Here is a 144,179-nt window from a genome sequence, read left to right as displayed (position 1 = left end):
CCCACTTACGCTGAGCTTTCTGAACAAAAATATCTCACAAGATTGCCCCATCATTAGTCAAACTGACTTCAGCCAAGTAAAGTGTCTTCCTAGCTTCAACATACTTGCCACTTTTTTCCCTCTACATATATGCTTGTGAAGTATGAAGCCTTTCACTTGAGTCCAAAGAACGGGATAGCCATGTCGCTATGTCCACCCCTATACAAATATCAATATCTAATGATTTAACATGAACACTATGAGGGAGTAATATTCACATCCAATGAATATCACACACGTGTCCAGTATATACAGAACTACCAACCGACCTAGTATCTTCGTCCTCCAAGCTCACTCCATAGTGACTCGACTCAGGCAAGCGACCTATGCAACTCGCGCTCAAAGCGAAATTACCACCAACCGACTTCAGGTACTCATCTTACGAGCTCGCTTCAAAGTGACTCGAGTAGAGTTGACGATCTCTCTCAGAAGCAATCTCCTCGGCACTCACTCTCCCTATCCCACAACGGCTAGTAATGTATGTCCTTATGACTGACATCAAGACCGAAGCTTCAGGTATGCATCACAGTAAATGTCTATAACTCTCCATCTTGGCTGGCGAGTAACCTGAAAACCTGGATCTGACTTGACGCGGGAGTGCAAGAGACGCTGGCACCTTGCCTATATAAAGAGGATGAGGAACTACATCTGACCTTATTCAAGTTTCCCCCAGCAGAGAGAACTTGATACGTAGGCAGTTCGTCCGGTCAATTCAATCCATCAAACCCTTTCTCCCCAAAGATTGCCTACATCAGTAAGGTTAACAAAATCTAACATTTATATTGGCACCATATGTGGCTCGATTTCATGAGTTCACAAACCTTCAAACAAAAAACCTTCGAACAAAATCTCAAGCCCACGAAGCATGGAAAACCTCCAGGACCAAATGAAGAGTATGGCCACCCAGATGGGAGCCATGAACGACAGCATCAACCTCCTACAACAGGAAAATGCCACACTAAAAAACTAGGTGACAGCCCAAAACCCAAACGGAGTCACCGTTGAGGACAACATAAACGAGGTGAACAAGCAGATCAATGAGCTATCCCAGCAAATCAACCAAAGTACTGTGAAGAAGGACGCCACTCAAATCATCCAGAAGATACTGAAAACTTACCGAGTGTCCCCATTCACAGTGGCGGTACTCAGTAAATTCTCCCCACACGATTTCATCCAGACGCGCTTTGCGATGTATGATGGCAGTACGTGTCTGGGTCAACACGTAGCTCGCTACATCCAGAGCCTCGTACTCTATAGTGCACAAAAGTTCGACTACTTGCAATGCCACTTGTTTCCTGCAAGCTTGAAAGGCAGAGCTCTCGACTGGTTCTACTCACTGGAACCGAACTCCATCGATAGCTTCAAGAAGCTAATCGATTAGTTCGCTAACCATTACATCCGCAACAGACGTAAGAAAACTGACCTTGACTCACTCTTCATGTTGTCTCAGAAGAGCGACGAATCAATCCGCTCCTTCTTAGGATGATTCAAGACCGAGTTGCTGTCTATGGATAGCGACCTCAAAGAGTCCTTCGCAACCTTGGCATTAACCAAGGCGATCCAGAAAAACACCTGGCTATACAGGTCGCTCATGAAGGAGCTTCCTGAAAAATTGGAAGACTCGAGTGTACAAGTATATAAATCTACAGGAAGCTTTAGACCACGAAGGCGAATAAGGGGAAGTCGCAGCAATCTCAGATGCTGCCCCATCCTAAAAAAAATGACCCAAACCACAAGGACAGAAGTCTGGTACCAGAACGCACACGAAGCGCGAGTTCGCTATGCTGACAAGATCTCCAAGCTACATACTGGAGAAAATAAAAACAGCGGCCTATTACCGACTTGAGGTAAAACGTCCAGAAGACACACCAGGAAAGCCATACTGCGCTTTCCATAAAGCAAAGTGTCATGAGACCAACGAATGTCGCGGGCTCAAGCACTACCTTCAAGACCTCATTGAGGCAGGGCATATCAAGCATTATATTGATATTGCCGATGGCGACCTACGCCACAAGCTCATGGCTCACAGAGAGCGAAGCCGAACTCCACAATGCAATACTAACAGGGAGCGCTCTTACGCTCGAGGACACTCAAATGAGCAATCTCGTCATGAGTGACGCCAGCACTCATCTGACAGAGATAGATAATCACAGAACGATCAACATGATCACCTTCTAGGATGATTCTACCACGTCCTCCAGGGAGAAGAGGAGAAGAGTTGGCGCTCTCCAAGAAGTATACCAGTTCTACTCCTAAGCGGCCATCGTTCCATGACTAGCTGGCCACTGCTCAGGAGACATAACCTTCACTGAGGCCGACCTCAACAAGGTTTGCCTCCCACACAATGACGCCTTAGTTGTCCACCTCAAAATCAGTGACTAGACAGTCAAGCGCGTCCTAATCGACCCAGGCAGTTCGTGCAACATTCTGTTCTATCAAACCCTCAAGGAAATGAACTTGCCTAGGTCGGTTATAATTGTTCCAATAGCCTACCTCTATGGCTTCAATGGATCTTGAGTTGACCCAATTGGAGACATAATTCTACCTGTCTCAGTCGGGTCACGAGAAGATAAAGTCAGCATCAACACGCGCTTCAGCGTTCTGGATGTCAACTCGTCCTATACTTCTATTTTAAGACGTCGTTGGATCCACAAGATGCAAGCAGTGTCATCAACACTCCATAAGATTTTATGCTTCCCTGGCCCCAGAAGAATGATGGAGCTCATAAGCAACCAGCTAGATGCTCACAATTGCAACCAAATCCTCTTAGTTAACAAGCATGCTGGGGATTCACTCAAAAACAAGGGAGAGATCGTCAAAACCAAGCTGGCAGAAGACTTCATCTCTGAGGTTAAGACCCTAACCAAGACCCCTCAAAACGAACTGACAAAGGAGAACACTGGGGGCTCGGTCAAAAACGTCCCTCCAGAAGCTAAGACCCCAGAGGTCGCTCCACCTCTTCAGGTCAAGGAGGCACCTCAAGAGACCAAGACCCCAGAGGTCACTTAGCCCACTAAGGAGGCTGCTCAGCCCGAATTGAAGGAAAAGGTCAACTTAGGAACTGAGGATGACCCTAAGTTCGTTTATGTAGGAGCTAACCTTGATCCTACTCTCAAGGCACAACTTGTAAGCTTTTTATCATTAAATAAATATATTTTTGCTTGGTCGTACATCGATGTGCTTGGAATTCATCCCAATGTTGCATGTCATAAGTTAAATGTTAACCTAAATGCTAAACTAGTTTGCCAACGACCTCGAAAGTTATCTCTTTGATTTCAAAAAGCAATCAATGAAGAGGTCGAAAATCTCAAAAAAGTTAGAAATTAGGAAGGTCGATTACCCTTAATGGGTCGCTAACATAGTAGCAGTCCCAAAAAAGAATGGCACAGTTCGCCTTTGCGTGGACTTTACCAACCTAAATCAGGAAACTCCTAAGGATAGTTTCCCCTTACCAAGAATCGGCCGACTTGTGGACCAAACCTGTGGCCACGAACTCTTGTCGTTTATGGATGCCTACAATGGCTACAACCAAATCCCACTAGCAGAAGAAGACCAAGAGAAAACCTCATTCGCAACAGAGCAAGGAATTTACTGTTACAGCGTCCTCCCGTTCGGCCTCAAGAATGCTGGAGCGACCTACCAATGACTCGTCACTGATATATTCCAAGACATGTTAGGTGACACCATGGATGTCTACATAGACGACATGGTCGTCAAAAGCAAGAAAGCTGGAGATCACTTAGATCATCTCACACCAGCATTTTCCAAATTTCAGCAAACTCAGATGAAACTTAACCCTAAGAAATGCCTCTTTGGAGCGTCCTCTGGGAAATGTTTGGGATATCAGGTCTCACAACGTGGGATAGAAGCAAACCCAGATCAAATTCGAGCGTTCTTGGACATGCCTGACCCAAAAACAAAGAAGCTAATACAGAAACTGTCAGGAATGGTGGCAGCTCTAAACCGATTCATATCGAGAGCATCAGATAAATACCGACCTTTCCTGCAAATTCTCAAGAAGGGTGAACAGTTCTCATGGAACGAGCAATGCCACCAAGCATTCTCTACTCTCAAGGACTATTTGTCAACACCACCTGTGCTGGCAAAACCGATTGATGGTGAAACACTGGGGTTGTACTTAGCTGTGTCTGACTTCGATATCAGTTCAGTTCTCTTCAAAGAGGAACAAAACGCAGAGAAACCGATCTACTTCACAAGCAAGACATTGTTGCCATCAAAGGAGAACTACTCCCACATTGAAAAGGCAGTACTGGCATTACTTTATTTAGCAAGAAAGTTCAGGCCCTACTTTCAAGCACATCCAATCAAAGTGCTCACCGACCTACCACTAAAGAAGATCCTTCTTAAAGCCAACAAGACAACTCGCATGGCAGTATGGGCAGAAGAACTAGGCGAACACCACATCGAGTTCACCCTGAGAACATCTCATAAGGGTGGTCAGGTCATTGCTGATATCTTAGCAGATTTCCCAGTTGACGACCTGAACTGGGAACCAGAGGACAACACCCCGACCTTTAAACAACATGACCCGTTGGTATGGTCACTCTTCGTGGATGGAGCTAGCAATCTAGGGGGCAGCGGAGTCGGAGTATTTATAGTGTCATCAGATAGCTCTATGGTGGAAAAAATAGTTCGCATTGATTTTGCGACCTCCAACAATGAAGCTGAGTATGAAGCCCTGATCATGGGACTTCGTATGGCATTAAAGCTTAAAGTTCAAGAGCTCAAGGTCTTTAGTGATTAACAACTGGTCGTTCGCCAGGTCACCAATGAGTATACCACCAATTAAGGTAACCTTTCTAAATACCTTCAACTTGTAAATCAATTACTACCTTCTTTCAGTAAAGTCACCATACACCATTTCATATGGGAAGAGAATTGCCATGCTGACAGCTTGGCGTACCTTGCGACCCAAACACCGAAATGTGACCCTAGAAAACTACTCATCGAAATAATTGATAGACCTGGTTACCAAAACGAGCACGTCCTAGAAATCAGCGACCTATGCCCACTCACTAACACTCAAATGAGTCAAACATGGATGCAACCTATCATCCAGCTAGGCAAGACACCAACAAGTCGCTACATCCTAGTGAATGACAAACTTTCAGAAAATCTGTCGGAAGGCCACTTCTGAGGTACGTAAGCCCAGAATAGGGTCAGATGATTTTCGCAGAAATCCATGAAGGAGAATGCGGGAATCATGCAGGAGGTCGCTTTTTGGCTCACAAAGCAATCTCACAAGGATACTTTTGGCTAAGAATGCAGATCGATGCCAAGAAGTATGTACTGAAATGCGTTAAATGCCAAACATTTGGCCACAATATCATCCACCCAGCTCGAGAACTCATCAACATTGCCAGCCCTTGACCATTTCACATGTAGGCTTGGACATCATGGGTCTATTCATTCCATAGAAAAAGCACAAGCTTCCGATTCGTCCTAGCTGCGACAAATTACTTCACCAAATAGGTGGAAGCGATCCCCTTGGCTCATGTTAATGAATCTAATGTCAAAAACTTCATCTGGACCAACATCATTACCAGATTTGGGCTCCCCCACACATTGGTGATAGATAATGGCTCCCAATTCAAGGGGAAAATAGTTAAGGAATTCTTGGCTAAGTGGAAGATTGTTCAGGCGATCTCCACTGCCCAGTATGCTCAAAGAAATGGTCAAGCAGAAGCTAGTAACAAAGCAATTATAGAGAACTTGCAAAAGAATATTGAAAAGAACAAAAGCCAGCAGCCAATGCAACTAGAAAACATTCTATGGGCTCATAGAACAACAACTCATTTTAGTATAGGCGAGTCACCATTCTCACTATGCTACGGTACTAAGGCCATCATTCCTACTGAGCTGACAATTACAACCACTCGATCTGAGATCGTCGAATCTAGTCATAACGATTCCATTCTTGCTCGAGAGGTCGACTTATTTGAAGAACGACGCAACCTAGTAGCCATTAGAGTGGCATCCTACCACCAAACTCTGAGGAAGTCATACAACAAACGAGTTAACCCTCGAAGTTTCCAACCTGGCGACCTAGTCTTGAAAAAGACTAAGGATGACTTAAAACTGGCACCAACATGGGAAGGCCCTTACATAATGGAACGAGTCGTTGGCAATAGAGCATATTGGATCAAAACCCAAGACGGACAGATGTTACCACGTCCTTGGAATACTTTCTTGTTAAAGAAATTTTATCAATAAAAAATTCAATTTCTATGAGTTCTTACTCTTAACACTATACACATAGTTTTTATTTTGCATCAATGCACTACAATCTCTCAATGTTATTAAATAAACGCACAGCTCGCTCTCTAAGAGCAAAACGCTAACTTGAACTAAAACGTTCTCCAGAGCTCAAACGTTCTCTATGCTAAAATGCTCACTCAAGCTCACAGGCTACATAGCCGTAATATTTCTCACTAGTTGGAAACTTACACTTTGAGTGTCAACTCAGTGTAAAACGCTCTCTAAGAGCCAAACAATTATTTGAACTTAATATAAATGTTTCCTGGAGCTTAAACGTTCTACACAATTAAACGCTCACTCGAGCTCAGGGCTACATAGCTCACACACTTCTCACTAGTTGGATACCTACACTTCTAGAGTCAACTCAGTGCAAAACACTCTCTAAGAGCAAAACGTACAAACGAACTTAAACACTCTCTACAGCTAAAATGTTCTCTACGATAAAACGCTCACTGGAGCCAAAAAACGCCATCTAGAGTCAAAACGCTCTTTAGAGTAGTACGCTCGATTGAGCTCAAAGGCTTTATTGGACCCTAATTCTCCTTCGACGACAAGACATACATTTCTAGGTCAAATTCCTATTGAGATGTCAAAACAACATGCAACAAACATTTATATAAAAGTAAGCTAATACTTTGAAGCAAACATGCATTTCATAAGTGCAAACTACGAACTGCCTGAACATACTCAGGAAACCAGTTCTATAATGTCATCATCCCAAACTACCCAGAACATTCCGGGAAACCAGTTCGTCGAAATACCAAAATTAAAGCGGATAATAAAGGCAAATACCTAGGTCGCCCCAAGTTATCAGCTCTTAATGTATCTGGCCAATGCCACACAACATCAATAAATAAGGCGAACTGCCCAGGTCACCCCGGGAAACCAGTTCTAGTGTTTTCGGCCCAAGGCCAATCAAATGAAGTTACTTACAAAAAGTTTCTAGACAAACAAAGGTATCAACTTGCAGAGGGTCCAACACCGAAGAGGAGACTGGTTCTATGGAGGTCGCAACAGGAGGGACAGTACTGTTCATTTCCAGTTTGCCACCAACAAGAGGTAGATCAACAGAGGCAGAAGTGACAATAGTAGGCACCACACCAAGAGCATTACTTGCATCTTCGGGTGAGTCGTTCTCTCGTCCACCCAAAGGCCCACATTCATGTTCTTCTTTTAGTTGCTCATACTTCTGCTCCACCTCTTCCAATTCACGACACATATCGTCGTACGCCTCCTTTGCCTGTAAAGCGACCCCTTTACATTTATAGGCGAAGTCGTTAACCATGACCATCTTTCCCTTCAGCTCGCTCAACTCATTAGCCTCCATCGTCCTCTCCAAAGTCAATGAAATGACCTGCGCTTTCAAAGCGTCCAACTCTTTCTTCTCAACCTCCTGCACCTCCCAAACACTAGCCAGCTCGTCTTTCAATACTTCGACCTCACCTTTCTCTATCTCAGCAAATTGAGCAGCCGTCTTTAGTTTCTGGTAGCCAGCTATAAGCTACAACCAATTACACATGATTACACACCCAAACACAAGAAACACAGATAACCAAAATCAATCGAACTGTGAAGTATTTGGAACTTACCAAGCAGTGGGCTAGGTCTATCACCCTCAGATTCTCTGCCAGGTCCTTAGAATCAAGGTCCTTCCTGTCCCCATCCAGCGTCATCCCCTCCAGCAAACCGGTCGCTATAGGTGCAAACTTGTAACTACAGTCTGACCTCTTAACAAGCTGTTTCTTCCCAGTGCCCTCATCTGTATACACCAGGTTGCATTCCAGGTCGTCTTTACCCCTAGCAGAAAGACCCTTACCAACCTCCCTAACAGTTAGCTTCTCCTTCCCATTACCACCACCAGCGTCCCTAACAGATGCAGGGTGCCCAGTCTTAGTGCCCCCAAAACCAAAGACACTAAAGTCGACCTGTGCTCTTGACCTAGACCACCGAGCTGTCTTTCCACCAATTCGGTCACCACCAACAACATCAGAACTGGTTCCAAGAACATGCTCAGCCGCCTTAGTGACCTACGCAACCCTCGTGTCAGACCCATCGGCCTTCCTCTTCAACGATTTGCTGCGATCATGAGGAACGAACGAGATGTCCTCCACTTTGACTGGGCAACCCTTAGGCACCCTTCCCCTGGGGACAGCCTCATACCATCCCCCATCAGGTCGCCTTAACGACCCCCTTCCAGAACCTAACCCCCCACCTCGACTCCTGTTCTTATCTTCTTTGGTGACAAGACCGTTGTTTCCCCTCTCCATTATAGATTCAGTTGAAGATTCACGATCAGCCCCAGCACGCGTTCTTTTCTTCTAACTATTCTTCTTCGCCCTGATCTCTCGTCCTCCCCTTTCAACGAAGTAGTCGTTAGATATATATTATAGCTATACCCTCTTGGCTCTATTTTTTAAGGCTTCACAGAGTCTCCAATTTTTTGTAAACTCTAATACTAACTACGAAAAAAAAATCCAAATCTTTAAATATATATTATAGTTGTACCCTCACCGATCTATTTTTTGGAGCACTCACAGAGACTCCCGTTTTTTCTAAACTCTATTACTAATTACGAAAAAGTATGATACAAATAAAAAAACAGTCTCATCTAGAGTTTCACAGAGTCTCCAACTTTTTCTAAACAATATAGCTAATTACAGAAGAAGAAAACTAAAATTATTGAGCTCCAGAACTGAATCACAAAATATATAATAGAAAAAATAATAATAATAACGGCAAACCAATAAGAACAAATATTTTAAAATATATATAATATTACATGAAACTAAGCTCAAAGAACAATTAATGAGAAACCGAAAAATGGATGCAAATGCATCGAACTAACCTCAAATAATATTTAACGAAAAATCCTAAACTTGATGCAAATGCAAATATTAAACTAATCTTAAAAAGTAATTAATGGGAAATCGGACTATGGATATAACTGGATTAAACTAACCTCAAAGAATAATTAACGTGAAATCAAAACTTGGATGCAAATACATCAAATTAACATAAAAAAATAATTGTCAGGAAATAAAAAAAAAAACTGGTTGGAAATGCATTGAACTAACCCTCAATGATTAAATTAATGGAAAATCAGAAACTGGATGCAACTGTATTGAACTAACATCAAAGAAAAATCAACTATAAATTGGGAACAGGATGCAAATGCGTATAACTAATTTTAAATAATAATTAATGGGAAATCAAAAATCGGATGTAACTACATTGAACTAATCTCAAAAATAAATTTGATGCAAATGCATTGAACTAACCTCAAGAAATAATTAACGGAAAATCGAAAATTGGATGCAAATTCATTGAACTAACCTCAAACAATAATTAACGGAAAATAAGAAACTAGATGTAAATGCAATCTTATCAAATAATAAACGATAAATAAAAAACTAAATGCAAATGCATTAAAATAATCTTAAAGAATAATTAATGAAAAATCGGAAATTGGATGCAAATGCATTGAACTAACCTCGAAAAACAATTAATAGAAAATTGGAAATTGGATGCAAATGCATTGAACTAACCTCAAAAAATAAATAACGGAAAATCGGAAACTAGATGCAACTGCATTGAACTAACATCAAAAAATAAATAACAAAATTGAAAATCAGAAACTGGATGTAAATGCATTAAGCTAACCTCAAAACATAGTTGTGTTATATGTTGTGGGAATGTCTCGATAAGTATAGTTTTGCATTTAAAATAGTGTTTATCTTATCTCTTTTCGTATGATTGGGAACGTCTTGCTATTCAAGTAGCTTCAATATGAATTTCGCTTTATTAGGCAATCTCACAAAACTTTAATCAAACTTCTATTATTAAACAACAAAATAAAGTTGAAGGGTTTTATCAAGGGTGAGTTTTTTTTTTTTTATGGATAGTGGGGTTTTCACGTTATAAGAAATTTGGATGAGTGATGAATATAATATTCATATATAATAGTTCTGCATTTATAGTTGCAAATATTTTCATAATAATTAATATAACATCACACGTTCGTAGATAATCTTTGAAGATCCCACATAGTGAGGCATGTATAATTTAAAGAATAATTAATGGGAAATCGGGAACTGGATAATTTTTTATGATCCCACATAGTAAATCAAACATAATTTATTTTTATATCCTGTTTGAAGTTGATATTACACACCACATTGGATAATTAAAAAGAAATCAGAAACTGGATTCAAATACATTGAACTGAGCTCAAAGAGTAATTAACAGGAAATCGGAAACTTTATGCAAATACAATAAACCATACTCAAACAGTAATTAACTAAAAATTGAAAACTGAATATAACTACATTAAACTAACGTCAGAGAATAACTAACGAGAAAGTAGGAATTGGATGCAAATCCTTGAAAAATATTTAACGGGAAATTGGAAACAGTATGCAAATACATCAAACAAACTTCAAATAATAATTAACGAAAAATCGAAAACTAGATGCAAATGCATTGAACTAATCTCAAAAAATAATTAACAAAAAATAAAAAATCGAATGCAACTGCGTTGAACTAACCTCATAGAATAATTGGTGGAAAATAAAAAAAACTAGATGCAAATGCATTGAAATAACCTCAAAAAATAGTTAACGAAAACTCAGAAATCGAATGTAATTGCATTGAACTAACCTCAAAGCATAAATAATCAAAAACTAGATGCAGATATATTGAACTAACCTCAAAGAGTTATTAACGGAATGTCAGAAACTGTATGCAAATGCAAAGAACTAATCTCAAAGACTAATTAACGAAACATTGAAAAATGGATGCAACTGCACTGTACTAATCTCAATGAATAATTAACGAAAAATCATAAATTTGATGCAACTACATTGAACTAACCTCAAAAAATAATTAACGGGAAATTGAAAACTTGATGCAAATGCATTGAACTAACCTCAAAGAATAATTAACTAGAAATCAAAAATTGGATGCAACTATATTAAGCTAACCTCAAAGAATAATTAACAGAAAATCAGAAACTGGATGCAACTGCATTAAACTAAAATCAGATATTAACTAATGGTAAATAAGAAATTGGATGCAATATCTTGAGAAATATTTAACGGGAAATCAGAAACTTGATACAAATGTATTGAAATAACCTCAAAGAATAGTTAACTAGAAATCAAAAATCGAATGTAACTGGTCGAACTAACTTCAAAGCATAAATAATCAGAAATTTGAAACTAGAAGCAAATGCATTGAACATCGAACTAGCCTCTAAAAATAATTAACTGGAAATCAGAAACTAGATGCAGATGTATTGAACTAATTTAAAAGAGTAATTAATGAGAAATTAGAACCTTGATGGAAATGCAATGAACTAATCTCAAAAACTAATTAACGAAACATCGAAAGCTGGATGCAACTACACTAAATTAACCTTAATGAATAACTAATGAGAAATCATAAACTTGATGCAACTACACTGAATTAACCTTAAAGAATAATTAACGGGAAATCGGAAACTTGATACAACTGTATTGACCTAATCTCAAAGAATAATTAATGGAAAATCGGAAACTAGATGTAATAACTACATTGAACTAACCTCAATGAATAATTAACATAAAATTAGAAACTTGATGCAAATGCATTGAACTAACCTCGAAACATAGTTGTATTATTTGAAAGGGGAATATAATATCTCAACAAGTATAGTTTTACATTTTAAATAATGTTTATCATAATTCTTTTATTATGATTGAGAGTGTCTTACTATTCAAATAGTTTCAATATCATCTTCGCCACATTGAACATTCTCATAAAACTTTAATTATTAAACCTAACAACTAAAAGAAGTCGATAGGTTTTATCAAGGTTTGGTGTTTTCTTTTTATTGAGAGTAGTGCAAGAAATTTGAATGAGTGATTAATATAATTTTCATATATATCTCATAGCTTTGCATAATTGTTAATATTTTTTAGAATAATTTAAAATAACGGCATCCGTTCATAGGACGGGTTCGAAAACTAGTGAGCTACTTAAGGATGTATCTATTGCTTCTCAGAACGGCTAAGACGGGAGAACTTCTCAAGAACAGAACGCTTGGTCCCCCTTGTAATAACAACCTCTACAATACAAACAGTTTAAAAGTCAGTTCAAAACAACAAGTATTTCTCAATGCAAAACAAAGAACACTACAACATACCAGCAAAATTGCAAACCCTAGTAGGCACAACAAACCCACCAGCACAATAGTTTCCAATTAACAACAACGGCCTTTTCTCCTAAGGCTCGTTGCTCACACCGACCAGAATGCTCAATTTCCTCGCTAGCGTCTGCAAGCTAAAATTATTAGCAAGAGATCACTTCATAGCGAAGTGCTCAATAATATCAGCAACCCCAATGCAGTACTCTCCGCTTTCATTCAACAAATCAAAGACTCTAAGCACACGCCAAATGTTGCCAACGAACTGGCTGATAGGGTTATATACTAAAAGCATTACTTTTGTATTAACTCTAATTCTTTATATTTTGAATGAGAATCATATGGGCAAATGTTATGCATATTATATATGTTATTAGTTATATGCATGCGTCTAATACTTTATGTTGTAGATGATATGGTGTGAATACACAAAAGATCATATTATCAGTACCTTATAAAGTATAAGTAATCGTTCACAACCTAGATGGATTTGGACAAACCATTGGTACGGTTGTAGTATAATCTGGTATTAGTCTATCTTGACTATAGGTTTACACTAGTACACTTTGTGTGTATTGAACAGAACCAAGTGAGGTTGTTTCTTTTTATACTGACTATATAAGATAACAAATGCCTCTATTATTATGGATGTTTGTCATCTTAATCCGGATATAATAACGGGCACTTACGTGCATTGTACATTGCTTTAAATCATCAATGAGTGAGATTCATTTGTGAATCAACAAACTCGATGGATTGGGTAATGACATTGTATGTAAGGTGTGTTGTTGATTATAGAAGGAATCTGTAACCCGCAGGAAGTCGGGTTGATGATGTCCCCTTGAGGAGCTCAAAAAGATTGTCATGGAAACCCTACAGGTGGATTTATTCCGACATGACAATGAGGTTGAGTGGTACTACTTAAGGATATAAGAAGTTGATTAATGTAGTTGTCAGTAACTTGACTTAATCAACGGACATTTGATATCTTAAACACGGGGAGATCAACGAGCATATAATATGGAGCCCATAAACGCTGACACGAAATTTGGGATTAGGGCAGTAGTGCAACAATGGCCTTTAGTGGAATAAGCCATTTGTTGACGGACTTGGGCCGTGTATTCTGGGCGAACATAGGAAGCCCAAGTCCGTCAGGAAGCCCAACCCTAATTTCTTCTCATAGTCCCTGTTGTAGCCTATAAATAGATCCCTTCTCTCCTGGCCAAAATTAACTATTCACTATTCATTTTACTGGATTGAAAAGAGAGGCAAGGAAAGATAGATCCAAAATTGGATCTAGCTTTGTGAGAAAGAAGGGGGTTGGTAGATCGTTGCCCACACAACGTCCAATTTATTCTAAAAGAATACAACAGAAGATCAAGGGGTTGATTGTTGATTCGGATTCATAGCTATTAGATTCTCAGAGTTATCACTAAGCCGGATTTAGAGGTATGTTTTCCTATCCAAAACCGTGAACCCCATTAATTCCGCTGCGTGTGGGTTTTCGCGGTTTGTAGATATTTGCATTCTAAAATAACGGTTCCTACACTGGCAGAGCGCTTTCCCACAAAAATTCAAAAATTCACATGTAAGTTTTGAGAACGGTATCCTCATACCAGCTCGCAACTGCCCCTCACATATAACGACCCCGTAACCCAGCAGAACGAACGCATTGCTAAAAACGTCTGCATCCTCCCCCAATTCGTGTATTTCCAGGTCGCTACTGTTATACCATAAGCTTCCCTTAAATTTACAAAGCTTTTAACAACACGCTTATCTACGATTCTAGGGGACAACCCACTTGAAATAGAAACCTCTTCACGACCAGAACTACTCGCTACAGCAATTACAGAATCAGATTTTACCACCTCCTCCTCACTCTCAAACCCTAACGACTCCTCTATTACTTCGTTAGAAAGAGTGTCATCTGAGTTAGACATGTTTCACTTTCTCTCTCTCTCTTTTCTTACAACACAACAACCTAAACAAGACTACAAACAAGAACCTTCAAAGCAAGAAGAGAAAACGAAAATGGCGGAAAGACTAACCTGGATACTCTAAACCTTTCGCAAGTTCTAAAAAATGACAAAACGGTGGCTCTCCAGTTCTCCAGATGCGGTTTTGTTCAAGAAAAAACCCTTCAGTTCCCAAAGCACGTCATGATTACACTAAAACCCTAAACTAACACATACCCTTATGTAGCGTCTTTTCAAATTTCATGAAACGAGGCATTACTATTTCTGTTCGCATCCTCACATGTGCTAAAACACATGCTATCATTCTCTCTCAGGAGGTCGCTCCCATGCAAAAAGCGACCTACTGAGATGGGGCTGTGTGAGGAAGTAATATTCACATCCAATTAATATCACACAGGTGTCCAGCATATACAGAACTACCAATCGACCTAATATCTTCGTCCTTTAAGCTCACTTTATAGTGACTCGACTCAGGCAAGCGACCTATGCAACTCGCGCTCAAAGCGATATCACCACTAACCGACCTCAGGTACTCGTCCTGGGAGCTCGCTTCAAAGTGACTCGAGTAGAGTTGACAATCTCGCTCAGAAGCGATCTGCTCGGCACTCACTCTCCCCATCCCACAACGGCTAGTAACGTATGTCTTTATGACTGACATCAAGACCGAAGCTTCAAGTACGCAACACAATAAATGTCCATAACTCGCCATCATGGCTGGTGAGTAACCTGAAGACCTGGATCTGACCTGACGCGGGAGTGCAAGAGGTGCGGGCACCTTACCTATATAAAGAGGATGAGGAACTACTTCTGACCTAATTCAAGTCTCCCCCCAGCAGAGAGAACTTGATACGTAGGCAGTTCATCTATACGGACTCGATCAATTCAATCCATCAAACCCTTTCTCCCCAAAGATTGTCTATGTCAATAAGGTTAATGATAAAAGGTAAAATGATAGTTTTACCTACGAATAAGTAACGAGACTCAAACGTAAGTAAAACTAAAACTGATTTCCGTTCTAAAGTATCAAAATTTTCTACACTCTCGATGCTATTGCAATAAGTAGAGTAGAGAATTTGTTCCACTCCTAGTTCTTTAGAATTCAATGTTAACTACGATAATCAGTCTATCAAAGTTGATGAGAGTAACGATGGAAATTATACTAATCAAGATGCGATAATTCAAAATACAGAAATACTAAATGGGATGAATTCAAAATACGGAAATACTAAATTGACTATATGATAATGAATTAGGGGGATTTGATTCCACCTTAATTCGACTTAATCAACTAGTGAGGAATTGTCGTAATCCGAATTGTAATGCTTTCGCATAACAATTGGGTGTTTCCAATCCCTAATTGTTCATGATAATCTCTATCAACTAACAACTAGCATATGAAGCAATCAAACTCATTCTCATGGTGAACTAATTACTTTCTAGAATGGAATAGAATATTACAAACTATTCTACGCTAACAACAATCAAGTTTTTATCAAGGCTTCTTCAAATCCCTCTAATGGAGGTTTTAGCCTTGAATCATTACACTATCATTTCTAACACAAGAACACATAGAACAACCAATTATTGAATAAATGATTAAACTAATAAATCTAATTGAATAATAATAATAATGATTCCAAATGAATTAAAACAAGATTTAAACCTAATCTAGAACTAAGATGATAATTAACTAATTATCAAATTAAGACAACCTAATTATGAATTTAAGACAACTAAAACTAAATAAGGATTGAATCAATAAACTAAATTGAAATAAAAAACTAATAATTTATTATAAAACTAAATCTGATTCTAAATAATATTCATTCTTTGTTCTAACTAATCTATTAGAATGGAAAAAACTAATTCTATGAAGTAAAAACTATATCTAAAAACTAAGTTATTGGATAATTGCTAAGGGAAAAAAAACTAGATGCTTAAGAGCTAAGTCTTTGTCTCCCATATGGAGGAGACAAGATCCACAATTTCGTGCATGGGCTAAGGAGCCATGTTTTGGGCCAGAAAATCGAGCCCAAAACCTTATTACTTCAGTCCACAAAGGGGTTTTCAGTTGGATTTGACTTCAACAGCCTTTTCGCCTACTTCTGCTCCTCTGATTGGGTCAAGGCTTGGACCATTAGAAATCTCGTTCCGAGCCGGTCTTTTTGACATAAGGTAGGTCTGAGTCCAAAGATACGGCTTCCGGAAGTTCTGCTGACTTTTGTGAGCTATTTCTGCCCGCGTTGACTTTGACTTTTCAGCTTTGATCGGGCTTTAAAAAGACTTTTTCTCCTTGAATCTTGGCCTTTAATCATAGAACTTTTTAGCAACCAACCTTTGCTCCATTATCTCGCAAAAGGGGGGCATTTCTGCACATATTCGACTCCAATGCCTGAAATACATAAGAACACGATAACAGTACTAACTCTTATTTATTAATCACATAATTGGTCAAAAAGCAATATTGTTAAGGAGTTAAAACTACAGTTTTAGGCTCTTATCAGTTAACGAAATCTAACCTTTACAAACCCCATTTGTTGGAATAAGATCCGATGCTCCATTATTATTAGTGGTGTTATAGTAAATAAATAGAAGACTAACCTTGTTATGGATACAAGACTAACCTTGCTTTGGATGTTCTTATTAGTAAAGTGAAAAGTGCTCCAACCACCCCTCCCCTCCCCATCCCTTTATTACTGCATACTAAATCAAATTTTGATTAATAAGATTAGGATTTAACAAAATGGAAAACTACCCATCTTAGCTTTTTTAGTACAAGCTTGTAGTTTATTGTGAAACTCGAGAGTATGTGTCTCTTTAGGTTCCTTAGGGTCCAGCACAATGTGAAAATACTGTATGGCGTGAATGCCATGATGCATATGCAAAGATTGTTCAAAGGCTACTGTTGCATTCAAAGAAAAGTTTTCAAGCCCACCACAAGAGTTTAGTAGTCAGCAGACCGGGAATATTTGTGTGGTTGATTAGAGGACATTTTCGATAATTCATGGCCTACATATATATATTAATTCTTGATAAAATGACCAAAAAATACATCAAACTTTACGAACTTTTTTTTTAAATAAACATTGAACTTTCACAATTGGATGGCATGCTTACGTGTACCGTTACCACATGAGGTGGACTCTACTTAAATTTCATGAAATAGATTTAACCAAAATTCCACCATGTAGCAATGGGCAAAATTTCAACATATCAAGACTTAAGTCCCCCACCCCACCATCTTCAGAGCTCAAATTACTGAATTAATAACAGGGAGTGACTCTTAAAGACAAAAATAATGCAGAAAAAGTAACTCTCAAGGACACCTTTTTATTTTTGTAACTCACAAGGACCGGGTAGATGAAAGGTCAAGTATACCCTTGATGTGAAATAAAAAATGGATCGGGTAGATGAAATGTCAAGTATACTCCTGACGCAAAATAATTAACGTCCCGACCCAGACGAAAGGACCTGGTGTATTTAGTATGAACATTGAATGTTCATAGTCCTTGGGTATGAACATTCAATGTTCATAGTCCTTTGGGTATGGACATTGAATGTTCATACATGAACATTCAATATCCATACATGAACATTCAATTATTATAGTCCTTGGGTATGAACATTGATTGGGTATGAACATTCAATGTTCATAGTCCTTTGGGTATGAACATTGAATGTTCATAGTGAACATTCAATGTTCATAGTCCTTTGGGTATGAACATTCGATGTTCATAGTCAACATTCAATGTTCATAGTCCTTGGGTATGAACATTGAGTAGGTATGAACATTCAATATTCATAGTCCTTTGGGTATGAACATTCGATGTTCATAGTGAACATTCAATGTTCATAGTCCTTGGGTATGAACATTGATTGGGTATGAACATTCAATGTTCATAGTCCTTTGGGTATGAACATTCGATGTTCATAGTCCTTGGTCCTTTGGGTATGAACATTGAATGTTCATAGTCCTTTTGGTATGAACATTCAATGTTCATACATCAATATATCGTATAAAGTATATTCACCTATTTGGATATGAACAATCATTGTTCATATACCAGTATAATGTATGAACACTCATTGTTCATAGTAAAATGACATAAAGGGTAAAATCGGAAAATATTTATTTTAAATCCGGGTCATTTGTCCTTGAGGGTTATTTTCACGGAAGGGTATAACTGGCATTTTAAAAAATGTAAAAAGGCGAGGCCAACTTATTTTGTCCTTGAGGGTTACTAATTTTGAAATAGTGGGTTCGTGAGTTACTTTTCCCCAAAATTTGTCCTTGTGAGTTACTCACAAAAAACCGTGTCCACTAGACTTCATTTTCCCCAAAATTAGGCCTTGGGACCAATTTCTTGAATTAATAATCCCCCAATAGAAAACCTAACAATCTTCCTCACAATTCATCAAAAAACTTGTCATTCCATTCAATCACCGTAATTTTTCATTAAAAAAAGAAGACAAAATGTGTTGAGCTCTCTTTAGAATTGAAGCCAACCTGATGAATGAGTGTTCACCATTTAGATGAGAAACACGCAGACAATCTTAATTATTCATGGTTAAAGCACCTTTAGGTGAGACACTATCCTAACATCAAACACCAAATTGAAAACTTTGGTGTTTTTTCATCTTCAGGAGAGACACATGTTGATGAAAACATCAAAAAAACACCAAAACAAACACCAGTGTTTGCTTTGGTGCTGTATCAAATCTCTCTCATGGTTTTTTGAACACCGCATGGGCTTGGGCTAGAGTGTGGGCTTCAATCACGCGGTTTTGCGAAAACCGCGTGAGAGATTTGAAAAGAGAAGAAATAAGAAAGTTGATGTGCGACATATCACGCGGTTTATAGAAAACCGCGTGGGCTTGGGCTTCTGTGGCGCGGTTTTATGAAAGTTGCGTGGGCTATACGACGCGGTTTATCTAAAATCGCATCATTTGATGTCAACTATTTGATATCGCTCCTAAAGTTGGTAGGTGTTTTTTTGGTTTGGTATTTGGTTTGGTTCAAATATTTGGTGTTTTTTTGGTTTTTCTCCTAAAGATACTCTTACAAAGTCTTGAAGATTCCGACAACCCATAAAATTATTGTATTTTGCATTTTGAATAATTGTTGTTCTATGTTTTCAAAGAGAAGATGGGAAAACATTCATGTCAATGTGAGTTGGGTTCGCACCTTTCAAAGGGAAGTTACCAAAACGATCCAATTGGAGGTCGGTTTTCTGTAAACCCCAACCCATAAGTTGAACACTAGAACATCTATTTTAGAAGTAAGGGCAACGATCCAATTGGTGGTCGGTTTTCTGTAAACCCCAACCCATAAGTTGAACACTAGAACATCTATTTGAGAAGTAAGGGTGGAATTTGAGCAGAGTAGCTCAGAGCTCGGCTCAAACTCGTTCATCTAACAAATGAGCTTGATGAAGCTCGGCTCGATAAGCAAACTACTCGAGCTCGTTCATATATTATATGAGCCAAGCTTGAATTTTTTTCAAAGCTCAGTTAATAAACGAGTCAAGCTTGAGAATAGTGAAGCTCGGCTTGATTACCTCGAATTACATCCTTACTGAGAAGAAAAAGAGTTAAATCGGTTTAATTTTAACTCATTTTACTCTATGGTCTTTGGTATTGCAACGCCCATTATTTGTTGCAAGGCCAAACAATGAAATGAATCAGATTTGACCCATATGGTTTGAGTACTTTTTTTAGTCCACCTCATCATTTAGGAGCATGCCACGAAGTCACTAACACTACACCTAAGTACGATGTATTGTGTAAGTTCAATGTTTATTTGAAAAAAAAACAAAAAAAAAGACAAAATCTAAGGTACGCACGTTGTACGGGTACTCTCTCATCTGGGCTCTCCATTAGGCAGGGATTCGTGTGTATTGCATGGCAGAGTCTTTATTCAAGGCTCTAGATGCCAGCGCAGCCATACAGCCGGCGCACTCTAGAACTGCTAAAAAAAAAGTGTTTTGATGTATTTTTTGGTAATTTTCTCTTAGTTTTCCCATTGTGAAGATCAAGTGGAGTACATTTTTGTCATTCTGCCCTTTAGATGATTGGTATAGCCACTCCAGTCCCAACAACTAGGGATGTTTTAGGCTTTTAGCATCTTTTTTTTTGTAGCAATCATGCATAGCAATCTAGGTTCCGGAAAAAGTTGCATTACAGTCTTATCATACATTCATGCCTGTCTTCAAGTCTACTTCTCCCTGGATTCCATCATATATCCAGCGCTGCTAAGCTTGGAAACGGTTCAAAATTTTCAAAACTTTATAACTTAATATCGCATAGCTTCAGCCAAGTTAATAGTGTCCCTACAAGAACACTTTTAGAACTTCAGTGATGATTATTTCCAAGTGCTCGGTACTCATCCTAATTTAGTAAACTGGTTGTCAATATTCAATATATAGCACCAACGCCATATCCAAAAATAGAACTAGTATTTGATATGTCTGGCTGTAAATCATCATTGTTGCTAAGAATAAGAGCAACAAAATCATACAAGGGCCCAGCAACACATGAAAGTGATTTCACTAAGTACCAACAAGGTTCCCTTCAAATAGTTCTGCACTCTGCTCCACTACTCAGATTTTCCACGATCCCACTTACGCTGAACTTGCTGAACTAAAATATCTCATAAGATTGTCATCACTACTCTAACTGATCGAATTCAATCAAGTAAAGTGTGTAGCTATCTTTCTAGATTCAAACGCACATGCTATTTCTCTTCTTCTGTATGCCTCTGATAGAAGCCTCTCAGTCTCTCACGTAACTCCAAAGAATGGGATCCGGATAGACGGATAGTCATGTCGGTGTGTCCACCCGTATGCAAATGATCTCAATAACCGTATGTTATCAATTACACAGGTTGACATTTAAATGTTGCTAAATGTTGCGCGATATCTTCATGCATCCACCCGTAAGCATGTGGATAAAATAACCAGTACGTATTTGCAATACTGAAGACTCCGCGGGACTTAAAGTAGAGATTCCACTGACAAACTCAGGTTTAGAATCACTCCATAAAACTTGTTCTCTATAATAGGTAGAACTGTAGAAGGCTTCCTTTTCCTTGCTTCTGCATCAGCCCCAAAGTTGGCTTCCCTGCATGGCTAGTTTATTACCAGTAGCTTTTGTCCACCTAGGTCATGTTAGGAACAGAAGAGTAGTGGGTGATCGATTTGCTAGTATCTATAGACACTGACACATAGATTTCATTAATAGAATGCTCTGTTTCTTAAGAGCTTTGTTTACAAGCTTTACTGCTCATTGTCTTAGTGCTGGATGGCTTGAGTACACCCTCTTATATAGAAGCATAGAACCCTCTAGCTAATAACAGACCGTGAACTTGGACTATGACCTCTTTGATTACCACAATGATAACACACCATTTTTTAAGGGATATTCCAAAGTCCAAACCATAATGTTCTGAAAAAAAAATCTAACTACCGTATCCTACTCTTTAGGTGAAACCTGAAAACCATAGATCTATTATTTTTCTTTCTAATAAAGCCCAAATGAAGTTCCAAACACATTAAAGTCCAAACTACAGACTACTACGGGTCAAGCAACTGATGTATGGTGTGGTTTGTCTAACCGTATGAGGCCTGACTTCAAAGTTGGTAAGCGTATCAAATTTGAAGACGAGTTTTGGACTATAAATTTTCTCGGTTTGTGGACGGTGCTGCTGGAAAATGAAGATATGGAACTTGAAATTACGAACACAAATTTTTACTATCATTGTCAACCCCTCTGTAATATTATGGTGGTCAATACACAATCTGGTAAGATGATCACCGTTGAGGTTCAAAGGTCTGACACGGTTGATTATGTGAAGACTAAAATTGAAGAAACGGAGGGTATCCGAACTGATCAGCAGAGGTCATTTTTTGTGGGAAGCAACTTGAAGATGGTCATACTCTTGCTGAGTACAACATTCATTCAGAATGAGTCTACTTTACAAGTAGAGGTTGGTAATTTTATTTTTGGTGTACATGATGCTGACGAGTGACGCTGACGTGTTGTTGTTTGTTTGTTTGTTGTGTTTAGTTCACTACTTCTGTCTAGGTTGCAGATTCCAAGTTTGTTGAATGTAGTGAAAGGGAATGCGTATCTGGAAATATTTTTGTGGGTCAAATGAGGAATCATTACTGGAATATATTTTGTTCTTTGAATCATGTTGGTTCAATTCATATTTAAACTTTCTAGGTGATGCATGGACTAATACTGAAATAATTCAAATTTCTAGTCACATTTACCATCTGACTTGTCTGTTGGTATAAAGTGCTACCTGTTGTAAATTGTTTCTTGCAAAGTCCCAACAAACGATGCATTATTCTAGTAAAATTTGTGAAGTCGAGTTGTATGTAAGATTCATTCAAATAAAAATGCACTAGTGAAAATACTGTATGGCATGAATGCATGATGCATCTGCAAAGATTGCTTAAAGGGTACTGTTGCATTCAAAGAAAAGTTATCAAGCCCAAGGCCCACCACAAGTTTAGTCAGTCAGCAATTTTTGTGTGGTTCATTAAAGGATATTTTCGATACTATTCAATCACTCGCCACCGTGAAATTCAAGGCCTACAAATATATTCTTCCAGTGTGAAGATCTAGAGTGGAGTAGAATTTTGTCATTGTGCCCTTCAGATGATTGATTTAGCCACTCCAGTCCCAACAACTAGGGATGTCTTAGCATCTCTTTATTTTCTAGCAACCATGCATGGTAGACCTGGTTACGGAAAAAGTTGCATTACAGTCTTATCATGCATGTGTTCAAGTCTATTTCTCCCTGGATTCCATCATATGTCCTGCTAAGCTTGGAAACGCTTGAAAATTTTCAGAATTTTTTAACTTATTAGCTATGGCATAGCTTCAGCCAAGTTAATAGTGTCCCTACAAGAACACATTCAGAACTTCGGTGATGATTATTTCCAATTGCTCGGTACTCAAATGCTAATTTAGAAAAACTGGTTGTCAATATATAGCACCAATGGCCATATCCAAAAATAGTATACTGAAAAGGTCACACGAGGACTAGTATTTGATATGTGTGGGCGTGTGGCCATTAATTATCATTGTTGCTAAGAATAAGAGCAACAAAATCATACAAGGGCTCAACAAGGCAGCTAGGCATGAAAGAAAATTTACTTTCTAACTACCAACAAAGTTCCCTTCAAATAGTTCTTCACTCTGCTCCACTACTCAGTTTTTCCACGATCCCACTTACGCTGAACTTGCTGAACTTGCTGAACTAAAATATCTCATAAGATTTTCATCACTACTCTAACTGAATTCAATCAAGTAAAGTGTCTAGCTATCTTCCTAGATTCAAACGCACTTCCCACACTTCTCTCCCTCTGTATGCTTCTGATCAAAGCCTCTCACTTAACTCCAAAGAACGGGATCCAGATAGCCATGTCATCGGCGACGATGTGTCCACGCAAATCTCAAATATGTATCAGTTATACAGGTTGACATTTAACCCTTGACAAAGCTGAAAGTTGCTAAATGTTGCGATATCTATACATCCACCCGTAACCATATGTGGATTAAATAACCAGTACGCATTTGCAATATGTTTCAGATGTTTGTAACCATGTTCAATCAATTAACTTGCCGAACATCCATATAAAACTTACCAGGAAGTCTGTAATTAATGGCCGTAAAATTTTACGAAGAAAAGACTTATGGTAGGCTTTATTGGGCTTTGACTTCATAAGGAAAACTTATAAAGGAAATTGTAATGGAAATTTGTTTTACATTGCTATCAGATGTTCGCTGCCCGGCTTATGTAACCATTTACCATTCTGACCATGAAGTTTCCATAGAGATTATCGACTACTTTGTTTGCTTAACGGATAACAAATTATAGCTGCTAAATTTCTAACATTGATCTTGACTGCACTATAAATCTGAATCGTATGTGGATGTAGAGAAAATAATAATCAGTCTGACTAGTATTTATTTACAGTAGCCCTTGTTATACAATCATCAATTCATCAACTTCTGACAGCATCTTTAGGCTTTCTTATTTTATCCTTTCGATCTGTCTTCGCCACCTTCGAACCAAACTAATATTTAGCAGAAGCCATATCATCCTTACAGCTTGTACGGGAGTTCAAGCAGTATGACTGTGCTTAACAAAATTAGCTGTTCCGGGCCTTGGTTAGATGCTGTTTCTGGTGAGAGTAAAATCTTCTTACCTAATGTAAGTAACTAGTGGGTTCCCAGGGGTACGCCGCCACAGTAATCTGGGCCTGTGGTGAGTGGGATATATTTCAAATTTTGTGATTCTGCTAGCATGCATAAATGCATTCGATCTACTGCTGGGTCCCTTACCATTCTCCCCCTTTCTCCTATTTTCAACTTCTTTTCATGTTCTACCTTTTTGCTCTGTCAATGTTTTCCAAGCATCTTTCTATTAATAACATTAGGAGATGAGGCAAAATTCATCTATAACGATAACATAATTATTTTCCATTATACATGAATCATCCATTCTAAGTCTTATTATTATTCAACTCCAAGGAGGATAAGTCATTGGCAATATGCGCATCCCTAATCCTCTGGTTCAGAAACCTAGTCCGAACCTTTCTTTTCCCTCCTAAAACAAAACTAGCAAGGACCAAGTTTCACTAGCACTGTCTACATACAGAGGCAAAACTTTTCACCTAAACATACTTAGTTTTAAGCAAAAAAATACCAGTAGAAAAAACAGAAGCTAAGTTTACTCCTTGAAATCATCCTTGTCGTCGGCTGAAATTGGTCTATTCCTCCAAAAAACAGCGAGGGCACTGCCACCAAGCTGCACAGATCAAAACAAAAACAAAAAATTAACAAAAGACGTCCAGTAACAGTGTTGAGTTAAAAAAAATATATCATAAATTGCTCATACCGCCATGCAAACAACACTGACAGCAGAGGGGACCGCAACAAGGGGATTGGTGAAGTGCTTTTGGGCAAGTAAAAATCCCAGTGCAGAGCTCTGTAAAAGTAATAAAAAATTTAAACATACTACGAGATCACTATGAATTTTGCGAAAAACAAACCAGAACATAAATATCGTTCTTTTATTATAGTGCAAAGCAGTTCTTTCCCATTTGGATGCAAGTTCGGAATGCTTCAGCACCTTAGAAGGACACTTCAGTAGCATAAAGTGTTAAGCATAATAGGGACAATTTTGATCAATGCAATAGTCACATCAGTTTCACATGTTAAAAAAAAACGACATTCCAGCAAAGCATACGTTCTACCGGTTGGCGATTAATTAGCATGTATACGATGTAAGCCAAATTTGTATCAGCAATGGTCCAACATCAATTGACAATTTGCAATTATATGCCAATATTTCAGTTTACTGGAGGATATGTATATGTGAATGTGAATGTCATCACTCTTTATAAGCAATCACACTTGCTTCACAATAATGTGTGGTATCATGATACACCTTTCACTTTCATCACCAAATATGTGCTCTTGTTTATACTGCAAATTTGGAAACTTTTCCATGATGAAATATAACTTGAACAGGGCATGAGTCAAGGATTTGATCAGTGTTTCCTACTAAAAAAGATGGCAATCAAGTCAAAACTTTGTTTCAATTTCAAATTTGCAAAGTTTCAGCAAAATCTGAATCCTTTTTGGTAGATCAGGGGTGGAACAACCTAACAATTCCTTTTACTCATACAGTCATACCCTGTTTTAGCTATAACTCTTGATGGAAACTTCCCAAATTTGCAGGGCAGACAAGCACAGCCATTCACAGCCCAAACACCAAATGTGTGTGATATTAACCTCACGCATACAAATTTTATACGATTCGACTGAAAAAAAGCACATAACTCTAACAACAGTCCTGGGGAACTCAAAACTGTTCTACTTAGCAAGTGCCAACTAGCAAAGTCGGTAAAAACTTTGGGTGATGATACCAAAGGTCTGGGGCTCAAACCCTGCCAGCATCAAAGAGTTACTGGTCTCATTTAAAACAGGCTTGCCAATAAAAAAAAGCATGTTCTAGTTGGATTGGTACAAAATATGATATAGAAAGAATATATCATGAATTCATGATTAAGGATACATGAAAATCACAGTAGACACGCACTAATATACATATATTTAACCTGGTAGTCACCCACGTTAGACACGTGAAGCAGAGCAAACACACTATTAAATGCAAAATTCTTTTATGCATATGGATTTGAGTTTTATAAGTTTGTTCTCAGGTGGTGGTCACATACGTGTGTTTGGTTTCATGAAATCAAATAACACGTAACACTATCGATATTAACGGTTGAGATCAAAGTTTAATTGTCTAACGAGTGTTGGCATGAAGTCACAAGACATAGTAGTGTACATGGCCAACAATGAGAAGTAAAATAATTTGCGAGGGGCAACAGACATGAACATGGACTCTTCTGAAACGGCAGCACACCCCTTTTGAACATGTGCCAGACTCTATGACTCATTGACCTGACTCAATGGATCCTGCTGTACAGGGTTTCAATTCAAATTTATTTGTGGAATGAATGTAGTCATATAACACCAGAAATGTGTGCTTCTTAACGACAATTCTTTCTTTCAAACATATTATGGAGTATACAATTACATTAACACGAATAATATTAGATCACCAATCCTGTTCTTTGGATTGCTGAGTCTGACACTGAATATCCTGGTGAAACTTCAACCCTCACACCACTGTCCATCTAACTGAACTCCTATTTTCAAAAACAATTTTCTACTACCTAGGTCAAGTTTAAGACCATCTATCCCTACCCCTCCCAAAAATAAATAAATAAATAAATAAATAATAATAATAATAATAAATACATGTACATATATATATAAATAAATACACTCACACTCCCACAAACAAATAAATAAATAAACCCAACTGTCATCATATTTTGTGATTCATTTTTTTGTCCCCAAGTTTATTTCAATAGATTTCTTGTATAACTTAAAACGAGCATTGTGAATGATTCATAGTTGTACCATCAAAACTGTGAGTTGCCAGGCTCATCTAAGCACAATGGATATAATTGTTGTGCCACAATAAATAAAATCATTAATTATTAACTATTATCAGAATCTCCCATGTACAGCGTCTCGCTTAGCAAGAATGGTCTCTACAGCATTTCGGACATGCATCAACATTAGCTTCCCAAGAATTAGGGTCAAACTTCAAGATCTTGACCTAGTTCACAAATGGTAATCCATGGAGTACGGCCAAAAAGATGAATGCCTCAATTTTCTACTGTTCATGCAAATTATAACTAATAATTCAGCAAAAATGACATACTATAAGAATTTAATATTAATAACCTCTCAACAAGTATGATGTGCTGGTACCAAAAAAAAAAACAAGGACATGTGTTTGTTGGAAGTATATCGTATACATTAGCAAAAAAAGAACATTACCTGCATTCCACATTCTATGGAAATAGTACGGGAAGTCGATTCACCAAATGATATTTTTGAAAAAAAGTAACCAAGAGCAAATGCAGCAGCATGCAGGAGAGCAACGGGTATTATTAGTTGTACTCCTTGAGTCTTCAAGACATCCGCAACTTGTCCAATCTTTGAAACACGCAAAACTCAATTTTTCAGTAGTCTCAAATTATAACAATCCTCTATTCTTGGAGCATGAATATGAAGAAAGACACCAAAAAAATTTTAGTAATTAATATGCATAATGACTTCAAAGTCGTAATCTTACTGGGCTCGCACAAAGTAGGGTAGTCAAAATAACTCCGATTAAAGGTGTGACTGCAATTATCTTCGAAGTGAACTTGGGAAAATACTCATTGGCCAACACTGAGACAAATAAAAATCACATTTAACATAGATATCCATTGATAATTTCCATAATTCAGTACTCTTCGTGATAAATTATCATTCTTAAAACAAAAGGCTAATTTTCCCTAGAACTTCCATATATCATTCCACTAAAAAAATAATGGTTACCTCCAACAATTGTTGGCAGTAGAACAACCTGGAAAGTACTGAGAGCAAGGCCCTGCAAAGATTAGAGAACACTTAGCTGAAGTATTTAGGTGGTATGGACAAAGAGGTCTGTGATTTTATGCAGTGCTGCGTTTCCATGCAAGTGAACCATGAAAACAAACAAATCTGAGTATTCCAGAAAGGATACTTAGGAACCAAAATTCCAATTACAACATCATTCATTACTCTCCTAAAACAACAGTTCACGATAAATGTTCCCTGACTGTCCAAATGAATGAGATCTTTAGATAGTTATAATAGATGCACCACTAGGCTGAAAAGCTTAATGACTTGTATTAAATACAGTCAAACTATTAAGGAATTTTTTTACAAATACAGCCAAAATGAACTTACCGCTGCATCGACTGGAACAAGCTGACCTGCAAGAAGCTTAGTAAGCAATGGGGTCATAATAATTGCGCCAATCGTTGAACACCTACATAACCCAAAAGAGGAGTCAATACAAAACAGTACTTCCAAAGTTTTCATGTGTACAAAATCAAAGTTTAGCAATAATAAATCAAGATGGGAGGAAATCTTCAAACGATTGACCCCAAGAAACTTCATTGCTAACTTAACAGTCTTAATCCTTTAGTCGTTGGGTTAGGTCAGACTCACAATCCAACGACCAACTGAAAAGCTCTTTACTCTGATGAAAGGCTTGAAATTGGGAACAATTATCTCTCAAAATAAAAGGAAGAAAAAAATTAAAATAAAATAACACTGTTTTTAACCTTGACTGTCAGTAAATTCTCGAAAAGATCCTACCTAGACGAACAAAGCCAATTACAATAGGAACTTTCAAATTTCACAGCTATATCAAAGCCAAATGTGAACCAAAGTCAGGTATGACACCTATAAGAATATCAAAGCTTTATCCCACTTCCCAACTAGTTAAGTACGCTTTATTGTGTCCACATATATCTTCATATCTCGTCTTCTTCCTTTGATCTATTGGGATTAAGAATTTCACTGTGTCATCGAGTGAACAATTCATGAATCCTCTGACTTCTTATTACAGTTGTTTTTAGCCATGTGCTTCCTTAGGACGAAGCTTACCCACTGACAGATTGAAATCCAGGAGAAGAAACGGTGACAGGTTCGTTGCAGTACTGTGTGCAACAAGGACCGAGATGTACTATCAATTAGCTGGAAGGAAGAAGAACAACTGAACTCTGAGATTTCCTAGGCAGATAAACTAGTTATTTATTCCATGATACCAGGTAAAGAGCTAAAGATTCGAATTCATCTATCCCATCCAAAGGCACTACTATTACTTGGACTCAAATCAGAAGCAGGATTCACAGGCACACATAATTGGCTGGATAGACACGCTGTAAGAGACTATGAAGTCGAAATCTTTCTGTCAATTCATAACTACCAGCTTGAAGCAATTAGATTGGGATGGGGAGACATACATCGAGACTACAAAGTGATTTTTTTTTTAAATGAATACCTAAAGGCCATCAAGATACTTTGAGAAGAAAGGTAGTATGCGCCAAGACGGGAAATTAGAGAAGAAGAAGAGATGATTAACGAAAAAGTCAAGGAAGAAATCAATGGAAACACATGGGGTAAGGGTGGCTCTTTGATTGATTCAGGTTGTGTTCCGTAAGGAGAGAATCTGCCTCCATCAAAAGTCACACAAAAAGTCAAAATAAGTTGGAGCAAGAAAGAGTATGGCGGAGAACAACTTAGAGTAACATATCATATTGTGCACCAGAAAATTAAGTGGCTAAGAGATACTGAAAGATTATTCTTGTTATGATGGTAACACTACTCATACGAACTTAATAGAGAGAAGTATTTTCAGGTGTTATGTGATGATCGTTCCCAAACTGACTATATGCTAAGTTTGTGGCAACCTATAAGCTTTAATTTGTAGAGCTGGAAGTTAAAAAATTAAGTACATGCTCATCATAGTCTGAGAAAATAATGTACACATGGATGGGCGAAAAATTCCAAGTGAAAAACTCTCTCAAAATGTAGTACTAGCTCAAACTGTGGAAACTAGGCTGAGCTATCCATTCATATGTAAAGCCATCTGATGCACCAGGTAGTGCACCCTAACAAATAGAATTGAAAGAACATCATATTATTCCAAGTCCAATACGAAATTTGTAGTTCGAGCGGTGCTAATTCTGACATCTTAAATAATTCTGAAAATTAAACATGAAAAAATGTTTAGGGTAACAGTCTCAGGTAGAAGAAACATACGAATTGAGGTTTCTTAAGAATATGACAAAGACCAACAGAATGTGGGTTTACTATTGAGGAAGCCAGTTAGGAGTTGCCGACAGTTAATCAAATATTCGAAATGGCTCTACATGGTTTTTACAGCATCTGTTCAGCTGATTCAAGACATTTCAAATAAGACAATGTATATAGGCGGGAAGTAGGCCCCGCCCTCCCCTCTAATCTAACGGTTCCACGTGTTGTTTCCACTTATATGACATGGATGATCCAAAAACATCGGGGCAGTGTGCCGGTTTACTCAGTGGCTGTGAAGGTTGCGAGATTTATGGGAGAAAAAGGAATATAACACATAGTGATGAATGATTGCGACACAAGGCTGAGAGAGATGGATTTTTGTATTTTTCTTATTTACTAAATATTAAATTGTCGTTACTTTTGATTGCCAAGTCGTTTTTTAATACAGTTTATATATTTGGAACGCTCTCAAAGAGACCTTTCCCATGAGACCACCCAATACCACCAAACTATGATAAAGATTAATGTTTTATAGCGTCTTCCCGCAAGCTGTAGGCATGACATTCATGGGCATACTGCTGTGTTAGTGCCCAAGGTATAGTTTTTGAGCAAGCGTCGAAAGACCATGGGGGATATTTGAGTCGCATGGCCAGGGCACACAATATTCTTTAACGAAGAAAGCAGATAAGTTGATGAACGTATAACTGTTTTACCATTTGAATACATCACTTTGGACATTCCAACGTCCATCCCAACACAAACATGTTGTTCATGGCTAACCATGACATCAACTACTTGGATGCTCAAAATCTGCATTATCTTTTCTACATGGAATATCCAACATACTAAATACGTAGACGATACTTGTTAACTCCATCAGCATGCATTGAGAAGATAAACAGACCAACATTTTGTTATGAATAAATATACGTACGTGGACCACTTGGTAGGACATAATTATCCCGACAACAGAATTTAAAAACACACCAACAAAATAGACTTACGTCGTCATGAGAACCGAGAGTGCGACATTCCCCTTGGATATATAGGTCGCTACATTTGATGCCTGGCCTCCGGGGCAACATGAGACCAAAATAAGCCCAGTTGCAAGAGGAGCAGACAGTTTCATACTCTGCAAACCAAGAAAACAAGATTTGGCATCGAAACTCACTCATATGTGAAACAAACAACCATTATAAAATACTATTGACTTTGAATAGTGCATAGATTAACAAACAGTACCCGAATACTTGCTGATAATAAAATAGTGCTCATTTTGAACATGCATAGATTAACCTCTACAAGTTTTTGCTTAGCCGAACACTTGCAAATTAAAGTTGTTCTTGAAAAATCAATTAAACTTACTATTCTCAAATCTCAAGTAGAATGGTTATATGCTCACTGGAAAATAAACTAGCATTTACGGAAATGTGCTTATTAGGTCAATGCTTTCAACTGCTTCCCACCCCCCACCCACCCACAAACACACACCCCCACCGAGAAAGTTAAAACCAAATTGATACAACACGTCACCGATGGTCTCATCATCATCTTCATCCAAAAAGCCTAGGGTCAGTTCAGAAACCCACTCCTCCTTTCGGATCTATCTACACCATGTATTCTTATTAACTTTCTACACAGTAAATTTGTAACTTATAATTTATCACACATATTACACTTATCAATATGACAATACCACAAGGAGTAAATACAAAGATGTATAATATAAGAATAGACGAGTGGAAGGTTTTGAAATTTCAGTTTGTATGCACATAGGATCAGTTGGGCAGATATCTTTAAGAAGGGATTATTCTAACAGATTTACTATGCTACAGACAAGCCTTTCAGTACAGCCTACAGATATACAAGAGAAGCAATCAGATCAAGGGACTGCAACTTCAAAACAAGCTCAAGCTTCCTGTCTCATAGATTTTTCAGGTTTTCTGGCAAGCTCATTGGCTTGCATCCAATGATCTTGAGGGGGTGTATCAGAGTATATAACTCCCACGCTCAAGCTTCAGACTTCCAGCTCAGCATCTCACTCTAACTAACTTGTCCAGCTCATACATTCTGTTAACAACTAACAAACCAACTCTTGTAACTGACAGCTGTAGCCGACTATGTCATGTAACTAACTCACTATGTAAGTGTTGTGAAGAACAGAGAATGCAAGTCAATGAAATCTATTTTCTTCTTTTCTAGTTTTCAGTAGTGATCTAATTTTTCATAATTGAATAGTGAGAAACCAAAAGCCCAGTCCCAAGAGTATTGTTGAGTAGGGTTGACTGGCCAAATATAACTTATTTTTCTAACCCCAAAATAACCAGGTTTAACCATATACAATCAGACTTAATAGTAAAGAGCTCAAACGAAGTAGCACAATCAATATTACCAACATCTTACTAAAGCAAACAAAGAGAAAAAAATCTACTCTGATAAGTCCCAATTTTCAGCAACAAAAAGAAAATGGAAGAAATAATAATAATAATAAAAGGACAAGCCAAATACCATTGCAATCAAGAAGCCCAATATGGGCTTGATTATGTACTGAGCAAGAAATCCTACACCCACCTGCATCCAGAAGAGCAGTTCTTAAACTGGTGAAGTAACATAAGATGTGAAGATATAATCAATGGATCTGATATGTACTAAAGCTAACGTTCAGAATCACAAAAAGCGGTTTGCATCTTACTGTCCAAGGGTTTCGAAGACATCGTCTGAAATCCTCAAACGTCAAGGTCAAACCCATTGAAAGCATGAGGAAACCCAAGCCAACTGTGAAAAGATCTGTTTGTAGCCAAGTAACCTGCAGGAGGACCAGAGGTAAGTGATCATGCAATGTCGGTTTTGAAAATAAGTGGATAGCATAGACTTTAAGCCCAAAGTTAGTCAAACACGTTGCACAGATCATGGTAACAACTTATTCTCAATAAGCAGATACAGATAGATGAATTACCGCAGATGGCTTGTATATACCAATGATTGTGCCTAAGATGACCTGTCAAAAGATACAGATCAGAATCGAACAAACAGTTATTTTGAAAGCAAACTAAGAAAAGTAGAATTTTGGAAAGATAAAAAGAAATGGTCATCCATGAGTTTCACGGAAACCCTACATTAAACATACCCACAGAGGAAAAAGAGTTGTTAACGTTTCAATAATGTTCTCATACTGACTGAGTCCACTTGGAGTGCTACTGGGCACATTCCCTGATAGATCTGCTTCGGCTTTGCACAACACTTGATGACTCCTTTACAAGCATAAAATAGTCTGTTTATTCAGAAATACATACTGTATCTGATTCACAAAGATCCAAAGTGTACTCTCCTTTAAACTTTAAAAATGAAGGAAAACACAAAGGTGAGAGAAAGAAACACTATAAGGCCAGGGATCATCACATTGTGAGGGTTTCCATAGACAATGCGAGAACGACATGCAAACAGATAAAACTCCTGTTAAGATGACTTGAAAAGTTTGACTGCGGAATAACTTTAGAAAAGCGTGTGAGGGCATTGAATTGATCAACGAATAGGCCTAAATAGTGTGGATATGTACGTAAGTGAGATGTTGTTACTAGCTATGGCAGATTGATAAGTACCTTCCTCACGAATCTTTTATGAACTCTGCGATTTATACCCAATCAGGTGAATGTTTCTCACACTTCCCTAGGCTGTCTCCACTTGACAAGACAATTCTCAAATGTTTTCCTGCAAACATTCTACTCATCTAAACTGAGTAAGAACCAAGTATCTTATCTCCCTAATTCACTCCAAACATTGTACTGACCAAAGTTTAAAGTCTCATTTCATTTCGCAAAAACGCTAATAGGAATACCAGTGGGGCCTAAGTTCCAGTTTCAGTCTCCTTTCTTACAAATATATATACTTGTTACTTATCTAGTTGCTCAACAAGTACCGTTGTACTTGATCTCAGTTCTCGATATCCCCCGAAGACTTTGTTATAAATAAAACAATATAAACAAACAGAACAAAATAAGCCACTTCCCAATCAACTATGTATACACACTACATACCGGGAAGTTTGAACAATTGGTGAACTGAAAGCATGAATGGGATTCTGCAGACTACATTTCACAACATTCCTTCGCATATCTAGTTCCTCAAACAATTGAAAACCAAGTCAGAAAATATATCAAATATAAAGAACCCAAACAAGTAAAAACAGACATACCAGCCAAGTTGGTAGGAAGTCTTGTTGTGTAAAAACAACAAGTGGGTCTGTTGCAAGAGGTAGAATACCCTTTCCAATTACATTTTTTATGTACAAGTCTAGACATGGAAGAAGTCATGCAAGAAGTAGCCATTTTTTTAATTTTTGAGTGTGGAAGTGAGGGACAAAGAAAGAAAGAAAGAGAGGATAGGCAAAAAATAATTGTACAAAGTGTGGATGAAAATATGAAATGAAAGAGAGCCACACATAATATCTATATTGTCTCTATCACCATGAAATCAATTCAACAGTAATAATAATAGTATTGAGTTTTGTTTGCTGTTGACCAGTTCCGGAATATCGGAATATATCGGGGGCATATTTTACTGATGATTGGCGTTGTATTATATCGACCAGTTTTAAGAACCAACAATTGCTTATGAGTCATGTTATTGTGTTGGGCACAATTTGACTCCATACATCCGCCCCCCCCCCCAATCCAAAATACCCATAAACCGTGTAACCAACAAATACCAGTTCCATAAAAAACCAGCTTCGTCTCCATAAAAAAACAGCCGTTCGTGTCCATCAATATCGCTCGATCAATTTCTGCTCTCGATCAGATTTCTGCTCTAGATCATATTTGTAAGTTTTCATTCTATTGTTCTTGATCTTTAATGTTGTTTTCATTACAATTTTGCTACATTGGTTATTAGATCTGTTATCGATTCATTTGTTACATTTGTTAAAATATGTTTGTCTATTTTAATCGATTAACGAGTAACTGACTGGGTATGATTCAATTATTTGTTAACTTTCTTTAGTTAGGGTCTTTATTTATTTATTTTATCTATTTATTGGTTTCAATCAATATGTTTGTGATATGTTTGTGATGATAAACAATAATGTTTGTTTTGTTTCTTGTAAAACGTAAATACTCCTCCTAGTTACTTTTATAAGGAGACATAACTGTGTTGTCATTAAGATTTTCTTAATTGTGGTTTTAGTTCTCTATGTTTTTAGCATCTAGATATTGAACTGTATAATTAAAAGGTTAACATGACCTTTGATATTGATTTCTAATAATAACTTGTCTAAGACGTATTTTACTTGCTTCTTTGGATCAGTTTTGGTAGGGTAGAGCAATATTAGGATTAAGTTTAGAAATTGGATTTGTTCCACTGACTTAAGGATACCCATTTTGTTGAATTTTTATTTATACTCATAATCATTAGTTGAATTTGGTTACTTAAATACTTGGTTGATACCCAGAGTCTGTTTCTTTTTGAGTTTGTTTACATTTAGTTTCGTACCTATCGCCCATATTGTTCATTTCTATGCGTGTACTCTGCATTAGTTGTGGATTCACCCCTTTTTAGTTCCTTCTAATATTGCAAAGATTGCGTTGCGATGTTGTGATCTCAATCCCTAAACTAAGTAAGCTCAGGATTGGATGGCTCTACTGCAATACTGAAAAAGTTATTGTCTTGGCTTTGAGAGCATCCATTCCTTCCCGAACCTGTTCTACCTTCTTAATAGGAAAGTCTTTGATTAAAATAGACAAGCATATTTGAGGAGGATATTGTGAAACTGTTGGTTCACAGAAACAAACAGGATGGATTTACTTATACGGGAATTGCTTATACTATTATACACTTCTTATGTGTTTGTGTTTGTGTTTCTCGGCAAACTTATTTTTGTGTTTGTGTTAGTTATATTTTGTAGCAATGCCTCGAACAAAGAATGTGAAGAATGTAGCAAAAAGTGTTTTCACGGGTGCTAAGAAGTTGTTAGGTGGGGGGAGTAGTATTTCGGGTCGTGGTGACCCGCCTGAGAAAAAGAGATGAAGGGGAACAACCACCTCGGCATCAGTCCGTAGAAGGGATCGGAAAGCGGATAATCCCAGTAATGTAGTTATAAGTGGTGTAGAGTTAAGAAATCAAAAGAGAAGAAAGGGGACAGTTCCGAGTGATGTAGATGTAGATTTAGATTTAAATGTAGATGTAGATGTAGATGACGTAAATATGGATCGTGGGAAGAGTGTAGTTGTAAGTCATGGTGATAGTGAAGAAGATGACGAAAAGGGTGTTGATGATGCAGAAGAGGAGGAGGAGGATGATGATGAGGAAGTCCCTTAAGTCCCTATACATGTACCTCTAGTGAATATTGTGAGAAATTCCAACAATGACTTGGAGTTCCAGAGAGGTGTTTATGGAAGTGGCCCTCGTGTGCCACATCTGTTGTATGACTATGCGGTGCACGTGGCTCGCGATGTTTGGGAGGGGCAGGTAATATTATCATATAGTGTCTATTAGTATTTAAATTTTTTTATTACGAAGCCTTGTGCATACATTAATATTGAGCTTTTATTGTTTTAGGCAGAGCGAGAGGTGTTGAAGTGCCATGGGCACCTAAACAAGTTGGTATAATGGGATATCATCGGAGAGTGTTTAGACTGTTCTAATTTTCACGTGGAGCTTCAAAGGACCGGCTTATATGCTCTGGTCTTAGGTGTATATAGGCATCAGGATCCTGTGTTGGTCTCTGCGTTTGTGGAGAGGTGGCGTCCAGAGACCAACACGTTTCATATGTCGTGGGGCGAGATGACAATCACGTTGGACGGTGTTTCCCAACTTTTAGGAGTTCCGATCAGAGGCAAAGCAGTGACTGGGGACATTGATTTGACCCTAGAACAGACAAAAAGACTCCTCCACCAAGGTCTTGGCATACCCATGGACAAGATAGATGCGGAGATGAAATCCAATAAATTCACTTCCAAAGTTATGATGGATTTCTTGATGAAGCAGTTTGCTGGGAAGGTGACAGATGAAGATTTACGGGATGAAAATGGGGTTGTTGTGAAGAAGGCGTCAACCCAAAAAGAGTTGCAGTTTGCTGTGAGAGCTTATTTGTTGTTTTTCTTTGGATGTACCGCCTTCACCGACATCGGAACCTGCAGTTCCCGTTTGTTATCCGGAGATCGCTTTATGAAATTTGCCGATCGAGACTACGTGTGGGGTGCAGCCTTACTGGCTTACTTGTACAAGGGTTTTGGGACTGCCACAAGTGCCAAGGTGAAGGGTGTTTCAGGCTATTTCACTCTCCTATAGGTATTAGTTTTTTTGTTTTTTTCTTTTCAATGTCAATTTTATCTATCTATTACAATATTAACTGGGTGTCTATATTAATCTAGGCATAGATTTATGAGTACTTCCCGGTGTTCAGGCCATTCCCAAACGATGACTATCAGTTGAGCATGTCGCGTACTCATAAGTACTTTCGCCATTTCGATCTTTTTATGCTAGCACAACAGCTGCATTGAAGCATACCCGAGTGATGATTGATAATATGACTTGTACCGATGTAAGCATTTTTGTTTGTAAATAGTTTTATTTATTAATTGATATTATTAGTATGTGGTTAATGATTAATTTCCTCGATCATATTCTATTTGACAGGTTGAATGATATCCCCATGCTGAAGTCCGAGCTACACGCCCGGTGGATGAAATAGCATTTTTCGAGGGATTTATATGCTTTCTTGATGATGTCGAGCAATACAATGTTTCGAGGGTTGTGCGTCAGTTGGGTCATATGCAGTTTGTACCCTCAGATCCCCCAAGACCAAAGACCTCGACGCGAACTACTTCCGGACGCATGTACGATGTGGAATTTAATATTGCGTCTTCCTACTGAAGTAAATGGCAGAATCACTTGATACAACTTGAACATCGAGGACCCATTGCGTCTTATCCATAGGAGTGTGTGAGTAGATACATGAGTTGGTACGAAAATAATAGTCATATTCGAATGATAAACCGTGATCATCCTAATCACTACTCTCTACAGAGTCTTCCATATCATAATCTGGTAAGTTAATACCTTACAACGTTAGTTTTTGTTTTTTTTTTTGTTTTGTTTTGTTTTTTTTTGTTTTGGTATTTTATAAATGTATATACTAATGTAGTTTTTCGTTTTAATTTTGACAGCACCCCATCGTCGATGAAACTTGTCGCTTACTCGATCGAGGCCTGCAATTGGGTGGGACTGCGATTCCAGACGATGCACGGAACGAGTTCATGGAGGCATACAATTTGACAAGGTGCAAGTTCATTGGCGGACGATATCGTGAAGAAGCAGCCTATTCTTGAGCATTGATCTCAACTCTTGGAGTTCTAGTAGTATAGGGTTGTTTAGGTTGCTTTTATTGTAAAGAGTGACATTGTGGTATATCTATACCCAACTTTATGAATACTTAATTTTGTGGTATGTTATTTCAAAATATTATTTGATGTTATGTGATTCTTTGTTTTTTATGTGTTTGGTTTTGAATTTGGAAGTGTTAAAATTGTTGGAATATGGAAGTTGAATTTGGAAGTGTTAGAATTGTTGGAATATGGAAGTTAAGAAAAAAAGAAATTGAGATTTGCCAAATTTCAGTCCTAAACGACTTGGTCACACCGGTCAAGAGGCCAAAAAACAGAACTTTGTGTTTTTCAAAGTTCAAATCCCAAACGACATGACCACACCATTTAGGACATACTATTGCTTGCCGTTTTAGAAATACTAATTTTGTCAACTCACAAGCTAACGTGTTTCGTTTTACAAGTGAACGAAACAGAAAATTGGACGATCATTCCCAATATAATTCTGGTTCCGTTCATAGCCTATGAACTTTTTAGTGTGTACAACTTTGCATGCATCACGGGTAAGGTCAACAAGGTAACTAGAAGCTAAGCAATACAACACAAAAGTCACCAGAGAATTTAGTTTGGTATTGTACTATGAATTTACCATTAAGCTCTTTGTTTCATTTGTGGAAATCTGGTTCATGGACTCGTTCATAATTCAACCATCTAACATATTTTCTTTCCTTTTGATTGAAGAACAACTATTATACGTCTTTCTTTTTCTCTATAACTATTAATTATTATTGGTTTTATGATTATTATTAAAATTGTTATTATTACTTGATTTCAAAAAAGTGACGATGACAAATATTAGGATTCATCAGCTCATGCAGGACTCTTGATCAATTTTTTATTAGGAGTGGCATTGGATATTTGGATGTCTCTTATTATTTAATTTTATTTATTTATTTTTGGCAGTAAAGATATATTATTATTTGATTCTTGTAAGGTGAACAAGAAGAGAGAAACGACTTACACCTAAAGCCTAGTGGCAATCTCGCAATTGTATGTAAAATCGAGGGCAATACGGTTAGAGGTTTGGACAGGGCAACACAAAAAGCCAAATTTCGGACAGTGGCAATATCATAATTGCTTGCAAAATTGAAGGCAATGTGCTAAATCAAGAGAAAAACGTCTAAATTTCATTATAGAAATTGACAATTTTACCCTCCCCCCTCACCTATGTTATTACATAATACCCTCTTGACCGTAATCGTAATAATTGAACCCATATAGATGTATAACTGGAAAATGTCACTGTTCACCGAAGCATTCTCTTTATAATAGTAAGATTTAGTCCTTACAAATATTAGTATGCAATGCAATGTCTTATGTAAGGATACTAGAAATTATCCGTGTCAAAGGCTTTTCCAAGTTGACTGCACAATTTCTTCCCCCCAAATAGCTAATTAGCTACATGATTTTTTATTTTTTTTAAAACAAAGCTTAATTTCTTCTAGATTTTCCCAACACTTTCATTTCTAGCAAATTAATCTAGTCCGTTGGTCAACAACAATCTAGGCCTTTCTGGGCATGAATGATATTTGGGTAGGATGTAACTCCTAAGGCAGACTGTACAATATTATTTTGGCATGAACGTTGTAGTCTTTTATGCAACAATTCTAGTTGATGAATCTATCACTAAAATTTGAATTTGACACTTGTTGAATGAAAGTAAAGTTAATTTCAACTAAAAAAAACAACGTAAAGCCCATGTGAAACATAAATATTTCATTTTAAGACAACTATTTCATCAACGAAATAAGATTTCATAAATAAGAAAAAGGGGTATGGAGGCGAATAGAGATCACTGTGAGATAGATTCTCAAGAAAAATGACGTGTACACATACACATACAATAATGAGAATTATATTTTGTTTCTTTGATATTCTAATAGCACGACTTATTTACTTGTGATATCCACACAAATAGTACTCCACTTCTACATATGCACATATATTTCATATTCCATCTTGCCAACACTCTTAACCTGATGAACTAATTAGTCTTGAACTCTTGACATCAGTTGTTTGGACCGAAGATAGGTAATTAAAGAAAATACTTGGCGCTTTATACCTTTGTGCTTGGTGTTTCTCTTTGAGAAGTCTATGTTCCTTTGTTGAGCAAAAAACTATGTTCCCATCCTACAACTTTGGACAGAAGACTTGCCAAAATAAACACCCTTGAACCAAGATTGGTTCCCTAACATGTTTGTTCACGCGACATGCACAATTCACTATTGCTATTAGGTATCCTTTTACATCCCCAATTGGCATTGGACCAATTTAAACATCTTTCATCTATTAACCAATCACCACTTTTCCTTCATTTAAGAAGCAAAAACCTATAAGCAACAAAGACGAACTAATGCCATATTATGTTGCACACCACATTTCTATTTTGAAATTAAAAGGACATTTTTCATGAAATATTGCATACCTAATATATTGGGAATGCTATTGTGTGTGTGTGTGTGTGTGTGTGTGTGTGTGTGTGTGTGTGTGTGTGTGTCTATATATATATATATGGGGAGGGATCGCCCACTCCTAGTTTACGCCCACTCCAGCCCACTCCAAATTGTACCCACTCAATTACGCGAGATCATCTCAAAATCTAAGGTCGAAATTAAAACAAACCAAAATCGAAACCTTCGCTCCCACTGTATCCACTCCAAATCGAAATTCTCAAACTTGCAATACTCAAACCAGAACCAGAACCAGAACAAACTATGGATTCATTGGTGATGCTCCCACTTTCTCTTTCTTTACACAACTATGGATTCATCAACTCGTCTTAACTATGTTATGTTTCAACTTACACCAACCAGAACCACGTACTTACTTACATTCTTTGATCCAGTGCATGTGTAGTTACGTTTGTTTCACTAGTAGAAAAAAGGGTTTTTGTGACTGTTTTAAAATGTTATTTGTAATTGTTCTGTTCGAAATGGTCACAAATGACAGAAATTGGCTTTTGTGACTGTTTTGAAATGTTTTTTGTGACTGTTGGATCTAGAACCGTCACAAATCCTTTTCTCTAGGAAAGGTCCAAGTGTATTGAAGATTATTTGAGACTATTCTCCCGAAATAGTGACATACTCCCCCACTTTATGTCACCTTCTTATAAAACCCATTTAGTTTCCAGCCCCGTGCGCCACAACTCCACGAAAAAAATAACTACTTTAGATGTAGGAACCGTTATTGTTTCACCGAATGATTTACGAACCGTGAAACACCATGCGCAGCGGAATAAAGGGTGTTCACGGTTTGGTTATAAATTCATACCTTTAGATTGGCTAAGATAACTCTGAGAATACAAGATCTATGAATCAGCAACCTCTTGATCTTCTGTTGTATTCATATCCTTAGAATGGACGTTATGTGGGCAATGATCTACCAACCTCTTCTTTCTCTCTTGGCCTCTCTCACTCACAAAATTGGAACCGATTTTGGATCTACTTTTCTTGAGCAAAACCTTGAGAAAAACGGCCAAAGAAAGAGGTTTCTATTTATAGGCTACAAAAAGGACCATGAGGAGAAATTATGGTTGGGCCTCCTGACGGACTTGGGCTTCCCATGTTCGCCCAGAACACATGGCCTAAGTCCGTCAACAAATGGTTTATTCAACTAAAGGCCATTGTTACACTACCGCCCTAATCCCAAATTACGTGTTACGTTTATGGGCTCCATATTATATGCTTGTTGATCTCCCCGTGTTTAAGATATCAAATTCCCGTTGATTAAGTCAAGTTATTGACAACTACATTAATCAACTTCTTATGTCCTTGAGTAGTACCACTCAACCTCATTGTCATGTCGGATTAAATCCACCTGCAGGGTTTACATGACAATCCTTATAAGCTTCTCAAGGGGACATCATCAACCCAACTTCATGCGGGTCACAGATTCCTTCTATAATCAACAGCACACCTTACATACAATGTCATTACCCAATCCATCGAGTTTGTTGATTCACAAATGAATCTCACTCATTGATGATTTAAATCAATGTACAATGCACGTAAGTGCCCATTATTATATCCGGATTAAGATGACAAGCATCCATAATAACAGAGGTGTTTGTTCTCTTATATAGTCAGTATAAAGAGAAACAACCTTACTTGGTCCTGTTCAATACACACAAAGTGTACTAGTATAATCTTGTAGTCAAGATAGACTAATACCATATTATACTACAACCTTATCAATGGTTTGTCCAAATCCATCTAGGTTGTGAACGTTTACTTATACTTTATAAGGTACTGATGATATAATCTTCTGTGTGTCACCACACACCATATCATCTACAACATAAAGTATTATACACATGCATATAACTAATAACATATATAATATGCATAACATTAGCCCATATGATTCTTATTCAAAATACAAAGAATTAGAGTTAATACAAAAGTAATGCTTTTAGTATATAACCCTATCAAGCTTCACAAACGCAGCCCACGTTCAGACTCCCGCTTCCTTCAAACACTCTTACCCTTGCCCTAACCTTCTCCCCATTCTTCTCTCTCTCCTCCATTTCGCTGTAAATTCTTTATCTCTCTCATACCTATTTTGCACAATCCTTTATCTAGCTATTTGGATGCACCAACAGTTTTACCATTTAAGAAAAACTAAAAGCCCCCGACCCATAGATTCTAGCTTGAGAGCTCTAGCTGCTCAAGCTGAAGGGTTGGCCGATTAGCTATCGGTGGTCTTCATGGTCCTCTTTATCATGTCACTACTCTTGCAGGTCCTCACTTTCAATTCCCTATTTTGATCAAAATTTTGGTTTAATTTATTAATATTATTTTGATTTTTTTGTTGTGTAGATGATGAGCCTAGATCGCTTCGTCAAGGGTGCCGCCAGGAAGAACCACTGTGGATTGGCTTTGAAGTTTCTGGCACCCTTCATCTTCTTTTTACTTGACTGTCTCATCCTTTAAGACGATTGATGGTCGTGGCCAGCAGATAAAATTTACTGGAAAGGGTCTAAAGCTGAAGGAATGTGAACACGTTATAATATGCAATTTGGAGTTTGAGGGTGGTAGAGGGCCTGATGTTTATGGTATTCAAATTAGATATAAGTCAAGGCACATATGGATTGACAGATGCAGCTTGCGTGGTTATGAAGATGGATTAATTGATATTACTCAAGAAAGCACATATATTACCATTTCTAGGTAAGGGAGGTTATCATCTGTTTGTCATTAGTTAAGATTTTTGTATGGGATTGACATAGTTTGATAGTCAGTTTTCTTTGCTTGAGGCTTCAGATGTCACTTCCCAGGACACAAGACGATGCTTATAGGAGCAGACCCCACTCACATTGGTGACAGATGCATCAGGGTGACCATTCACCATTGCTTTTTCTTATGGTACGCGACAGCGACACCCTAGTGTAAGATATGGGAAGGTCATTTGTACAACAATTACACCAGGGATTGGGGCATATCGTCGTCGGCTTTTCCATACAAGAGAAGTTCTTCAACTTGGCTCAAAATCTCATCTTAATATGTAAGCAGCAACAAACACAAACAACCACTCAAATCTAATTTAATATTTATTAACCATTTCATCACTACTGAGATTCACTCTCCTCTTCATTATGTTTTCAGGTTGAGGAGAACATCCGCAAGTTTGTTAGGAATTGAAAGGTTTTCCTCCATCTCAAATTGATGTGATTCTTTGTGATTCTCACGGTATCGCTCAACTTAAAAGTGTCACTGGTAGCAAGATCTTGTGTATTCTCCAGGCCCACGGTATTGATTTCATTAGTTTATATTTATTTATTGGCTTATTTTTGTATTTGAGTTATAAGTGATGATAATTAAAAATGGTTGCTTTATATTACGGGGTTATAACCTTATATGGCTTACACATGAGATCCCTGAAGATATGTACCATTTGATTAAGAAGGTGGTTGCTATTCGTAAGCATTTGGAGAGGAACAGGAAGGATAAGGACAACACGTTTAGGTTGATTTTTGTTGAGAGCAGGATTCATAGGCTTGCTCGTTACTATAAGAGGACCAAGAAGCTTCCCTCTGTCTGGAAATAGTGAGTGAACTCATACCTTGGATTTTTGTTAAGGCATTTGTGTTTAAATGTTTGACTTTTTGAGCTGAAATACTGCAACTATTAGTTTAAATTTGTTTGACAAACTTATCATATTTTATGTGAACTGAATTTTATGAGAAAAAATTGGAGATGTTTGGGTTTCTGATTGCAAACTGAGATATACCTTGCGTAGCATAAGTTCGTACAATACACTACACCCCACTTGCATAGCATAAGTTCGTACACAATACACTTTCTTCTTGCTATCTTGGGTACTATTATGATCTAGCATTACGTGAAAAAGGGCTTTTGACAAATTGGCATCATCTTAGCTTTGACTCGGTTTGTTTTCTTTGTATCATAGATTTTAAGACTAACCTTAATTAACTTATCTATCATGACTTGTAATAGGAAACTAGTGTAGTGACCCAAATTATCTTACTTGAAATTCCATTGTACGATTTTGTTTGTTCTTTACGGTAAAGGTAGTTCCAATAAGCAATAAACAATGGGCTTATGTATCGTGCTTTACCAAAGGTGATGTAGTTTTATTATGGTATACATGAGGTACTTCATGTGGGTCATGCTAAATTTTATTTGTAGTTCTATATATGGTGCAGTAAGAGGACGCGCCATGACTTAAAAACTCAAGTAGAAGCGTTGATCTTGTTTGCAAATCGTTTAGATGGGATATTAAAGTGCCTTTGGACCTGGGTAATGAGGACATTTCTTTCACGTGTATGATAATGAAATGAGCACAATAAGATATTGTTTAGTAATGGGACTAGTGGTGGTGTATGATAATGAGGACATTTCTTTCACTTGTATTGAACAACTATGATAAACTTGTATAACCGAGGTATAGATTTCAAAGGAAACATGATTGAGGAGTCAGATAGGCATGGCTGGCCAAGATCGACTACTGCTCACTACAATATTAGAGAACTCAACCAAGGAGACATCTTTACATATTCTATTGTAGATTGGTGGGTACGAGATATAAGGTATGTACAATCTGTTTACAGCCTTCACAGACTCTATTTTAGATTGGTGGGTACGAGATATAAGGTATTTGGTTGATGTTAGTGGTAGACTTATATTTAGTCATCTTTCTGACTGAAATTAAGCTATCCAGTGGACTGCTTTCTCTGCAGTTTTTGTGCTGCATTTCAGCCACAAAGTGACTGATTTTTAGGCGCACCATGTAGTTGTGGCAAGGTTATCCATTGGACTGATTTTTAGGATATCCGTTGGCTGCATCGACACCATCTATTTGATTGAATTGTAGTGGTTTTTTGGACCGGGAATTTGGTTGTGTGGAGTTCTAAAATTTCTAGTAGAAAGGAGATCAGAATGACATTTTTCTTTGATATTCTTATCTTTTATTCTTGTTCTTAGAACTATCTGTTGCAGAATGGCATTTCAGACTAGTGATGTAACATCTTGATGAAGAGCCAACTGCATGTAAAATCCTTCAGGAAAAGTTGGAGGTTTATGTGCATATTCGGAGTTTGGAAGTACTTCTCAGGTACTTAAAGTTGAATGATGAACAATTTTTTATTTATATTCTAGTGTTGAATTGTCGTGTTCTAGTATTGAACTCTCGAGTTCTAATGATGAAGTGATGAACTATCAAGTTCTACTATTGAACCGTTGAGCTCTAAAAGAAGAACTACGTATGACTTGATCCCTGAAAGGGTACGTAGGTAGCCACCTGGCACAGCCGCTTCTATAGGTAGATACCCACCCCGTAGAGTTCTTTGTTTCTGATGTTTAATCAATGTTATATATATATATATATATATATATATATATATATATATATATATATATATATATATATATATATATATATATATATAAATATATATATATATATATATATATCAAAATCACACTAAACACACTCTAAAGTGTATTTAGTGTGATTTGTGTGATATGTTTAATATTGGATCCTTACATATTTTTGCTTGGAAGAACTGAAATTAAGTGATTTAGGTTTAATGTTTTACGTATGTCATTTGGTTACAAATAGGCAGATGCGGGAATTGCAATGAGAGTAAGTTTTACTATAACTTCAATATTTATTGATATGGGTGTCATTATTTTTAGTCGTGTTTGTATCCACCCGATTGCCATATTAGAAATATCTTTATTTGTTTAGTTTGTGTAGTCGATATTAGTTTGGTACTCAAGTAATCTGACATTTGTCAATCCTTCGTTTATGGGTATATTTGGAATATGTAGGGTTAGATGGTTTTGTTGAGGTTGTTTTGGTAATGTGGAGATATATGTATGTTAGTTGCATTGTATAAGTCGTGTATTAGGGTTTTTTGGATGTTGTTTGTATATTTATAGTTTTCTTCGTATTCGAGGATTGGTTACTTGACTTAACTGGCATTAGTCGAGATGGTTAAGTAGCTGGTTCTACGAATCAATATATCTTTTAGTAGTTGGGTTTACGACTAAGGTATGAGGTTTTATATTTAGTTTGGATGTATTCTTATTAAATTTTTAGGTTATGACAGGTTTTATATTAATGAAATGTTGAAAAGACAGAGAAGACTTTGCCGAAAATTTTCTAGATAAGCCATGTGTCATAGGTTTGAGTTTTGGGGCGTTACATCCTCCCTTGTCCAACTTTTACAAATGTTGATATCTGACTTTGTACAACCATATTTTCATATTCACTAAAGTTTAGAAGCACTTGTTATATGGATTTTATTTGTTTTGTAGTTCTCTTTACTAGAATAATCATTAAAGCCAGGTAATGATTTTCTTGTCATTCACTTTATCTTTAGCATTTTTAAGATTTGGTGGGATCAACAATAGTCACTAGGTATTCGATGAAGATGGCCTAGTACTACTGTAGTGTGGTAGTTGCCCAAGCCTCGCATGTTTTGATCTTTTAGTTCCTTAGTTCCTTAGTTTTTATTTTTTATTTCTTATATTTTTAACTTTTGCAGATCAAGAAACTTTCTGGCCAGCAAGAAGACTTCCACTTCGAATAGATGTCAAACTATGATGAACTATGGTGAAGACTAATCATAAGGGTTTGGCGTGAATGTAACTTGGTCACAATTCTTTCTTAATTCACTCATTTGTATATTATTAAGTACATATTGATTACCTACGTCTTGTGTCTATTTTTGCTACTAGAATGTTCAATGGAGTTAGCATTTATGAATGCTATTTGAATTTTACTGGATTATATTTTAGGTGTATATTTGTTGCAAGTCCAATTCAATATGAAATGTCTGTTTTCAAATATATACAGGTTTTTTTTTTGAAAAAAATTATAACATTTATCACCGTTTTGCTAGAACTGTTACAAAATATACATTTTTTTGTGATGGTTTTTAAGCAGTTGTTACCATTTTATGTGGTGGACATAGGCTAGTCTGGAACAAATATTTATGACAGTTTTGGGGGGAAAAAATGACCCCCACTCCGTCATGGTTTTGGAAAAAAAAACAGTGACAAAAGACTTTTTGTTACTGTTTTTAACAGTGATATAAAACTTTTTTTCTTGTAATGTTTATGTTGTGGTATTGTACTATGTAGGTGTGATCTTGTTGTGTTTACTAGAAGTAATAAGAAAGAGAAAATAGCTTCTGGACTATTTGAACCATTCATTACACATCTTAAATATGCAAAAGAACATATCCCCAAGGGAGGCTATTCCATTACTTTACGACCACCTTTACCTTATTCATCTTGGTTTACTAAAGGCACTTTGGAAAGGTAATTTTTTTTTTAAACAGTTTGTAATGATTTTATGTATTTGAAAAAAGAATGGGAAGTTTTGAATATGTTTTTTTTTTGTAGATTTGTACGGTTTGTTAGTACGCCGAAAGTGCTAGAGAGGTTTGTTATTATTGAAAATGAGATCACGCAGATTGAGAATTCGATTTAGGCAAATGAGATATTGACCTTTTTGGAAGAGATATTAGCTCATCAATTTTAACCTTTTTGGAAGAGATATTAGCTCACCAATTTTGTGTTATCCTGCCCCACAATCTGTAGAGATCATTCAAGAGGAGATGTCCAAGTCTTTTATACATAGTTTATTCCTTGTGCCCGATTGGGAGTCATAGGTTGTTGTGGTTTTGATTAGTTGAAAATTCGGGAACTCAACACATACATGATCAACATTTTGAAAAGAAAACTATATATAGCTGTTATACGTTATCACTGTCATGTATAAAGTTAGGTTAGATTTTTATCAAGGCCTCACAAAATCAAAACATAGTGAATACGGATACGATATTGACATCCAAGCTAAAACATTTCTATTTTTTCGTTTACATTTTACTCACAAAGTTATATACCTTCACTAACTACTACTAACGTTTTTTATGGCATAACTTGACACATTGCAAATCAACCCAACATTTTTTGATTACTGAAGGCTTGATTTTAATCTAAGTATTCAACCAATCAAACTCCAAATCCAAATGGGCCGACGACCTAACTCTTAGTGACATATGTTGAACGCCATCGCAACGACTTCAAAAAGCATCACACTACAAACAATACTCGATAATTGAAGGATAGATTAAAATCATGCCCTCAAAACGATTAAGGCACGCCATCTCAAATTACACACTGAGGGCTAACAACCACGCCTACGGTCTACAATAACCGAGGGCTACATTTTCTATTTACTCAGCAGTTCAACACAATAATTCTACAACTGAGGCATTGGCTACTTCATTAATCACAGGAAAACGTCTCCTCCAATGACGTCTCATCCACCACGTGTCCAGACTTATTCGGATTTCTCGTTAGCACGCCCGCTCTTCAACGACGTCCTAACGAGAGAGGGCTATGTAAGGGACCACATACTCCAAATCGATCATATCGACTCCACCACTCCACCACTCCAGATCGTCCATATCGACCCCACCAACTCATAACGACTCCAGGCATACAAACTACGATTTCAAGTATCCTCATACTATATCACAACAACACATGCTCAGTCCACCATTGATGATACGTGACGTACCACATTTGACTAATCTCCCAGAATTACCTCAAGACTTGTCACTATCTCCACTAGCTTACTACAACACTCAAATCACTACCATCATCACATCCTTAGCCACACTTTTTCTATACCAGCTCAAACAACATAATACCTGGAACCACCACACACGTGCCTTACCAACTACACACTCCCATCGCCTATAATAGCCAACCCCAGAACTACGTTGGCTTGATTCCAGCCTCACCCCAGAGTGTTGGATACGTAGACATCTTCTTATTCATGAAGAACAACCATTACCACCCACCAAAACACTCCCCTTTCTTCACTAGAACTAGATTAGAGCCAAATCATAAATATTTAGTGTAATGTCCTATTAATATAATCCCCTAGGATAAAAATAGACATTTACACTAAGCTACTGCACTAATCTTCTTACGGGCCTCATTGATTGTAATGCAAGATGTGCATTGTATTGTGGCCTTATTAAAGATATTAAGTTAATAAATTAAATAAGATATTGTTGGTAGTTTTTAACTAGCTGGACTGCCTTTGCAAACATAAAATGTTGGTTTTAAAGTTACATGTACTGTTATAAGAGGGAGTGATGAAGTTTTAGATTATATTGCTGATAGGCCGGGAATGTTTGAAATTCTAAACAGCCACATCTGTTGTGTTAAATTCACACCAATAGGCTAAAAGTTTCATTACTAATCTAAGTTGTAGCAGGAATCGAATTGTTTTCATGAGATGTTTCATCTGCTTCCTTAACATTTTTTTGTTTTTATTTTAGGGTTAACTAGTATTACCCCCCACTAGATGAGCCAATTAGGATTTCCCCCCCACTAGATGGGAAATTAGGGTCTCCCCCCTAAATACAAAAAAAAAAAAGTCAAAGTGGGTTGACCAAAAATTTTTTGTGTGTATTTAGGAGGGAAACCCTAATTTCCCATCTAGTGGGGGGGAAATCCTAATTGGCTCATCTAGTAGGGGGTAACACTAGTTCACCCTTTATTTTATGTACTAAATGGTCTAAAAAGTATAAGTGGCGTAATTTCTATGAAGGACTCGAGATCTCTACAACTGGGTACAGAGATCATTTCTGTAACCGTGTTATCTCGCCATTGATCCGAATCCGAGATGTGTGTGTGTGCCTCGATACCTGTGTGTGTGCTCCGAGATATGTGTGTGTGCCGAGATATGTGTGTGTGCCGAGATACGAGATGTGTGTGTGTGGTACAGAGATTGTGTACCCGGTTATAGAGGAACCGGTCTCTTCATGAATGCATAACTGGTGTAATTCACACTAGTTGATTCAAATGTATGCATACATTTTGAGCCACACGCCTTGTACAATTGTATCTGTAATTCCTCTTAACCCTCCTTTGGTAGTTGCGGACTTGCGGTAATTTCCCAATTAGGCCAATGATAATGTCACTGGAAACAAGTGACATTGGCGAAGAATATATCGAAAGAGTACGGAATTTTGTGGACCAACTGGAATCCCATATTCACACCCTGTCTCTGCCTCAAATCCAGCCAACCCCAAAAAACTCTCTCTCTCTCTTACTTAACTAAACTACTTTTTATTCCAAAACCCCGACACGTGTCACTTCCCCACCTCAACACTTGACAAAAAACCCAAAATTTAAACTTGTTAACTCAATTCAATCCCATGAAACTGTGTTTGAGTCAATACCTATTCTGAATTTTCCAACAATTTGAGTATTTGTTTTAATCATGGAAGGAAGTTTTAGTGAAATTGAAACTAGTAGTTTAGGTCTAGGTTTAGGTTCAGGTGAAGGACGTCGTCCTCCCAACCCACTTGCTAAGGAGTATAGAAAGGCTTTTACTATTACTACTACTTCCACCTGCAAGACAACACTCATTCGTCACCCTTCTCTTGTAAGTATTTTTTTTTTTTCCCTTTTACCCACTTTGGACTTGTTTGTTTGTTAGTTATATTGAATTGGGTTGTATGGAATCAATGCAGAGATTGTTTCTTTTTTATTTATAATACTGGGGTCATACAAGAGAGGGTACATTGTTTGTTTTTACCTTTTTTTTTTTTTTTTTTTTTTTTTTTTTAATGAATACATGTATACTTGTACGTATAAGAGTTACCTACTAGATTGAAAGTGTAAGTTTGGTGGTCTTAGAGAACGTAAGTCATACTGAGGTGCAGTATGTAGTAAGTATTTAAAGACGTGTCTTGGTGGACAGTGCAGGCATGAATTCATTAGAAGCACTGGTACCCTTGAACCTAATAGCTGACAGCTGTCATAGCAATGAAGTTATAGTTTTTTTTTTTTTTTTTTTGTGTTTCATGTTTAGAAATGGAATAGGGTTGTTACATAGGGAGTGCTAATTAATTCATTTGACGGAAGTGCATCACGGGAAGTTATATTGGAGCAGTAAACTTCCTGTCGATACTTGTTAATAGAGTTTATTTCTATTTTTAAAATTGCTAATTAAGTAATTTTATCTGGTCAAGGGTCAAGCAATTGAGATGAAGCAATAGAATACTCTTTACTTAACAGTTTCATGCTCATTATTAAGATCCAGTCCATGATCCGCACAAATGGTACATGAGGTATACTCTCTTGGTAAGAAATATCAAAGGTCTCGTTCATTAATGACGCATTTCCAGTTGGCCATCAAGTGAGTCATATTTGCATATCAACGAAGAAGGTGAGACACGGACTAGGAGTCCTGCAACAAACTTTGGTTTATAGTGTAAGAATTTGAAACAAGAGTAAGATCAATGCAAAATGTTTCGGTTCTAGGGGTTTCCTGTTGGAGAATCTTGGATATTGAGAGGGAGAAAAGAAATTAAGATGATGAAGAGAAGAGGGGAAAGGAGATGAGACCATGAGAGGCGAGAGAGATTGTTGACCCTTTTTTTTGGAGAGATTGGAGTTCTTGCTTTCTTTTGCAGACAGGCATGACAGAGAATGTTTCTTTCTTCCCCTTGTGCAAGAGTCTCACTTTTTTCGTCTGATGATTCTATCGGTTTTTTGCTCTGTCCACGTCCACCCTTGTTTTCTTTCGCCAACTAATGTTCAGTTTTCTTCTTGAAAAAAAAAAGCAAAATTGGTTTTCTCCTTGAAGAAAGGCCATTTTCCTGCTTTCCTTTACCCAAAAGAATGAATTATAGCGTGTCTAAAAAAATCAACATCCCTCTCCATCTATCTTCCTTGACATCCTCATAGTTTTTTGGCCTTGTGCTTTGATTGTTTCGGGTCTATCATAATGGAATATGTATCAAATCTATCTAAGGCTTTTTACTGAGATGAAGTCCTTGATTCCTATTTTTTTCTTCTGACATCAGCTGTTCCTTGTTTCTCCACCCTTTGTTTAATGTCTCCCCTCCCTGTTCAGCTGGCATACACTTTTTCATCTTTACCTTCCAGTAGCGGGTCAACAATCCATTTATCGTATCAATGGGAAAAAAAGGTTGCTATTTATCTTCTAAATTGTTGGTATTACTGCATCCTTTGGGTTTATTGTAAATTAGATAACTGTGCAAGTGTTCTTATAGGAACCTTTAACCAAATAACTTATGTACATTCTTTGATGTAACACTTAGTTCCCTTGAGATTATAGAGCATAGCATAAAAATGATGGAGGAGAAATGGGATCATTTCCTTCTCAATTGTCCATTTGGTTTTGGGAATTTGGGCACAATTTTGAACTCATTCAACATTGATTGGGTACCTCCGTCGAATATCAAGGAGGCCTTGGGGAAGAATATTATTTTGGCTCCAATAATGCCCAAATGGTTAGCGGACCATCTTCCTAATGCTATTGTAGGAACACTGTGGAAGGATAAAAATTTGAGGATCTTTGAATGTAAAGTAAGACTAAGTTTTTTTTTTCTGCTAAAGTAAGACTAAGTTGGTAGTTGGAATTCAAGGAGGTTCTATGTGATTGAGCTTGTGCAGTTGTGCTAATCAATTGTTAATGTAAAATTTGTACAGTTTAGGTGTAATTGTGATGGGATTGTGAGATGAGTAGCAGGTGCCGACTAGCAAAGTCGGTAAAACCTTTGGGTGATGATACCAGAGGTCTGGGGCTCGAACCCCGCCAGCATCAAAGAGTTACTGATCTCATTTAAAATAGGCTTACCCATCAAAAAAAAAAAAAAATTGTGAGATGAGTACATCTTTGTAATTTGGGGCGCTTGTGTGAAGTCCAGTAGTTTATTGCTACTTAGAAAGGATAATCATGTAATCATTATTATAGTTTCAATATAAACTGGATTTTACGGATAAAAAAAGATCCTTCACTCGCTGATGTTGTACACATGGGGCTAAACACTCTGGTTGCTGTTCACAAACTCAACGTCAATTGAGGCATGTGACTCTATTCTTCGGCTTTATTAAACTATGAATTTATATTGAACAGCTTACTTTATAGATGCAAGATCTTAGGATATCATCTCTTCCATGTATCTCAGGTTTGTGAAATTCTAAATCATAAGTTTCTCCATGCAAGCATGTAAAGCCAATCTTCTTTAAAATGAACTGATCTCGAGTAAGCTGCAAGAATTTGTATCTTTCTGATCCAGTCTGAGTGAAATCCTTGTGTTAACTTACTAAAAAAGTTCTTCATTGAAACTTGACTATGTATCCGCCCCTACCACCTGGTGTGTGCACGCAGAGATATACTGATATATATTGTTAACTCTTGAATCAGCTTATAATTTCTATATAATAGAAGTGTCGAGTTAAAACATAGAAGTTTCCTTTTCATTATCCTCTCATTTATTTTTTTCCTTTTCACCTTGTCATAATTCACTTTTTGTCCTTTTCTCTTCACACTTTCTATCTGGTCATTTTTATTTGGTGTTTCCTTTGTGCATCACTTTTTTCATTTTACCGTCTTGATTTTGTTGGATCCTGACTTCCAGTGTTGTTCGATCTCTTTCCTGTTCTATACTCCATCATATTTAACTCTTATGCACGCCAGACACTAGAGATTGGCCATATTCGCCTCCCCACTCCTACCCTCCTTTTCTCATTCCTTACTTTTCTGTTTCTGATCCAGTAGGTATTCTCCAATTTCTGCTTTACCAGCTGATACCTTAGTGAATAAATATTATAAATGACCAGATATTGACAGGGGTATTAATAAATATTATAGAAGAACAAGAAATGGGAGAATGCTCTGACAAAAAAACTTAAATGAGGAAGACAGGTGCTTGTCTGTTCCATTATCTAGAACTATACTTGAGTGTCCATTGGTACCTTATTGTGTTCTTAATGTTCTTGTTAATGTTATAGATTTTTATATTCGTATGTATTTTTACATGATTAATATCTTATCACTGCCTAAATTTTTTGTTTTTAATTTTTTTTGTCCACTTTTTTCATGATTTTATGCTGTTTATCTTTACGTGGAGGATTAAAGTAACTGGTTAGAGTTTCAACAGGTAAAGTTGCCATCTGATGTTTCTTATGGACCTGTTGTTGAAGGTCGTGAAACAGAGTTCATTCCCATTGTTCGTTCTGGAGCTTGGGCTGACATCGGGTTTCGCCCAAGCATGGAGGATGCATATCTTTGCGTTGATAATCTCATGGGTGATTACAGGGTCAAAAATTTCGGTGAAGGACCAAATGCTTTTTATGGGGTAATTCCTTCATTCTTCATTAATTTATAAATGATCACTGTGGAGATCTCTGACAACCTATTTCCTTTGTTGGAAAAACTTTTGAGTAGATTCTAACTTCTAACGAAAAGTTTTTCTTGGATGCCTAACATGCTAACTGGGCAGGCCTGACAATCCACCTGAAGTAATATGTAAAGCTTGGACGAAATATCTTATTTCCATGGTTGACCTAACTAGGTAGGCAGTAGGTGTAGACACCTAAGTAATATGTAAAGTATGGACAAAATATTGACAATACCAGTGCTTGTTTCCATATGATTATCATAGAGACATAGATTTATCATGTTAGACTCTTTAGAAAGTGTATTGTTTCAATTGTATGCCAAGAAGTGCTTGTGACTGGATGCATCGTGATGTGTCGACTGTGCTATCAATTATATATATTTTTTAAACTTATTATTATTATTATTATTATTTCCGATTTCAGCTATTTTAATCTGTCAAGTCTTTTAAATTAGCATGTAAGTTTGTTTCTTAGTTTAAGGGTTCTTGGCTAGCAAAAGGCCATCTATGAATAAGGCCTTTTTGCTTTAGTTGTAGGAAGAGTTGATTCACTGAGAGTTCTTGATTTAATAAAATTATTTGTTGAGTGAAACAAATTGTTGTTGATGAATTAAGAAATTTCTTGTTAGATCAAGGGATCTTGAGACAAACCATAACCGTTGACTCGTTGAGTAACTTATCTTGCATCCTCGCCTGTGGGAACGGAATGCTGCGATCTTTGACGAAATATTAGGGGTTTACCAATTTTTCATTGCACCGGCACCGAAATCTGCCATAATTTGCCATAGCAAGGAAATCTCTATCAATAGTTTATGCGAAAATATTGGGGGCAAATGGAAAATTTCAGAAAAGTAATATAAAATAGTGCATATTATAGGATAACCTACATGTGGGGTAAGAGCCGGAGATACTTTGGCAGCACCTGACCAACCAGGTTTTTGCATTTACAATAACATTGATAAAGGGGAATTGCGGGATATTGTTTTATTTGGTAGAGAATGGCGTGAGAGGAAACCCAGAAAAAGAGAGGAAGAAAAGAAGGAAAACTCCTTCCTCTCCTCTTAGCTCAAGTTCTCCTATTTTTCATTTAGTTTTTTCTTTTCTCCAATACCCAGTGTGTTTCTACTTCTCTGGCATCTCCTTTAAATTGCTCTCATCCCTTTGTGGAAGCAAATTGGGTCTTCTTGATTTGTAAAATAGAAGCTTCAACATTGGCGGTGGGTGAGACTTTGAACGTTGTTTGTTGTTAGAGGACCATGAGAGGTACAACATCATTGTGTAGAAAAGAAGTGGCAAAGTACAACATCGTAAAACCGAGCAAGAGCTTGCTCGAGCTAACATCATGAAACCGAGCAAGAGCTTGCTCGAGCTCCTTCATCATGATGTCTTTTGTTCATCTTAAGAAAGGTTTTACATTTTCCGGAGCTGCTTTTATGGTTATTTTTTTTATTTTTATTTTTATTTTTGGCCTAATAAAACAAATTTTTTATTAGAAATCAAGAAAACATAATGTGACAGAGGGAGTCTCATTATGAACCCATACAAGATGAAGACATCAAATCAGGATAATTTCCTCTCATCTCACTATAAGATCATGAAAATGTAAGTCCCGTTCCGGTGATCAAATCTAAGCCACTTTTATGGTATTAGACATCATTTGATCACGAAAGAAATATAAAGTAAAATTTTGAATCTTTTTAAATATAGCAGGTTAGTGAGAAAAACGAAAAGGGAAAATAATGCAAAGCCTGAGACTGTTAAAAGTCATTAGCTTGAAGAATTTGGTAAATTTTCTATTGGGGGTATGGGTGGAAAGAACAAAACTTTTTGATTGCGGTGCTTTTTATTGGAATGAGTTTAGAGAACTGAGGGCGTCTCTGTTATCATCATTGGCAAGTGACAATTTTTCCATCATTTGCCAGTGGCAAAGCTTCCATGGAAATCATAGTGGGCAGAGACAATTTTAGTGGGCTTGGCTGCTTTTAATAGCATCTTCTATCCAACACTTTTCAGTTATTTATTTTCTTGGGTTGTTTTTGTCAAAAAACCATCTTTCAATTATACACTTTCTTGCTACACTGTCCGGGTCTCTCTCTCTCTCTCTCTTTTTTTTTTTTTTTTTTTGTATTTTCTTATTTCACTTTCTGGATCCGCAAGTTTGCTGTTTGACATGCAGTTTGAAGTGTATGACGCGGAAAATATACCACTGTTCCACTGTGTATGACGCAATAGAATACCACACTGTTCCACTGTGATTAAAGTATATATAATTTAAAATATAGCAAACAAAGTCTAACATTAAAACCCCTAGGCCAGGTTCATGTGGTCTTCCATTCTCCTCGCCTATGGGACAACGTTAAAATTGACAGGAAAGTGTTAGGGTCAAAGTTGCTGTAAGAATATTTCACCCACTCTATAGTGGGCAAATCATTCAGAGTGGGTACGAAATTTGCCGTGGGACAAAAGATGAAACAAACAGCCGTGTGTCAGCATAGCTAACTTTAGTTGGTGAGCTCCCCACTATAGCGATTCACCGCGGCAAAATACACCCTAAAATTGAATAGAAACTTGTCTGTTGCTGTTGCCAAATAGGGGGTGTAGATTACTAGTGCTTTAGCAAAATAACAAACTATATAATCGAGACGAGGTTTGTCATCTTATGTGGAGGATATCTCAATAATGTTTTGAACTAATTTCCTTCGCTAGTTGAAGATTTTGAAATCATTTCCAACCTAACTTCACTTGTTTTTTGTTCGATCAGGTCTTTGACGGTCATGGAGGAAAGCATGCTGCTGATTTTGCTTGCGACCATTTACCAAGGTTCATCCTAGAAGATGAAGATTTTCCAAGGGAGATCGAAAGGGTCATTTCTTCTGCATTTCTGCAGACAGATTCTGCTTTTGCTGAAGCTTGCGCTCTTGATGCTGCTTTAGCTTCTGGTACAACTGCTTTGGCAGCACTTGTTATTGGGAGGTCGGTGCTTCTTTGCCTCCTCAAAGTGCTCCTACTACTTATCCTCTCTTTTTTTTTTATCTATAAGAGTTAAATTTCATTCCTCTCTATAGGTGTTGTTTCCCTTAACTCTGTAGCTTTGTTATCTCTTACTGGTATAGAGGCATTACTTTGATGTGACCAAAAACATAATTTTGCAAGATGATCTCATGATCGTGACGGTGTTTTTGATTTCTTGAATAACTACCTGTGTAATACTTTTGGAAGTGACATAGTATTTACTTTATAGAGGAACATCCAGCTCTAGTGGTGAGCGTTATTCTCAAGCTACTAGTGTTTAGAATCATGATTTCCAGTGGGCGAAGGGGTTAGATGCAGAATGTTTAGACAAATTAGGAACCTTTAAATTGTAGGAAATTAGGAAAATGGGCGAGGAATGTTTAGACGTAAAGTTCGCGGTTAGAATTGGGTAAAATTTAATGTTAATGTTTCTCACAAAAGACAATTGATACTGAGTTTGATTCTCTGACTTTTGTTAAGAAATTTTATAAAATTGAAGATGAACTTCTGTAAAAAGATACAATGCCAATGTCTGACTTCAGAATGATTAAATTTTGGTTGTGTTTGGTTCATGAAATTCTGTTGGAGGCTATGCTTCTGCTCTTCTTTCAAATGCCTTTGCTGACAGCTTCATCCTTTCTGAAAGCCGATTGTTATACATGTAATTTAATCAAGATGTCCCACACGGTAAATCAATTATTGTTGTACTATGATATTATCATGTTGGAGATGGTAGCCTATTTTTCAAAGTCGACGCCAAATTGGTGCGAGGCATCCAAGGCACACATAGTTACTGGTTGTTGCCATAGCTGTTGCCAGGAAACCTAGCGCCACTTGCTTGCCTCCCCTGACAACTTAGATGGTAACTGGCAAGAGTGACTTTGTGAGACCTTTGTCTCTCAAGTAGATGGTGGAAACTCATTGTATCGGGTACTACATATGTGATATTGAAACATCTATTTTGGTTGGAGAGCATGCCTGATCTACTATTGAAATGGTAAGGGAGCAGTCATGAGATTTTGTTTTCTTGTTGATTTAGGTCTTTGAATGTGACTCTGTTGTCACTGGAGTTGTGCAAAACAGTTTCTGGGCGCTCGTATAGCCTTGTTACTCTGAGTAAATGTCTTCTATCTTGGGACCCAATTGAAGTTTGAATTTCTTTGCTTCTCCTTTTTAGTTGCTCTTAATTCTCAAGACTTCTTGCCTTGCCTTAGAGTCCAATCGGTCCAAATTTTACTTAATTGGTCTTTATCTTTGACAGTTCATTGGTGGTGGCTAACGCTGGAGACTGCCGAGCAGTACTCTGCCGCCGAGGAAAAGCAGTTGAGATGTCAAGGGATCACAAGCCCGTCTGTACAAAAGAAAGGATGCGGATAGAAGCATCTGGAGGCTATGTTTATGATGGCTACCTCAATGGGCAACTCAATGTTGCTCGTGCACTGGGGGACTGGCATATGGAGGGCCTGAAGGATCAGGAAGGTGGTCCTTTGAGTGCTGAGCCTGAGTTAATGACGACAAAGTTGACAGAAGAAGATGAGTTTCTGATAATAGGTTGTGATGGCATCTGGGATGTCTTCAGGAGCCAGAATGCTGTGGATTTTGCCCGGCGGAAGCTCCAGGAGCACAATGACCCTGTAATGTGTTGTAAGGAGCTTGTAGACGAAGCTTTAAAGAGGAAGAGTGGTGACAATTTAGCTGTTGTGGTAGTCTGCTTCCATTCCAAGCCACCGCCAAACTTGGTGGCTCCACGGGGCCGTGTTCAGCGGAGCATATCAGCAGAAGGTCTGCGGGAGTTACAGAGCTTTTTGGATAGTTTGAAGAATTGAAATCCTGGGTAAATTGCAGGTAATATCTTGTTTGTAGGATCTTAGTGTTGAGAATTCACCGAGGTGATAGTCCAACTGTAACATATGCGGCGCCAGCATACTTTTGTTTTGTTGAGTTAGATTTCCTCATTTCGGCCATCTTATCAATCAACATTTAAGTGAGATTGCTAATCTCTAACCCAGCTTTGGAAAGTTTTAATTAATTTGGTTCCCTTGAACCTTTGGCCCATTGAAACATTGCTCCAAATTTTCCGATGATTTGTTTGAATAAACCAGAAGTCTTAATTGTTCAGAGTTATTAATCTTGTTTAGCTTAGGTGCTTATTTTTGTTGCAAGGGCTGTAAAGCAAGCTTGCTTCAATGGAAAATCTTTTATATATTTTACAATGACAGGTGATCATGATGTTAGTTGTGGTGAGGTTGTATATTTAGCTTGGAGTTAAAGGATTCAATCATGCAATAACTCAAAAGTGACCAAATGAGATTCAGTTGCATCTTCCATTTTGAAGTTACAAGTTTTGCAAGCTTAGTTGTGAGGCCAAGACAAAGAACATTGACTGAACCATCGTGCGCAAGTGTTCCTCGTTTTTTTAACATTTATTCGAAACAAGTATTTCATAGACATGAAACAGTTCTTGAAGCTTGTACCCTGATTCCAAGCTGACATTACTGCTTTTCATGTTATTATTGTGTACTCTACCAACACAGTGTACTGCTGTGTCCACATATTCTAAATTTCTAATGGTCATTGTGAAATTATTAAAAGGGTCCCTCATTCATCTTCTAATTGTCATTGTAAATAGTTACTCAATATGTTGTGACCAGACCTGTTGTTAATTACACTTTTTAGTTAATTAAGCAATCATATGGGGTTGTTATAAGTTATAACAAAATGCGGAAAGTAGGTCATTGGGGATAGGCCGGGGGGTCATTTGGTGGACCGATGGGTCCCTAAATGTGCAGAACTCATGGAGCTTTCATCTGCACGTTGCCACTAGAAATGCAGACCATTTGTTGTGGTGGGTGCATGTGACTGCTACGAGATTCTTGTTCAGTTGTTCCTTCATAAAATTGTTTGTGATGAAAAGCAAATACTGTGAGGACGGAGGACCCAATATCAGCTTTCTTTTTTCTCAATATCACCTTTCTGTGTAATTCGAACCAAAATAAAAAATAAATTCTGAATAATTGAAGCTTCTGCTTAGTCTATTATTCGGTTATTCCTACGTTCTCTAAAGCCAACAAATAATTTCGTCTTCCCATAGAAGGCAGCATCCAATTTTGTCCACATGAGCGTATTATGGTAAACCTCTGTCATGTCCATAAAGTCTAAGGCCATGTGTAAACTCTTTGCCCCCCACCTTGAACTCAGTCCTTCATGGCTCCATGGACCATGGTGTTATTACTGAACTAGTTGGGTACTCATGGCCATTACTCGAGAGGTCCTTTCCACCATTTCCATTCCAAGTGAAGAAGTTACATACAATACACCGGGAAGATGGTCGGATCCTCGCTCTCCTTTGGCAACATGTGAATTTCTTTATTGGAAAAAAAGATCAGTGAAAATCAAAAACAAAAAAGATGAGAAAGAAGATGAAAGGATGTTGTATTTCTAGACTGTTGGATCACACATCCAACGGTTGTAGACCTCGGTTGTGGACCTCATCCCTATGAGGACATTTTCGGGTAGACAACCACTTTTGTTAAGGTCCAGCTACTATGAAGATATCTTTATAGGGATGAGGATCTACAAACCATTTGATGTGTGATCCAATGATTTGAAAATCCAAAACAAAAAAGATGAAAGGATGTTGTATTTCTAGACCGTTGGATCACACATCTAATGGTTGCGGACCTCATCCCTATGAGGACATTCTCGGGATAGACAGCTTCTTTTGTTAAGGTCCAGCTACTCCGATAATATCTTTATAGGGATGAGGGTCCGCAGATCATTTGATGTGTGATCCAATGGTTTGAAAATCAAAAACAAAAAAGATAGAGAGAAGATGAAAGAATGTTGTATTTCTAGACCGTTGAATGTGTCCAACAGTTGCGGACCTCATCCCTATGAGGACATTCTTGGGATAGACAATCTCTTTTGTTAAGGTCCAGCTACTCTAAGGATATCTTTATAGGGATGAAGGGTCCGCAGACCATTTGATATGTGATCCAATAGTCTGAAAATCAAAAATAAAAAAGATGAGAGAGAAGATGGAAGAATGTTGTATTTCTAGACCGTTGGATCACACATCCAACGGTTGCGGACTTACACATCCACAGTTACAGACCTCATCCCTATGAGGACATTCTCGGGGTAGACAACCTCTGTTGTTAAATGTTTTCGTGGTGTTTTCGTGTGTCTTTCATTGTAAGAGGAGGTCTGCATGCGTGTCACTTTTCTTTTTTATTTTATTTATTTATTTATTTCGCTAATCACTTTCTTTTTTATTACTACTACATAAATGACCAATTCTAACCGTTCCGACTTGGATAGAATGAAATAAAGAGGAGAAACGAATAACATGTGAATTTGGTAAAATTACTGGTCTCGTATGCAGAACACTGACAATTATATCATAAGTTCATAACAATTTGGTCGGAATTGTTATGAACTTGGTCGGAATTGTTATATCATAAGAGGTGTCTGTTTATAACCCCTTATTATATAATAAAATACAGAGTAATGATACGAGTAAGAGACCCAGTAAGAGAACGAAAGATGTGAAATAAACATCAAAGCAGAAGTAGATATGGCTAGAAATAAGCCAAAAAAATGTTTTGTGTTTTTAACTTTTTTCTACTTCATGCTTGTTATACCAGGATTACCATGTCCAACCGTCCAAATCCTAGCTCACAATTCATCAAGGCCCAGATAGCCTTTAATATGGTCCATATAAGCAAGCCCAAGAGGCTTTACAACATTTCTTAGCCATAGTTCTTGATTTCTACGGAAACGGAATATTGGAATTCCACCAAATATTTATGTTTTTGAAGAAATTAAAATAACAATCTTATGATCGAAAAATGTAAATTGTGAGTTTTGGTCGTAATATGTTAAAATTTAGAATTCCGGTTTTGAAACTGTGGAATTATGGAAATTCTGAAAACATAAACTATGCTACGCATAGTACAAAATATCAGGATATGAGTATTTATCGATATTCAATTTTTGGATATGTATCATGGATATATCCTCCTCTTTGGGGATATTTGACATTGTTTCACATGCAAATATCGTAGATATATCTAAAATATCGACAAATATCGTGGATATTTCTTGATATATAATGATATATTATTTATATTTATTTGAAATATAATGGTAAATATTAAATAAAATTGTTATATACACAAAATATCGCCAAATATCGCAAAAATATCCCCAAATATCGTTGAAATATCACCGATATTTGCAGTCGTATATATCTCTGAACATATCGTGATATTTATATATCTTCCTCTGAAATCTGGATAGATATCCCCAAATATCACGATATATCGAGATATTTTGTACTATGATGCTACGACCACCTATGAGTAAAGAAGGTGAATTTCAAATTCTTTGTGGGAAAAAAAAAATAGAATATTGAAAACCAAAATTATCTCCTTTTGTGTTTAAAATGTCAATCGTCAGTAACTCAATAATATCTTACATGCAAAAGATCATGTTAAGCTCCAGGATCATGAGTTTGATTATAGGCGTTTCTCTTACTCCTCTTAGGCTTGAATCTTTAGACTTTATTAATGAAGCTTCGAAGCATAGTGTGGCACTATGGTACAGTTACAAAATGTAGTCATACCAAGTTTAATGCTAATAGGGGATGGTTATATGGATTCCTTCTTATAGAGTTACTCCCACGCCTAAAAATGGACTTACAAGATTTACAAGATGAATTGATGGCTAATTTTTTGTGGAGATATACATCACAGGATGGAGAACACCCCCCACAAAAAATCAGCTCGATTGAATATGTTTAATTAGCCTTGTCAAAAATTGTTATAATATATATATATATTAGAAGTACATATTTATTTTAAATTAAAATAAATACGTAAGTAAAATTTTACCTAGAAAATTAATTCAAATTCAAATTTTTATGGATATTATCTACTCACCATAAATACCATCTCTACAAAATTTCAGCTCACTTGAAAACTTCTAACCTAGATAAAAATTGTTGTCATATTTACAAAAAAATCTAACGATCCAGAAAATAGTGTTTTTGCAATCATCTTTTGTCTAGGTTCGAGATTCCTAAATGAGTTGAAATTTTGTGGAGATGATGTTTATGGTAAGTAGATAATATCCACAAAAAATTAGGTTTTGATTAAATTTCTAGGTGAAGTTTTATTTACGTACTTATTTTAACTTAAAATAAGTATATACTTCTAAGATCTCTATATATATAAGCCGTTAGATAATTTCATAACATTCTAAACGATTTTTTATGAGATTGTACACCTTCAAATGACCTAATTTTTGTGGGGATGATCTATATTGTATGGAAAACAATTTTACTAAAAATCAGCTTCTAATTCATTATATTTGGTGGTGGAGTCACTTTAGGGCATCTCCAATGGAAGATGTAAACCGTATAGAGTGTAAAATTTACACTCCAAATATAAAAAAATTATTTTCAATAGGGGTGGTATATCGTAGATAATAGAGTATTAGTTGATAGAGGAGGTGGGGAATTCTCGATCTCGCTATCAGTTGATAAATAGCTTGGGCGACACTTTAACCAACGTCCGAACAAAAAAAAATTCGGACATCATTTAAGTAACGTTCATTTTTAATTCTAAAGTGACGTCTGAATTTAAATTAAAAAGGGACGTCACTTAAAATGACGTCCGAGTTTAAAATCTAATTTTTTTAACACTTCTCTATTGGGGAGTATAGAGTATGGATATTTATAGACTATACAATAATATATAATTAGAAGTGTAAAATCCTAATAGCACATATGTGGAGTCTAGGTGGAAGTGTAATTTTACACCCCACATTGGAAATGCTCTTAGTGGAGTTCATATAACCATTAACATTATAGCAAACAATTACTTATTTACTTTTGCTAGAAAAATACAATCACAAAATTTAAAATACAACCATGCTCTAATGTTGAGTCAATGAGTCTTGTAGGATATTTTGTGGACTTAAAAAGAAAAAGAAAAAACTTAAAAAGAATAGTTAATAGTTAAAGTTTAAGCATGCCACATTCCACTGGGCCACAGGTCACAGCAGTACAGCACACAATATGAAGCCAAATATGATCCAAAAGTCATTCCAATTTCTAAGCCAAAAAAATCTGCTCCCGGGGGCCAAGTATTACGCAAGTCTAATCGTAATATATGTTATACTTCCAATTAATCAACCTAACTGAGATTCTTTTGAAATGATTAACGCCAGTGTTCTCTAATCTCAACTTATCAGAAAGCCATGACCAAGATCAAAAGATCAAAAGATCAAAGCAATGACAAGTTGACAACAGCATATCAGTTATCACAAGGCGTATTCTCTTGCATAGCTGTACAGAAACCGAATATTTGCCATTTGTAAGTATCAGAAACCAGTACTAAAACAAAAGGTTTAAATTAATAGGTAAACAACACTCTCTGAGTCAAACATTTATATTGTTCCAATTTTCCAATAAACTTCCGAGCTGTACTCTTAAGTTACTTCCCTTCCTAAATGAGTTGTAACCATCAATAAAAGATAAGTGGGCCCATCTCTACTCCATTGCCGTTTTTCTTCAAAAATAAAATGTCTTAAAACATACGTTTCAGTATTTCACACTGCCAGCTCCACACCACACCACGACTTCCTCGATTTTTGGCTTTGCCCTTTTTCACCTCGTGATACACTGATACCTACTAGTCCTATTTCTCTCTCTTTCTCTCATGGCTTCTTTCACTGAATTGCCTCTTCAAACTCACCATAAAAAACCACCTATTAGTATTAACAAGCCCATCTCATAAAACGCACTTGTTTTTTTGTTTTTCCATCATCTCAAAACAATGGCAATGCTACTACCATCTCTAGTAATCATTCTAGTACTGAGTCAACTCACTAGCTCAGAACCGATTCAAGAAAAGCAAGCATTACTCTCTTTCATATCAAAACTCCCACACGCAAATCGTCTCCAATGGAACTCAAACGATTCCGCATGTAACTGGGTCGGAGTCAAATGCGACTCTAACAATTCCTACATTTACTCACTTCGTCTACCAGGTACCGATCTAGTGGGTCAAATTCCACCCAACACACTAGGCAATTTAACTCAGTTACGTATACTGAGTCTCCGTTCCAACCGGTTATCCGGTCAACTCCCCACTGATTTCTCCAACTTAAAACTACTCCGTAGTCTCTTCCTACAAAACAATGTGTTTTCAGGTGAGTTCCCAACGAGTCTGGTCACATTAACTCGTTTGACTCGGGTAGATATTTCTTCCAACAATTTCACTGGAAATATTCCATTTTTAGTGAATAATTTGACAAACTTGACTGGTTTGTTTTTAGAGAAAAATCGGTTTTCAGGAAGTCTACCAAGTATTGATATTCCTAGTTTACGAAATTTTAATGTGTCTTACAACAACCTCAATGGCTCTATACCCAAGACACTACAAGTATTCCCACCATCTTCATTCACTGGGAATTTAAATCTATGTGGGGGTCCTTTAATTCCTTGCAACGCCTCATTTTTCCCATCCCCATCTCCTTCCCCATCAATTTTTCCACCAACTACAGCGCGAAAACGATCCAAAAGGCTCTCCAAAGCTGCTATTATAGCAATTGCTATAGGTTCAGCGTTGATTCTCCTTGTATTGTTCTTGTGTTTATTCTTCTGCTTGAAACGCAAGCGACGTGCTCCACCTCCAAAGATACCCAAACCGGTACCAAGATCCGTGGTTATGGAACCTGGGACGACTTCGTCGTCGAAAGACGACATTGGGGGTGGGGTTAGTGAGTCTGAGAGGAATAAATTAGTGTTTTTAGGTGGTGGGGTGTTTAGTTTTGATTTAGAGGATTTGTTAAGAGCTTCTGCTGAAGTATTGGGGAAAGGAAGTGTGGGTACTTCTTATAAAGCTGTTTTAGAAGAAGGGACTACTGTTGTTGTGAAGAGATTGAAAGATGTCTCTGTTACTAAGAAGGAATTTGAAGTGGTAATGGAATCTCTTGGGAAAATTAAACATGAAAATGTTCTTCCATTAAGAGCATTTTATTTTTCTAAAGATGAGAAATTGCTTGTGTATGATTTCTTGAATGCTGGAAGTTTGTCTGCACTTCTTCATGGTATGTTTTCTTGTTTTACACTTTTACAGTAGTAACTTCAGCCGGAAATTCTTTTTTTTTTTTTTTTTTTTTGCTAAAATTTAAGTATTTGGCATTTATTAGGGTATATTTGTCATTTACTCGAGTAGCCGTATGTTCGTCTTTAAGGAGTATAAAATTTCTAATCAGCACTGGGTGCGCGTGTAAATACTCCTCTAACTTTTACCTAGCGTCTTCAACTTTATTGCTGTTTGGCACATTGAAATTGCCACCTGGAGTGTCCGAGTGACCATTGTGGCATTGAAATTTGTGTTATTTACCTATACTAGCATGATGCATGTGCTCCGCACATGATGTTTAGTAGTTGTTATTTGGTGTGGAAAAAGTGTGTTGAGTTTAAATGACATAATTGTCTTTATTATTATTACAAATTTACTTTAATATTTTGATTGGGTGTTTTGTCATTTAATCAAATGGATATGGGCAATTCCGTTCAAATAAAATGGTTGAAGAGACCAAGAGTTACATAAAAAAACATTAAAATATTGTTGCGGGACTGTAGATAACAGCCGCGTTCTTTAAAGTATTTTAGATGCCACGAATAAAGACGTCAAAAATCCCCGTATACTAAAGTAAGGGAAATGTGCGAAGATCTTTTCTATGAAAAGAAAAAAAGTGATGCTTTAGTATTTTTCTTATAAAATCAAATGACATATACACTTTAGTTTGGTAACATTTAGCATTGCAGATTGGGAATCGAATACGTTTTCCAAAAATAACCCCATGTGTTGTGAATAAATCGAATATGTGTGATGCTATTGAACTATTCCGCCCAATGTATAGCACATATTTTGACTAGTAATCAGGAAAATGCTGAATTTCAGCCTCATCAGTTTCAAAAGTACAAAAATCTCATTTTTGCTCTGAAAATTTCAGTAAGATAAACATTTTGTACCAACTCTGGTTACCAAGTACCTACATTTTAGCTGCTGATAAGTTTTTGGTGTTATTTCTGCCTCTGGCTTATTTAACTGGATAACGGGAATGCTAACAGGTAGTAGAGGTTCGGGTCGAACACCACTTGACTGGGATAACCGGATGAAAATAGCAATCAGCTCAGCAAGAGGTATAGCTCACCTCCATGTCTCAGGGAAAACAGTCCATGGCAACATCAAGTCATCAAACGTACTTCTTCGTTCAGATCTTGATGCATGCGTTTCTGATTACGGGTTAAACCCATTATTTGGAACGTCCACCCCACCCAATAGGGTGGCAGGCTACCGTGCACCAGAAGTAGTGGAAACTCGTAAGGTTACATACAAATCTGACGTGTACAGCTTTGGTGTATTATTGTTAGAACTGTTAACGGGTAAAGCACCAAATCAAGCTTCATTAGGTGAAGAAGGTATTGATTTACCCAGATGGGTGCAATCGGTTGTTCGAGAAGAATGGACTGCCGAGGTTTTTGATGTGGAGTTGATGAGATATCATAATATTGAGGAAGAGATGGTTCAGTTACTCCAGATTGCAATGTCGTGTGTGTCGACTGTGCCTGATCAACGACCATCTATGCAGGAAGTGGTTCGGATGATTGAGGATTTGAATAGAAGCGAAACAGATGATGGGTTACGACAATCATCTGACGATCCTTCCAAAGGATCTGATGGTCAAACTCCTCCACCAGAGGCAAGGACTCCCCCAGTAGCACGCACACCGTAACTTCTCATTATCAAAACAGGAATACAAATTGTAATTGTATTTGTTCATCCTCCTTTTTTTTCATCTTATTTTATTCTTTTTTATTTGGTTTTTTGGTTTCCTGGAATGATTTTTGTCAGGTCTGAATTGTTTGGAGGGAAAATTCCAAAGATCCTATTGGAAACTGTCCATTTGTTGGAATTAGGTTGTTTCATTTATTTAATTGGTATTCTCCATTTTTTTGCATATATTAATCTGCCTGAAAGTTTGACTTGCTCTATTGCACAAGTGCACAACCTCAACGGAATTTAAGTTGGAACTAGTAAGCAGTCAGGCGTAGACGCGTAGTATACACGTTCATTATGCTAATCATTGTTCTTTCAACCAAGACTCAAAATATCGAATTCTGTGAATATTTTGATATGCCTAAAAATTGATATATATAAAAAATATTGGAGATATCTATTTTTTTGTTGACCAGTCAAAATTTTGTTTTGTATGTTGATATATAAAAAATATCGTTGATTATATTGGAAATATCGTCAATATATCGGTCAAAATCAATAATATCGGTCAAAGTCAATAATTTATATCAGATATATCGTATATATCAGTTGATATATATCGTTATATCAGAAATTGCGATATATATGGTGAAAAAAAAGATTCAATATTCGGTTGAAATATATCGAATATATCTATATCGGTGTACCAAAAAATGATATATATCGGCGATATATCGGATATATCAGTGATATTTTGGGCCTTGCTTTCAACAACCATTCAAGTCTTTTGGATAAGGCTATCAAAATCATTAAGATACCTTTTCAATGAAATGAAAGAAATTTGGTCGGCCCAATTCCCCACCCCGGAGAAAGAGACCTTGCATTTCCTGTTGAAGATGTGGAGAAGAGTGACGACGACTAGTTTATGATTTCCCTCTTTGTTTTTTTTATTTAATTTATCTCATTGTTTTTTCATTTTTTATTTGTAATTGTTGAAGAGTCCGGTATCTCTATAACCGGGTACAGAAATGAATCTTTGTATGTTATTGCACCGTTGGATCATCTCGAAATACACACATTTGCCTCGAAATATAGACCTCGACCTCGACATCTGTGTATTGTGTATCTTGACATAGATCTAACAGTACAATAACACGGTTACAGAAATTCATCTTTGTACCCGATTATAGAGGAACCGGACTCATTGTTGAAAGCATTGAGAAAAAAGAAAAGTGATGGTGTGGTTTGTGTTGTTAGTCCAGTAACTTAAGTTGTTTACTTAGACTAACCAGCCTTTGATAGGACAAGTTTTTAGTATACTAGTATGATGCATGTGCTGACCAGTTTTCAGTAATTCTACATTGACACATTATTTTGACACACTCAACCAACACACTGAGGTGGCTGTGTGTCATGTCCACCTAAGCAAAGTCAAACTCAACAATTTTGGATTTCTTATTTTTTATATTTTCTTTGTTTTAATCCAAAAACCCTTTGTATATTCTTCTCTTTTTATTTCTCAAACACAACTCAGACCCCACACACTCTCTCTCACCAATCAAAAAACGCACTTTCTCCAGTTTTCTGTCTCTCACTTTCTCCTAATAAAATTTCTTCACTTCTTCTTCTTCAACTAATAATTTTATTAAAAAGAAATAATCTTTCCAAATATTTGAACTGAGAATAGAGAATTGTTGTCTGGTTGTATCAGTTTCTTCGATAGTTTTTAAGGTTAGATCACGATCTTGAACTCTTTTATTTTCATTTCTTTTTTCTTTTGTTTGAGTTTTGAAATTTGATTTGATTGACGTTTGATGTGTTGGAATTGTGTTTGCATGTGTAATGCAGCTTGAATTTCGTTTCTTTAGTTGAATTAGAGGTATGTTTTTGTTTTTTTATTGGTTAAATTTGTTTCATTTTTATTGAACTGAATTGAAGAATGAATTTATTTGCAGGATTGAAGAGTGTATGTTTTGTTGTAGGAATTGAGAGTAAATTATGGCGCAGAGTAATTGGGAAGCAGATAAGATATATGTGAACTTAATTACTTGTCACTGCAGAAAAGTCTATAGGCCACAATGGTCACTGCAGACCGCTTCTCCACCCACGACAAGGCTTCAGTCTGGGGTGAAGACAGCAAAATTGAACTGAGGCTTGCCTCAATTGACAATAAACTCATCTCTTTTTATAATGAGGTGCATCTTTTGGAATGTTCGAGGTATCTTGAACGATAAAACTCAAGCTAGGCTTGCAAAGCTAGTGAAAGAATGGGAGCCAGGCATCATTGGAATAGCTGAACCTAAGACTGATCCCTCTAGCTTTTCTTTAGCTTATCTTCATTCGTTGGGGCTCTGCACGCAAATAGTCCACAATAATAATGACAACAGGGTGCCTAACCTCTGGTTTCTCTGGAAGAACGACATGATGGCCCCAACGATGCATAGTCAATCGGGTCAACATCTCACTGTAGAATCCTAGAATCGTTTGATCACCATTATCCATGCAAGCTCAATATATATGAGAAGAAGGCAGCTTTGGGCGGATTTGAATAGCACAAATGCTCAGCCTAAAGAATGGCTCATTCTTGGAGATTTCAATGCTTATCTTAGCCCAACGGAAAAAAAAGGCGGTAGAACCCCACTGTCTGCGGCAATGGCAGAATTCAGAGACATGGTAAGCAAGGACCATCTGTTGGAGGCGCCTCACTCCGGGTTTGAATTCACATGGTGGAATAAACAGATGGGAGTTGACAAGGTGGTAGGGAAGCTGGACAAAGCATTTTTAAATAATGAATGGAATCTCTTACACCCAGGATGGCGATATAAGGCTCTGAGCAAGTTGTGTTCTGATCACTCACCCATTGTAGGCTGGTCGATCTTTATCCCTAGGCCCAGGAAGGTTCCTTTTAAGTTTTTCAAGATGTGGACCACACATCTAAGCCTAGAGGACCTAGTGAAACAAAGCTGGTCGGAGCCTATGGAAGGGTATTCTATATTCGTGCTTGCACAAAAACTCAAACGTCTGAAGGGAGTGCTGAAATCTTGGAATCGAAATGTCTTTGGGAACCTGGGTACACAGGTCAGAGAGGAGTTTGTGGCGCTGGAGAGTTTGCAAAAAGACTTGGAGAGGAATTACAACGATGTTTTGGCCAACGATATCATAAACCAAGAGAATAAAGTAGAGGGCTTATTGGAACAAGAAGAGTCCTTCTGGAGGCAGAAGTCCAAGGTTAAATGGGATAATGAGCTGGACAAGAGCACGAAATTTTTCCATGTTTTAGCTGACATGAACAGGAACAAATCTTTCATCATCGAAATGGAAAACAAAGAAGGGGCAACTCTCAGGGATCAAAAGGAAATTGGGGAACTCATAGTGCAGCAGTTTACGAAGAAGCTGAAGAGAGTTGAGCTGTAGCTTGATGATGATCTTATAAATTTGATGCCAAGGTCGGTAACAGAGGAGGATAATGAGAACTTGATTAAGATGCCTCCTTTGGAGGAAATTAAGAAGGCAGTCTTTGACTTGAATCCAGATAGCTCTCCAAGGCCGGATGGGTTCACAGGCCACTTCTTTCAGACTTATTGGGACATAGTGGGTTCAGACATGGTCAGAGCTGTACAATATTTTTCATTAGAAGCCGCATCCCCAGTAGCTTTAATGCTAATTTCTTGGTTTTGATTCCAAAAGAAAATGGCACAAAGAAACTGAGTAGATATAGACCAATATGTCTGGCAAACTTTAGCTTCAAAGTCATTATGAAAATCTTGGCTTCACGGCTAAATATCCTCGCCCAGAGGATTGTCACAAAGGAGCAATATGGGTTCATTGCCAACCGAAACTCCGCTCAAGCAGTGGGGTTGGCCTCTGAGCTCATTAATGAGCTAAAAATTAAGCGAAGAGGAGGGAATATTGCAATTAAACTGGATATATCACAGGCCTTTGATACTCTAGACTGGAACTTCCTTTGGGCAGTTATGCATAAAATGGGCTTTGATGGGAAACTGATAGGATGGATACAGGGAGCAGGTATAAACAACTCCATCTCCATTCTCTTTAATGGTGGCCCTATTGGATGCTTCACAGCGGAGAGGGGTCTCAGGCAAGGAGATCCTCTCTTTCCGATTCTATTTGCCTTTGCAGAGGATTGTCTGAGAAAAGGATTGGAATGGTTGTGTGCGAACAAGAGAATACAAAGAATGGTGAGTCAAAGTAACTATTCTAGTCCTACACACCTTATGTTTGCAGACGATATCTTCATTTTCTGTAATGCAAACAGGCGGCATCTCATTAACCTCATGAAACTTTCGGATTCCTATCAGTTGGCTGCGGGCCAGCTAATAAGTAAAGAAAAATGCAAGATTTTTTTTTAGCCAAATGTCACACAGAAGAAAGCAGGTCATTGAGGAAATCGTGGGCATAAAAGAGGGCTTTTTACTGGAAAACTATCTGGGGGTTCCCTTAACGGTGGGTAGGGTTACAAAAGTAACTCTTGCTCCTCTGGTTGATAGGATTAGAAAAAGAGCAGCTAGCTGGGCGGGAAAGATGCTATCCTTCAAGGGTCGAGTGGTTCTTGCTAAGCAAGTTCTAAACAGTATATCTGTGCATAATATGGCAATTTACAAATGGCCAGCGTCGGTGATCAAAGAATGAGAGGGTATAATCAGAAACTTCATTTGGAGTGGAAAACCAGCAGAGAGGAAATTCATCACAGTGAAATGGCAAAAAGTGTGTCTGCCAGAGGAAGAGGGAGGTCTCGGACTACGGAAGCTCAAAGACATCAACCTAGCCATGCTCATGAAACTAGCTTGGAATTTACTGAATAGGAACTCGGATTGGTCAGAGTTTATGAACGGAAAATACAGAAACAAAGCAGGGGGCTGGGCTAGCCAAAAGAGTTCTACAGTGTGGATCGGGATACAATGGGATCTAAGAGAGATGGATACTCATCAAGGGTGGATCATTGGTAAGGGAGAGAATATCAGTTTATGGAGGGATAACTGGATAGGTGACGTTATCATTGGTAACTCTATCTAGGACAAAAGGCTCCTACAGAAACTCAAAGCTTCACTCAGCGCTTGCATTCAGGGGAATCAGTGGACTTTCTCTGAAACTATGAAACAGATTTTCTGTAATCTAGGGATAGATATCAGCAAATTGGAGACCCCAGACCAGTAGAGAGAGGACAACAGAGTGTGGTGTCAATCCATTGATGGCTTGTTCACAGTGGGATCGGCTTATGACGCGATTAGAAAAAGGGCGAATGTGCTGCCGTGGGCAAAGTTTCTCTGGTCAGCAGAGGTGCTGCTGCCAAGGACTCTTGGGACAGGATGGAAAATTCTCCACGGTGTCATGCATATCGACAAGAAATTAAGGGGGAAGAACTTCAAGATGGCGTCCCGCTGTTGTATATGTACGGTGGCAGAGGAAACACGAGATCACATTCTATTTGAGTGTAGCTTTGTGCAGAGATGCTGGGAACTCTTAGCGCACAAGATGCATCATCATAGGAGGATTGCTAATCGGGAAGAGATGTTCATAAAGTGCAGAAATGACAGCCCTCTATTATAGGATTTGTGGAAAGCAGTTTCTATTTCTTGCTTGGTCGCGATTTGGAGGAATAGAAATGGAGTCATTTATGGCAGCAAGAAGTCGAGCATCAGTTCCGTTATGTACCAAGTTCATGGAGCAGTTAAGAGAGCTTATGATCGATCGAAGAAGCCCATGAACAACACTACTAGAGACTTGGCAGTCTTGAAGTCTTGGCAGCTATCGGCCAAGTTAAGGAAGGCTCCACGCACTTTTGAATGTTATTGGGTGGCTCTGCCAACAAACATGATAAAAGTGAATGATGACGGTTGCTCTAGAGGTAATCCCTGAATCTCAGGTTGGAGCACGCTTCTTAGAGATAGCAATGGTAATGTTATTGGCGCATATATCGGAGGTCTGGGTATTGCAACAAACTTTATAGCTGAGAGTTTTGTGTAACGCCCGTATTTTTAAATACGTATTTTTATATTTATTAATTAATTAAATTATTTATTTTCAAAATTCGTTGGACCGGACTCGGGATACATGGGCCTGGTTTTTGGGCCCGAGTCGGTGTTGGGCTTGGGTTTCGGACCCAAGTATATAAACACATTTTTCTAGAAAATAGGGTTCATAAAAAGAATAAAATAATGAAAATGGAGGCGGAGATGAAAGCTGGATTTCTGGAGGGTGGAGCGCGACGGCTCGGACTCGGAGAAATTCGTAGGAGCTGTTCATGCAGGTGAGTAGCTATTTTGCTATTTCACCGGATTTATGGTTTTCCGTGTATCGGAGTATACCGACTAAGGTTTCGGCCTATTAATACTATTCATTATACTGTTGTGTTGGACTTCGTGCCATTTGTTTTATTAAATTTTATTAAATTTCAGGATGTATTTTGTTTTCCCTTAAGGTGATATAGATTTTCAGTCTAGACAATGTATTTGTACTTTCATTTGTAATTTTAAATAAGGAGTTATTGAAAAGAGATTTGTAACCTAATCTTATTTGTAAATTTTTGTAATGAAGATGACTGTTATTTAAGTTAAAATTTTTATTGGTTTTAATTATCCGCATATTTAAAACTGTTTATGGGTTTTTGGAAGTTGAGAGTGCGTCACACCTCGGAGATCGAAGAGTCGGGAACAAATAATGTTTTTCCGAATTCTGTCGAAATTCGGGGTGTGACATTTTGCAATAGTCGAGGGCATCGCAAAAGTGGTGGAACTGGGATGGAAACTAATTTGGGTGGAATTCGACTCTACTGCGGTAGTAAAATCATTTCAGAAGGATCAGGTCCATTGGCGTGTTCGGGCAGCTTGGGACAAAGTGAAAGGGCTAGCGGACTGGATAATAGTGACTAACACCTGGCGGGAGGTTAATTTTGGCACGAACATTTGTTCCAAATAAGCAGCTAACCTGGCTAAGGGAGAGAAGACGTGGTGGGATGGCAGGCCGCCATTCTTGCATAGAATTGAGGATATGAATGCCACATACTATAGATTTGTAAACTTAGCTTAATAGTTGTGAGATAGTGGTTACTATCAATCCTATCCGATTTTTTGTACTTTGTAACTTTTATTTTATTAATACAATTACCTTTAGCAAAAAAAAACTTAATTACTTGTTATGTTGAATTGTTGTTTTGAAATTGTAAGCTTGATGTGTATATTTATGATTACTTGTTGAAAAGAAATCTTCATAATTCGGCAAAGGCTTTTATGACAGAAGGGAAAGTATTCCATGAATTGTGTACTTATGGAAGTTGCTATTAAAGTGATGTTTGAGCATATTAGGGCAAGTTTTTGATAATGAAAACCTTGTGTTGGTATGCAGCGATTGATGCTCCTGGAGGGTTTCTCTTTAAGTGGTGGTCTGTCTTTTGGGACATTTAATTTTTATTGCAAGGACGAACGAGAATTATGTGCGAGAGGGCCTAGCAAAAGAAGCATCGATTGTTTTTCGTGAAATGTTGATGGCGGGATGTTGGAGGAGGCACATAAGTTTATCAAGTGCATGCCCACGGAACCTAATGATGTAGTTTGGGGTGCTCTGTTATCTGTTTGCTGAATACACAAAAATGTTGAACTCGCAACTTATGCAGCCAAGAGGGTAACAGAATTGGCTCCGGAGAGAACAGGGATTCATATTCTTCTCTCAAATGTATATGCATCAGCTGGAAAATGGACTGATGTTGCGAGAGTAAGAATGCAATTGAAAGAGAAGGGATGGCATAAACCTCCTGGATCCAATTCAATAGAGGCGAATGGAACTATTAATGAGTTTATTGCCAGTGATGAGTCTCACCCGCAAATGACCCACATAGCCCGAATGCTTGAAGAAATGTGCTGCAGGCTCAAAGATGCAGGCCATGTACCTAACCTACTCACGTTTTGCTTGACATCAATGAGCATGAGAAGGAACATGCACTTAATCGGCATAGTGAGAAATTAGCTATTGCCTTTGGGCTCATCAACATAGATCATAGGGGTCAAATTCGTGTAGTCAAGAACCTTCGAATGTGTGCTGATTGCCACACATTCGCAAAGTTTGTATCAGAGACGTACAGTAGGGAGATCGTAGTTAGAGATAATAACTAATTTCATTTTTTCAGACAGGGATTATTGGTGATATTTGTAATATATGTAAAGGAGCGTTTTGGTTTTCCTTAGTGTTTGCGATAGGAGAGGGAAAAAGGGTTGAGATTTTCCTCGGGTGGACCGAAGTTCGCCTTGCGAGCTGCCCTCGATATCCTCTTTCTTTGGTCTTTTCTCTTTTTTCTGGGAGAGAGGAATCAGGCCCCACGTAGTTCAAATAGGTGGTATTTATAGGCTAAAGGAAAGGTCAATCCGAGAGACACGTGTGTCTCTTGCACGATGTAAGGTGGAGATCGTGAATGAGTTGGGGCGTTATATTATTAGTCATGTGTTGATTGGGAGTTGGCGGTCGCCCTTATTTCCGGTGGTGGGAAGTACAAGTAAGATTTTGGTAATGATTACCCCTGGTGGTGATCCTATCCGAGGCGTTCTGTCTCTGGCCATGCGTTAAATCGCGTGACATCTTTGTTCGTACCACCTACATGAAAGGAGCTACTCACGATCGGTCTTGGAGGTCGATGTCCTGAGTTGGCTTATGCTGCGCACATGTGTGTTCATAAGGGCGGTTCTGATGATGGCCTGGCTGGGGCTATGGTTTCTCGCCGTAGTGGAGCACGACCTGAGCAGGTCATGGACTTGGCCACTTTTGGGGCGGGTTCTAGTGCTTCCGATGGGGCGTGAATCCATCCGTGGCGAAGCTTAAAGCTCCGCGTAAGGCGAGTGGAAAGGCTGTTGTGGTTGCTGACGAGCTAGAGGGCCAGTTTGTGTTCCTAGACAAGCATGGGGCGCAACGAACTGTGAAGCGAAGTGATTGTAGCTTCAGATCGAGTAAGATATCGGGTTGCCTGTTAGAACAGATAGCTCTGGATGGCAATCGCAAGGAGCTGGATGACAAAGGGCTGGCTGATAACTTGAGACGAATGGAAATTGCGCAGTGTTTGGTACGCATGTCTATCTTCGTTTGATGTAACTGTTTCCGTATACACGCTGTTATTTTGTGGCTATTAACCATGCATGTGCTTTTGCAGCTAGTAAGTGGGTTTCAGAAATTGAAGGAGATTGCCCAGTTCACGGAGGCAGATAGAGAAGCGGTGGTGAAGCTATCTGATGAGCTGAAGAACGTCCAAGAGGCCTCGAAGATGGAACGTGAGGAACTGGAAGATATGAAGAAAACTCATCAAGCGCTGAGTCTGGCCAAGATGTTGAAAGACACTGAAGCCGAAGATCTGAGGCAAAAACTACAGGGAGCGGAAGAGAACGTCCTAGCGGCCGAATCGTGGTAAATTGGTAGCAACGAGTATACCTTACATTGCAAGAAGGTTGCTCAGGACGCTACCAAAGCCTATGACGTTCTGGATGCAGACTTCGTTGAACTGGAAGCGGACTACAACGCTTTGAAGACAGATCATGCATGCCAGATATCTCACACCGGGTAGAAACAGTGCCGGAGTGATTAGTGGCGCCCCGGCCGCCTGAGGTCATCTGGAGGAGATTGTTACCGCGAACCCGATCTTGCCGCGTCGATGTCTTGATGAATTTAGACTTGGATGGAGTATCCGTGATGGTGGTAGGAGGGGGATGCCGAGATTGATGAATCGCTTATGCCCGAGAACCGATTGTCGAGCACGAGATAGCGAAGTTGTAAGTTTGTTATGTAATGCCGTGTCGGCTTATACCGTGGATACAATAAATTTGGTTTCTCGGGTAACCCGCGATTCGTCTTTTATTTGTATGTGCCCGCGACTGTGGAGTGATCCGTACCCGCTCGTTTTGGGGTACTCATGTGAGGATGAATATTGCTTAATCGGGTTGGATTTCCTGAGTAATCTCAGCAACCCGGCTAACTTACTATGGTTCCAACTTGCTAAGACAGGTCGTTGTTTGCATGTATGCCATGCTTGTTGTTTGTTGCCGTATTATGTGTGAATCACTTGCTTGACCACAGTTGTGTCTGCGTATAACAAAGCATGGCAGGTGCATTGCAGTGACCACTTCCCTGCCCATGACTGGTAAAGTTGCATGAGCGTCTGGTTGTTAAATTGCTTGCAGCTGTTAAGGTGGTGCGCATAACGAGGCCACCAGATCGCTGGATCCTGGTTCGTGAAAGAAGTCGAATCGTGTTGTGTTTAGTGCCGCTAACGGCAATGGTCCCTCGCGTGCGTGACACGTGGAGGGAGACGAGCGGTTCAAGGAACATAATGATGGCGGGCAGATGGCGTTTGGCGTCTCAAGGTAATTATGAGGCGTTTAGGAAAAGACGTTTCCTATTGCATAAAACTGCTCATCGAATACCAACAAAGTATTTGCTCGTCTTCTTGCCTAAGCTTAAGTCTATCTTCTCGCTTTGCTCCTTTGCTGTGCATCACCATCGTTGCTGCTCGTTCAGGTACGTTCCTTCTCCTCTAAGAGTGTTATTTCGTCGAGAAGAGTTTGGAATAAAACTGTAGCTCATGTGACAGTAGTTTTGTGTGCTAGGTTTTATCATGGCAAGGTGTCGTCCATTCATGAGGGGAGAAAAAAGCATGAGAGAAACGTCGCCTCTGATAATGGAGAGGATGGAGTTTGAACCGCACGTGCATGGTGATCGCGAAAAAGGAAAAGCCGAGATCGTAGAGGCGGGGGTCATAAACGACTTAGGAGAGGCTGGGACGCCCAAATGGGCGGCATTGTGTTTAGGTCGCCAAGCCGGTAGGCGATCGATCGATCACACTGCCAGGAGTGTAGCGACTGAGAGGCAAGGTTGCCCGGCGCTTAGTGAAAGTTCGTCCCGCGCGACCGTGGTGTATGGGGCCGAATTCTACTACACGGGAAGGCGGGAAGAAGCGTATGGTGAAACGCCAGATCAGAAGCTTCCACTCAAATACCATAGCGACCAACGCTCCGTTGAAGGGGATCGTCTTCGGATGGTGATAAGGCGAGGTGAAAGATGAGGACATGGAGACGTTCTTTGGGGCGACGATGGATATGGTCGCCTTTTGGTAAGTTCACGACACACTAGGCTCTGTTATGTCGGTGACCAAAGCAAACTGATTCGTTAACTTCATTCGTGCAGTTTCTTGCAGGATATGATAAGTTGAAAGAAGTTGTCCAAAACACTGAGATGGATGACAACCCTCACGTCGAGCTAGGGTGTATGCGAGCTGCGTGGGGGGCAGACAAGAGAAAACTAGAAGTGATGACTACCAAGTACCAGAACGTGATGGCCGAGAATGCTGTGTTAGTGACGGACGTGATGGAGTTAGAAAGGGAATTAGCTGTGGTGACTGCTTATGCTAAGAAGTGCCAGAAGGTGACACGTAAAGCGAAGAAGGCGATACCGGGCTCAGATCGCCCTACCGCCCTCGACGAAGTATGATGTCTTTGAGAAAGCGATTGTGAGCGACGAACGAGGGCATGAGATGCGTGTGATGCTGAGGTCAGCTCGGCATACTGCTTCGACTAGCGCAGCACCAGAAGATAAGCATGTCATAAGTGAGATTTGATGATGTGAGCTTCATTTGGCTCTGTCAGGCATGAATTGTAAGTTCTGTTTACATTTCCCTCTCTTATACGAGAGTTAACAATAGAGCTGTGTTTTCAGGCTTGCCTGAGCAGTTCGCCTTTTTCCTGCAGAGAACTGGTTTCCACGAAAGTGGCAGTTCGATACTTGGCTAATTTTTGTAATGAGCACCGATCTGGATTTTCTGGGTAATCCCAGCAGATCGGTGGATGTAGTTGTTGTGACGAATGGTCATATAATGTTATTCGTGATGTTCCGTATGCATGTTGCCGTGTACTTGTGTGTAACTAGCGTTCTGCTTATGATTCTAGAAATATGCATCCTGCCGTGTAGTCAACGCTAGAAATATAGGTCGTCGACGTGACAGGAATTGGAGAGGCTATGTAGCCTGTGAGCTCCAGAGAGCTGTCTGCGCGCGGAGAGCGTTCTCGTTTAGTCTATCCTAGAAATATAAGTCCTCGACGTGACAAGAATTGGAGAGGCTATGTAGCCTGTGAAGCTCCGGAGAGCTGTCTGCTCGCGGAGAGCGTTCTCGTTTAGTCGATCCTAGAAATATAGGTCCTCGACGTGACAAGAATTGGAGGCTAGGCTATGTAGCCCGTGAGCTCGGAGAGTCTCGCCGCATGAGAGCGTTCTCATTTAGTCGATCCTAGAAATATAGGTCCTCGACGCGTGACAAGAATTGGAGAGGCTATGTAGCCCGTGAGCTTCGAGAGCGCGCGCCGGAGAGCGCTTCGTTTAGTCGATCCTAGAAATATAGGTCCTCGACGCGTGACAAGAATTGGAGAGCTATGTAGCCTGTGAGCTCCGGAGAGTCGCTCCGCCACGGAGAGCGTTCTCGTTTAGTCGATCCTAGAAATATAGGTCCTCGACGCGACAAGAATTGGAGAGGCTATGTAGCGCGAGAGCCCGGAGAGTCGCTCCGCTCGAGCGTTCTCGTTTAGTCGATCCTAGAAATATAGGTCTTCAACTGGCGAGACTCAGAGAGGCTATCAAGCATGTAAGCTCAAGAGAGTATGCTGCTCACGGAGAGCGTGTTAGCTTATGAAAGCATACTGCTCACGGAGAGCGTTCTCACTGAGTTGATCCTAGAGATGTAGGTCCTCAACTAGCGAGACTCGGAGAGGCTATGAGCCTATAAGCTCCTGAGAGCGTTCTGCTCGCTGAGAGCGTATGTAGCCCCTGAGGGCGTTCTGCTCCTGAGAGCGTTCTCGCGAGTTGATCCTAGGAGTATAGGTCCTCAACTAGCGAGACTCGGAGAGGCTCTGGAGCCTATGAGCTCAAGAGAGCGTTTTGTGCTTGAGCACGTTTGAACTCCTGAGAGTGTTTTGTTCTGTAGAGACCGAGTTGTGAGTGGTTTCCTCATGCTGAACTGCTGTAGAAGATGAAGCGACCTCAGCGGAGCTGGTCTCGGGTGATTGTTTCTCGACGGAGGAATGGAGATCTTGGCAACAGGAGTTGGTGCGACCTCTGGGGTCTTGACAACAAGAGCGGAGGCAACCTCTGGGGTCTTGCCAACAGGAGCTGAGATGACCTCTGGGGTCTCGTCAATGGGAGAGAAGTGGTGACGCTATGTAGCGTTCGAGCTCAAATGAGCGTTATATTCAGCTGGGTGTTGTGACCCAAGTGAGTCTGTGGGCATCCTGCTTTGGAGATCGTCGTCAATAGCTAGCCTTGAATTGGCGTGACTATAGTTAGCCCCAGTTTTGGAGCTTCATTGACTAGCCCCAATTCAGAGATGGCTGTGGCTAGCCCCTAGTTTGGAGCTTGAAGAACCTGTACAAAATGCGAGCTGTACAAAATGCGAGCTAACACCAAAGAGTTAGTACGACCTAACAATAGTAATTTTGGAGATGCATGGATCATAATAACAAAATTGAACTTGTTTAGATGGCAACAATGAGCCCCAGTCTGGAGATGGCTGTGGTTAGCCCCCATGCATCGGAGCTTGATTGACCTGCACTAGATCGAACTAATATCCAAAAGAAATTAGAACAAAAAACTGTTAACTTGGAGACTTTTCAAGCCGCTGGAGCAGGGTAATGTGCCCGTTCATTGTGCCTAGGTGACCGACTAAACTCTGGACTTGAGCTTCGAGGCTTGCCATGCTTCGTGGGTGTACAGGTTTTTTGGTTTATGGAGTTTGGATTTGTTAGGTGGTTTCTCAAGAAATCGAGACCACAGACGGCGCCAATGTAAAGGAGCGTTTTGGTTTTCCTTAGTGTTTGCGATAGGAGAGGGAAAAAGGGTTGAGATTTTCTGGGTGGACCGAGTTCGCTTGTGAGTGAGCTGCCTACGTATCCTCTTTCTTTGGTCTTTTCTCTTTTTCTGGGAGAGAGGAATCAGGCCCCACGTAGTTCAAATAGGTGGTATTTATAGGCTAAAGGAAAGGTCAATCCGGGAGACACGTGTGTCTCTTGCACACGTGTAAGGTGGAGATCGTGCATGAGTGTTGGGCTGGTTATATTATTAGTCATGTGCTGATTGGGAGTTGGCGCGGTCGCCCTTATTTCCCGGTGGTGGGAAGTACAAGTAAGATTTTGGTAATGATTACCCCGGGTGGTGATCTTATCCGAGGCGTTCTGTCTCTGGCCATGCGTTCGTACCGTGACATCTTTGTTCGTACCACCTACATGAAAGGAGCTACTCACAGATCGGTCTTGGAGGTCGATGTCCTGAGTTGGCTTATGCTGCGCACATGTGTGTTCATAAGGGAACTGCTTACAGGTCGGTTTTGGAGGTCGATGTCATGAGTTCGCTTATGCTCCACGCGTGTCTGATAACTTTATGAAGATATCACTCCCCTACAATATACATTAGCTGTATCTTGTGTAAAAAAACGCATCTGAAATATGAAAAACCAACATTACTCCGGGGAAAAAAAATTGCATATTATTTTCACTGTCAAAAGTTGATATTATCCAAGAGATTGGCATGTTAAATGGTTTATGACACAAACAGTTGCAAAATCAACCTTTCAAAAGTACATCTAAAAATACTAAAGTTCTGAACAAGCAAATAAGATGAAGAAAAACAACCAAAACAAGAAAAAAAGAAGAAGAATATATTACTTCAAATCCAAAATACATGGATGTAAGAACATTTTAGAGACACCAAGCAAAAAAAATGTCAGAGATGTTACAGAACACGAGAACTAAACACGCTCTGCACATTGAATTCAAGATAACAAAGGTGTGATGCATGGGGTTCAAAAGCGAGAGATTCCCTAAGTGATGGTGAGAAGAAGTCAGTCTGTGGACTTCTTCCATGAGCCAGATTGTGGTTTCTGCTTTAGGAATAAAAAGACAGTGAGTCTGGATATCTTTTTGTCAGTAGTACTCTCTCAACTGCAAAGCCTACAATAGATATGTTAACAGTAACAAATGACTAGTAACATTACAGTAACAGATGACTAATAACACAAACTGAAAATGGACAGTACATTACAGGTGATGAAGTTTTTGAAGTCGAGTTTGCCCATGGAGACCAGCTCAAACTGAGAGAAAGTTTCTTTGCTTCAGTAACTACGTTCTTATCCCTAGCAAAACTGGATAAATTTCCTAACTACAACGCAGTGACTTGACCATGCAACTGGTTACAGGTTCAGTTCAAGGAGAGGTTCAGTGACAAAAGTACCATGTCACACGTCTTCAACCTGCAAAATAGCTCTCAAACATATGAATCAAATGATCACCCAAAAACGCAAAATTTGAGTCAAAACCTGCAAGAGGAAGAAACCATAAGTAGGGACATAAAAATATGGTATTTTTATGCTGCCATTCCGTAATATACAAGCAACTAAGAGTAAAAGAAACAGTTTGCTCGACTAACTCCCATTCTTCATTCACGCCTACTAAATGCTTCCACCAAACTCCATAAGTTCTGCTCCACCAATTGTATCCTACGTACCAAGAATATAAATCCAATTCATCGAAACAACTTCAAAAAAAAAAAAATAAACTATGATAAATAGAAACCTTTAATGCAATGCTTTTTTGTGTCTCAACAGGCTCCATAACTTCTGATCCACCAATTGGGTCCTACATTTAACGTAAAATTCATACAAATGAGCAAATAATTAAACAAAAAAAGTAAAATCAAATATTGTTTTTTATGTTTCAATAAGGTTGTTTGCTAACCTTCCTCAAATCTAAGTCATTAATTCTATTTTCAATTGTGCTCGTCCTAATCTTCTTCTTTCCTTGGTTCATTTTAACAACTTGTTTCCGTTTCCCCTCTTTCTTTTTTTTTTCTTGCAACTTTTTAACAGCTTGTTCCACCTTGCTTGTCTTCCGCTTGAAAGGTGGACTGCACCACGAACTAATTGAGGGCTACGAATAAGGCCATTTTCCTTAGTTGTAGTATGAACATATCGACTAGTTTCACACGCAGTAAGTTGACCACTTCCACCTGTAGTAGGCTGACTACTTGCACATGCTACTTCACCATTATTTAGTTCATTATTCAAGCACTTAATCCACTTCATAACAATATTTGTCTTATCTTCATTGTCGGTTGCCAAGTCTGCTGTTTCATAAAAGGCATTACACATCCTATCAAAAGGTTCATTCTCAGGGTTTTCCATCCAATCAAAGTAACTGATTTTAACCTTTGTATGACACCTCTTTACATCTTTCCTCCATCGACGAAGAATGTACTTTTCAGGTATATTTTTGAACCTTTTTCTGAATCAGTACGACAATAATGTGTGCATAAAATTCCTCTAAACTCAAACAAACGACAATTGTACTTGGTGTCACTGTCATCCAGATTGAAGCAAACTATAAAAGTAAGTTGTAGATTTACCTCTCCAACCATAACATCTTCAGAAATTTCATACACCCCAATGCCACATTCCTTTTTAACCGAAGACACGTCACAGTAGAGCTTCCCGGTTAACTCCTTCTGAAACTCCTTGAATTTTGCAGTTGTATAAGCATCCTGAAATTGTTTCTCAATTTTATAGTGAGTAATACATGGGACTCAGGAGTTGAAGGAATTAAAATCTTCTTGGTTTTCTTTCTCTACCTTGCTCCGTAATGCATTCTCATATTGCTCGGCAAATTTCTTCAATGTAGTCTTCGAATTGACGTACCTGTCAAAAAATGCATTCATGCTCTCACTTCTTTGAGTACTTGACATTCCCGCCCAAAAAATATCTTTTACAAACGCAGGAACCCAACGATGACTCTCCTTATACAAACCATCTAACCATTTATTTTCCTTAAGATCATACTTCTCAATAAACTTATTCCATCTTCCTTCGAATTCAGTGGTTGTTAAGGAATTATAAACAACTTGTTGTATCTCAAACTTAATTGACTCGTACCTCTTATGAACCCGTAATTTTTGAGGTAACCTTTTCATGATATGCCATATACACCACCTATGTTGTGCATTCGGAAACATAATTTCTATAGCATTTTGCATGGCTTTGTCCTAGTCTGTAATTATTGCATTAGGAGCATGACCACCCATACAACCAAGCCAGGTCTGAAAAACCCAAGAAAAAGTCTTGGTGTCTTCACGAGATATTAAAGCACAACCCAACAAGATTGACTGACCGTGATGATTCACACCCACAAAAGGGGCAAACGGCATGTCATACTTAGTAAGTTGTGTCGAACGTGATCACATCACCGAACTCCTCATATGCTGCTATGCTCCTTGCATCTGCCCAAAATAAATTCCTTATTCTACCATCGTCATCTAAATCCATTAGGAAGTAGAAATTAGAATTATCTGCTTGTATTTTTGTGAAGTAGTTCTGAACAGCTGCAGCATCCCCATTGCCAAGCCTTAATCTTTACCTAAATATGACAGTTTATCAAGTCCACCCGCTTCCACCGCCAAAGAAGAATAGCTTTTGTTTGGCCGAATACACGCTTGATCATTTATCTCAAGTTTCCTTTTAACATGTCGGTTCAATTTACGATTTCTTATGAAATATCATGATTTTCCTGGACTCAAACCATGATTATGATCAAGTACTACAGATGTCACCTTCCACTTTCTATCAGAATCTAAAGCATCTCTAAGCTTCGCATTGCATTGGGTTTTGGTAACTGGATGCAATTTAAAAGCATTTCTTGAAGTGCTCTCTATCTTGCCTGATCGAGAACATGCAAAAAACACCCATCTAACCACCCTATCATCTCCCTTCGACGAAGACCTTTTCTTTACTGGAAACCCATTCTCAGAACCGTATTTAGTGTAATATTCAAATAATCCTTCGGCAGTATCAAACACCATTCCTATTTCTGGATCTCCCACTTTTTCGTCTTGAACAAATTCATTCTCCATACCCACATCAACACCAATTGTTTCTTCCAATTCTCTATCACTGATGCCCTTCTCATACAGTCCCATACTTATATCGTCAAATTTAGAAATTCTTGACTCCATTCCGAAAAAAAAGAAGTAAACAATTGCAAATAAAGAGAAAATGCATTTTTTGATTGGTGCAAATAGTTAGAGAGAGTGCGTGGGGTCTGAGTTGTGTTTGAGAAATAAAAAGAGAAGAAGATATGAAGGGTTTTTGGATTAAAACAAAGAAAATAGAAAAAAATAAGAAATCCAAAATTGTTGAGTTTGACTTTGCTTAGGTGGACATGACACGTCACCAGCCACCTCAGTGTGTTGGTTGACTGTGTCAAAATAATGTGTCAGTGTAGAATTACTGATGTGCTGACTCACATGTTTTTTTTCCACAAATCAAATGATTAAGACAATAAGGGTAATATTGTAAATATAGGAAAATAACATGGGCAAAACAATCCTAAAAAGTGTGACCAAGAGTCACAAATCACAAAATAAACAAATATTATAGTATTGTTGCGAGATTGTAGCTCAGGCTTAGAATTTTTAAATTAGTAAAAAATATAGGAAAATAAAATAGGCAAAACAATCTTAAAAATTATGACCAAAAATCACAAATCTAAAAAAAACAAATATTATAATATTATTGCAGGATTGTAACTCAGGGCAGGATTTTTAAATTAGTAAAAGATGTCTACAAATTCATTCTCTTTAGAGTTTAAATTAAATTACTTTTCTTCTTCCCTAATGATTTCCATGTGCTAAAATGCTACCTGGGTTCTGGCATCCTAATAAATGCCTCTATATTTCCTATGATTCTGTGAATTGAATCAATTGATGGTCTACAATCTAAATACTGTACACGTACTGTTATCTGAAAAGAAGATTGGTTGTGTACGTATAACGGCCGTATAAGTAGTTTTATACAAGTAATGGTATGCAGCCAATCCAGCCATAGACTCTAAACTCAATCTAGATTCTACAGTCTAGCCAGCGATCAGTACACGTGTAGCTTGAGCAAAGGCAGGCAATTTGAGGCACTGTTTGGATGGGGCCATTTGCTGACCTACTAAGAAAAAAGTTGTCTTGGCATGTGGAAGCATGAGTTTTAGGGGTCCACCCAGAAGGGATATATTGTTCCAGTGTACCGTGTTTTAAAGTATTTGTGTGTTCTGCGTATTTACACGTGGAATAAAAAAGAATGGTAACGAAGTGCCTAATACGAGATAATTTGTCGTTTGCGCAAGGACATATCTGTTTTTTGAACAGAGAAAAGGCAGATGGGAAATGGTACACAGGCTGGCTGGCCGGCCGGGTTTACTTCCATTCATCTAACTTGAATAGCTGACACCACAGCATGACTAAATTTTCAGGTCCACGCATCTCTTGGACGCTGTCTTGACTCTTTTGTGTCCCTTACTCACTTTGTCGTTTGACACTTCGATCAGAATAAAAACCAAACAATTTCGAGGATTCGAGGGTAGTTTTCTAGGTCAAGTCTACTACATCTGAAGTTGGTGATATAATTAGGCATGAATTATCGATTTCACGGAAAATTTCATTAAGCTGGCATTCAAAATTTGATGAGATATTGCAATGGATAAATCCCAATACATTTGATTTGGTATGGAAGCCAATACTAAATTTCGTATTCACATTTGAGAAATGTCTAGATAAAAAAAGAGTGTGCCAAATTATTCAATACTGATAGGTGAGTGGAGCCACCAAATGAAGAAGGGTTACTATCGGATCGGATCAGTGTGTCAAACTGTCAATAAAGTAGGCGAACTTAAAAAAACGCTCAAATATTAGGATTAGGGGGTTTATGGGTCAGTTCCGGTTTGGTTTTTATTGGTCCCGGTTCTATTTTTAACCTTGTCTACCGTGTTTGTGTTTGGTTTTTTCGGTTTTTTTTTTTCATATATTTAGATAACCGGAACTATACCCATTAATTATATCGGTTCTGGTTCAGATTTCGATTTCTTATATGCTTATTCTTATTATTACTAAAATTATGTTTTTAATTACGTATATAAAAGTTGGTTTTTAATGCAACAGTAACACTTATAATGATCCTAAATTTAATAATCTTTGAAAGTTTTTTCAAAAACTTTAAATACATTTCATAAATTGTACAAACGCGTGTGTATTATACTATACGTACCGTTACTATAAAAAAAAAGTATACATACCGTACATACATACGTCTTAGATAAATATATATATCACACACTAAATTTTAATATGTAGAATAAGTATATGTGCTACAATTGTTAGTATTGCATACATTCATTATCATATATAATATCAAGCACGTGCACTTATATAAATATATATTCGAGCAGGTTCCGTTTACTATACTTTTTATATTATAGTTTATACTACACCCCTTACAAGATGAATTAAGTGCTAATAATTTGTGGATATGATATACTAACCATAGATAACATCTCCACAAAAATTTATCTCATTTGAAAATCTCTAACATAGTTAAAAGTTGTTGTAAACTTAATTTTTTTTTAACGGTTCAGATTTTTCGATTTTGCAATCATCTTTTGACATAGTTAAACATGATCAAATGAGGTGAACTTTTATAGAGGTGATCTTCATGGTTAGTTGAACACATCCACAAAAAACTATGTTATAATTCATATTGTAAGTAAAGTTGTGGGGCATGATATAAAAATGATGGTAAACAGAACCTGCTCGATAAATATTACCATGTACAAGTTTATTGGTTAATATATATAGTGTATATTAATTAATTTATAGTATACGTGCATGTAGTTGTTGGCATTATTATTAATATTTATAATACACGTGCTCAATATTGTAACGTTACAAAACTTTTTTGATCATAAAAAAATGTGTGGGGCAAGCCTGTTTTTAAAGAAAATGTTACAAAGCTTACATTTAATAACATACATTCACTATTATGCTACCCCTATATATTTAGTAGAAATTTACACCTAAAAAAAAACCATATATTATAATGTTTGTGTTTGTATTTATTTAGTATAATATAATATTAAACTTTATATATCAAAATCATAATAATCTGTTCTGGTTCCGATTTTGGTTTGGGTACCCACTAGTTTTTTTTTTTTTTTTTTTCGGTTCGGTTATAATGGATTCGGTTTTTTATTGGTTCGGTTATTAAATACCCACTTTTAAATTCAGTCGCATCCTTCAAATTTGAAGGAATGCGTCGGAATTTGCCGAAATTCCATCTCTAGGTGGTAGCATTCGTGGTCGCATCACCTGCTTGTTCGCATTCTTATTCGCAAATTTGGCAATTTGGATACGGATGCGGAGCGACATTGCAAATGTCGCCCTAATTTTTTTTTTTGACTTTGACTAGCACCACGCCCAGTAGTACTGTCGCGCGCCACTACTAATGTCGCGCGAGTTATTTTTTTTTTATATTTTCAATTTGGTGTGACAGTGGGAATGTCGCGTGAGTTTTTTTTTTCAACTTGGGGACGACATTGGTAATGTCGCGCGACAGTATGAATGTCACACAAGGTAGCCCTATTCCAAATTTGCGAATGAAATTTGCGACCACCTAGAGTTGGTCGAAATTTGCAGCCAGTTTTTTCATTTGCATTCTTCAAATATGAAGAGTATGCTACCACCACCTAGAGATGCTCTAAGAACATCTCTAGGTGGTGGTAGTTTACTCTTCATATTTGAAGAATTTTTTTGAAGAAGCTGGTCGCAAATTTCGACTGCAAAATTCATTGTAGACCCCACCCTGCGCGATATTAGTAATGACGCGCGACAGTTAGAGTGTCGCCCATGCACAATTCCAAAACAACCCATGCGACATTAGGAGTGGTGCGTGGTGGTGGTCAAAGTAAAAAAAAAAAAAAAATTGGGGTGACATTTGCAATGGCGCGCGACATTACCAATGTCGCTCCACATCCGCATCCAAATTGCCAAATTTGCGAACAAGAATGCAAACAACCAGGTGATGCGACCGGATTTGAAGCCACCTAGAGATGGAATTCCGAGAAATTCCAAACTTTTTCTTCAAATATGAAGAAAAAGGCAGATTATACTACCACCTAGAGATGCTCTAACATTTTAGAACCCAAAAACCGTTATAAACGATTCCAATTCCGGTTCTAGTTTGGTTTTGGGTTATCATATACCCATGCACACTCCTAGGTAGGATTCTAGTTAATTGAGTTTTTATTTCTTGACAACTCGAGTTTTCAAATAATATTGGTACGCTACTTAACAAAACCGATAATCATTTTAGCAATGTTCGTTGATATTTAGTTTGTCAAAATTTTATGGTTACACAATGTATATACAATGTATTTGTGTTATCTGCCGAGATTTTAGAGTAGAAATATGCACAATGACTACACTACTACACTACTGAAGTGCGATATTTTGATATTGCCAACAATAGTTTCAATAATTTGGAAATTCCAAGTTTTACATTTTGGGGACTTGTATTTACCACTTTTACTGTGTGTCGGTATCTAATGTGTCTTTTGAGCCAAATGTGCGACGTAAATTTTCTTTGAATTATCCGACTAATGATCAAACTTGATGTCGACTTGTGACAGACTGAAACCATTGATGTCAGAGAATGCGACGGGGAGAGGGGCATGGACCAATATATCCTTTTATTCTACCGAAAGTGGACTTGTTATTGTTGTTAACAATGGGCCCATTCACAAGGTTATTTTGTTGCTTTTGGAGTTCAGAGAGAAATTGAAATGGGTGTAGCCTTTGTTCATTTTTTGCCATTAGTTGCTACTCTTTTGTTTACGTCTTGTATTTTTAAAATAAGAGATTCTAGAGTACGCTGGATGTATTGGTGCGCTCTATTTTCATCTCTTGATTCAAGACTTTGTGGGGCAGTACACACGCACCTTTTGCTGATAGGAGGGCTTAGATTCTAGAGCATACGTACATTCTGCGCACTCTAGATTTTGCAATTTAAAATATTTAGACAGACCCATACAGGTTACAATGAAGGACCCTAGCATGAAGGTATACATTGCCCCCGAAAGGCTCACTAACCCCAAAGGGAACCTAGTCCAAAAGCCTTTCCATTGCACCATTTTAAATAGACTCATATTTCATGATTTCAAAAATCACCTGAATTTCAACCCATTGAAAAATCGGAATTCATGTTAGAATCTCGAGGGATGTGTCGAAATTGCCAAGGTTTTGAAATTATACAAAAAATCTATTAAAACATGTTACAACCATCAGATTGCTCTTCTCTTATCATGACCCTTCATTTCCTTTAGTTAGGGCTTTAGTTTTAAATTAGGTAAAGAACAAGGCTTTGAGCAGCAACCATAGTGGTGAAGAAGAAATGGTGAATGGGGAAGAAGAAATAGTAATTTACTAAACTAAACACCATAATGTGATAATCATCATTCTAAACTCCAACTTTATTTTCTATCCTACCTTAATCCTCATCATTTTCAATTTAAGGATATGGGGATTAATTTTAGTTTGGATCTATGAATTTATTTTCTATTCCCCCGAAATCCACTCGGTTTCACTAGTGTTTCGAGTGGTTTTTGCAATTTCTGTCAATTTTCCAGTAAGTTACTTGAATACCCTTGTCAGCACATACCGACCATTTCGTTCTCGATGCCACTTCGTTATTTTAAAACCGAAATATCCATTGGAATTCCGTTCAAAATCACGAACACTAAGTAGACCCAACCGCCTCATGCTAACTTGTCTATGTAAACTTGTTTTTGCTCATTGGTCCACCTATTGTAGCAACACTCTATCTCTAGCCTGAAGGCACACCAACTTCGAAGGGAACCTAACCTGAAAGCACTTGCCGATGCACCATTTTAAGTAGACCTAACTGCCTCCACCTTGTCTATGAAGACTTGTTTTCGCTTCTCGGTCCACCTATTGTAGCAACACCCTGTCTCTAGCCCAAAGGCTCTCGCTGATGCGCTATTTTGAATAAACTCAACCGCCTCCACCTTGTCCATGAAGACTAATTCATAGATTTTAGTGGGGTTGGGTGTCTTTTACTTCAAAACAAGTTGGAAATATTTCAAACAATGAGAGAGAAGAGAATTTGGGGAAGAAGATAATATATTTTGGTTGGTGATTTTTTACTTCTACTATATAAACTATGATTTAAACAACTAGAAAGCAAAGAAATTTGAAGAAATGTGGAGAAGAGAATGGCTAAGCAATAAATCCACCTAGTGATTTTTGCTTGTGTTAAAATCAAGTTTCATTGATGAGTTTTCATCTTTTCATTGATTAGACTTACACATCTCTATGATAAGTCTTACATATCAATGCCAATATTCAAACTTTAATTTGATCCTTAGCCAACCTTACATAGTTACATATCTCTATGACAAGTCTAACTAGCAAGAGAAAATACTATAATTAATCATCTCTAATTAATCATAGTAATTCTTAGTTCAATTTTAGTATTTATATCTCTATATCAACACTAAAATTAAACTTGCAACCTTTTGAAATGAAGAACAAGATAAAACAACAAGCTTTCTTCACTAAGACTTCATTATCACTCCACCAAGGGAGTGATTTAGCCCTTGATCATTAGACTACTTAACATAACAAGAAATAAAAAGAGAAAATGAAAGCTTTTATTAGTGGTGACTAGCCCCAAATTCGAACCCTAGATCTAAAACATAAAGATGGAATGTGAGTGGAGAATCTCTACATATCTTTTATATGTATGATGTTTACAAAAATACCCCTAACTACTTTACTTAATTATTAAGGAACCACTTATGGGCCAAAACCTTAACAGTATTGGGTTTCTGAGCTTTTCTTCTTGATTTACCTTTTTCCTTGAACTTTTTGACTTTGAAAGGGCTCTTCTTGGATCAGGTTGAATGGACTTTATCTCCTATCAACATAATTTCACACTAAAATGCCAATTTTGCTGAAATTTTGCTAGTTAAGTGCTAAAACCTTTTTCATTGGAGTTTTTTTTTACTTTGAAAGGACTCTTTTTGGATCAAGTTAAATGGGATTTATCTCCTAGCAACATAGTTTCATGCTAAATTGCCGATTTTGTTGAAATAAACCTGCAAAAACATGAAAACTATAATTAATTCACTTTATTAAACACATAATTGACCTAAAATACTATATATTAAGGGGTTTATTATACAGTTTTGGGTGCTTATCGAAGACTTGTTTTCACTCATTGGTCCACCTATCGTAGCAAACACTCAGTCTCTTACCCAAAGGCTCACTTGACCCAAATACCCATCACATAATTATACAAGAAATAAATCACCACCAACACTTTGTAGGATTCGAACTCGCAACCTCTCCCATGAGAATAGGGGTGCACAACTAATTGAGCAACAATCTCTCTACATTTTACATGAGAGCATCATCAACACATTGCTATAAGTTATTGTCATTTGATGATATATCAATTATTCAGAGAATTTGGACTCCAATTGTAACACCCCACCACTCACCACATGTAAATATTGTCTCCATTTACGTCACCCAAATACCCAAATCCAAAGCTTGCCCATCCATGGGTGTTGAGTTTTAACTCAAAAGGCCCCGACATTAGTAAGAGAGAAGCAATCCATATATATCCAAATCCAAGACGGCTTACTATTAGATGTGGAGTAAACCCACCCAGGATATCACAATCTACCACCTTAAGAGAGAGTCGACGTTGGCTCTGATACCACTTGTACGCCCTACCACTTACCACATGTCTAAATTGCTTCCACTTACTTCACCCACAGGCTCAGGTCCAAAGCCTGCCCATCCATGCATGTCAAGTTTTAATTTAAAAGACCACGACATTAGTAATTAATTAGTAAGTGAGAAACAATCTATATGTTCGAGATCCAAGACGACTTCTTATAAGATGTGAGACTAAACCCACTCAGGGTATCACACCAACACATCGTTAAAACCATTTATATCTACCACATATTACTAGAATCCAAGATAGAATACGCTGACATTTAAAAATGATTAGGATGAGAAAAGTTTTGTCGTCCCAAATTAGAGAATAAGACAAAATGATATTTACTGTGGAATATATAGAAAATCAGTTTTAAAATAATTTTAAGAGGTAAAGTAAGTTGGGACGGCACATGTTATCCCATCCCATTTCTAGAATGAGAATAAAAAGAAAATTGCATTGGTGCTTAACATAGCAATTGTGTTGTTTCATGGACAAAAATGTTGACATGTCATAATGTTTTTTGGTAATGCCTTGATGATGCTATGATAGCTGGACCTAGGGGTTCCACCCTCAAACAATGAAGCCATCATGTTTTGAGGGCCGAGGTACTATGTCATACATTTCCATTTTTAATTAATATGATTTTTTTTAAAAATAATTCTAAATATGATAAAATTGTACTCACTTCTTAATTAAAACATCAAGCTACTAAAAGACTTGTTAAAGTTATATTTGTCAATTAAGATTACCTATATTCATTTAATAAATTGTTAGAAAACAATAATAAGGTTGGTAAATATCGGCAAGTCTTGCCGATATTTATCTACAAAATTTTATCTAAATATAACTCGAGGGCCTTAAAAGTCTTGCCGATATTTACAAGTCTTGCCGGTCTACAAAATTTACAAGTCTTGCCGGTCTACAAAATTTTATCTAAATTCATCGCTGGCCTTAAAATTGGAAATTTTCTAAGACTGAGTAACATGAGGGAGGTGCATCTATGGAGTTTGAGCCGAGCTGCTCGGGCTCGGCTTGCTACTTGTTCGGATTTGGCTCATTCATTTAATAAACAAGTCTTGTCGATATTTAGTGAGAAGTTCATTTTTTTGACAAGTCATTTATGACATATTCATTTAATAAACAAGTCATTCCGAGCCGAGGTGCATCATATTCGTTTAGGAACCCTATTAGATGATGTGGGTGGGTCGTTTGGATTAAATTTAGTGAGAAGTTCATTTTTTTGGTGACTTTAAAATCCCTCATTACACAAATTGTTTTACACTATTATTTTATTCTATATGTAGGATCCCTTGCCGATATCCGAGAACCGATCCTCTGCAAACTCGAATGACGTGGATTGTCAACCGATTTTAAGTGATATAACAGAAATATTTACTACAGAAGAGGTATGATGGAGTAGGCATTGATTTCATTTTTTGTTTCTAAATATAATTTTATTAGTGTATTAAAACTAATTGTTGTTTTTTTTATGTGTTTAGGTCTTTCATACACGTAGCGAGGCAATTGGTTGGGCAACCGCTAGAGGAAAACAAGTTAATGTGGTTGTGGTAATTGAAAAGTTAGAGTATGCTAAGGGAAACCGAGTAGCAAGATTGAATTTGGCTTGCGAGTGCTCGGGTGTTTATCGGTCACACAAAAAGGAAGGCGAAAGGAGGGCTAATAAGAGAAGGGAGGGCAAATAAGAGAAAGTCGGGAACCAAGAAATTGGGATGTTTATTTAAGTTAAAATGTGTTTTCTAACACGACACTGTCGATAGTTGGAAAATAGAAGTTGGAAATGATATTCACAACCATGTATTGACGAAGACCCTTGAAGGACATGCATTTGCTACTCGTCTGACCTTTCCAGAGTTCGAGTACTTGTCAGAGATGAGTACGTGTGAAATAAAGCCTAAACAAATTTTGGATTCCATCAAGAATAGGTATCATGAAAACATATCTAGTACATCCCAAGTCTACACTGCAAGGCAGAAGGTGAGGAGATTAGATATGAATGGTCTCACACAATTGCAGAGATTGCGTGAGTTGTTAGTAAAAGAACATTATCTTGAGAAGTTGAGAGAGGATGAGAATACCGAGGAGATAATGAGGTTATTATGGGCCCATCCAGAAGGTGTTAAGTTGGCTCAAACTTTTCCAACAGTTTTCATGTTAGACGCTACCTACAAAACTAACAGGTATCGGTGGCCTTTCGTATAGTTTGTTGGGGTGAGTTCATCATGGAAGTCTTTCACCGTGTGTTAGGTGCTGCTTTAGTCTGAAACAATAGTCGACTATGAGTGGGCCTTGCATAATTTTTGTGGCTTGCTTGGTGACATAAACCCATCCATGATCGTGTTTGACAGGGACTTTGCCCTGATGAGTGCCACTGATAAAGGTTTCCCTAACGCACGCAAGCATATATGTAGAAGACATATCGTTACGTGCGTCCTTTCAAAATGTTATAATATTTTTCCAAGCACAGAACTTGTAGAGAAGGCCCAGTTCTCGTGGAACACTGTAGTCAAATTGAAGACAGAGGTTATTTTCCAGCATAGATGGGATGCTTTGGAAAAATATTACAGGGTTGGGCACTCCAATTTTGTTAGTTATTTGCGAGAGACTTGGTTTCCTCATAGGGATCGATTCGTATATTGTTGGATTGACCAACACATTTACTTTGGGAGTACAACGACCAATATAGTTGAAGGGTCTCATGCTCAGGTGAAGCGTGCACTAGAAAATGCAAACTGTCATGATTTTTTTGAGTATGTTTAGCTTAATCCACCTGATTCTAGAGATCCAGATGTCTGAGATTAGAGCTACCTTCGAGAGGAGTATGATTGTAACTCAGTACCACCACCATATTCCTATATTTTGTGAACTCAGAGGCCTTGTCTCACGCAAATGTTTGGACTTGCTATTTGAAGAAATAGATACCCACGTAATACGTGTTAAAGATGGAGAGATCAGGTGTTGGTGCTATTTGTGCACGAGGCATGGATTGCTATGCGCTCATAAATTAATTGGGTTTGAAGAGCAAGAGCGGTCCATCCCTTTGACTGTTATTGAGCCTTTTTTGGAAAATATTGTTTGCTTTTCCCAATGTGTCAGTGGGTGTTAGTCTCGATGTTAGACCTTCGATTGACTTGTTCATGAAAAGGTTGGCAATGGTTTCTAAAGAAGAGCAGAGGGTTATGATTAGGAAGCTAAAGAGATTGCCGTACCAGAAAGTACATGGCTAGTATCGCCTTGTGAGGTAGCAAAAACCAAAGGTCGACCGAAAAATAGCTGCAAGAGAAAGCTTCCAACTGGAGATGAGAACTCTTCAAAGTGAGATCCATCTTATTTTGAACATTCTCAACGTGACCATGAGGAGTGGGTCTCATCACAACAAAATACTACGCCCACCCAAAACACTCACACCACACCAAGAAAGAAGCCTTCTCCAAAAACACCAATCTAAAATATTCACACCATACCAAGAAAGAAACCTTCTCCAAAAACAACCACCCAAAACACCCATACCACACCAAGAAAGAAGGATTCTCTAAAAACACAAAAAACAACCACACCAAGAAATAAGGCTTCTCCAAAAACAACTACACTACGAAATGTGAAAGATGGGGTAGACTTTGGAAAGACGAGAGGTCCTAAGGATTACGAGTTTGATATTCCTGAAGAAATGCACAAATATATTGTTAGAGTCAATGACCCTGTTGGCGATGGCAATTGCAGTTATAGAGCTTTGTGCATTGCTTTTGGAAGAAGTCAAGAAGATTGGCCACAAATGAGAAATGACTTGTACCAAGAGCTTATTGACCACCTCCCTCTTTATTGTACTTTGTACACTCAAAATGAGGTTGTTTATGTGAAGAAAACAATCCCACATGAAGAAGGTTACGCACCCTTAAATAAGTGGATAAATATGCCCTTTGTTGGATACCTATTTGCTTCAAGATTTAATGTTGTCCTAATACATTTAGGAAGTCGTCAGTACTTTTTTATCATGCCGCTGAGAACCCAAACAAATCCTGAGAGAGTGAAAAAAGTGTTGGGTAGCGCACATGTTGGTGGAAATCATTTTGTCAATGTTAAACTTATTGAAGATTGTTCGGTTCCTCCAGTAATGCGCCAATGGTTTAGAGCTCGATATGATATTGCTATTATTTGGCTTAGAGCTCCAGTAATGCGTCAGTATTTTTATGTTATTTGGAAATAATATTTGGGCTTTTATTTGATTTGATTTGGAAATCGAGTGATCGACTAAGTTAATTCGGACGACAATCGAGTGATTTGGAAATTATGTTCGTATGTTGTCAATATGATATTTTAATGTAATTTGGAATAAGTGTAATTTGATTTGATTTGATTTGATTTTACTTGATTTTACCCCAAACGACATGGTGAAGTCATTTAACCTTTGAACCAAACGATCTGGGCTGGTTGTTTGACCTTTGAACCAAACGGTCTGAGCTGGTCGTTTCAAAAAAGTTCTATGTTTTTTCATGAAACAATCTGAGCTGGTCGTTTGACCTTTGAACCAAACGATTTGAACTGGTTGTAACACCCGTATTTAAAATATGTATTTATTTATTTATTAATTAATTAATTTATTTAAAATTGGTTGGATTGGATTTGAGATACGTGGGCCTGATTTCTGGGCCCGAGTATGTGTTGGGGTTAGGTTTCAAACCCAAGTATTTATTCATATTTTTCTAGAGAATATGGTTTTTAAATAAAAAAAAATAATAAAAATGGAGGCAGAGATAGAAGCTGGATTGCTAGAGTGTTGGAGCACGACAATTCGAACTATGATGAATTCGTGGAGCCTTTAATACAGGCGAGTAGATTAGTTTTCTATTTCACGTCTAATTTTACTGTTACAGGTTTCTGCTCATGTTTTCGGTTAATTATTCTGTTATTAATACTCGTCCTGTCATTGTTAAAACTTGTTAAAACTGTCGTTATTAAAACTAATTAAACTCTATTGAAACTCGAAAATTGGATTTGAACTGTCGAAGCTCGAAAGAGCGTCAATGGCGACTAAAGCCCAAAGAAAATATCGTTCAGTAAATGGGTTGAACTGGTATACAGCTTTGATGTTTGGCTGATGTCGGGTGATAAACGAAAAAATGATAGTTTTACCTACGAAATGAACGATAAAACTCAAAACGTAAGTAAAACTAAACGAAATTACGTGACTAGTTTATCAAAGATTGTTCTACTCTCTATCTATTGAACAGATATAGTGGAGTAGGAAGTTCGTTCCACTCCTAGTTCTTTCACATATAATGTTCTCTAAGTATAAATAATCTTAACTTAAGTCTAATGAGAGATTTACGAATTATAAACTACGATGCAACTACCCACAAGATACGACTAATTAACTACGGAATGCTGTGTTGATTCTATGATAAGGAATTAGGGGGGATTAATTCCACCTTAACTCAACTTAACTTACTAACGATTTAATCGTCAGAATCCGAATTGAACTCTATTACGCAGAACAATTGGTTCTTCCTAATCCCTAATTACACATGGCACTTCTACCAATTCATAACTCGCATGTGAACGATTAAACCCATTCTCACGGTGAATTAATCGTTTCTAGAGTGGAATAGAAATTACAATGACTCTACGATAATCGGAATCAAGCTTTCATCAAGGCTTCTCAACCCCCTCTAATGAAGGGTTAGCCGAGAATCATTCCGCAATCATTTCCATAAGAATCTAAACTAAACATAATATCAAGATTCTAACTTTACTAATTTAACAAACAATAATTGAAATCTAATTAATAATTAAGAAATGATATTAACAAGAAATTAAACTAGATCTATAAATGTAATGACAGAAAACGAATTGAATAATAATAAACTATTTATTTAATCTAATCAAATGAATAACAATATTTTAAAGGTTTAATCTAAAACAAGAAATGAAAATGAAACTAAATTTAATTAAAAACCATTAAAACTAGATCTAGAAGCTATTCTAATCTAACCCTAGCTACCATTACAAGGAACTAGTTTTCTAAATATAACTAGATAACTTAAGAACTAAGCTTTTCTTTGTTTTTATATGTTTCAGATCCAAAATCGTGCATGGGCTTGGAGCCATGTTTTAGGCCAGAGAATCAGGCCCAAAACCCAATTCTTTCAGTCTAAAAATGCCTCTTCAGCTGGAGTTGGATTTGACAAAATTTTTGTCCACTTCTACTCCTCTAATTGGGTCAAAGCTTAGACTATTGGAAAGCTCATTCCGAGCCGGTCGTTTTGACGTAAGGTAGGCCCAATTCCGAGGTCTGAGTCCAATAATATGATCTTCGGAAGTTTTGCTGATTTTGTGCATTGTTTCTGCACGCGTGGACTTTGACTTTTCATCTTTTGACTGGGCTTTATAGAGGCTTTATCCTCTTGAAAATTTTCCTTTAATCACAGAACTCCTTAGCAACCGACCTTTGCTCCTTTATCTCGCTAAAGTGGCACATTTCTGCACATAATAGACTTTGAAGCCTGAAATGCATAAAAACACGTAATTAGTATTAACTCTTACTTATTATTCACATAATTGGTCTACAAGTACGATTGTTAAGGGGTTAAAACTACAGTTTTGGGCTCTTATCAAACCACCCCCAAACAGCATTTTGCTTGTCCTCAAGCAAATATGAGAAATTAGAATAAGTGACCAAAAATGGAGTTCTAACTAATCTCGTTTATTGAGTCGCATTGCATTGACCATATATGCAACAAGGCCTTAAACCACTAGGAATTCCCTAGTGGACGAGTTGTAGCCTCGTGAGAGTTTTCCAGTGAAGGTACTCACAAACTTCATCTATACTATAACGACTAAGAAATAAAACTATTATTTCCTTATTCATGCTCTAAATTAACTATACATCTCACTAGCAATGAATATAGAATAATCAAGTCGAAACCTAAGTTAATATATGCATACTAATCGATCATCTATGAATAAACATATATACAATGAGTAATACTATGAAATGCATTAACAGGTCCGTTTTTGAAACTCGGAATAGTATCCTTAAGTAGGTTCTCACAATAATAGTCAAGATACAACACTCTGATTTTTTCACTCAAGTTTCGCTACTCCAGTGCGTAGTGGGCACACTTTACCTTACAATCTCAATGACAAACAAGGACGCCGGAGTCGATCAAACACATCTGCCACTTACTATCACACTAATCTATTCCTAATTGAGCTAGAGGTCTTTATTAGGTGTTGCGGGAATTAGGAGATGGTTTAAGAAGGAAGGAAATGGATATTCAAAAGGACAAGTCTGAGATAATAGAGTCTTCATATTATGTAAGTTAGAGAAAACCTTGTTATTTCGTTTTGCTTCTATACTTTGTTTCCATCCTTAGCCATATTTTTCTTTTTCTTTTCTTTGGCTTTTGACTTCCTTTTATTATATTTTTGGAGTTTTTATTTATTTCTATTTTTCTTTTTCTTTTCCTTGGATGGAAACTTCTTTTCTTTTTCTGAAGCAACTAACTAATTTTTGTTTACACATGTTTTTCTCTTCTTTTTTCTTCACTCATTCTATTCTCAGACTTATTCTAGATTGGGTAAGTTGAATTTTTTATTTTGTTTTGTTTTGTTTTGCAATGTAAAAAGGAATTGTGGTTTATGGAAGGCTAAAAAAGCTCGAGGGGCTAAATTAGCGTTAATAATTCATAGGTTTGAATTTACGGCTATATCGATCCAAAGAGGGCCTAAATTCTCGCTTAGGATATGACATAGTGATCAAGCAAGTGGGCGTGTGATTTCTCTATCCGGATTTTACTTCTCCCTTGTGTCATTTCTCAAATGTTTCATTTCATATAAGGCTTCAGGGCTATATTCTCACAGGATTTGTAGAATAAGTACTCTAGCCTAGATTTGAAAACTTCATTGCTAACAATCATAGATACTCATGTAATATATTTATAGATAGATGCAAAGATTATTACCTACATATTAACCTAAGTTTCTAACAATTATTCTAATGCAACACTACATGAGACTTCTAGATTATTAAGAGCATAGAGAAAGAACAATACCGATATTCCTAAGTGTATAGCATAAACTTTTTTTTTATTTATATTTTTGAATTTTTTTTAAATTTTACTAGAAAACAAGTGCATATTATACATATCTATATCCTAACAGATCCCTTAATTACACGTGTTTCTATGCCCACCCCCAAACAAGAAATATGCTTTGTCCTCAAAGCATTTAAATAAATAGGGTAGGAAAAATACCATGGAAAGGCGTGAAATTTTGGAATATCTGCAAAACAAGGTTAGAACATACTAATATAGGAAATAAAAAAACTGACGCAACTCTATAAGAGTTCCACCCATTATGGGGTTAACAGAATAAAATTGCTTGGGGACGTAGCGCACACTAACCGAATTAAAAACTGACCTTATCTCTCGCTTTTATTCTTCATCCTCCTCATCCTCTTCTTCGATAAAGAAGTGAGGTTCCTTCGCATCCTGCCATGCCATGATAATTTTCCAGGCTTTCCGCTATTTATCATCTATTATTGCCAACCTATTAAGCGCCACTTGGTCTGATGGGGTGTAGGGTGCAACCTGATGAGGTTGTATCCTCCACCCTTGCCAAGTCATTGCACGGAAAGATCGAATAATACTATTGGTGGGTCGCACAGTGTCGATCGTAATCCAATCCGTGAAACATGTACAAAAAATAGGAAAGAAACATAGCATAATACGGGAAATTAGAACAGACATAAGAAGGTACTTATGCCTCATGCTATGGGCTCATGCTAAACTAGACATCAAGGTTCTGGGAAGGTCATGGCACATACGTCCCGTGGCTAAAGCAAGGAAGACGCAAGTGGCATTATTCACGAAAGAAAAAATGCCATTTCCTAAAATGTTTAGCATGATCCAAAACATAACAGTTCCTATGTTCATGGACCCAAAGCTACCAAAGGCGACGTTATATTCCCTTGGTCCTCGATATCGAAAAATGCCTCCCCATACGACTCATGCAAAACTTCGTAAGTGTAGACATAGATATTATCTACCCAATAGCACCATGGGTCTTGTATTTCAGCCGGCAAAGCAAGTCCAAGAACAAATGCTAGCAAGAACCCGGTAATTTCTATTGGTTCATCATTAATGTTGATGGAGAACACTTGTTCTCCATCCGGTCTCTCAAAGAAAATACATTTATCATAAAAATAAGATGCAAGTCTTTGGAGAATAAAGTTCATCGTGTCTTACCATAAGCGGTTCCCAGCCCATGTATGTATGTGATCACCTCACAAAACCAAGCACCATAAGTAGTGCTTTGGAACAAATCTTCGAAAAACTGTTCCTAAGATTATTGTAGGAGATGTCATCTCAAAACGACCCTCCGAAATACCCGAATCGATCCGGGAACAACCCGCAAAAACTAGAAATTTATGGTCTACGGAAGTCGGTAGCGCTTGAAGCCCGCCTTTTTTGGATTTATAGTGTTTTGGCGCGTGCTCCTCTCTGAAGCTCAAAGTTAAAATTCTCGACAATGGCTTAAAGGCGCGGAATTAAGCTCGAGGTGTCTTGGTTTGTGAAAATAGTGAAGAACAACGGGAAACGTGGGAGTGAAAGGTGAGAGATGGAAGTTAGGTGTAGTGTGGGTTGTGAGTGTAGAATGAATGAAGTTTTTATAGGTTTTAAGTTGCTAAAACGAATCGGGAAGTTGCCAAAAATCTTTTACGGCAATTTCCGGAAATACTAAAATTTTCAAACTCGAAACGAAAACAACTCATATTCTTGATTTTAAAACAACCCTAGTATCTTTTAGGTTGAATTTAGGATAAAACTACCTAACTTATCGAGATTTCATCCTAACCAATATTTATTCATAGATATGCCCAGATCGGTAATATTCTCACCCTAACTCTGAAATAACTTCTAAAAATGAGGGTCATATAAAAATCATGCTGGAATAGATAATACCACCCCCAAACAATTTGGGAAGGTGGGATGAATATTAAACAACCACGCACAATGAAAATAACTGTATTATATTAAAATTTTCATTCAAAGTACATTTCACTACAAAATTCAAATTACCGAATTAAAACTTACATTAAAATAACTAACAATAATAAAACTACAAATAAAAATTATCAAGCTATACTATCCCTAAACACGTCGGTATTGGTAGCGGAGGGCACACGCTCAGGAGATGGCTCCTGAGCTCCCGATGGGCCAGCACCATTCGTGTTTCGGCGACGACGCTCGTGCCTTGATGATGTATCCTCAGAAGGAGAATCCCAGTGATGTGGAAAGCGTGCAAGCATATCGAAACGGCGCCGAGATTCCATACTCATCTCCGTTCCCACCGCATCATCCTCTCGGCCGGTATGAATCTCGGTTATGGTGTATAGTAGCCTGTCGAGTCCGGAGGTCTTCGCAGATAGTATTGAGTGAACACATGCCACAATGAATCACAGCTATGCGTTCTGCATCTGACCAACACCTCTCAAAGGCATCATCATCAAAACATGTCAAGTCCTCCTCATCCTCCGAGTCATTCTCATTTCCGACGTCCTCCTCGTCGACTACCCTATCCTCAGGCAACCTCCAAACTTGTTGGATACACACCTTATAAATCCGAGGATTTCGGTGTAGGGTGAGGCAAATCCTATCAGATGTCGGAGTCGCTCTCAACTTCAGCATGATCTTGGTTAGCAAAATAGGGAGAGGTGCAATAGACTTCCCCACTCCCCTAATCATGTTAAGCAAAAACTCCAAGATCTGAGAACTCATACTTACGCTCTCGAGTATCCATAGAATGTGAAGGCAGCGACCGATGTCGATGTCGACCTTCTCCTTCCCTCGCGACATGACATTCCTACCAATCCACCGAAATGGTAGCACCGGTTTGGTTCGAGGGATGCTGGCGAACACAATCGCGAGCTCACATTGTAGTTCCCTTCGGTGACAGTTGCGTGCATCAAAGGCTCTACCCCAGTATATTGGGACTCCTGTAACGTGGCATCAAGATGGATTCTAGGCGGAATGCCTAGAATCTCAGCCAACAACCCAATAGTTACTTTCTTCCTCCTCTTTGCCACCGTAACAAAAATTTTATTCCCCTCCAACTCCCTCGTGTTGTAAAACCGTTGGACTACCTCTTCGTGGTAAAAGGCGTCGATCGAGTACCACAAGCTATTCCAATCTCTACTAACCATTTCGTCACCGTAAAACGGCGCGAAGTGGTCGCCAGTAAATGCTTGCTCTGGCAAAATCCGGCGTTGTTGAGCCATTGGAAGTTTTGATAAGGTTAGGGGGTTTGAATAAGGTAGGGGGAAGCAATGAGGGACAACCTCACTAAAAAAACGATGGTGGTGGTGGTGTAGTGGCGCGGCAGCTCCAAGATTTAGATTTTTCGGTGGTTTTTGGTTTTGTAAATTGATGGAGGTGGTGGTGGGACGGTTTTGAAAAGATTTGGAGTGGGTTTGTATGTTTGGCGTGGGTGTAGTTAGTTTTCTGTTTAATTTTAATTTTTGGTTTAGGGTTTGAAGCTTGTTTGCTTGTTAATGGCGGCAGTGAAGAAGAAAACGCACGGCTGTTGGTGGAAACATAGAGCGCCGAGTCGCGGCTGCCGGTCTTGTGAAGTTGGGCCCAGCCCAATTCGAATTTTTCGAATTTTTGTCGATTTTTAGCGCGACTTCAAACTAACATTGCTGCTTCGTTACCGGTCCGATTTTTGCGAATGAGATATGGAAATGATCAGGAGAGAATTTACAATCCAATGATCCATAAAACACTCTATTCTGACCTTGGATGACATATAAGATAGTGGAAAATGCCTCGAAGTGCGTGCATGACGTAAGTTATGCTAATGAATGAACTCTAAATTCATAGATTATGTCAACCCGAATCGGAATACAATTAAATGGCCTAAGCAACTCTAATGGGACATAAAACATTCTAGGATGGAAACACGAACACCCCACCCCAAACAAATTTTTTGCAACAGAGTTTAGAAAATTTGTTTTTTTTTTGTTTTTGTTTTGTTTTTTTTAAAAGTGGGTCTTTTAAAGTCAGATTCTCGAGACTTCCTAGATTACTATGTTTATTATTTTATATATTTTTACTATATATATATATTTATAAATACGGATTAATATATAGAAAAACAATAAGCAATAAGGACATAATTTACCCCATAGAGAAACATGACTCAAAAATCGAGAAAACATGCATGAGTTTAAAATGTGAATTATGTTAAACGTGGACTTAGGATCTGGTACTTACAGCCACACACTCCATAGGGAGGGCACGGTGACCTTAATGGTGCACTCACCAATATCTGGAAATGAATGAAAATGCACCAAACACAAAAATTGAGTCGTTTATAGTCGGGATACCGAGACTTTATCTAAACATATGTATGAACATGCAGTTTATCATATATCAACAACCAAAATAGTTGTGGATCATTCCATAAATAAATATCACAAAAACATACCCAAACACAATCAAGCACCAAGATTTTATGACGCAACCTAGTGAAATGAAAGTGAAGTCGATAAACCCATAACGTGACCTAGCATGCACCTTCTTTTTCAACTTTGAATGAGAGGGTGTCCTAGTGAATAAATATGGAAAAGTGAATGGTTGTGGAGAATATGGTGGATATGGATAAGTTGTAGAAGGAAAACATGGAAAAATGAGGATGTGGGTTTAGCACAAAACTTCATTCATGGTGTAGGTAGGAATTTGTCTAAATTGAAAATGAAGGTGTAAAATGGTTTGTCCTTCGAAGTATTTGTTTTCTAGGAGGATTTAAAAATTATGAAGCATGGGGGAGAAACAAAAGGATCGAGTGCAAACTTCGAGATTCCTTTGAAAGGATGGAAGGAGGAGTCGGTAGGATGTTGTGCAAAGTAGTTCTTGATAGGGTGACTCATCACCTGCTCTAAGAAACTCATCGAATTCCTCATCTAGCTTGGTCATATCTACATTACTATGGTATTCCTTTATAACTTTGAGAAAGTCATCTATCTCGTCCTCATCCATAATATGCGTATCGACTAGTGTAAGGATGAAAATGTTGGAGTCTGAACTTTCAAACGAAAGAAATTTGGGCATCTGATTATCAGGGAACGTGTTGTTGAAATAATCTCGAGCGAAACTTTCGATCATGCTAACCTCTCCATCCATAGACGAATCGGGTAATTGTGTCTTTAGTTTAAACACATTTACTTCAACAGAAAGATGGCCAAAAGACATGGACATCGAACCATCGCGACAATTTATGGCGCGTGGCGATTCTGCCGGAAAGGGCGCCATAAGATGATTGGGGCCCGGTGGATTAGCGACTTTCGTATCGAGGATGATGAAATCAGCCGGATAGTAGAAATCTGAACCTTTACCGACGTTTTCAACCACACCTTTAGGATACTTAATAGACCCGATCCAGCTAATTGCAACGTCATTTTAGTGGGATGCATCTCCTCTAGACTATTTGTTCATACAAATAAAAGCGGGGAGTAAGTTAACATTAGCCCCGAGTCTAATAGCGTCGATAGATAGGAATCTCCTAAGGTGCATTTATGCGATGGGCGACCGGTGGTACCTCTACGAAGGGTGTTGTAACTACAAGGACCCCGGTCGCCCCATCGCATAAATGCACCTTAGAGATTCCTATACGGCGACGCGTTATTGGACCGGGGCTAGTGTTAACTTACTCTGTTTTATTTGTATAGACAAATAGGTCTAGACGAGATGCAACCCACTAAATTGACGTTGCAATTAGCTGATTGGTCTATTAAGTATCCTAAGGGTATGGTTGAAAATGTGCTGGTAAAGGTTCAGGATTTCTACTATCCGGCTGATTTCGTCATCCTCGATACAGAAGTCGCTAACGACTCTGTAACAATCATCTTAGGGCGTCCTTTCCTGGCAACTGCCAATGCACTCATTAATTGCCGCGATGGTTCGATGTCCATGTCTTTTGGCAATCTAGCTGTTGAAGTAAATGTTTTTAAAACAAAGACACATTTACCCGATTTGTCTATGGATGGAGAGGTTAGCATGATCAAGAGCTTCGCTCAAGATTATTTCAGTAACACGTTCCCTGATAATCATATGCCCAAATTTCTTTCCTTTGAAAGTTCGGACTCCAACATTTTCATCCCTACACTAGTCGATACACATATTATGGATGAGGACGAGATAGATGACTTTCTCAAAGATATAGAGGACTACCATAGTAATGTGGATATGACCAATCTAGATGAGGAATTCAATGAGTTTCTTAGAGCAGGTGATGATTCACCCTATCAAGAACTACTTTGCATAACATCCACCTCGACTCTCCTTCCACCCTTTTCAAAGGAATCTCGAAGTTTGCACTCGATCCTTTTGTTTCTCCCGTGGCTTCATAATTTTTAAATCTTCCTAGAAAACAAATACTTCGTAATCCACAAACCATTTGACACCTTCATTTTCAGAATTGAGACATCCCCTACCTACACTATGAATGAAGTTTTGTGCTAAACCCACATCCTCATTTTTCCATGCTTTCCTTCTACAACTTATCCATATCCACCATATCTTCCACAACCATTCACTTTTCCACACTTATTCACTAGGACACCCTCTCGTTCAAAGATGAAAAAGAAGGTGCATGCTATGTTACGTTATAGGTCTATCCGACTTCGCTTTCACTACTAGGTTGGCCATAGGAAATCTTGGTGCTTGATTGTGTTTGGATATGTTTTCTGTGATATTTATTTATGGAATGATCCACAACTATTTCGGTTGTTGATATATGATAAACTGCTTGTTCATACATATGTTTAGAGAAAGTCTCGAGTATCTGACTATAAACGACACAATTTTTGTGTTTGGTGCATTTCCTTTCATTTCCAGATATTGGTGAGTGCACCATTAAGTGTGGCTGTAAGTACCGGATCTAAAGTCCACGTTTAACATAATTCACGTTTTCCACTCTTGCATGTTTTCTCGGATTTTGGAGTCATGTTTCTCTATGGGGTGAATTATGTCCTTATTGCTTATTGTTTTTCCTTATAAAAGTAAAAAAATATTAAATAATAAACATAGTAATCTAGGAAGTCTCGGGAATCTGACTTTAAAAGACCCACTTTTAAAAAATTTTTTTTTCTAAACTCTGTTATAAAAATTTGTTTGGGGGGTGGGGTGTTCATGTTTCCGTCCTAGAATATTTTATGTCCCATTAGAGTTGCTTAGGCCGTTTAATTGTATTTCGATTCGGGTTGACATAATCTATGAATTTAGAGTTCATTCGTTCAAGATAACGCGTCGCCATGCACGCACTTCGAGTCATTTTCCACTATCTTATATGTCATCCACGGTCGGAATAGAGTGTTTTATGGATCATTGGATTGGAAATTCTCTCCTGATCATTTCCATATCTCATTCGCAAAAATCGGACCGGTAACGAAGCGGCAATATTAGTTTGAAGTCGCGCTAAAAATCGAAAAAATTCGAAAAATTCGAATTGGGCTTGGCCCAACTCAGCGCATGGCAAGCAGACTCCCCTCACCTTCACACCAACAGACGCGTTCTTCAGTTCAGCCTCCCAAACCGCCATTAACAATAAAAACAAAGCTTTAAACCCTAACATAAAAAAAAAAAAAAAAAAGAGAGAAAACCAATACACCCACGCTAAACATCCAAACCCACTCCAAATCTTCTCAAAACCGTACCACCACCACCTCCACCAATTTAAATCACCAAAAACCACCGAAAAATAAAAAAAATTCAAGCTGCTGCGCCACCACACCACCACCACCATCGTTTTTTTGTGAGGTTGTCCCTCATTGCTTCCCCACTACATTCCAAACACTCCAATGGCTCAACAACGTCGAATTTTGCCGGAGCAAGCATTTACTGGCGACCACTTCGCGCCGTTTTACGGTGACAAAATGATTAGTAGAGATTGGAATAGCTTGTGGTACTCCACCAACGCCTTCTACCATGAAGAGTTAGTCCGACGGTTTTACAACACGAGGGAGTTGGATGGGAGTAGAATTTTTGTTACGGTGGCAAAGAAGAGGAAGGAAGTAACTGCTGGGTTGTTGGCTGAGATTCTAGGCATTCCGCCTAGAATCCATCTTGATGCCACGTTACAGGAGTCCCAATATAATGGGGTAGAGCCTTTGATGGACGCGACTATTACCGAAGGGAACTAAAATACAAGCTCGCATTGTGTTCGCCAGGCATCCCTCAGAACCAACCAGCTGGCTGCAACTTAGTGGTTTGGTCGGAACGTCCTAGGAAAGGAGAAGGTTAGCGACATCGGTCTGAACTGCCTCCACATTCTATGGATACTCCAGGAGCAGAAGTACGAGTTCTGCATTTTGGAGTTTTTGCTTAGCATGATTAGGGGAGTGGGAAAGTCTATTGCACCTCTCCCTGTTTTGATAACCATGATCATGCTGAAGTTGAGAGCGACTCCGACGTCTGATAGGATTTACCTCACCCTACAATCAAAATCCTCGTGATTTATAAGGATTGTGTCAAACGAGTTTGGAGGTTGCCCGAGGATAGGTAGAGGACGGGGAGGATGGTGGAAATGAGAATGACTCGGAGGATGAGGAGGACTTGACTTGTTTTGATGCTGATGCCTTGGAGAGGTGTTGGTCAGATGCAGAACGCATGGCTGTGATTCATCGTGGCATGCGTTCACTCAATACTATCTGCGAAGACCTCCGGACTCGACAGGCTACTATCCACCATAACTTCGAGATTCGTACCCAGCGAGAGGATGAGCGGTGGGAACAGATGAGATGAGGGAATCGAAGCCGAATTCAAGCCCGGCCGATATGCTTGCACGCTTTCCACCTCATGGAGATTCTCCTTCTGAGGATACAACATCGAGACACGAGCGTCGTCGCCGAAAGACTAATGGTGCTGGCCCATCGGGAGCTCAGGAGCCATCTCCTGAGCATGTGCCCTCCTCTACCAGTACCGAAGTGTTTAGGGATAGTATAGCTTGATGATTTTTATTTATAGTTTTATTATTGTTAGTTATTTTAATGTCAGTTTTAATTCGGTAATTTGAATTTTGTAGTGAAATGTACTTTGAATGAAAAATTTAATATAATGCGGTTATTTTCATTGTGCGTGGTTGTTTAATATTAATCCCACCTTCCCAAATTGTTTGGGGGTGGTATTATCTATTCCAGCATGATTTTTATATGACCCTCGTTTTTAGAAGTTATTTCGGATTTAGGGTGAGAATATTGCCGATCTGGGCATATTTATGAATAAATATTGGTTAGGATGAAATCTCGATAAGTTAGGTAGTTTTATCCTAAATTCAACCTAAGAGATACTAGGGTTGTTTTAGAATCAAGAATATGAGTTGTTTTCGTTTCGGGTTTGAAAATTTTAGTATTTCCGGAAATTGCCGTAAAAACTTTTTGGCAACTTCCCGATCCGTTTTAGCAACTTAAAACCTATAAAAACTTCATTCATACTACACTCACAACCCACACTACACCTAACTTCCATCACTCACCTTTCACTCCCACGTTTCCGGTTGTTCTTCACCATTTTCAAAAATCAAGACCTCGAGCCGCTCAAGCTGATGGAGCACACTCTCGCCTCTACTCATTTTTCTGAAATTTTGCACGAGCACCTCGCTCTAGTCTCTCTCTCTGTCTGAAATTTTGCACCGAAGCGCACTGGCGCCGAGGTGAGCGACTTCGGCGCTCAAACACTGGAACTCGAAAATCATCAGAGCGCACCTGCGCCCTGACCTCCGTAAACACAAAAATTTCCAGTTTTCTGCGGGTTGTTCCCGGATCATTTGCAGCTGTTCTAGAGCATCGTTTTGAGATGACATCTCCTACAATAATACCGGAACAGTCTTTCGAAGATTTGTTCCAAACACTACCAAAAAAACGAGTTTACCCGACATACACCATAAAGAATATCCGACTGTTTCCATCAAGTAGAAAGTGCGGCCAGAGATTTTGTCAGTCGGGTATAATATTTCCATCTATCGGGTAAGCTCCCTAGGTACTTCATTTGTTTTAGATGTGGCTGACGGTTGTAGGAGAGTTATTGTCCGTCGGCTATTTCGACGGTTTTTAATTGTTGTTGATTTCAAATGACTCACGTAATTTCGATTGTTGTTTCAATATTTTTCAATGTTTTCAAACCGTTAGATTTGCTCCTACGAGTTTGGGCCATCGACATATCTCTTCCGAATACCAGACGCCAAATTAATTTCATTTCCCACGCCTAATTTTTAGGAAAAAATAAAAATAAATAACAAAAAGATAACCCAAAAACTGTTATCCCTCTCTCACTCAGGGCTTGTTGTAGCCGCTTCACTCCTTCTCTCGTTATGGGTTCGTTGAATTCTAGGTAAACCATAATAAATTGCTTGTCTTTCTGCCCAATTTCTATCTTTGATTTATGTAAGGATTCTTTAACTTAATCTTTTATGTGTTCATGATCTTCACGCAAGGCATGCAACTACACGAGGAGTTCATCAATGGGATTACAGATGTTGGTGGTGTATGTGGTAATAGGAGGCAACCTGCACTTCTCAGACTTGCTCTTGATGATGTGGTAATCATCTATCTTTACTAGTTTTACTTTCTTGTCAATAGCATTTCTAAACTTTGAAGTAATTTTTGAAGTAATTTCTAAGCATTGTAAGTGTTATTTGAAGTAATTTTTTCCCATTCTTTCAATTAGTAATCTGGACTTAAAATGAACAGCCCCATAAATGCTTTGTTATTGGCTCATCTGAGTCCACAACTTTGTTTGTGAGCGAATGTACAGATGCTGTGACTAGCCATTTCACTCATTAGAGTTGCCTTCAAAACATTTTTGTTCCTAGTTAAGTGAAATATTTGAAACTTTAGTGCCTTGCTTTTCATTGATGACTCACTTATTCATAGTGTATGTTTCTGTTTTTTCTTTTGTATTTTTTTGTCAGGAGTTATTTGTGAATGGGGAGTTCAGAGTTCAATGGGCGGAAGTTGAAAATATAATGGCTAATGAGAAACTTGCTGAAATCGCTTTAGTGGACCCCAAACATGCCAAAAGGTAGTCTTTCTTCCAATTTTCAGTTTTGTAGCATTTGGTATAGACTAAAGGGAATGCCAAGTTATGATGATGTTAATACTCTATTCTTAAACTGATTGTTGTAGGATTTTAGCTAATCAGCAATCAGCAGCTCGTTCCAAGGAACGAAAGAAAGATGAGGTATATTTCTTAGAATTGGAACACGAAGTTCAAACCTTACAAACAAAAGCAACTACTTTGTCTGCACAGCTGACACTGTTACAGGTGTGTATTCTTTATTTACTTTAGTGTGCCTGAAGCGCTCGCCTGACTCACTCTCACACTCAACCAAATACAAATTCACTCCTTTTTAGTGTTTTTAAAATAAAATATTGATTTCATATATACTAATATTTTGTTTTAGGGGTGAAGATTCTTGGTCTCTGGAGATAAGTGTTGGTGGTCTTTTTAGTGCTCTTCTTGGTATGTTCACTTGTATTTTCTTTTTTGTTCGGTAACTAGCTGATAGTTTCCTAAGGCCATAAACTAATGGCCTTGAATTGGTTTCATCAATTAGTGGTGTTAGGCTTGCTGCAATATGAAATATATCCACTGAAGGTTTCCCTGATTCCGGTTACTTCCCTATAATTTGAATTCTTAAGTTGCGACTTTGAGCTAATATATTAGCCCCAAGTCCCCAACTATATTTCATGATGCTAACTATTGTATTTGTGATGCTAATTATTGTATTCATGAGCTTCCCAAAGTCCAAGACCACATGCTAATTGTTTCCAATAATCTTTTAGTATATGCTCTTGTTTCTCGATATTTCTGGTACTTGTGTTAGTTTATGTGTCGTAGGTCTTGTTTCTCTTCAACATGGTTTTTTTTTGTATGTGTAAAGCTTTAAAGAGAGCAAAATACTACTATTCTTTTTTATTTTTATTTTTATTTTTTTATTTTTTTATTTTTTTTGTGGTGATGAATTTCATGTTAACTTATAAGGAGAATAATGGTGATGGACTAAAGTAGCTCATCATTGATTTCTAAAACGCTTAAACCGTTTGATGGACAAAGTTCTGGTGAAGGTGAAGATATAAGGATTAGTTTACCTGATGAAATTCTTCACCTCATTTTTTTCATTCATTCCTACTGTTGATTCATGTAAGGCTGTTTTTAAGATTTTTAGTTGAACTTGTGGTTGTTGCTTTTAATTTATAATTTCATCTATTCATTTTTGTTACATGTCCTTTCTACTTGTGCTAGATACTAAGTAAGTGTAGGTCTTCTTTAATAATTGTGATGTTGGGACCTTTTATTAAAATCCCAAGATTTTTTAAGGCACATTCTCACATTCACATAACTACCAAGGCTTAGGTCCATAATGACCTTTCTACTTTAGTTTTTTTCATGCATTTCTTCTTGAATAAGTTAATTTATCATTATTGTGTTATCTTAATGTATGTAGCCAATGCGACGTCCACCAGTTCGTGAAGAGTCACATGTGGACTCAGGGAGGTGTTTGTGTGTGCAACTAATTGATCTTTTTAACTTCTCACCAGTGCAACTAGTCCATCCTCATGTAGTACATCCCTTTTACTTGTTGATTAACCTAGGGGGTTAGGTTTGTATTAGTGCATGGAAATTGGTAGTATACTTGTTATTCATTTGTTACTTGGCTTTATTCCTTTAATTGTATGTGCCTTAATTGATTTCTTATATGTTGCAAGTACTCAAGAAAAGGTTATTCCTCGTGTTTACGACATTGTTGCAATTGAATGGAGGGATTAATGTTCTGACCAACTTTGACTTGTCTTATGGGGCTTAAAGTTTGCGTCTCATTGCATTTTATTGTTTTAGAGCACAAATATGAGATTGTGAAACGCTTGCAAGCGAGGAAACATATATGTGGAATGACTGGTGATGGAGTGAATGATGCTCCCGCCTTAAGAAGGTGACATTGGAATAGCAATCGCTGATTCAACCGATCGCGGCTCGTGAATTAGCTTCGACATTGTCCCGACAGAACCCGGCCTAAGTGTCATCATCGTCTTTGTATTGACCCGATAGAGCAATCTTTCGAGGAGGATGAAAAACTATCACGGTGATTTTTATTACGTTCATGGCCTAGTATGGATTAGCTATACTTTACATTTATCATTTCACCGCAATTTGATTGCCGTTTTTTGTTTTTTTGGATAGTAAATGAAATGAAAACTAGATCATGTTTTGTGTTTTCTTTTTTTGATAACGCGTTTTTGGTGGTTGCAGATATATGCGCTTCCATCACAATTCATATTGTGGTAAGCTTCCTAGTAGTCTTAGGGTTATTCACTTGCATCATTTGAGTCTTGTGTCTGGAAAAATAGTAGGCATACTAGATAGGAGTCTTTTAGATTTTTATCATCAAGTTGTACAGTTCTTGCCTTCTCACCATGATTTTCATTTGACAGTTTGGTTTCATGTTGCTTTCGCTCTTACGTGGAAGTTTGATTTTCCACCTTTCATGGTGCTCATCATTGCAATCCCTGTGTCATGTGTTGAAGATTGAGCATTGCCAGATGGATTGGAGAAATGGCATATTAGGCAAGGCTCAATAGGAAAGGCGATTTCTAGTCAATTTACTTTCATTCATAAGAAATTATGTTTCCCTCCATGATCAGTAGGTAGATTTCTATTAGAGGCATATCAAATACCTCTCCCAGGAGACGTTACTAGTAATCTTGTGATAGTCAAGTGATCTAGTGGCCCATGTCAGAGATCCAAGCTGGTTAGACATTCAATGGTGGCGTTACTATGTGCTTTAGAGCTGACCAGTTCTAATTTTGAATTTCAGCAGGTTGCTAAACAATTGGTGCTTAGTCATTGCTAGGGTACTAGAGATTACTAGACTTGGTTGCTAGACCGGTGTGGTGCTGATTTTTGGTTTCAAGGAAGTAATATGTATACTTAGTGAACGACATGTCTTATTCTTGTTTTTTATGAACACATTGTTTCTTTATGAATACATTAAGCGTTTGTAGCATTTGAGTAGGAACTTGCAAGAATGTAATTGGTGCGGGAAAGAATGTAATGTTGGGATACACAAACAATTATTATAAGAAATATATATTTTTTAAATAAAGAACTAATACCCGACGGATAAAAAAACGTCTAATAGCAAACTACCCGACGGCTAGTAGTTTGGCATATCCGACGGCCGGTGATAGTCGGTCTAACCAACTGCTCATAACAATGAGAACTATCCGACGGTTTTAACAAAAGAGGGAATATCCAACGGTTTTAGCGGCGGGAATATCCGGCGGTCTTTGGCAGCGACAACTATCCGGACGGTTTTGGCATGTACCGCATATCCGGCCGGTTATTAACAATAGGAATGTCCGTCGGCAAAGATCTTCAACCCTGATGGCCTGTTTTGACAAATAAAAACCGTCGGAAGCCTATGCCGACCGAGCATTTTCCGACAGCCTTGCGGCAGTTTTGGTCTGTCGGGTAATACCTTTCGCGACAGCCATAGTCAGTCGGGTAAAGTCGTTCTTTTTGTAGTGAAAGCACTACTTATGGTGCTTGGTTTCGCGAGGCGATCACATACGCAGGCTGGGAACCGCTTATGGTAAGACCTGCTGAACTTTATTCTCCAACACTAGCATCTTATTTTTACGATAACTGCATTTTCTTTGAGAGACCAGATGGAGAACAAGTGTTCTCCATTAACATTAATGATGAACTAATGGAAATTACCAGGTTCTTGCTAGCATTTGTTCTTGGACTTGCTATGCCCGCTGAAATACAAGACCCATGGTGCTATTGGGTAGATAATATGCATGTCTACACTTATGAGTTTTTGCATGAGTTGTATGGGGCAGACATTTTCCGTATCGAGGACCAAGGGGACTATAACGTCGCTTTTGGTAGCCTGTCCATGAACATAGGAACTGTTATGTTTTGGATCATGCTAAACATTTTAGGGGAATGACGTTTTTCTTCTGTGAATGATGCCACTTGCAGCGTCTTCCTTGCTTTAGCCACGGGACGTATGTGCCATGACCTTCCCAGAACCTTGATGTCTAGTTTAGCTCGAGCCCATAGCATGAGGCATAAGTACCATCTTATGCATGTTCTAATTTCCCGTATTATGCTATGTTTCTTTCCTGTTTTTTGTACACGTTTCACGGATTGGATTACGGTCGACATTGTGCGACCCACCAATAGTATTATTCGATCTTTCCGTGAAATGACTTGGCAAGGGTGGAGGATACAACCTCATCAGGTTGCACCCTACACCCCGTCCGTACTTCAAGTGGCTTTAATAGGTTAGCAATAATAGATGATAAATGGAGGGAAGCCAGACAAATTATCATGGCATGGCAGGACGCGAAGGAACCTCACTTCTTTATAGAAGAAGAGGATGAGGAGGATGATGTATAAAGTGGGAGATAAGGTAAGTTTTAATTCTAGTTCTTGGCCGCTTATGTCCCAAGCAATTTGATTCTTGTTAAACATTTTAGGGAATGACGTTTTCTTACGTGAATGATGCCACTTGCGCTCTTCCTTGCTTTTAGCCACCCGGGGCGTATGTGCCATGACCTTCCCGAACCTTGATGTCTAGTTTAGCTCGAGCCCATAGCATGAGGCATAAGTACCTTCTTATGCCTATTCTAATTTCCCGTATTATGCTATGTTTCTTTCCTGTTTTTTGTACACGTTTCACAGATTGGATTACGGTCGACATTGTACGACCCACCAATAGTATTATTCGATCTTTCCGTGCAATGACTTGGCAAGGGTGGAGGATACAACCTCATCAGGTTGCACCCTACACCCCGTCAGACCAAGTGGCGCTTAATAGGTTAGCAATAATAGATGATAAATGGCAGGAAGCCAGACTAATTATCATGGCATGGCAGGACGCGAAGGAACCTCACTTCTTTATAGAAGAAGAGGATGAGGAGGATGATGTATAAAGTGGGAGATAAGGTAAGTTTTAATTCTAGTTAGTGTCTGCTTATGTCCCAAGCAATTTGATTCTTGTTAAACATTTTAGGGGAATGACGTTTTTCTTCTGTGAATGATGCCACTTGCAGCGTCTTCCTTGCTTTAGCCACGGGACGTATGTGCCATGACCTTCCCAGAACCTTGATGTCTAGTTTAGCTCGAGCCCATAGCATGAGGCATAAGTACCTTCTTATGCCTGTTCTAATTTCCCGTATTATGCTATGTTTCTTTCCTGTTTTTTGTACATGTTTTATGGATTGGATTACGGTCGACATTGTGCGACCCACCAATAGTATTATTCGATTTTTCCGTGCAATGACTTGGCAAGGGTGGAAGATACAACCTCATCAGGTTGCACCCTACACCCCGTCAGACCAAGTGGCGCTTAATAGGTTAGCAATAATATATGATAAATGGCGGGAAGCCTGACAAATTATCATGGCATGGCAGGACGCGAAGGAACCTCACTTCTTTATAGAAGAAGTGGATGAGGAGGATGATGTATAAAGTGGGAGATAAGGTAAGTTTTAATTCTAGTTAGTGTCTGCTTATGTCCCAAGCAATTTGATTCTTGTTAACCCCATAATGGGTGGAACTCCTATAGAGTTGTGTCAGTTTTTATATTAGTATGTTTTAACCTTGTTTTGCAGATGTTTCAGAATTTCACGCATTTCCATGGTATTTTTCTACCCTATTTATTTAAATGCTTTGAGGACAAAGCATGCTTCTTGTTTGGGGGGGGGGGCATAGAAACACGTGTAATTAAGGCATCTGTTAGGATATAGATAGGTACAATGTGCACTTGTTTTCTAGTTAAAATTTCAAAAATTCAAAAATATAAATAAATAAGTTATGCTATACACTTAGGAATATTGGTATTGTTTTCTTTCTCTATGCTCTTAATAATCTAGAAGTCTCACGTAGCTTTTGCATTAGAATAATTGTTAGAAACTTAGGTTAAGATGTAGGTAATAATCTTTGCATCCACCTATAAATATATTACATGACTATCTATGATTGTTAGCAGCAAGTTTTTGAACTCTAGGCTAGAGTATTTATTCTACAAATCCTGTAAGAATATAGCCTAAAGCCTTATATGAGTGGAACATTTGAGAAATGACACAAGGGAGAAGTAAAATCCGGATAGAGAAATCACACGTCCACTTGCTTGATCACTATGCCATATCCTAAGCGAGAATTTAGGCCCTCTTTGGATCGATATAGCCAGAAATTCAAACCTATGACTTATTTTCCGCTAGTCGCCCCTCTGAGCCATTCTTTGGCCTTTCATAAACCACAAATCCTTTACCCTATTACAAAAACAAAACAAAATAAAAAAAATTCAACTTACCCAATCTAGAATAAGTCTGAGAATAGAATGAGGAAGAAAGAAGAAGAGAAAAACCTGTGTAAACAAAAGTTAGTTAATTGCTTCAGAAAATAAAGAAAAGAAGTTTCCATCCAAAGAAAAGAAAAGTAAAAATAGAAATAAAATAAAAATTCCAAAAAAATAGAATAAAAGGAGTCAAAAGCCAAAGAAAAAGAAAAAAAAATATGGCTAAGGATGGAAACAAAGTGTAGAAGCAAAAGTAAATAACAAGGTTTTCTCTAGTTACATAATATGAAGACTCTATTATCTCAGACTTGTCCTTTTTGAATATCCATTTCCTTCCTTCTTAAACCATCTCCTAATCCCCTCATGACACCTAATAAAGACCTCTAGCTCAATTAGGAATAGGTTAGTGTGATAGTAAGTGGCAGATGTGTTTGATCGACTCCTAGCTCCTTGTTGTCATTGAGATTGTAAGGTAAAGTGTGCCCACTGCACACTAGAGTAGCGAAACTTGAGTGGAAAAATTAGAGTGTTGTATCTTGACTATTATTGTGAGAACCTACTTAAGGACGCTATTCCGAGTTTCAGAAACGAACCTGCTAGGCATTTCATAGTATTACTCATTGTATATATATTTATTGTAGATGATTGATTATTATGCATATATTAGCTTAGGTTTCGACTTGATTACTCTATATGCATTGCTATTGAGAGGTATAGTTAATTTAGAGCATGAATAAGGAAACAATAGTTTTATTTCTTAGTCGTTGTAGTATAGATGAAGTTTGTGAGTACCTTCACTGGAAAACTCTCATGAGGCTATAACTCGTCCACTAGGGAATTCCTAGTGGTTTAAGGCCTTGTTGCATATGGTTAATGCAATCAATGCTCAAATAAAGCGAGTAGATAGAACTCCATTTTTGGTCACTTATTCTAATTTCTCATCTTTGCTTGAGGACAAGCAAAAATCCTCTGTTTGGGGGTGGTTTGATAAGAGCCCAAAACTGTAGTTTTAACCCCTTAACCATTATACTTTTAGACCAATTATGTGAGTAATAATTAAGAGTTAATACTGATTACGTGTTCTTTATGCATTTCAGGCTTCAAAGTCCATGATGTGCAGAAATGTGCCACTTTAGCGAGATAAAGGAGCAAAGGTCGGTTGCTAAGGAGTTCTGTGATTAAAGGCCAAGATTTAAGAAGACAAAGCCTTTGTAAAGCCCGTTCAAAAGCTGAAAAGTTGACGCGGGCAGAAGTAGCACATAAAGTTAGCAGAACTTCGGAAGGCCGTATCTTTGGACTCAGACCTCAGAATTAGGCCTACCTTATGTCAAAACGACCGGCTCGGAAAGAGCTTTCCAATGGTTTAAGCCTTGATCCAATCAGAGGAGCAGAAGTGGACGAAAAGTCTATTAAAACCAACTGCAGTTGAAGAGGCCTTTTTGGACTGAAAGAATTGGGTTTTGGGCCTGATTTTCTGGCCCAAAACATGGCTCCAAGCCCATGCCCGATTTTTGGATCTGAAAGTATAAAAACAGGAGCTTGACTCTTTGTTAATGGTAGATAGTTAGACCTAGATTAGTTAGCCTCCATTAATTAGTTTTAGAACTTAATTTTAGAATTTCAATTAGTTAATTAATTAGTTTTTCATATCTTGTTTTAGATCTAGTTTCATGTTTACTTAATTACTTTAGAACAAAGTAGATTATTAATTTAGTATTTGAATCATTGTTTTATTATTCATTAGATTAATAAAATAGTGTTCTTGGTAATCTAGTTTCATTTTCCATTTACTTATTTAATTCAATTCTTAGATTCAATAGTTGTCTTAATTAGATTGAAATAATTATTGCATGAGTAGTTTTGAATTGAGTTTAAACAAGTAAAGTTTAAATCTTTATATCATGTCTTGTTCGAATTTGATTGGGAATGATAGCGTGATGATTCTCGGCTAAACCTCCATTAGAGGGGGTTGCGAAGCCTTGATGAAGGCTTAATTCGTGTTAATGTTGAATAGTCGTAATTTCCTTTCCACTCTAGAAATGATTAGTTCACCATGAGAATGGGTGTAATCGTTCACATGCTAGTTATGAATTGGTAGAAATGCGATGTGTAATTAGGGATTAGGAGTAACCCAGTTGATTCATGCGCGCGATTCAATTCGGATTACGACGATTCGTCGTTAGTGGATTAAGTTGAGCTAAGGTGGAATCAATCCCCCTCTAACTCCTTATCATAGAATCGACGTAGTATTCCCATAGTTGTTTAAATAGTCGACTAGTTGCATCTTGTGGGTAGTTGCATCGTAGTCTAGTTATCATTTCGTAAATCTCTCATTAGACTTAGAGTAGAGTAATTAGACTAGAAAACACAGCATGCGGAAGGACTAGGAGTGGAACGAACTTCCTACTCCACTATATCTGTTCAATAGATCGAGAGTAGAACAATCTTTGATAAATTTAGACACGTAATAAAGTTTTAGTTTACTTACGTTTTGAGTTTCATCGTTCATTTCGTAGGTAAACTTTATCTTTTTATGTTTTATCAAATGGCGCCGCTGCCATCTTAGTTTCACTTTCGCATTGTTTTTGTAGTATAAGTACTCTTTTTAAAGTCCCATTTCACCCACCCACCCTTGTTCGATTCTAACTGTGGTTGTCTTTTTCAGTATTAAACTTCCTCGAAAAAATTAAAAAATAAAAAATTGCACGGCGCACTGCCCAAAGGAGTGCACTGCTAAAAAGTTCTTTGGAAGTCGAAGCGACCGGCCAAACACTCAAACTTCGAAGTTTACATCGAAGACTTCTTTAGCCAAAGTGAGCGCACCCACGCCCTTTCACCTTGGCACATGTGGCAGCCCCAAGACCTCTATACAAAAATGCCAAAATTGCTACACCCCATGCATACTCTCCTATCTCACTGAATTTCAACAACGGTCTTAGATAACATAGAGGCACTCCAATCCCACACTTGTTAGTGAAAACGACACATCTAAAGAAACATAGGATAAAATCTCTGACATCCCGTTGGACTTCCTGCAAACTCGAGGCCTTCTCCACCACCTTCCCAACATCATTACATATGGGCTTATCATGAACCTTGTTAGCAAAATGCTTCCGGATGAATTCTAGCCTTACTTTTGAAATGAACTTGCTAACTTCCATTTCCGCCTTGATCAAAGAAATGGGGAGACCCAGAGCACGTTGTAGGAGATTTACCGATTGTTGTAAGTTCAACTCATTGTCCCCTTGCACCACTCTTCCTCTAACTGTGACTCCACAGATTTGCACAACATCATCCAAAGTCACAGTCATCTCCCCAAATGACATATGGAAGGTGTTGGTTTCCGGATGCCACCTCTCCCCAAACGCAGAGACCAATAGTGGATCCATATGCTCGTGATAACTTATTACGAGATCATACAACCCATTCCTTCTCAGCTCGTGCTCAAATCTTGGAGACTTTCTAAATTCGTTCATGAAATCCCATTGGCAAAACTTCGCTAAGTGCGAAACATACTTCAACGCTCCTCCTGAAACAACCAAGCACGCATTAGACTCAATGAGCAGAAACAAAAGATTTTGTAAAAGAAAATCAAACTACTAAAAAAAATCAAAATATTACCCTCTTCTCCCAAACATCACAAGCGACATGCACCGCATAGTCATACAACAGCTCTGACTCATACGGGCCACCCCCATACTCACCTCTTTTGAACTCCAAATCATCATTGGATTTTCTCACAAAATACAATACTAGAGGTGTTTCTTCCACTGGTGGTACGACTTATACCACATTTTCTTCTACATCATCATCCTGCTCCTCCTTATCCCTATTGTCATCTTCTTCATCACCCTCCTCATCACTCTCCTCTTCCTCCTCCTCACCCTCCTCTTCCACTATACTCTTCCCACGATCAATATTTACATCTAAACCTACATTGTTATCGCTACTACACTATCTTCACTCGGAACTTCAGGAACCTCTTTTTCTTTGTGGTCCCCTCTACGCGCTGATGCCATGGTGCCCTATCCCCTTTTTCTCTTTCTTTCAGCCGTGTCACTACTAGAGGAACTGCCGCCAAACAACTTCTGCACACCCTTGAATGTAGTTTTCGCTACATTCTTCACATTCTTTGATCGAGGACCCATTGCTACAAAGAAAAATAAAACAAGTATTAGTAACTATAATAAGTTTAATCAAATCTAATCATATACACTGTCGTCCAATATCATATATAATAAGTTTTCGATAAAGAAAGCAGGATTTATCTCAAACAGCCGTCCAATATCCTTTTTACTGCAACCCAAATTTTTAAGAAAACACATCATGTCATACATTTTACTCCAATCATATACACTTCCATATGACAAATGCCTTACAAACCAATTACTACTAACTCCTAGACCCTTCAACTTCTCAAGAACTCTGACAAAATCCTCATTAACACCACCAACCAATAGCGATGGACTACAACTTACTAACTTAACAACAGTAGGTGCAGTTAAACCCAATTTTTCATAACTCCGAAGTTTCAAAGCCAAAACTCTCTCACTGTACCCAAAAATATCTCTCAACTCTTTATACATTCTACCGATTTTATTATTCATCTTGCATTGTATAATAATCAATAATAGAAACCACAAATTGCATTGTATAATTTGTCATTTTGGAGTCCAAACAACTTACATTGCATAATAATCAACAATAGAAACCACAAATTATTTAACAATAACAACTATACTTATTATTCAACAATAGAAACCACAAATTGAGAAACTAGAGTTGAATTTAAAAAAAATTAAACAAAATGCACTCACAAAAATTGATATTCGAAACTGAAGACAGTGATTTGTGGAGTGATTGGTGGTCAATAATTAAATCATGAGTGATTGGTGGAAATTGCGAGAGTTTTGGGGTTTGGGTGAGAAATTGCGAGAGAGATGACCGGTTAGAGCATGTTGTAGGCTTGTAGCCGGTATGCATTGAGGTTGGGCTTTTGCTGTTGGGCTTCATTGTTGGACTTAGATTGGAGGTTGCCCAATCCAATTTATGTGGCGCACAATACATGACTCTTTTAAAATCGTCTTATTCCACATACTTAAGTTGGATTGGAAGTCGTTTTTTTTGGATAATCGGTTGGATTGGAAGTTGTGGAGGACAAGCTTTTGATGATCCGGTTGACCCCTCTCGCATTTTCTTCATGTCAGGACAAACAGGAATAAAAAAATATTGAAAACGCTCCTAACCCCTTTGTAGAGCCGTGTATTTAAGTGAGACGATATTTCCTTATCTTGCACTGGTTCTTCGTATGTATACATCATTTATTCAAGCAATATCTAAAACTTGTATGTCTGAATGTTATGCACTGATCGTGCTCGATAGAAAAATGCATCATTGATCGAAATGGAAAGGTGGATAGTTACATTCTGAAGTGATACGATTTTTAAGACATTTTGGCACAGCCCTAAGAAATAGTTTTCTCTATAAATGTTAACTCTAATTTTAATTTCAACCAGGTTTTAATTTCAACCAGGTAGGTGAGACTTACACAAGAGCTTCTGGTTTAATTGGTTGTGTACTTTTTCTTTATGGGAGAGGTTGCAAATTTGAATCCCACCAAATATAGGTTGTGATTTTTTTCTTGTGTAATTATGTGATGGGCCATTGGGTCAAGTGAGCCTTCGGACTAGAGACTGGATGCTGCTACAATGAGTGGACTGAAAAGCGAAAACAAGTATTCATAGACAAATTGAACCGGTTGGATTATTTGGGTCTACTCAAAATGCCGCATCATGAGAGTTTTCGGACTAGATTCCCTTCGGAGTTGATAAGCCTCCCGACAATGTAAGCCTTCATACTATGTCTTTCAATGTAACCGGGGTGGGTTTGCTAACCCTCTAAATATTAAAAAAAAAAAAAAAAAAAAAAAAAAAAAAAAAAATAGGTGAGACTTGAGAGCCAAAATAAGTTGAAGTGAACCATCTCGTTTTCTAAGTACTACTATTATGTAACTGGAAGTGGGCCCTAAGCATTGCAAAATTCAAAAGCTTATATAAGCACAACTTATTTTGTCTGGCTAAATTTGATTATTGAAAAAATAAATAAAAATTGTTGGGCTAAATTAATAGCATAGACAATTACACATCAATACATCATGTTATGCTTTAGTGGTTATGAGGAGCTTTCAATAATCTAATCAACGAAACTAAGAGAAAGCATTAGTCTTTATTTTAAACTATAGTTTGTGATGTTGAGATGAAACTAAAATGTAGGCTCAACACATACATTTCGTTACGTATAGAATATGTTTATTATCAGAGGGCCTTGAGGATCTGCACTGGGAATTTTGTGAATTTGCACATGTAGACGTAGAGTGGAGCTTATTTAAGAAATGTAGCTTTCTTCATGACTTCATCTTCAAGTTTAAACAAATTTAATATCAAGATAAGCTTCAACAGATGATTAGACCATATACTATCCCTAACTAGCTAGTAGAGTGTTTGGTCAATTAGACCTAGAATGGATTAATCATGTTTCCCTTGCTTTAGTTAAGATTAGGTGAAGAAGACCAATATACAAGCTTGAGATGAAGTCTTAACCTTCGTCTCATCCATACAATTATAGGCTCATTGAACTTCAAATTTGGAAACTTGGAGTGACCATATTTGTCGATGAATGCCAAGCAATAAAGTAACCAAATCATGAATATAATAATAATTTGGTAATGCCAATTAGGATAAATATGTTAGTTGATACACCTTCTCAGGGTTCCTTCAATGCTCATTGGAAGTTATAGATTGGATGTATTCTGCTGTTATAACTTTAGGAAATGAAGTTTAGAAAATAACACTAAAAGAAGATCTTCCAGGGAAAGCGGGGAATCATAGAAGTCTTTGAGTTGAGTTGCAAATTGTGTACACTATATGGAGAACAACCTTCATTGCATGTTAAACTGTAGACTTTGAAAGCAATCTCTGATTTTGAACTCTATTGTTGTGAAGTATTATTCGTTATTATCGAATCCTGAAGCATAATTTACACTGCCAGACAAATTGACTGAAGTTATGCCGAATATAACCTGCCCAACTGACGAAAAAGTAAACAAGTATCTAAGAGCATAAAGGCCTGGGGCAGGCCCGGTCCCATTGTCCAGGTAAAGCAGCTTCTAGGTTCAGTATTTATCCCCAATCGAATGTCGCCGAGGTGGTGGTTCGAATAGGCTGTTCCGCACATGGGCCTAATTGTTTAAGAAACCAACTTCATGTTTCTTTGCAAAATCTCTGGCCACTAATACTGAAGTTTGCTGCTGTACCTGTTTGAGTTGAAATGATTTCCTTCTGATGCCATGCTAGACTAGTAAACTTGTCCTCATAGTCATATTGCCCTATGGTCATATTTCTTTTTTGAAAAAGATTTGGGGCTAAGGCAAGACCCCTACCTGTCTCATTAAAACATAGGAAATTACATACTTTCTCTAAGAGTGTAGTCATTAGAGGAAGGTACGACATACAACAAATTCTAAAGCTTCGAGCCTGCACAATTCACTCTTCAAAATATAATATTACAATGAAAGTACATTACAACTACTTCATTTTTTAAATTGTTTAACTAAAGCATGATGATCTTTCAAAATATGTCTTTGGGTTTTTTCAGAGTCTCGAAAGAAACTGCAACAATGGATGCAAGCAAATGTCGATCCAATTGAGTCATCCCAAACTTCTTTAATGTAACCATAAAGATGCTTAACCTTCTTTCTTGCCAAAGAGAAAGCTTCTTTAATGTAACCATCAAGATGCTTAACCTTCTTTCTTGCCAAAGAGGAAGCATTTTTCATCATAGCAATGGTCATATTTACTGAAGTATAAGGACTCCATGTAAATTATTGGTTCGCACAGCTTCAGTCACATATCTCAAAAGAAATAGTTCTTCCAATATAGTCAGCTCGTTTCTTGGTAGTGTCCAAATATCCTTAACTATCCATCAGTGTTTCATACTTTCATTTAGCTTTACCTCTAAGCATTAAGCTTGCTAGATTTAAAGTTTTGAATTCGTTACAGATTAGAGTCCAATATACTCGGAGATCCTTCAAGTTCTAGTGGACTCGATATTGTGAAGTTTGTTACAAAAGATCTAGCCGGAATTTGTACTGATTGCCTACTCTTGAACTTCCACTAGAAATGGTGGTAACTACATCTCATAATCTCAAATATCAACGACTCTATAAACAATGAATTGACAACTTGAGGTGGAAAAAGTTGCGACTGATTCTACCTTCCCCTCAAGTCTATGTCTCTACTCTTATACCATTCTGTTTGTAGATTACATGTGCCGTCATTCCAAGAATCTTACCAATCCTGTCCTCTTGACCCTGATATGCAGAACACGTCCAATGAAAGCTTCATGAGTTAATACTTGTGATTGCACTGCATATCAGATTTAACAATGTCAAGATAGGTCAATTTGTTGGACTAATGGCACATGAATGAGATATGAGTAGACGTGGAAGACTTTAGGGCAAGGAGGAAACCACTGCGACCTCTTCCACCTCAAACCTGTGTTCTTACACCACCGTAGTTCAGAATGTAATGTCACCACCAGATGCAGCCTAAAAGTTTAGGCCTGCAGTAAAACAAATTTGGCTGACAGAAGTTCACATGACTTGGTTTCAGAAAAACAGGACAGTAGCGGTCAAGAATTCCGATTGGGTAGAACATCACGATGACACGAAAGTGTAGAGAAAATGAAGGCTAATTCAAGTCTACTCAGTTCACCCTAGATGCTGGGCAGATGGCTTCATGTATACTGGCACCGACAGGAGGTCTCCAGCTCGAGTCCCTCAATCATTGGCCTTGCTTGTCCGGCAGCCAGGTTAAAAGTCCCGACCTAGTGTCCCTAGGTAGAAGTCATATATTGCCTAAAGAAAAAGTCTACGCAGTTCAAGAATATATAACATAGTAACACCAAGAGCGAAGTATGTAATAAGCTACATGCATGGATATGCAAGATGTGTACAAATTACAAAGGACGAAGTACTAAGTTTCTCTCTTGTATTCAGTTAAATTAGCAGTCATAGATAGGTACAGGATATAACTAGTATAAAGAATAAAATGAACAAACCTTCTTCAGGACACTGTAATAGCTTTAAGGTTATTCTGACAAGATCTTTCAGCTCAGACATGCTTTTCTGCCAAGACCAAACAGAATTTTACTAGTCTTAATACATGAAGACTGAGGCCTGGCTTCTTGGATGCGAATCTTAACGGTTAACCTTGTCTTCTCTTTATGCAAGACTCCCTCTTTCATAGCCACATATCTTTCCAGCTAAGGAATGGGGCCTTGTGATTTTCAACCAATTATTACCTTTTATCCTTCAATTCGCCTGGATCATAAGACAAGTAGTGTGGATACGCTGGACAAAAGGTTCCAGAGATATGCTTCTATCAGAAAAATCTTGTTAGTTTCTGAAAAGGTTATCATTTTGGTTACGGAGTATGGACTCCCTTCTTGACCAAGTATGGGATCATGCAATTCGCGAAGTACTCTCTCAGAGCTGGCCTGAGGTCTGAAGCACACACTTTACTTTTCCAATCAAATTTGACCGTTTGGCTAAGATCAGAAAATTCATCCGTTGTTAAGCATGTGAAAATAATTTAAAGATCTCATTTCTCTCTGCAATAAGGCCAGCGTTTCATATATCACTGATGTTTGTGGATGGGATCTATCGCCAGCAACAAATACATGGAGTTCTGTACCGACTTGAATCTCACTGGATCCAGGGGTCTTTCTCATCCCCTTTTCTTTCATTACATTCCTCAACTTCTGTACATCATCCCATCTTCCTGCAGTTGCATAATTGTTAGAAAGTGTCACATAGTTTCCTGAATTATCTGGTTCTAGCTTGAACAGGTGTTTAGATAAATATTCTCCTAGTTCAAGTGCTTGATGTTGTTCACAAGCGGTTAGCAATGATCCCAATATATGACTATCAGGATCGAAAGGCATGGCCAGAATAAATTTAAGAGCTCTATCCAAATTACCACCGCGAGAAAGAAGACTAACCACACAACCATAGTGCTCCATACTTGGGTTCACACGATATTCCGTCAACATTTTAGTGAAAACCTCCAAACCTTCGTCCACTAGACCAGCATGGCTACAAGCTGATAAGACAGCAGTAAAAGTAATGCCATCTGGTTTCAAGCCTTCCTTCTGCATCTGTTCAAAGAGCGTAAGTGCTTCCACAGCTCGACCATGTATTGCATAACCAGAGATCATCGCATTATAGATAGGCAACTCCTTATTTAGCAGAATGTTGAACACTCTATTAGCTAAACATAAACTTCCACATTTGGCATACATATCTACTAGGGAAGTTGAAATGGAAAGAGATGACAGAAAATTATGCCTTGTTATATACCCATGTATAGCCCTTCCATATTGCAATGATACTACTTTTATGCAAGCAGAGAGAACACCAATAATGCTTGCAGTATTTGGTCGGAGACCAACTACTTGCATTTGTTTGAATAGCAAGATGGATTCATCTCCATATCCACTTTCAGACATACCAGTTATGAGGGATGTCCAAGTAATTAAGTTGGGTTGCATTCCACTTGATTGCATCCATGCAAACATGTTTTCAGCCTCTAAAATCTGCCCAAGTCTAAGAAACCCCTTAATGACAGAATTCCATGATACTACATTTGGGGAAACGCCCTCTAACTGCATCTGATAAAACAATTTTAAAGCCTCTCCACTAAAACCCCATTCTGCATAAGCAGCAATGAGTGTATTCCACAGCACCAGATCTCTTTGCACTGCCGTGCTGAACACCCATCTGGCATTGTTGATCCTCGCACATTTTGCATACATATGTATTATGCTACTTGCAACAACTACATCAGATACAAGGTTGTTTCTGATACAATATCCATGACCTTCTTTACCAAGCTCTAAATTTATTGTATTAGCAGAGGCAGACAACAAAGATGCTAGAGTTACTGAATCAAATCTTAAATTTTCTGATCTCATATGATGACAAATATCTATTGCTTCCTCAACCCTCCCTACTTGCACATAACCAGAAATAAGCAAGTTCCAGGTAACAGCATCTCTTTCAATCATCTTAGAAAATACAAGCTCAGCATCTTCAATCAAACTAACTTTGGAATAAAAATTCATAAGAGAAGTTCCCAAGATGTTGTCAAGCTCCAAACCATTTACAATTGCAATAGCACATCCTTGTTTACCCTCTTCAATAGCATCTAAATTCGCGGCCGCTGAAAGAAAGCTTGCTACTGTGACACGAGTGGGCTCTACACCCTCTACTCTCATATCATAAAACATCCTAATTGCTTCCTCATTCATCCCATTCTGCACATAACCCACCACCATAGAATTCCAAGTCACAACATTCCTATCACTAATTTCATCAAAAATTCTCTTTGCGTCTTCTAAGACCCCACATTTTCCATACATATCAACAAGACTACTAGCAACAAACACACAACAATCAAATCCCTTTTTCAAAGCATACCCATGAACCACTTTTCCAAACTCAATCAACTTCAAAGCAGAACAAGCTTTCAATGCATTTGGAACAACAAAATTATCAGGAAAAAATCCAGTTTCTTGCATTTCACAAAACCCCTTCAAAGCTTCTTCATTAAATCCCATCCTACAATTCAATCCAATCACAGCAGCCCAAGAATAAACATTCTGTTTAACTACTCTACCAAACAACTCATTCGCAACGCTTAAAAGATCACATTTCGCGTAAAATATAACTAACTTAGTTTCTATGTACTCATTTTTACAATAAAAATCACCATTCTTAAGTACTCTAGCATGAATTTGCTTACCTGTAAAAAGAGCTCGTTCATAAACGCAGCCTTGAAGTAACTCTCCATAAACTTCAGGCCCAACTCTGAAGTTCTTGAAGTCCATTTCGGTGAGTAGTTCAACAGCTTCTTCGATTCTGCTTTCTTTGCATAGAGAAGAAATGTGACGGAAGTATTGTTTATAAAGGATGTGGTTTTGGACTTTCTCATTTTCTTGGAGTGGAGAAAGACGGTGGGATGGTTTGAAAGTGAGGGGGTGTCTGGTTTTGGTGGATTTGAAGTGATGAGAGTGTTTTTTTGAGTTTGGAGTTGCGGTGGTGTGAAGAGGGAGAGAAGCCATGCATGAGATGAAGTACCAAGAAATGAGGATATGGTCATGAACTCATGATGATCTTCGCCATACAAATTTTGTCAAACTAAATTTTTACCCAAGGTGAACCATTCCAATTGCTAACGCACCACGTGACTTGTAAATAAATTCGTTTGTCTGGAGTAGAATACTCAAGAACAGGGATCACCTAGGGTTGCCCATAGATGGCCCCTGACACGGGGCGCGGGTCGTACTCTGTTTAGGCTAGAGAAGAGCGTGGGTCGCGCTCTAGCTACTGGACTTCTCGAAAGCCTGAGGCGGCCCTATACATGGAAAGCAAAATACAGATTTCTACACCAGCATCAGCCGCCTTCCTAGCTAACCTTTCTAACTCTGAATATCCTGCATCCACAGTTATTAGTTCTACGGCCTTTAACACTATTGTGCAGGAGCTTATTAAGGCCGATACAACTAGGACTCAATGAATGCATGTTGAACAAAAGGAAGGTGGTCGACTCTAGGAAAGCGGATCGTATTATATACTAAACAGATAGGGAAAACACCATGCTATTCTGTAAACGTTGTAGCTCCTATTCAAGGAATGACATACATGTTGACTAGTATTGGGCAGTTCATACTTTCTCCCTCATGTAGGCTTGAATAATCAATTGTTGTTGCAGATTTGGACATAAGTTCTAAGATATTTTGAGATATTAATGAAGATCGATCAAAGGAAAAAAAAAATATACTTCAAAGGGGATTAAGGGTGATTTTAGCCTTAATTGTCTTACTAAACACCAGGAATTAGTGTTTTAAGAAACGACGAATGACAAGTTAGGCTGGCGGCAAAGAGGCAGACTAAAATTGGTGATCATCTCCCAGTCCTCTGTTTCGGAATTGAAACACGCGTGAGGTCGACAAATTTAGGATTTCTAAAAGGCAAGCAACAACAAGTCCTGATTATTTGGAGGCCGGGACCAACCCACATGTCTGTTAAAGAAAACAACACCGTTCAGGTCCTTGTCTCGTAACCGTGGTATGAACCAACAACCTACTAACCATGCGCCTATTTCATTATTATTTAAGCTCAAACATCTACTTTCAATTAACCCAAAAGGAGGTAGGAGCAAAATAATGTACGTCATGGCCAGTTCCAGCACTTGCTGCCTCATCCCCCCTTCTACCACTTCCATTGCTCCAGCCAACTCATCAAAGCCTAACCAGCTTTCATGGTAAGATTAATACTGGAAGACTGCCAGTCTACGTTTAAATTCCATATGATCTTTTATACACTTTTTAATCATTTTTATCCAGGCATGATGCGAAGGTGGGTTCATGGAGAAAACAATGCTTTGTGGGTATGACATGCATGGTATTGGCTTCTGAAATGATGCCTTTGTTGGGAGGTGATTGTTGTGCTATTGCAGAGAATTTGCAGATACATGTTGAAGAACCGAAGAAAAACGGTACAAAATGGAGTGATAAAAGAGCATGCGCGGCGTGGAACATAAATTCATTGGAGATAATTGTTCCAGAGAACCTCCCTAGACCTTCAAGTCACCGAAAGTCTGACTCAATCACCTTTTCCAATCAAAGCAATTCAAGGGTGGAAGTGATAATTAGAACATCTGGCAACTGTTTTTCAATGTAAATTAAACGAATTAGTGATTGGCGTTTCACGTTTGTATATATAGTCTTTAATCTTTATCCAAAAAAAAAGATTGGCACTGTATTGATTTCAAGTTTACAAAAATATTAGACCGGGATGGCACTGAATTAGACAAACTGGAAAAATTTTAACTGGAAAAGAAGAAGAAGAGAGAAACAAAACACATTCCCCATTTGCTTTATAGTTTGCCAATTAAGAAACCAAACCAATCAATTTTTATATCATTTGTAACCTTTGAATGGGCGAAACTCTAGTCATTTCTTTCTATTTTTTCTGGCAAAGAACAAGTGAAAATGACATATCACACACAACCAATTTTATTTCAAAATCTTCAAAAAGGTCTGGGATGGAAATAAGGGGTGCAGTGCAGTCGCACAAAGATTTGAAAAACTCTACTACCAAAGTAAAGTAGTAATTGCCAAAAAAAAAAAAAAAAAAATCTCCCAACAGTGAGTACTCGCACCCCAAGAATTTTCCAACCCCCCCCCCCCTTTCCAAAAATTTCACAACAAAATAGTGACAATATAATCAACAAAACAATAACTATATTAACAAATAAACAAAAAGGGTTAACAAGTATTACCCCTTCCTAGATTAGCCAATTAGGATTCTCATTCCCCCCTAGATGGGAAATCAGGGTCTCTCCCCCCCCCCCCCAAATACGAAAAAAAAAAAACAATCAATTTTTGTGTGCATTTTTTGGGAAAGAGGGGAGATCCTAATTTGTGTGTGTGAAGGGAAGGGAAGAGGGGGAGATAGAAAATAATTTTCTTACAGATGCTTTGATTGTGGACATTGCTGGGGTTTCGATATAGATTCTATTATAGATTATTATAGATGCTTTGGATAACATGGTGGAAAGGCGGTGAGTGCAACTTCAGATGCCAAACTAAAATGGCATAAGAAGACAATTGCTCTCTTTTGTAAATTTGTGTGGATTATTGAAATGAAAGAAACACAAATGGTGACCTTCTTTATGGTTCAAACACCCTACCAATTTATTTATTTTTATTATTATTATTATTATTTTTGTACATAGCTTTTTGGTTTTTGGTGGGGATCCTTCCCCTTGCATTAGAATCATGGTTTCGTCCCATGGTTGCTAAGGTTTTAACATACCTGGTAAAATATGTATTTTTTTGCTTAAAAAATATGGACCATAATATTCAACAATTATAAGCATGCATGTACCATAGAATTCACATATATAATATGTAAAAAATTATATATAATATATATTAAATGGCTATAAAATAGAATATTACTAGCTCTTGTCGCGCAACTGTCCCTCTACACTTACAAAACTTTAGTACAATCAATCAATTTTGCCCTAAGACTAATAAATAAGTAATTTGTTGTGTGTCCGTGTCATATCTTTGGAGACAAATATAACTCAATTATATTATTTATTTTTTGCAAAATAAACAGATCCACTTTTATTTTTTGTGCGATATATATATATATATATATATATATATATATATATATATAAATATATATATTTTTTTTTTTATTTACTAATCGTTCATACAAATTCCTTGAACATCCGCTATAGAGCTTAATACAAAAGCAGTGGATGAGACCACCGAACGAAGAGAACTCATTTAACAAGGGTAATCATTCGGTATATTATCTTGATGAGGAATTGGATTGGTCATCCAATCATCACTTGCGCCTTGTGTCGACGATGTCGAAACAAAAGTATCGACAACCGCAGTTAAACTTCTCTATAGTTCCAAACCATCCTTGTATGCCCGAATCCCTTCAATAGTTGTTTGATGTCTTCTATTAGAGCTATGACAGATGAAGGTGATTCTTCTTTCTCACCAATTATTGCTTTATGAAGGAAAGATGAGTCCACTTCAATGATGATGCGATCGAGTTCTAACTTGTTTGCTACCAACAATCCCATTCTAAGTGCATAACATTCCATCAATATGGCATTAGCTCAAGCTTGAAAGGTGTTGCAAATCCATAAATAAAACCACCATATTCATTTAAGTAGTACTCCACCCGGTCCCAAAAGGACAATCTAAAGGCGGACCATCGTATTCAATTTCAACCACCCGCTAGGAGGAAATTGCCAAGATATTGAAATCGCTACTTTGGCTATCTCATTCTCATGGCGTGAAGCACTATCGGCATCTTCAAATAATTTGAGCATATATTTAGCTTTGTAGAGAAAATGCATTATGTTCGCATCCTTTGACTGAATCGAAATGAATTTCTTGCTAACCAAATACACCAAAAGACTATTGCAAATTTTGAACCAAATCTTGGTCTACCTGATATTCCTTGCACTTGTAGATGACCTCCTCAATCCATTGTTTGAAGGTTATGAAATTTGTTCCATATATTATGGAGTGTAAGTCAGAACCAAACCATATAGCTCTTGCAAAAGGGCATCCGATGAACAAATGATGTAATGATTCTTCTTCATGTCGGCATAAAAAGCATTCTTGATCCACATGGAAATGATGCTTTAATAGGAAATCTGATGTAGGAATTACCTCTTGCACTCCTTGCCACAAGCAGTACCTAATTTTGTATGCAACGTTACATTTCCAGATAAAAGCAAATTTTTTGTTGTTGTGGTACTTTGAGGGGTCAATCCAACCTTGAAGCATCCGATAAGAAGATTTAACTGTATAGCATCCTTTATGGTGTGGAGCCCAATATCGGGAGTCTTGAGTTGCATGAATCTTCAGCTGGATAGTCAAAATCCGATCTGCATATTCCATCGGCCAGTACTGTCTCACTAATTGAGTATTCCATCGTCGATTAACAGGATCAATGAAATCAGCAACTCTATCTAAATAAACCAAAACAAGTTGATATGCTAGAAATGTTACTTTGAAATGGTGCTAATGTGCCATATATGTTGTTTGAAATGACAGTCAAGATGGTGTTACACTTTTTAGAAAGTAGGTCATTATGCTGATTTGCGAGAGATGCTTCGTTGAAATGAACGGTTAAGATGTTGTTACTCTAGTTGAAAAGGCAAGATACTATATAAATGAAACTTAACATCCGACTCCACCAAATCTCCAAACCTAAACCATGAGAAATTTTTTTTTTCAACCAGCTTTCCAAACTAATTAATCTCCAGAAACGGCGGCACATCCAGAAACGGCGGTCCTTTACCCCAAGGGTAGAGAAAATGATCCTAGCTTCAAACACAAACATTGGTTTATTCAATGTCTGTCTAATAGATTGTCAAACACTAGCTATAAAGTTGGAAGGGAGCTCAAATTCGAAGGTGAGTATTGGAAAATAACCGGAATTGGTTTATTCAATCTGAGGGTTTAGTGTAAAAATAAAGATTGGGAAGTTGGCCATAAGTTATTGGGCAGGAACGCCAAACTTGTTGCAAAAGCAATTCTGATGAACAATAATGTTAAAAAATAAAAGATTTTGTTTGTTGTTTTCTAGTGTTTAGGTTTATGTAGGTTTTATATTTTGGATAAAGTTATGAAATTTTGTGTAGGTTAATGAATGTTCTATCATTTCTGGATTGAATGTGGATCTGGACATAGCAATAATGTTGTGAGTCAATTTGTCTAGAAATAATATTTTGATGAAAGTAGAAACAACAATGGTGTATGGTGTAGGATTTTGGAAATATTGATGTGAATCAATCTAGAAATCATTTTGGGGATCTTTGTTTTTTTTTAATGTTCTATTATTACTATATTTGCATATTGTCAGGGCAAAAAATGAAAGGAACAAATCTATCCAGACACTTAAAAATCTACCTTCCGAATATCATAACCCACATAATGATATGATAATGATAGTAATGGGATAGTTTGTTTGGATGTTTGAGACTGCACCACTTTTCAGTTCGGTGGTTTCCTACGTACGCTTAGGGACATATAAATATAAATAGTCCAGTCTGGGTGCTATGTCTAGAGGATATGCCCAACTGGTCCACAGAGACTCTGTGCTGCTAAGCACTATATGCTTTGGCTATGAATCTGGGCTAATTAAGCTTGCACATATAAAGGGTCTAGTCTAGGTGTCTGACAAAATGTAAAATGAATAGTTTACCTACGAAATGAACTACGAATCCAAATCGTAAGTAAACTAAACTTATGGCATTTACGTGTCTATTATCAAATCTTCAACTCTCAAATCTATCGAAATAGAATGGAGTAGGAAGTTCGGTCCACTCCTAGTTCTCTAGCACGGATTGTTTTCTAAGTCAACTAGTCAAATCTTAAGTCAATGAGAGCTTTTAACGAAGGTGTTATACTCACGATGAAACTAAAATGAGTCTACGTTGAATTTAACTACTTAATACTATGGAAATATGCTTGGTTTTGAATCTAGATAAAGGATTAGAGGGAATTGAATCCACCTCAATCCAACTTAATAACCTAGTATAGATTCTTGTATCTCGATTCTCACGTTCTTCTGGCAAGAAATTCGAGTTCTAATCCCTAGTGTTCATGGCATTTCTACCGAGTACTAACTAGCATGTGAAATCGTCCACCCATTCTCATGGCGAAACACGACTTTCTAGAGTGGAATAGAATCTACAAACAATTCTACACTAACAATTAAGTTTTCATCAAGGCTTCATCAACCCCTCTAATGGAGGTTTTAGCCTTGATTCATTAAACTAACATTTCCCATTGAATCTAAACTAAACATAATATAAAGATTCTAACTTTATGAAATTTAACTAATCTAAATTAAACAATAACAAAAATCTAATTAACAACTAAGCATTGAATAACAAGTAGTAAATGAAATTAGATCTAACAATTGTAATTGACAAATCGAAATTGAATCAAGAACAACTATTTTATTATCTAATTCAAGGGATAACAATCATTAATACTAAATTTAAAACAAGAATAAAACTAATTACTTTAATATAAAAACTAGATCTAGAACTAAGGTTTAATGGAGGCTAACTAATCTAATTTATTTTCTAACCTAACTATCTACCATTAACAATGAACTAAGCTTTTGTTCTTATACATTCAGATCCAAAAATCGTGCATGGGCTTGGAGCCATGTTTTTGGGCGATAAAAGCTGCAGTCGGCTTCAACAGACTTTTCGTCCACTTCTGCTCCTCTGATTGGGTCAAGTCTTGGACCATTGCAAAGCTCTTTCCGAGCCGGTCGTTTTGACATAAGGTATGCCCAATTCAGAGGTCCGAGTCCAAAGATACGGCTTTGAAGTTCTCTGTGACTTTTGCTCCTTTATCTCGCTAAAGTGGTACATTTAAATGGACTTTGAAGCCTGAAATGCATAAAAACGCGTAATCGGTGTTAACTCTTACTTATTATTCACATAATTGGTCTAACAAGATATGATTATTAAGGGTTAAAACTACAGTTTTGGGCTCTTATCAAACCACCCCAAACACATTTTGCTTGTCCTCGAAAAAATGAGAAATTAGAATAAGTGACCAAAAATGGAGTTCTAACTACTCTGGAGTGTCGATTGCATTGACCATATGCAACAAGGCCTTAAACCACTAGGAATTCCCTAGTGGATGAAGTTATAACCTTCGTGAGAGTTTTCCGGTGAAGGTACTCACAAACTTCATCTATACTTCAACGACTAAGAAAAATAAAACTATTGTTTCCTTATTCATGCTCAACTATCTATACATCTCTCTAGCAATTACATAAGAATAACCAGTCAAAACCCTAAGTTAATATATGTATAATAATCAATCATCTACAATAAACATATATACTGATAGGTAGTACTATAAAATGTTTAGCGGTTTGTTTAGGAACTTCGGAATAAGCGTCCTTAAGTAGGTTCTCACAATAATAGTCAAGAAACAACACTCGATTTTTCCACTCAAGTTTAACTACTCCAAATCAGTGGGCACACTTTACCTTACAATCTCAATGACAACAAGGAAGTTTGGGTCGATCAAACACATCTCGCCACTTACTATCACACTAACCTATTCCTAATTGAGCTAGAGGTCTTTATTAGGTGTTCACGGGGATTAGGAGATGGTTTAAGAAGGAAGGAAATGGATATTCAAAAGGACAAGTCCGAGATAATAGAGTCTTCAGATTATGTAACTTAGAAAACCTTTGTTATTTTCTTTTGCTTCTATACTTTGTTTCCATCCTTAGCCATATTTTTCTTTTTTCTTTTCTTTGGCTTTTGACTCCCTTTTATTATTTTTTTTTTTGGAGTTTTATTTTATTTCTATTTTTCTTTTCTTTGGATGGAAACTTCTTTTCTTTATTTTCTGAAGCAACTAACAATTTTTTTTTTGTTTACCGTGGTTTTTTCTCTTCTTCTTTCTTCACTCATTCTATTCTCGGACTTATTCTAAATTGGGTAGGTTGATTTATTCTCTTTTTTTTTTTTATTTTGTTTTGTTTTTGTAACAGGGTAAAGGAATTGTGGTTTATGGAAGGGCTAATGAAAGGCTTGGCGACTAAGCGGAAAATAATTCATAGGTTTGAATTTACTGGCTATATCGATCCAAAGAGCGGCCTAAATTCTCACTTAGGATATGGTTTAGTGATCAAGCAAGTGGGCGTGTGATTTCTCTATCCGGATTTTACTTCTCCCTTGTGTCATTTCTCAAATGTTTTATTTCATATAAGGCTTTTAGGCTATATTCTCCAAGGATTTGTAGAATAAGTACTCTAGCCTAGATTTCAGAAACTTCTTTGCTAACAATCATAGATACTCATGTAATATATTTATAGATAGATGCAAAGATTATTACCTACGTATTAACCTAAGTTTCTAACAATTATTCTGATGCAACAACTATGTGAGACTTCTAGATTGTTAAGAGCATGGAGAAAGAAAACAATACCAATATTCCTAAGTGTATAGCATAAACTTATTTATTTATATTTTTAAATTTTTGAAATTTTAACTAGAAAACAAATGCATATTATATATTTATATCCTAGCGGATGTCTTAATTACCGTGTTTCTATGCCCCCAAAAAAAGCATGCTTTGTCCTCAAAGCATTTAAATAGAGAGGGTAGGAAAAATACCATTGAAGCGCGTGAAATTCAGGAACATCTGTAAAACAAGGTTAGAACGTACTAATATAGGAAATAAAAAATTGACGCAACTCTATAAGAGTTCCACCCATTATGGGGTTAAGAAATTAAATTGCTTGGGACATAGCGGACACTAATGAAACTAAAACTTACCTCCACTCCCGGACATGCATATTATCTACCCAATAGCATCATGGGTCTTGTATTTCAGCGGGCATGGCAAGTCCAAGAACAATTGCTAGCAAGACCCATAAGCGGTTCCTAGCCTACGTGTGTGATCACCTCACGAAACCAAGCACCATAAGTAGTGCTTTGGAACAAATCTTTGAAAGACTGTTCTGGTATTATTATAGGAGATGTCATCTCAAAATTACGCTCTGGAATAGCTATGAATGATCTGGAAACTACCCGTAGAAAACTGGAATTTTTCTGGTCCACGGAAGTCGAGGCGCGGCGCTTGATGATAGCGAGTCGCGCTCTGAAATTTTAGAATTCAGTGTTTTTTAATCATTCAACTTGGTTTTTCAGAACAAAAATATACAGAGCCTTGAAAGCTCCTGTAGAGCCTAAAGCGCTTCGGAGTTCTTGAAAATTGAAAAATGAGAAAGTGAAAGGTGAGTGATGGAAATTAGGTGTAGTGTGGGTTGTGAGTGTAGAATGAATGAAGTTTATATAAAATCATTGGAATAGATAACACCACCCCCAAACAGTTTGGGAAGGTGGGATCAACATTAACTAATCACGACAATGAAAATAACGACATTATATTCATATTGTCATTCAAACAACATTTCACTACAAAAGTCAAAATTAACTACGAATTTTAACAACGTAACATCCTATCTACTAAAAATAATAAAAAGACAACATCAAAACAACAAACAAGTAGAAATCTAGCTACTCTTCAAGGGAGGCGAGGGTGGGGGTAAGAATAGGAATTTGAGTGATCAAGAATGGAAAAACCAAACAACCCATAATTTTTGAAAACAGGTTTGTAAAAATTTGTTTTAAAAACGCGGGTCTTTTTAAAGTCAGATTCCCGACTTGCTAGATTACTATTTTTATATATCTTTAAACTTTTTTACTTTTTATGAATTAGGTTTAATATAAAAAGGAAAACAATAAGCAGTAAAGACATAATTCACACCATAGAAACATGACTCAAAACCGAAAAACATGCAAGAGTGGAAAACGCGTGAATTATGTGAAACGCGTGGACTTAGGATCCGGTACTTACAGCCACACACTCCATAGGGAGGGTCCGGTTACCTGAATGGTGCACTCACCAATATATGGAAATGAAAGGAAATGTACCAAACACAAAAATTGAGTCGTTTATAGTCAGATACTTTCGGACTTTATCTAAATATATGTATGAATATGCAGTTTATCATATATCAACAACCGAAATAGTTGTGGATCGTTCCATAAATAAATATCACAGAAAACATATCCAAACACAATCAAGCACCAAGATTTCCTACGACGCAGCCTAGTGGAATGAAAGCGAAGTCGAATAGACCTATAACATAACCGAGCATGCACCTTATGTTTCATCTTTGAACGAGAGGGTGTCCTAGTGAATAAGTGTGGAAAAGTGAATGGTTGTGGAAGATATGGTGGATTGGGATAAGTTTTAAAGGGAAAGCATGGAAAAAATGAGGATGTGGGTTTAGCACAAAACTCATTCATGGTGTAGTTAGGGGACCTGCTCAAGTCTAAAATGAAGGTGTCTAGTGGTTTATCCTTGGGAAGTATTTGTTTAATAGGTGGATTTAAAAAAATCATGAAGCCTAATGGGGAGAAACTAAAGGATCGAGTGCAAACTCGAGGTTCCTTTGAAAAGGTGGAGGGTGGGGAATATTGGTGATGGAAGGTGAATGATTCTCAGCTAGCGCTCTCAAGTCCATATCATCAGAAATCTTGATATATGCAAGACATTCCTCAATAGGTGGGTCAAAAGGATCACTGGGATAAAGATTGAAAAATTCATCTTCCGTCATAGCATCAAGGGATGAATGGTTGTTGGCAAGGGGGGACTCGCGAAGTGGTAAAGAAGTGGTGCAAAAGAGTTGCAGGAATTCTTCTTCGATTTCGTCTACTACCAGGGAGTCATTGTTAAAGTCGGAATTTCCGAAGGAAAGGAATTTGTTAAGCTGTTTCTCCGGAAACATGTTTTTGAAGTAATCTTGAGCTAAGCTCTCGATCATGCTAACCTCTCCATGTGTAGATGAATCAGGATACTGTGTCCTAGTTTTAAAAACATTTACCTCAACAGAAAGATGGCCAAAGGACAAGGACATCGAACCATCGCGGGCGGTTTTATGAGCCGTTGGCGATAACAAGAAGGGACGCCTAAAAATGATAGGTACAGAGTCGTTAGTGACTTCGTGGTTCAGGACAACGGTCGGTGGGTAGTAAAAATTTTGGACTTTAACTAGCACGTTTTCAACCACACCCTTAGGATACTTAATAGACCGATCGATAATTGCAATGTCATTTTAGTAGGTTGCATCTCCTCTAGACCTATTTGTTTATACAAATAAAATGGGAGTAAGTTAACACTAGCCCCCGTGTCTAATAAGCCGTCGGTGCCGTGTGAGAATCTCTCTAAGGTGCATTGTCTGATAGGGCGACCGGGGGTCCTTGTACTTAACAATTCCATTATTTTTTTCAGATAAGCGTTGGGAATTGTTCCGCTAAAAAAGGCGTCTTTTGGTATAT

At 37.8% G+C, this 144,179-nt stretch overlaps 5 protein-coding genes, 3 long non-coding RNA genes and 1 pseudogene across 12 annotated transcripts; 6 read left to right on the top strand and 3 right to left on the bottom strand.

Annotated features, from left to right (window-relative positions):
* Positions 1–24,930: 24,930 nt before the first annotated feature.
* BASS2 (Sodium Bile acid symporter family) lies at positions 24,931–35,257 on the bottom strand. The gene is made up of 13 exons (XM_086602589.1): positions 34,901–35,257; positions 34,743–34,821; positions 33,836–33,959; positions 33,665–33,706; positions 33,401–33,514; positions 33,217–33,279; positions 31,713–31,840; positions 28,852–28,933; positions 28,459–28,510; positions 28,211–28,308; positions 27,913–28,071; positions 25,388–25,477; positions 24,931–25,297 (listed from the first exon to the last, which is right to left on the bottom strand). The coding sequence occupies exons 1-13, from the start codon at positions 35,031–35,033 to the stop codon at positions 25,220–25,222; spliced, it is 1,242 nt and encodes a 413-aa protein (XP_086458715.1). The 5' UTR covers positions 35,034–35,257; the 3' UTR covers positions 24,931–25,219.
* Positions 35,258–35,386: 129 nt separating this feature from the next.
* Positions 35,387–39,181, top strand: LOC147510738 (uncharacterized). 2 transcript variants are annotated; one of them, XR_015216865.1, is made up of 3 exons: positions 35,387–35,524; positions 38,338–38,748; positions 38,868–39,181. It is a non-coding gene; the product is annotated as an uncharacterized LOC147510738 (long non-coding RNA). The 2 variants fall into 2 exon arrangements; XR_015216866.1 differs by lacking the exon at positions 35,387–35,524 and adding an exon at positions 38,171–38,242.
* A 12,414-nt stretch (positions 39,182–51,595) lies between these two features.
* Positions 51,596–60,914, top strand: DBP1 (DNA-binding protein phosphatase 1). Its single transcript, XM_086602588.1, has 4 exons — positions 51,596–52,022; positions 55,552–55,749; positions 58,553–58,764; positions 60,065–60,914. The coding sequence occupies exons 1-4, from the start codon at positions 51,858–51,860 to the stop codon at positions 60,627–60,629; spliced, it is 1,140 nt and encodes a 379-aa protein (XP_086458714.1). The 5' UTR covers positions 51,596–51,857; the 3' UTR covers positions 60,630–60,914.
* Positions 60,915–66,209: 5,295 nt separating this feature from the next.
* Positions 66,210–69,833, top strand: LOC147510736 (Leucine-rich repeat protein kinase family protein). Its single transcript, XM_086602587.1, has 2 exons — positions 66,210–67,920; positions 68,954–69,833. The coding sequence occupies exons 1-2, from the start codon at positions 66,645–66,647 to the stop codon at positions 69,616–69,618; spliced, it is 1,941 nt and encodes a 646-aa protein (XP_086458713.1). The 5' UTR covers positions 66,210–66,644; the 3' UTR covers positions 69,619–69,833.
* A 1,327-nt stretch (positions 69,834–71,160) lies between these two features.
* Positions 71,161–71,632, top strand: LOC147510735 (uncharacterized). Its single transcript, XR_015216864.1, has 3 exons — positions 71,161–71,333; positions 71,451–71,481; positions 71,558–71,632. It is a non-coding gene; the product is annotated as an uncharacterized LOC147510735 (long non-coding RNA).
* Positions 71,633–72,119: 487 nt separating this feature from the next.
* Positions 72,120–73,016, top strand: LOC147510734 (uncharacterized). The gene has a single exon (XM_086598230.1). It carries the CDS (start codon positions 72,120–72,122, stop codon positions 73,014–73,016), a length of 897 nt encoding a protein of 298 aa, XP_086454356.1.
* Positions 73,017–85,840: 12,824 nt separating this feature from the next.
* On the bottom strand, positions 85,841–87,593 carry LOC147510733 (protein FAR-RED IMPAIRED RESPONSE 1-like; annotated as a pseudogene).
* Positions 87,594–113,538: 25,945 nt separating this feature from the next.
* Positions 113,539–114,925, top strand: LOC147510732 (uncharacterized). Of its 2 annotated transcripts, none has more exons than XR_015216862.1 (3): positions 113,539–113,645; positions 113,749–113,852; positions 114,718–114,925. It is a non-coding gene; the product is annotated as an uncharacterized LOC147510732 (long non-coding RNA). The 2 variants fall into 2 exon arrangements; XR_015216863.1 differs by lacking the exon at positions 114,718–114,925 and adding an exon at positions 114,226–114,336.
* A 13,094-nt stretch (positions 114,926–128,019) lies between these two features.
* CRR21 (Tetratricopeptide repeat (TPR)-like superfamily protein) lies at positions 128,020–134,734 on the bottom strand. Of its 3 annotated transcripts, none has more exons than XM_086602583.1 (2): positions 129,742–134,724; positions 128,020–128,062 (listed from the first exon to the last, which is right to left on the bottom strand). In XM_086602583.1, exon 1 carries the CDS (start codon positions 132,802–132,804, stop codon positions 130,246–130,248), a length of 2,559 nt encoding a protein of 852 aa, XP_086458709.1. In that variant the 5' UTR covers positions 132,805–134,724; the 3' UTR covers positions 128,020–128,062; positions 129,742–130,245. The 3 variants fall into 3 exon arrangements, with proteins under 3 accessions (XP_086458709.1, XP_086458710.1, XP_086458711.1); XM_086602584.1 differs by lacking the exon at positions 128,020–128,062 and having other exon boundaries at positions 129,652–130,463; positions 130,684–134,734; XM_086602585.1 differs by lacking the exon at positions 128,020–128,062 and having other exon boundaries at positions 129,652–132,301; positions 132,486–132,612.
* Positions 134,735–144,179: the final 9,445 nt, after the last annotated feature.

The sequence above is a fragment of the Coptis chinensis genome, chromosome 3 (assembly GCF_015680905.1).
Source record: "Coptis chinensis isolate HL-2020 chromosome 3, ASM1568090v1, whole genome shotgun sequence".
Taxonomy (NCBI): Eukaryota; Viridiplantae; Streptophyta; class Magnoliopsida; order Ranunculales; family Ranunculaceae; genus Coptis; species Coptis chinensis.
This window is presented reverse-complemented; position numbering and strand designations above follow the sequence as displayed.

Excerpts from the sequence above, each read along its gene's own strand:
- LOC147510736 (XM_086602587.1), top strand. The coding sequence starts at position 66,645 with ATGGCAATGCTACTACCATCTCTAGTAATCATTCTAGTACTGAGTCAA. Across the intron at positions 67,921-68,953 it reads TTTGTCTGCACTTCTTCATG|GTAGTAGAGGTTCGGGTCGA; the intron begins GTATGTTTTCTT and ends GAATGCTAACAG.
- DBP1 (XM_086602588.1), top strand. The coding sequence starts at position 51,858 with ATGGAAGGAAGTTTTAGTGAAATTGAAACTAGTAGTTTAGGTCTAGGT. Across the intron at positions 55,750-58,552 it reads GACCAAATGCTTTTTATGGG|GTCTTTGACGGTCATGGAGG; the intron begins GTAATTCCTTCA and ends TTGTTCGATCAG. Across the intron at positions 58,765-60,064 it reads GCAGCACTTGTTATTGGGAG|TTCATTGGTGGTGGCTAACG; the intron begins GTCGGTGCTTCT and ends TATCTTTGACAG.
- LOC147510734 (XM_086598230.1), top strand. The coding sequence starts at position 72,120 with ATGAGAAGAAGGCAGCTTTGGGCGGATTTGAATAGCACAAATGCTCAG.
- BASS2 (XM_086602589.1), bottom strand. The coding sequence starts at position 35,033 with ATGGCTACTTCTTGCATGACTTCTTCCATGTCTAGACTTGTACATAAA. Across the intron at positions 34,822-34,900 it reads ACTTCCTACCAACTTGGCTG|ATATGCGAAGGAATGTTGTG; the intron begins GTATGTCTGTTT and ends TTGAGGAACTAG. Across the intron at positions 25,298-25,387 it reads TCAGTGTTGTTTGCATGGCG|CTTGGTGGCAGTGCCCTCGC; the intron begins GTATGAGCAATT and ends TGATCTGTGCAG.
- CRR21 (XM_086602583.1), bottom strand. The coding sequence starts at position 132,804 with ATGGCTTCTCTCCCTCTTCACACCACCGCAACTCCAAACTCAAAAAAA.